The sequence below is a fragment of the Watersipora subatra genome, chromosome 3, assembly GCF_963576615.1.
Source record: "Watersipora subatra chromosome 3, tzWatSuba1.1, whole genome shotgun sequence".
NCBI lineage: Eukaryota > Metazoa > Bryozoa > Gymnolaemata > Cheilostomatida > Watersiporidae > Watersipora > Watersipora subatra.
The window spans coordinates 60,095,630-60,239,808 of record NC_088710.1 but is presented as its reverse complement, the minus strand read 5'-3'; the positions used below and the strand labels follow the sequence as shown (position 1 = coordinate 60,239,808).

At 36.1% G+C, this 144,179-nt stretch overlaps 2 protein-coding genes across 2 annotated transcripts; both read right to left on the bottom strand.

The window, feature by feature from the left end:
• Positions 1-39,714: 39,714 nt before the first annotated feature.
• Positions 39,715-40,143, bottom strand: LOC137390814 (uncharacterized). Its single transcript, XM_068077130.1, has one exon. The coding sequence runs from the start codon at positions 40,141-40,143 to the stop codon at positions 39,715-39,717; it is 429 nt and encodes a 142-aa protein (XP_067933231.1).
• Positions 40,144-70,745: 30,602 nt separating this feature from the next.
• LOC137390813 (protein mono-ADP-ribosyltransferase PARP14-like) lies at positions 70,746-123,013 on the bottom strand. Its single transcript, XM_068077129.1, has 15 exons — positions 122,611-123,013; positions 120,307-120,407; positions 119,662-119,883; positions 118,452-118,673; positions 118,186-118,324; positions 116,777-116,950; positions 112,184-112,258; positions 111,914-112,093; positions 108,824-109,045; positions 94,149-94,408; positions 81,870-82,121; positions 81,463-81,613; positions 81,182-81,321; positions 78,946-79,129; positions 70,746-71,029 (listed from the first exon to the last, which is right to left on the bottom strand). Exons 1-15 carry the CDS (start codon positions 123,011-123,013, stop codon positions 70,746-70,748), a joined length of 3,009 nt encoding a protein of 1,002 aa, XP_067933230.1.
• Between the last annotated feature and the right edge of the window lie 21,166 nt (positions 123,014-144,179).

Genomic DNA, 144,179 nt, shown 5'->3' with positions numbered 1-144,179 from the left:
ACGACTTATATATAGATGGAAATAAAAGCGTAGGTCTTAAAATACCTAAATACACCACTGATACGTAGGATTAAAATTAGCAAGCAACACGATTTAAAGCCTCAACAAAGCAGAAGTTTAAAAGTTAAGTCTTAAAATTGCTTAAAAGGAATTTGCCAGCATGTCTACATGTTGAAACTAGTTCGCAGCGTTTGTTTAAGGTAGCAATGTTAGGATTGTATATAATATAAAATTTCTCATACAGACATAGGTTGCATCTGCCTGTGGTCTTGTTGTATGATGTAGCTCTTTTGACTATGCTCCACTTGATGTTATATTCTATGCCTTGGTCTTTTAAGGTCCATATGTGCTTACTGAGCTCGGTGCTTGATCTTTTCTCTACATTTCTAAAGGTTGTCATATGATTGTAATAGCGTTGTTTGAATGTGGTGTCAGTCAATCCTATGTAATGTTCGTCCGCAGATTGATCATTGGTGGTGACTGTCGCCTTATATATAATCGACTTGCTCAGGCACTTTCCTTGTAGTGGGCAGCCATTCTTATGTCGGCAGTTGCATTCTCTTGGTTCTGTAGTTATAGGGGTCTCATTGTGATGCTGCAGCAATCTGGTATTATGAGCGCTAATGATACTGCTCACATTGTTCATACAGCTGTAGCTTAATTTCACAAAGTTTCTATTGAAGATCTTACTAAGAGCGTGTGATTTAGGGAACTCTGTGTCCAGGATATTAAAGAAAATCTTACCGATGTTATTAGCTACATTTTTGCTGAATGGCGGGTTGTACCATAGTATCGGTCTTCGTCTGGTATTCTTGTCTCTGTTTTGCGCATTGTTTGTCGGGGCAGGCTGAAACACAAGCTTGTGTTTGTGTTCGCTTAGATTGAGTGCCTGCTGGTATATGTCAGTTTCGGTGGTAAATGTGGAGTTGTCTGATGACAGGCTGCTCAGTCTCCTATTTATACCTAGTGGTATATTGTTAATTACTCCAAGTGGATGATTGGACTTGGCGTGTACATACTGTGGATGTGTATTTGGCTTGTGGTAAATTCTGTGTATACCGGTCGTCAGGTTTAGGTTTACATCTAAGAAGTTGGCCACCTTTTTGTTCGCCGATACAGTTATGCGTAGTCCGTTCTTGTGGAAGATAGAGCAGAGTTTTTTCTTGATTTTCTCAGCTTCTCTTGGGGTCTTGTTGGTTATTCCTAGGCCGTCATCTCGATATAAACCGAAAGTGTTGCCTATCTCATCTTGGATCTGCTTGAGTATATAGGCTCCAACCAGCTCACAGCATTCCGCCCCATCATAGCTTCCCATAGTAATGTCAAATAACTCATTGCAGGTTTTCTTTTGCCATGGTGTATTTTGGCTGAACAGCAATGACTTTTTGGCGTGCATAATAGTGTTTATCTCATCTTCTGATATTTGCGTAACGGAGGATGCAAAATTGAGTGCGTCATTCATCAGTTGTTGTGTGATTGAAGGATAAAATTCAACCACGTATTAGTAATAAAGTTGTTTTAAACTTAACTTTAACTTTCATTTTTACCCAATTTTACATCGCTCTATTTTAATATTGAGCACTTTCATGCAAGAGACTGTTCATACTGCATCTACTGTATATATATATATAGATATATATATATATATATATATATATATATATATATATATATATATATATATATATATATACTAGCTACACCACCCGGCGTTGCCCATGTAATAACAGAGTCTTTGGACAGAAAATTAATTTGTATTTAACATATAACAACATTTGCCATTATAACTTTCAAAGTACATATCATGAGAGAAGTGTGTTGTGTAGTTGAAATAAATTGAGAGAGAAATAAAAACAACTGTAAAGGTTGTAAACTTTGTCAAACAACTGTACCTTTCAAGCTAGTAGCCTGGCATATTGCCAACGGAAAACTCCACTAAGCTAGTTACCTAATACAGTCATACTTCGACTTATGAGCTTAATGCGTTTCGAGACTGAGCTCGTATGTCAATTTACTCGCATGTTGGTGCAATTTATTTATATATAGAACAATTAAATATATATTAATTGGTTTCTATACTCTAAAAAATGCAAATAAAACACTCAAAACAAGATATTGTAACAGAAAGAACATGTTGGTTATTGTCCTAACTTACTACATGCTTTCAAAAAGCAACAAATAAAAACAATGCAAGGAAATGTGATTAATTAAAATGTAAAATTAAATACATACAGTAGCAGCTAACGCTAGCATTTGCCAGGGAGGGAGATATAAGTGTTATTCTTCATTACAACAGTTGAATTTGATAAATTTGGATTTTATCAAAGTCTTAAAAAAAAAACTTAAAAGCAAACCTAAAAGCAAACTTTCAATTTTCGTAATTAAAATTTCTTCGGCGTTCATAGTTTGAAGTTTCTCGCTGGTTAGCTATTTTTTCCTTTGTTTCGCTTTCACGACCAGCCAGCCGTTTTAAGATAAACCTATCTAAGGACGTTTGCCTTTGTCACCCTTTCAATGTGTTGCGGTTAGGACGAACACTAGTGTCGTCATACAGGGTTAATGCACGACCACTAGCCAACTTGTCCGAAAGTCTATTTTTATAGATAGCACCGGCCTTTTCACATAGGCCTTTTCGCCTTTTAACCGCCGGCCTTTTCGCCTTTATTGAAACATCGTTTCAGCTACGCTTTCACCGGCCACTTGTTTATCTTTTATCCAATGCCTGAATCCAATGCCTATCTCCATCAGCGGTCGTGAAGATCGCTGCGTCGTTTAGAAACTATGGTTAGTCCTTTTGCAAACTGAATGCCTTAAATATAACCCTTCGGTTTGATAATTGTAGATGTATTTCTGTCATATTACTGAGCTATCTCAATCACGCATACACATTTCGCATATTTTACAATAATTTTCCGTTCAATATCAATTGTTATCGTTTGCTTTTTCTTTCCATTATCTTTCATTTTACTGGCAAACTTTCGGTCTACGCACCGTACTTTTAATTCACATAATTCTGCACTGAAAATTGCGCACAGAAAACACGGTACAAAAGTATAATCTGAGTAGTTGAAAAATACAGAGTGATGCTGTTCTTATAAAACACCTCCGGCATACTTTGCAACTGACTCACGTGCTCGTATCTCAAACATTGCTCGTATGTTAGTGCTAAAACTTGCTTAAAAGCCAGCTCGTATCTCAAGTTTCTCGTACGTTGGAGCACTCGTAAGTTGAAGTATTACTGTAAGGTTAGGCTTCTAATGACGGTAAGCCATGACTTTGAATCTCTATTGTTGTCCAGCTCAGCTGTTCTAGTAATAGCTATAGCTGGATTTCCAACAGACAGACTTTGAAAAATATATATATTGAAATCTACTATATAAACAGCAATCGTTGTCTGTGTGATTGATTGTGTGATTGATTGTCCGCCTTATAGAGTACCATACTTTTCCGACTATTAGCCGCTACTAGGTATCTAGGGCGCGTTAACGGGATTCTCCGGTTAGTACTGTGGTGGATTTGCCACCACGTAAATAACGTTCTTTTTATAGGGAGTTGTGTCCTATTTTATTTTTATCTTTTTCCGAGTAGCTACGCCCTCGTGGGCTGGCCTTATGTTCCACTAATTTGCATATCTTATAGTATATAAAGGAATGCATCAGCCTTATTATTTCGTTCTGAAATACATGTTGTTCCATGAACCATCTCTCTCTTCAGTTTTTCTGATAAGGAGAATTACTTGATTTATCGCAAGTATCTCGGCATTTTGCCTCTAAGCGCTGCTCGGTATATCAGGACAAGTCGACCTGTCGACCTCTACTGGCTGTCGACCCTGTCGACCTTGCTGTAGACTGTCGACCTGTCGACCAGGGGTCGACCCCTGTCTAGAGACGAGCAATTGCGTTGCCTATAGCGTAAGACGTCTCGTACGCCGCTGTGTGTTGGTGACGCAATCTAACGTAAGGTTGCCCAAGTTGGTGACTTGTTACCTGTAGCATAAGACATTCCATATGCCGCTGCGTGTTGGTAACTCGGCCCAACGCAGTGCTACCCGAGGTTAGTGATTTGTTGTAGTGTAAGACATTTTGTACGCCGCTACGTGTTAGTGGCTCAATCCAACACACTGGTGGCAGCAGTGGGATAAGACTGCTGTAAAAAGGACTTCTAAGACGACCTTTGTAACCATGCCAAGCAGCCGACGGACTGCTACCAGACATCTGGCTGAGGCAGAGCTACAACAGGTCAACCAAATTGGTCAGATGACAGAGGCTATTACCAGAGCCTTACAAATACCTAGGAGGGAGGCTAGCTTCAAGCCACCAAAATTCGATGGGAGTGAAGACGTGAAACTATTCATCTCCCAGTTCGAAGAGGTTGCAGAAGCTAATGAGTGGAATGAGAAGGCCACTCTCCTCCACCTGCGTGAAACATTGAAAGAGGGGGCCAGAGGTTGCAGTCGAGGAGATTCACCCGCCTCCATCTTCTCGGCCTTATGCACAAAGTATGGACTCTCCCCGAGAGAGGCCAAGAGTAGGCTCCACCTAAAGAGGGAGCCAAAGACTAGCCTCCAAGAGCACGCAACGGAGATGGAGTGTCTAGTGAAGATAGCATACGCTGACCTTCCGGACTCCTACCAAGCTAACATAGCCATGGGTGCGTTTTCCCTGACTCTAGAAAACACGTACCTCCAACGCCACCTTTTGGCAGTAAGAGCCCAGAGCTTAGAGGAAGCAGTGCAGGCAGGAAATGAGTTCCTGCAAATTCAGCCCACTCTTCCTAGGCCTGGTGCTCGACCCCTAGTAATGACAGTAGAGAATGAGGAGACTACCCCTGCTACAGTCGCCCCCATCCACTCGGATCATCCATCAGCCACCTTGAATGACGTCCTACTGGCCATAAAAGGGCTAACAGATAGACTAAAAGAAGGAAACCGATTGGGGCGGCGAGGAGCGGAGCGAAAGGAACCTAACTGTTGGGGCTGAGGCCCGACAGGGCACGTACAACGCCGGTGCCCTCAAGCTATCCAAAGACAACCACCTCAAGCCACGAGGTCGGGAAACGGTTCCCATCCACAGCAGTAAGGGGAAGTGCTGACTGTGAATCTACTATACCAATGCAAGACCAGTGGCGACAGCCACGACGGACTAGGCGACACAGGCTTCCCCCCCCCTGGTCACCACCGGTCCCCTTGCATAACCAGTATCAGCCCTTACCTGAGTGTGCAGGTCTCCCACCCTCAGAAACCAACGAAGAAACATACGTCTGGCCAAAGCCGTCTCGGCCTTCCAAAAAGGCCCCCAGAGAATGAGCGAAGCCGGACAAACTCATGGAGATGAATTGTGGAAGCTACATAATAGCAGCTATTTCTTGCCAGGTCGCATCGGAGGGCAGCCCGTCTAGTTTCTCGTGGACACCGGATGCACGTCTAATCTGTTGGGACGGCATGTTTTTGAGCGCTTACCCAAGGATGTCAAGAGCCGATTAGAGGTTCGAGAAGACTATGGGCGGATAGCAGATGGTACACAGCTGCAATTTCACGAACTCATCACTCTCCCAGTCGGAGTCAGGAGTGTCCAAGTCACTGTATCTCTAGTGGTGTGTGCCCTGAAACAGGATGCCATCCTGAGCATGCCATTCTTGGTCGACCACCACTGTGAGATGAATTTTCAGCAACTCACGTTGGTGTTAAATGGGCAGAAATCGACTTGCACTGACAGAGAGGGTCGACCCCTGACAAGTGGAGTTCAGATAATGCGAGCCACAACGCTTCCTCCTCAAGCCGAGGTCCTAGTTGCTGGGCGTCTCACATCCTCATCCTATCAGCCAGTAGGGCTGATCGAAGGAGTAAGAAGCAGTTATATGGTGGCCGCCAGCTTACATCAACCCGGTAAAAAGGGAAGAGTGGCCATCCGCTGTATGAATCCTACCGACCATCCAGTCAGCGTGACGGCAGGGACGATTGTGGGACAATACACTGGAGTAGGGCCGAACGAACTAGGGGTTCCCTGGACAGCAAAGGAAGATGTCGAGACTCCTAAGGAACATCCCCTTTCACCTTCAAGCGTGCCCTCCCACTTGCAGGACTTGCTCCAACAAGCGGCGCCGCATTGCTCGTCCCCTACCGAGCACAGAAGGATGGAAGACCTTTTGGTTCGTTATGCGGATGTGTTCAGCTAAGGAAGCAAAGACGTGGGGCGTACCACCCCAGTACAACATGAAATCCCCCTTCTCCCAGAGGCCCTGCCCATCCATCAACCCCCATATCGAGTAGGACATGAGAAAGAAGCCGAAATCGAGCAACAAGTTTCGGCTTTTGAGAAACAAGGCATGATTGAGCCCGCTCACGGGGCCTGGAGCTCTCCGGTGGTCTTGGTGAGGAAGAAGGACGGGGCGTGGCGACTATGTGTGGACTATAGAAAGCTCAATAGTGTCACTCGCCAGGATGCCTACCCCCTTCCCCGGATCGACGAGAGTTTAGATGCCTTGTCCGGCAGCAAGTTTTTCAGTACCCTGGATATGATGAGCGGGTATTGGCAGGTACCTCTCTCTGCTGAGGCCCAGGAACGGTCAGCATTTACCACACGCAGTGGATTATGGAGATGGAAGGTGCTCCCCTTTGGGCTGACCTCCGCTCCGGCTACCTTCCAGCGGCTAATGAAACGCATCCTCCAAGGGCTACACTGGAAAACTTTGCTGCTATACTTAGACGACATCATCGTCATGTCGGCAGACTTCTCTAGTCATGTAGCTAGGCTGGCAGAGGTGTTGGAACGATTGAGGCAAGCAGGATTAAAATTGAAGCCCTCTAAATGCAGTCTGTTCCAGACCCAAGTCAAGTACCTGGGCCACATAGTCAGCGACACTGGAGTGGCTACCGACCCTGAGAAGATTCAGGCCATCAGTAAATGGGCAGCACCACAGGATGTGACTCAATTAAGATCGTACTTGGGTACCACTGGGTACTACCACCGATACGTACCTGACTACGCCTCGATCGCCAAACCTCTCACCCTGTTGATGAGCGAGGTGGTCCCCTGGAAGTGGGGAGAAGATGAACAAAAAGCTTTCCTTAAGCTCAAGTGGTCACTGACGCATGCTCCAGTGCTGGCATATCCTGATCCCTCTTTACCCTACGTACTCGATACTGATGCTAGTAACGTAGGGACCGGAGCTGTGTTATCCCAGGTCCAGCAAGGCAAGGAGCGACCTATAGCCTACTATAGCAAGACCCTCTCTCCCGCCGAACGCAACTACTGCATGACTAGAAGAGAGCTGCTGGCAGTCGTGCTAGCTGTCCGAAATTTCTGGCCATACCTATATGGCAGAGAGTTTACCATCCAGACAGATCATGCCTCCTTGGTTTGGCTGCACCGGAGAAAGGAACTCTCTTGCCAGGTGGCCCGGTGGCTGGAGAGCTTAGCCGAGCACAAGTATCAAATCATCCATCGAAAAGGCGTTAAGCACGGTAACTCAATGGGTTGAGTCGACAACAGTGCATCGACTGCCGGCAGTGTGCTGCCATTGAGAAGCGGGATCAGGGGCCAACTAGGTCACAAGTGTGTGACTCTCTAGTACCCCCATTGACTAATTGGGAAACTAATGTACCAGTGGACCAAGTTCCAGTACAGCCACCAAGAGGTACAGGAAGACCCAGTCCTAGCGCCCACCAGTTGGACGAAGACGATTGGCCTCGACTACCCAGCAGCAGACATACATCAGGGCCCAGCCTCTCGACTCCCACACCAGCCAGCCTAGTACGGCTGCCATGCGGTGCGGGGTCACCCAGAGTGTTGGACAACCCCTTCAGAAAGTCTCAAGACCCTTGGTTATGGGCCATCAAGGTGGCAGGTGAGCCAGGACTCGTTGTAGAGACTGACCAAGTTACAGTACGATCAGACTCTAGGGCCACGAGTTTAGATTTCTCACCGCCAGATGCCCCAAAGGTCCCAGAATTGTTGACAGTAGTACAAACCTCACTAAATGAAGTACGAGCATTGCAACAGAGACCCGCTACCGACCTAGAGATAATTTACCAGGCCGTCAGGAACCGGAAAAGAGTCGAAGAAGCAGTATTGCAAGTAGGCAGCTGCGAAATGCAGCGGTTGGCCCAGATGTTCTATCAGCTCCAGATTGACGAATCAGGTGTATCGACCCTTCATCTCATTCAGAATGGGCGAGAAAGGGTGGTGGTGGTGTGCCCCCAGACTCTGCGACAGGAGATCTTGTGGAAGGCCCACGACCAAACTCACTGCGGTGTGGAAAGGACCCTGAAACGCGTCCAGTTGGATTGGTTCTGGCCGGGCATGACTGGAGATATCAGGAGGGCAGTTCTCTCCTGTGAAGTTTGCCAGCGGGCTAAGACGGGAATGGCCCGGACCTCCGGAAATCGACAACGGTTGTACGCTGGGAGGCCATGGCAACGTCTAGCAGTAGGTTTAGTGGTACCCCTAACTCAGACACCTCGAGGAAATAGCTGGGTGTTGGTACTCACTGACCATTTCACTCGGTGGTCAGATGCCTTAGCTATCCCTGACGCTACAGCTTCAACGGTGGCCCAAGTCTTAGATGAAAGGGTATTCAGTTACTTCGGTCTGCCCGAAATTATCCACACCGACCAGGGGAGCCAATTTGAGTCCTCTTTGCTTCAAGAGACATGTGACTTGTGGGGAGTCGATAAATCTAGGACCACTCCGTACCACCCCGAAGGAAATGGTGTGGTTGAAAGAAACAACCGAGTATCGGGTGACTCCCTACGAGCACTTTTACTGGGCAGAGGGCAAGAGGACTGGGATCAACTATTGCCACAGATCATGCGAACGCTGCGAGAGCTAATGCACTCCGCCACTAAGGAAACACCCAATTATTTGATGTTGGGTCGAGAGCTTTGTCTTCCTGACCAATTGCTGCATGGAAATAGGTTGGAGTCATTTACTAGCACACACGAGTATGTCCAGACTGTTCACGACCGGTTGATACAAGCTCACACTCTCCTCCAAGATAGAAGGAAATTGTATCAATCGTTGTGAAGGAGCCCTCGCTGTTCAATGAGGGTGACCTCTTATGGTTGCTAAGCAAGCGGAGAAGAAAAGGCGAAAATCCGAAATTAGCGGCCAAGTATGTGGGGCCCTATCGTGTACTAAGGAGTCACAAAAATCATACGTACAAAGTTGAAAGATATAGACAGCGATCCACTTAGGCCGAAGGAAGATTGAGGCTCTGTCGCCCTAGCTTTGTGCAACAAGGTCGAGCCCCAACTGAGGTAGAACCTGCCAGACGTCCCAACATGAGAGGTTAGCCCTGGAAACGAGTATCACAGAAAGACAGTAATCCAGATGCTGTTCTTTCCGAATCACTTCTGCCTAGTCGATTAATAGATTTACCAATACCGCAATCGCCAGGAAGATTGGAACCACCTCGGCTCCACAACGAAGATTTTTTGGTATTTCCGAGTGAACACAACTCTGACTCGAGGGCTGGCCTCGACACTGGCTGCGAATTTGGCGACCGAAGAAACAAAAGCTACGGGGAATGAAGGAGTCCAGGCTAGTACCACTGGGACCGGAAATACCAGGAGGCCTCAGCGAATCAGGAAAGTCCCTGCCTATCTCGAAGATTTTACTGCTGGAGGGATCCAATCAGGAGTCTCCTCCTTACGGCAAGGATATTGGGCCAATAAAATGCCGAGATGCCAAGCAGTAGTCTTTTTCTGTAGTTGCATCGCAACCTCGCCACATCACACAACTAATATGGAAGTCACGCAAGAAACTGTAAAGGAGTCGACCCTGCTCCCCCGCCGACGCACTTCGAGCAGAAACCTCCGGAGAGCCGTCCGTCGGTTAGAGGAGTTGGCCAACCACCTTTCACCCAAGACCCACAGACAATAAACATTACTGTATCTACTCACTTGTATTGGTTTATATACTCATATGCATATTCTTTATGTTCATTGTTATTATTATTTCATAGCCGAACCCGTCTATAGGGGCGGCGAGTGTGGTAGATTGGCCACCACGTAAATAACGTTCTTTTTATAGGGAGTTGTGCCCTATTTTATTTTTATCTTTTTCCGAGTAGCTACGCCCTCGTGGGCTGGCCTTATGTTCCACTAATTTGCATATCTTATAGTATATAAAGGAATGCATCAGCCTTATTATTTCGTTCTGAAATACATGTTGTTCCATGAACCATGTCTCTCTTCAGTTTTTCTGATAAGGAGAATTACTTGATTTATCGCAAGTATCTCGGCATTTTGCCTCTAAGCGCTGCTCGGTATATCAGGACAAGTCGACCTGTCGACCTCTACTGGCTGTCGACCTTGCTGTAGACTGTCGACCTGTCGACCAGGGGTCGACCCCTGTCTAGAGACGAGCAATTGCGTTGCCTATAGCGTAAGACGTCTCGTACGCCGCTGTGTGTTGGTGACGCATTCTAACGTAAGGTTGCCCGAGTTGGTGACTTGTTACCTGTAGCATAAGACATTCCATATGCCGCTGCGTGTTGGTAACTCGGCCCAACGCAGTGCTACCCGAGGTTAGTGATTTGTTGTAGTGTAAGACGTTTTGTACGCCGCTACGTGTTGGTGGCTCAATCCAACACAGTACACGCCTCTACTATACATAACCTACGGTATTCATAGTTTTACGCAGAGCACGCCATATCTGGTTAGCGCACCTCTTTACGGCGACCAACGACATTGGCGCGTTCGGACAGCTAAATTGCGGCCGTGTGAGAAAGCAGCGTTCTGAGTTCGGCAGCCTATACAGCTATACAAATGTACTAATCATTAAATAAAATAGATTAATGAATAGTAATTTACATGCGATTAATATTTACTGCCAACGTGTAATGAGATGATCACACGAATGTTGATTTCTTGCGGTCACGGGAAAACGCAGTTCTCACCTACTACATTTCTACATAAAAAGGTAGGCATTTCTTAATCAATGTTGTATTGTCTATGAATTGCCACACTTCCACTACATAAACCTTTCACTTGCATCCGTGTACAAATTCGCTATCGGCCTACTGCCAGCCATTTTGCCGATATTGCTTAATATGTATACGATACTTTTTTCAATTTCAAACTCCATCTATACTGTTTGTTTTGGTTATATATTTCATTTGCCAACATTTTAACAAGCACTGCTATACAAAAAATCGTTGTATCTATATTTTGTGCATTTTAATTATCTGTCATGTGTCATCAACATAAGTAGTTATTTGTTTTTTTAACTCGGACGCATTTAATGAACTCGCACAAAAAATCTTCGTTTTTAAGTTGGAAATTCTCGAACGAAGATTTAAAATTAGATTTTAGGCTAATTTTATAGAGAAATCTTTGGACAACACTGTCACTACTATAAAAGTCTTAAAGATCGTTGGTTATGTTATCAACGAATAATAAAATTTAGTTACTAGCAATTGCTGGTAAAATTGCAAAATGTGTCTACGGCGGTCGACCATAGAAAACGCATAAATGAGACTACTTCAGTGAAAGGGTTGGAAACGTTGGATTTGCCACTGTTTGTGATAGTAAACATGTTCACTTCATTCTGAGTTACTTTTATTCTTTTCCAGCTACGAGTACTACAGCTACTACAGAACTTGCAAGGGTACTGCTACTGCGTTTTACCTACTAAATTTCTACATCGAAAAGGTTAGTATTGTTGTATGTTATTGCTATTTACTATGTTATTGCTATTACTGCTATTGCTATTTTAATTATATGAGTAATCACTAAAATCTGAATCAGCTATGTCATCAACATAAGTAATTGTTTTCTAACTCGATGGCATTTTCAAAACTTACACAAAAATGGTTGTTTTAACCACTTCGGGTACAATTGCATAATCCAATTTCGCGTTCAGGTACAATTAAATCATGATGCTCTACAGATTATGACATGGGTCAACAAAAGTCATTTTAACCGTAGAAGCACTCACATTTTTACATAGAACACCTATACTCTTGGAAAGCAAAGAAAATTCTGTATCTGATCGTATTATCTTTATTTCAAAAATTAAAAATAATTAATATTGAAAGTAGCATGAAATAGCGGTTTTATTAAAATTCGTGTTCTACGAACATTTTCAACTAATAAGGGTAGCATGAAAATGTATAAAACTATACATAATAACAAACGATTAAAACATACTGTGTATACAATGCAATCTACAGTCTCGTCTATAGGTGTTAACTTATCTTCGTCACCACTCTACTGGAAGTCTGCCATTTCTATCGCTGAATTGAAGCCTATACGCATCAACTACTAACTACTACGGCATCAACTACTTAACTACAACGCGTTGTTACTAACTGATCGAGATGTTGAACTTCGAACCCAAATTACTCGAAATTCTTTCATTTGACCATAGCTGTTTGACCAGTCCGATGTCTGCAAACATGTCTGAAGGTCATGCTTAGCTTTGTAGATAGAGTGTACCTGTAAGCAGGCTCTAAATATAGTTGGATGAGTAATGCAACTACGCAAAGCCTAAAAACTGGCTAATGAACTTGAGAAGAATATACTCGAAGCCGCTATAGTGGTGCATGCACTCGAAAGGGTTAAGTTGGAAATTCTCAAACAAAGCTTTAAAATTAAATGTTAGGCTAATTTTATAGAGAAATCTTTGGACAACATTGTCACTTCATACAAGTTTTAAAAATCGTTGGTTATGTTATTAACGAATAATAAAATTCAGTTACTAGCAGTTGCTGGGAAAGTCGCAAAAATGTGTCTATGGCGGTCGACCATAGAAAACGCATAAGGGAGTCTACTTCAGTGTAAAGGTTGAAAACGTTGGATTTGCCACTGTTTGTGATAATAAACATGTTCATTTCCTTCCGCAGCTGAGTTACTTTTACTTTTTTTTTAGCTACGAGAACTACAGAAACTACAGAACTTGCACGGGCACTCCGAGCCTGGCGATAGGCAGCGGTGAGAAGAAAGCGAGCTGCGTATATTACAAAAAGCACACCATCTCATTCAATGTTAGAAATGCTTGAAACAGTACAATGCCTTCCAAAAAGCCTATTGCCCAAACGCAAAAACAGATTGATTCCCGTAGAGAGAGACCGAATTTGCGAAGCAGCAGCAGCTAGACGAGCAGAAACTGCAGAGCAAACACAGCTACGCCCACAACGAAACGGAACTGCTGCTGCAGCTGCTAGAAGAGCAGAGACTACTAGACCGACCCCAGCAGTAACTCAAACGGCTCAGAGCAGCCGCTACATCGGCCAGGCGTGCAGAAACCTCCGAGCGGATGCAGCGGCGACAAGAACATGATGCACTAGCTACAACAGCTGCTCGCCGAGCTGAATTTTCTGAATGGATGAAACGGCGACAACAGCGAGATGCACTAACTACAGCAGCTGCTACCAGGCGCCGTTTATGGACAGAAAACTTTGCGCTTGACTACAGTCATGCAACACAGTATAGGGTTGAATTTTTTTTATGGGACGAATGTCCAAAAATGCTCCAAATGTAACGCCTTACGTTGAAAAGGCGAGAGGCCATATATGTAGTTTATATAGTAGATTTTATTGATAATAAATTTTATCAACAACCGCATTACTTGTATATACCGCTGCACAGTTTGTATATACCATGTCAAAACACAGGCTATAGACGAAGAACTGGTGAGTCATGATTAGTGTTTCAAGCATGCAGAAGTCTCAATTCAATAAAAGCTGGCGATAGCTAAGCAGTGCAACAGCAAAATATTTTTTAGAATTTCTTAAAATATGTAAAACTTTTCCATACTGCCAGTTTGAACAGCGTCAGTTTGCCTAGCAATGTCAATTTCATTATCAGTTCTGTGTACAAAATTAGGACAATGCTGATTTGAGTAGTTCGAGACTGATGCATTGTAGACTAGCTGTAAAACACAGCATATCTCCAATGGGCTCTCTAACATTATTGACATGTACAACTGCATATGTGTATGCAGTCAGATCAGCACAAAAATTTCAGTAGATTGCATATTTGGAGTTGTTTTACAGTATGAAAGACAACTCTCAATAAAACTATTGCTTTACGTAAATCTGTTCCCGAACACGGGTAATGCAGCTAGTCTACTATATAAACGGCAATCGTTGTGTGTGTGATTGTCTGTCCGCCTTATAGAGTACCGTACTTTTTGGACTATTACGTGCTACTAGGTATCTAGGGCGCATTACTGGGAGTCTTCGGTTACTACACGCCTCTAGACATAACCTATTCATAGTTTTACACAAAACACGTCATATCTGGTTAGCGCGCCTCTTTACGGCGCCCAACGACATTGGTGCGTTCGGAACAGCAAAATTGCGGCCGTGTGAAAAAGCACCGTTCTGAGTTCAGCAGCCTATACAGCAGTACAAATGTACTAATCATTAAAATAAATTAATGAATAGTAATTTACATGCGATTAATATTTACTGCCAACGTGTACCGATTAGGTCACACGAGCGTTGATTTCTTGCAGTCCTGGGAAAACGCAGTTCTCACCTACTACATTTCTACATAAAAAAGTAGGTATTTCTTAATCAATGTTGTATTGACTATGAATTGCCAGACTTCCGCTACATAAACCTTTCACTTGCGTCTGTGTACAAATTTAGCTATCGGCCTACTGCCAGCCATTTTGCCGATATTGCCTAATATGTATACCACAGGTGTCCTTTAGCGGGGATATTGCCGAAGCCGAGACCGGGCCGTAGTCTACAGACACAAAAACACCAAAGGTCCACGTAGTTATGAGCAAAAACAAAAGTAACCACCCAAATATCTCACCAATCCGATGAGCAGCACACACAAAAACTAAACCAATCCACTGAGCCACACATGTCAAAATATTCTAAGTTTCAAGTCATGTCGTGCCTAATTCACCTTATGGTTTGTCAAAACTTGTCCCAAAATCCCTATTAATTTGAGACTGTCCAATATGTTTTAGAAATGGTCGCCGCTAGCCTAGCGTCCTGATTCAACACCTTAGTATCTATTGGGGCGTTGCTGAGTGCTCCCGATCTTTTTGAGTATTTCTTGCATGCAAGCAGCATGCATGCAAGTACTTGCATGCATACTTGCATGCAAGTAGCATGCAAGAACCAATCAAAATCGGGTTAACACTATTGTAAACAAAACTTAAGCAGAACTCAATAGGATCGGGAGCACTCAGCAACGCCCCGATAGTTACTAAGATGTTGAATCAGGACGTTAGGCTAGGCTCGCGGCGACCATTTCTAAAACAGATATTGGACAGTCTCAAATTAATAGGGACTTTGGGACAAGTTTTGACAAACCATAAGGTGAGTTGTGCAAGACATGACTTGAAACTTAGAATATTTTGACATGATGGGTGGCTCAGTCGATTGGTTTAGTTTTTGTGTGTGCTGCTCATCGGATTGGTGAGATATTTGGGTGGATACTTTTGTTTTTGCTCATAACTACGTGGACCTTTGTTGTTTTTTGTGTGCGTAGACTACGGCCCGGTCTCGGCTTGGGCAATATCCCCGCTAAAGGACACCTGTGATGTATACAATATTTTTTCAATTTCAAACTCCATCTATACTGTTTGTTTTGGTTATAAATTTCATTTTGCCAACATGTTAACAAGCACTGCTATACAAAAAATCGTTGTATCTATATTTTGTGCATTTTAATTATCTGTCATGTGTCATCAACATAAGTAGTTATTTGTTTTTTAACTTGGACGTATTTAATGAACTCGCACAAAAAATCTTCGTTTTTAAGTTAGAAATTCTCGAACGAAGATTTAAAATTAAATTTTAGGCTAATTCTATAGAGAAATATTTGGACAACACTGTCACTACTATAAAAGTCTTAAAGACCGTTGGTTATGTTATCAACGAATAATAAAATTCAGTTACTAGCAATTGCTGGGAAAGTCGCAAAAATGTGTACATGGCGGTCGACCATAGAAAACACATGAGGGAGTCTACTTCAGTGAAAGGGTAGAAAAGGTTGGTTTTGCCACTGTTTGTAATAATAAACATGTTCATTTCCTTCCACAGCTGAGTTACTTTTACTTTTTTTTCCAGCCACGCGAACTACAGAAACTACAGAACTTGCACGGCTCTCCGAGCCTGGCGATAGGCAGCGGTGAGAAGAAAGCGAGCAGCGTATATTACAAAAAGCACACCATCTCATTCAATGTTAGAAATGCTTGAAGCAGTACAATGCCTTCCAAAAAGCCTACTGCCCAAACGCAAAAACAGATTGATTCCCGTAGAGAGAGACCGAATTTGTGAAGCAGCAGCAAAACGAGCAGAAACTGCAGAGCAAACGCAGCTACGCCCACAACGAAACGTAACTGCTGCTGCAGCTGCTAGAAGAGCAGAAACCGCCGAACAAACACGGGTACATCGAGAGCAGGCCAAAATAGATGCTGCAGCCGCTAGAAGTGCAGAGACTACTAAACCGACCCCAGCAGTAACTCAAACGGCTCAGAGCAGCCGCTACATTGGCCAGACGTGCAGAAACCTCCGAGCGGATGCAGCGGCGACAAGAACATGATGCACTAGCTACAACAGCTGCTCACTGAGCTGAATTTTCGGAGCGGATGAAACGGCGACAACAGCGAGATGCACTAACTACAGCAGCTGCTACCAAGCGCCGTGTGTGGACAGAAAACTTTGCGCTTGACTACAGTCATGCAACAAAGTATAGGGTTGAATTTTCTTTACGGGACGAATGTCCAAAAATGCTCCAGATGTAACGCCTTACATTAAAAAGGCAAGAGGCCATATATGTAGTTTATATAGTAGATTTTATTGATAATCAATTTTATCAACAACCGCATTACTGCTGCACAGTTTGTATATACCATGTCAAAACACAGGCTATAGACGAAGAACTGGTGAGTCATGATTAGTGTTTCAAGCATGCAGAAGTCTCAATTCAATAAAAGCTGGCGATAGCTAATCAGTGCAACAGCAAAATATTTTTTAGAATTTCTTGAAATATGTAAAACTTTTCCATACTGCCAGTTTGAAGAGCATCAGTTTGCCTAGCAATGTCAATTTCATTATCAGTTCTGTGTACAAAATTAGGACAATGCCGATTTGAGTAGTTCGAGACTGATGCATTGTAGACTAGCTGTAAAACACATTGCATATTTCCAATGGGCTCTCCAACATTATTGACATGTACAACTGCATATGTGTATGCAGTCAAATCAGCACAAAAATTTCAGTAGATTGCGTATTTGGAGTTGTTTTACGGTATGAAAGACAACTCTCAATAAAACTAATGCTTTACGTAAATCTATTCCCGAACACGGGTAATGCAGCTAGTATATATATATATATCTTCTCCCAGGTTTCTGGTAGAAGACCCAAGTTAGAGCAGAAAGTACCACCCATGCGGGTTAACCGGGGTGAGGAAACAATTTATATATATAAATTATATATATAATATATATATATATACCTCACTGTTTGTCTTTTTGTTAAACCCTGTCTCCAGCCATAGCAATTAAAATCTAGTACTAGATTTTAATTGCTATAGCACTAATCCCCACAGCACTAAACTCAAGATCTAGAGGTAGCAAACTTTACCATTAAGCTACACAAAATACAATACGTCCATTAGGGAAAATAGTCATTAAATCGGTTAAAATACTCATGCTTGAAGCGCTTGCTTGATATTAATAACTAGTACTGTTAACCGTTATGTGTAATAATAATTATTATTATGCTGGTCTAAAATACGGGTATTGTTTTAGCAAAGGTTTCAGTGAAGATCTAGCTTTTCATGCAAGTTACTCGAATTCATTAGGTTATTATTCCACTACTCATGCGACACCAGGCATTGGGCTGTTATATAAATTTACATACATATAAAAATGTATATATCAAAAGTAACAAAGTTTAAATGTCATTTGATGTTAGTCTGGATGTGCTTCATTGATTTGTTGAGCACTTATTTTTTAATGAATAATGTAACTTTTCAATTAGATGTACTAACTTATCTGTCGAATATATATAAACCTCAGCGGTTGTTGGTCTGTTGTTCTGCCGACCGTATTTTGAGTTGAAGGAAATAAAATCTTGGAACGAAAAAATTAATTTTCACTGGATTTGAACTTGAAAACGCCAGTTTGGCAAACAGGCGTGCTAGCCACTTTGCCACGCAGTCTACTTGAAATGTTATGGAATAGCTGTGCACATGTTTATTGCAACTGCAAATCTTTAATGCCAATTTGTTACAACTAGCGGCATCGCAGTTCATCTAATATGTTTATTAGTACATTCATCGTCTGTTTATACATAAATATATATTGATTGATAGATATAAATATTATGTCTATATAATTTATATCTATCTACCTCAGATTTATATACAATGTATATATATATATTATATCTATATATATCTATAATATATTATAATATATCTATATACATCTATATTATATTATAATATACCTATATATATCTATATTATATTATAATATATCTACATATATCTACAATATATTAATATATATATATATATCTATATTATAATATATCTATACATATCTATATTATATTATATATATGTATATATCTATATTATATTATATATATATCTATATTATATTATAATGTATGTATATATGTATATCTATACTATATTATAATATCTGTATATGTATATCTATATTATATTATAATATCTATATTATGTTATAATATGTATATATATATATATATATATATATATATATATATATATATATTATGCTATAATATATCTATATATATATATATCTAAATTTTATTATAATCTATCTATATATATATATATATATATATATATATATATATATATATATATATATATATATATATATAAAGCTAATCGTCTGTCAACTGCATGTCTAATTATAGTAATAAAGTATCTTGGGTGAAAAATCTGCATTGCACTAGATTTGAATCCGTAATTGCCAGTTTTACAGACAGGCATGCAATTTACTTCGCTAAGCGACTACATGCAGTAGCTACACAATGGCATAACTGACACCATACATAATACACTCATCAATATTTATTGGCTTCAAGCGTTGGCGAGCACGCTTTACACTTAAACATAATCATTGCATGAGAGATGATGATGCAATCATTTTCGTAGCGTTGGCTCAAGTTATAACAACAGCCCTTATTTTAGTAAAGATCTAGATTAGCATAAATTAGTCAAATCTACTGGGTAAAGAACTTAGCTAATAGCAACTAAATTTAGCGACTAACTCTAAGTTTTCTGTACAAAAACTATTTTACGACCAGCTAGGCATTCAGCTCAAATAATTATAGTACATGGATGACTCACCAAGAATTTTTTTAGGTTTGAATGTAAATTTTTCTGCTTGCTTTTTCTTATCATGCTCATCAGTTGCCTCGTCTACGCTCAAACTCTTCTCCAACTTGACCTCAGATCTGTAAAGGCTCACATTCATTTCTGCGTTCAAGTACTTGATTACCTTCTGGTCTGCTATGTCTCGAGCAGCTAAAATAAACATATTAGAGCAAAAATCTTTACATCTATTTGACATAAATGACAGAAAACTGTGTGTGGCATATATTTGTAGTGTTATTTATAAGGACGATTTTATAAATGCAAACCTAAATTTGATGCACGTTAGCTTTAGCATAATTCGTAGCTGAAGTAAAAGATAAGTTGTAAACTATGTGTAATAAACTTCATTAGATAGACTCTACCCTACAAAAGCATAGCATCTTTCTAAACAATTACAGTTAGGACATTTATATTGCTAATTTCTTGCTTTAATTAAAACAATCAGAGCATTTATCTCTACTTGTGCGTACACTAGTCTACACCACTACTCCTCACATTAGTCTATACTACCATTACTCACACTAGTCTATACTACTACTAATCACACTAGTCTATACTACTACTACTCACACTAGTCTATACTACCACTACTCACACTAGTCTACACTACTACTACTCACACTAGTCTACACTACTACTAATCACACTAGTCTATACTACTACTACTACTCACACTAGTCTATACTACTACTACTTACACTAATCTTTACTACCACTACTCACACTAGTCTACACTACTACTACTCAAACTAGTCTATACTACTACTACTAACACTAGTATGTACTACTACTACTACTACTACTACTTACACTAGTCTATACTACTATTACTCACACTAGCATATACTACTCCTCACACTAGTCTACACTACTACTACTCACACTAGCCTATACTACTACTACTTACACTAGTTTATACTACTACTACTCACACTAGTCTATACTACTGCTACTCACACTAGTCTATACTACTACTACTCACACTAGTCTACACTACTACTACTCACACTAGTCTATACTACTACTACTCACACTAGTGTATACTACTTCTCACACTAGTCTATACTACTACTCACACTAGTCTATACTACTACTCACACTAGTCTATACTACCACTACTCACACTAGTCTATACTACTACTCACACTAGTCTATATTACTACTAATCACACTAGTGTATACTATTTCTCACACTAGTCTCTACTACTACTCACACTAGTCTATACTACTACTACTCACACTAGTCTATACTACTACTACTCACACTAGTCTACACTACTACTACTCACACTGGTCTATACTACTACTCACATTAGTCTATACTGTTGTAATGATATTAGTACAAGTGCGAGCTATCCTCTCATGTTTATGTTTTCATTAAGAGTAGACAACTCTTGCATTTAACGAGCACATTATATTCATGTCTGGGGATGACCATGCGTTTTCGGTTAAATACAAAATTAAAGAAAAACGATCTTATATCGCTCTCGTTATAATCCAAGCCATCCTCTCTATCTGTGTAATACAACATGGTGGCAGCGGTCTAAACTTGTTCCTGGGTGTCATGCAAGGTGTTTCGCCTCCACACGGCTTAGATCTGAGGGCTGATGATCTCTCTGGAGAGTGGAGAAAATGGTCCAGATCATTTGAAGATTATTTGCTGGCCATAGATTTGGTGGCAACAAGCAAGGCTGCAGAAAAAAGGAAGCTTGCCTTGTTCAGACATGTAGGAGGTGAGGATGTAAGGGAAGTATATTCACAGCTGGAATTTACAACTGACCCTGATGAAAATGGTCTGATTCATGAGATAGAAGAAGGAACAGAGGGGAGGAAGTTAAATGACGTGTTAAAGAAATTCCAAGATTATTGCAACCCAAGGTCCGGAACTATAGTGAATAGATTTCAATTCCACGGCTGCACTCAGTCAGGTGAGTCATGTGATGTATATCTTATGAGGCTGAAGAGGCTAGCTGAAGGGTGTCAGTTTGAAACACAGAGGGATTTACTCATTGGAGATAAACTACTCTTTGGAATGGATGATGTGAAGCTTCGTGATAAGCTAATGAGAGAGCCTGATGAGAAGCTCACTTTAGAGTACGTTGTCAAGGCAATTCGAGTGCAAGAAATGGCAGTCAAGTTCAAAAATGTGACTGCCACCCCACAGCAAGAAAAGCAGGAAATCAAAGATGAAGATATTGAGGTAGTAAGGAGTGAAAGGAAAAGCTGGAAAACCAAACCAGCAATAAAAACAGTTGGAGGCTTTTGTGGCAGATGTGGAAGGAATCATAGCAAGCAAGTAAGGTGCCCCGCTATGGGTCAAAAATGCAGAAACTGATAAATTTAACCACTTTGCCAGACAGTGCAGAGGAAGAGCAGAAATAAATGCTCTAAAAGAAGATGAAACTGAGGTTCAGGAGGAGGTTTATTTAGGGGAAATAAACCTAGTGGAATCCATCAACACAGGAGCATGGCATTCTACAGTCAAAGTAGACACAAGCTTGAAGAAGGGGCAAACAGCCAGCTTTAAATTGGACACTGGGGCTGCACTAAGTGTTTGTGGACCAAATCACTTCAAAGGGAGATTGGAGCCTTCAACTAAAAGATTATACGGGGCAGGTAAAGCACAGTTAAATTGCTTAGGGGTTATAAGATGCCGCATCCAAGCTGGTAAATTTGCCACAAAAGAAGATATATATGTAGTTGAGAATCAACAGACACCATTGCTGAACAGAAAAGCTTGTGAAACACTACAGTTAATATCAGTAGATGTTGACAGATGTGAAGTGAGTGATGTGAATGTGAACCAGCAGCTGTTCAAGGGTCTAGGAAAAGTGAAGAGTGAACATTCCATCACACTAAAGGAAGATGCCATACCTTTTGCCATACACATCCCTAGACCAATAGCATTCCCGCTAAAGAAACAAGCAGAGCAAGCATTAGATGAGATGGTGAAGGATGGAGTCATCACGCCAATTACTGAAGCAACACTCTGGGTTGCACCAATGGTCGTTGTACCAAAAAATGGCCAAGACAAAGTTAGAATTTGTACAGACTTCACCCAACTCAACAAATATGTGATGAGGGAAATTCATCCAATGGCCACTGTAGAGAGCAGTCTTGCTAGTCTGGGAAACGGTGTAAAGTTTTCAAAAATTGATGCTAACAGTGGATTTTTTCAGATACCACTCAGTCAAGAGTCAAAAAAGTTGACTACTTTTTTGACTCATAAGGGAAGATACATGTATGAAAGACTTCCCCAAGGCCTTTGTAGTGCCCCGGAAATATTTTCAGCAGAAATGAATAGAATGCTGAATGGGATTGAAGGAGTGATAGTTCATATGGACGATGTGTGTGTATTTGGAGAAACGGAAGAGAAACATGACAAAAGTTTGGAGCTGGTCCTGGCCGCAATCAAGACGGCGGGTATGACACTGAACAAGTCAAAATGTAAGTTTGGTCAAAAAAGTGTGGAGTTTCTTGGGTATATCATCTCCAAGGAGGGTATAAGCGCTGGACCGCGAATACAAGGAATACAAGACTTTCCCACACCCACTTCCGTGACAGCTGTAAAAAGTTTCCTTGGTCTTGCAAATCAATATGCACGCTTCTCAGAGAAGCTGGCTGAGAAGAGTGCCCCTCTGAGGGCTTTGCTGAAGACAGGTATTGAATGGCACTGGGGTTATGCGCAGGAGAGTGCATTTCAAGAAGTCAAAGAGCTGTTCAGCAAACCAAGCATCCTTGCTCCATACAGTACAGAAAAGCCCACATTTGTGACCACAGACGCCAGCAATCAAGGACTAGGAGCTACTCTGAGTCAACTTCAAGGTGACGGCACTCGTAAGCTAGTGGCGGCTGCTAGTAGATCCCTTAGTGAAACTGAGCAACGTTATGCAGCAATAGAAAAGGAGGCGCTAGGAGTGTGCTGGGCAATGGAGAAATTTTCTCATTATGTCTTAGGAATGAAAGATGTAACGATTGAAACAGATCACAAAGCCCTCATTCCCTTGTTCGGTAATCAGTTTCTAGATAAGTTGCCTCCCAGAATTCAAGGCTTTAAATTGCGACTACAGAGATTCTACTATGATATCAAATATGTGAGTGGAACTGACAACAAGGCAGCGGATGCACTATCACGATATAACACTAGGGAACCAGAACAGAGTGATATAGTACGAGTAGAAGTGATTGAGAGCTACGTACGAGAGAGTGTGCATTGGAATGGAAGCTGCGACAGATTGGAGAAATTCAAAATGGAACAAAGGGAAGATGAAACTTTGAGACAGGTTATTCATTATGTTGAACAGGGTTGGCCAGTTTACCTTTCATCCATGGACACAATCCTGAGGCCGTACTTTGAAAGGCGAGGACTACTTACTATGAACAAGGGACTGCTGATGCTAGGCATGAGATTGGTGGTTCCCCTATCCCAGAGAAGTCAGGTTCTTGAAGATATACACAAGGGACATTTAGGCATTACTAAATGCCAAGCAAGGGCTAGAAACAGTTTGTGGTGGCCGTCTATGGCAAAGGCAATAGAGGTACAGATAGCAAATTGTGAAGTGTGTAAGAGAAAATTGAATATAACATACGAACCCCTGAGACCTTCCGCTACCCCTGATCGCCCTTGGCAAATGTTAGGCACTGACTTGTTTCAACTAGAGAGAAACAACTACCTGATAGTGACAGATTATTATTCAAGATACCCTGAGATAGCTTTACTAGGTAGAGATACTACATCAAAGAACGTCATATCCCACATGAAAAGTATGTTTTCCCGGCACGGTATTCCAGATTGTTTAGTGTCTGACAACGGACCGCAGTATTCATCTGAGGACTTTCAGATATTTGCAAAAGCATACGGATTCACCCATGTCACAAGTAGCCCGAAGTATGCTCGCGGCAATGGTGCAGCTGAGAGAGCGGTTGCAACAGTAAAATCCTTGCTCAGCAAGGAGAAAGATCCATACATAGCTCTCCTTGCCTACAGAGCATCACCACAGTTAGGAGTATACTCTCCTGCTGAATTGCTTATGGGACGGATGCTGAAGACAACTTTGTCAGTACATCCTGATAGTCTAATGCCAAAGCTACCCGATCATGAGAAGTTTTAAGCCAAGAATGAGCTTTACAAAGAGAGAATGAAGATGAACCACGATATCAATCCTAAGGTAAAAGATCTTCCAGCAGTGTGTGGTGGAGATCGTGTTATGGTGAGAGATAGTAGCCAGGAGGGAACAGTACTCAGAGCTAACCAAGATGGCGATCGAAAGGTTATCATAGAAGGAGATAATGGTCAGCACTTGGTACGGAACAGGTCAGCAGTAATCTCAGTTAATGACTCTAATGTAAATGCGGAAAGACGCAGAGTTAATGTCAGATCAGCTATGACGGCAACCCCAAGGATGAGTAAGCGGCTCAGGCAACAGCCAGATAAATATGAGGCATAAGCTTAAGAGTATGGTAACTACCATACTGCGACATGCTGCTACATCATATCGCTGAGCAACAAACTATGAACTATGGTAACTACCATACTGCGACATGCTGCTACATCATATCGCTGAGCAACAAACTATGAACTCTAGACAATCACTATTGCATATTATTACGTACCTTATCTTGACAAATATTCTTGTTGTTTACTTGCGTTGCATTTACCCATACAAATTTACGATAGCTTATGTGGTTGTCACAGGTTTTATGTGCCGATTTATCTTAGCAGATCATTGTATAGATATGCCAGCTTTTGAGCTTGTGAAGGGATGTTGTAATGATATTAGTACAAGTGCGAGCTATCCTCTCATGTTTATGTTTTCATTAAGAGTAGACAACTCTTGCATTTAACGAGCACATTATATTCATGTCTGGGGATGACCATGCGTTTTCGGTTAAATACAAAATTAAAGAAAAACGATCTTATATCGCTCTCGTTATAATCCAAGCCATCCTCTCCATCTGTGTAATACAACATATACTACTACTACTCACGCTAGTCTATACTCCTACTACTTACACTAGTCTACACTACTACTACTCACACTAGTCTATACTACTACTAATCAAACTAGTCTACATCACTATTACTCACACTAGTCTACATCACTACTACTCAAACTAGTCTAAACTGCTACTATTCACACTAGTCAATACTACCACTAGTCACACTAGTCTGTACTACTACTCACACTAATCTACATCACTATTACTCACACTTGTCTACACCACTACTTCTCACACTAGTCTAAACTACTACTACTCACACTAGTCTCTACTACCACTACTCACACTAGTCAATACTACTACTACTCACTCTAGTCTATACTACTACTACTCACACTAGTCTACACTACTACTAAATACACTAGTCTATACTACTACTAATCAAACTAGTCTACATCACTATTACTCACACTTGTCTACACCACTACTACTCACACTAGTCTAAACCACTACTACTCACACTAGTCTATACTACCACTACTCACACTAGTTTATACTGATACTACTCACACTAGTCTATACTACTACTACTCACACTAGTCTACACTAATACTACTCACACTAGTCTACACTACTACTAATCACACTAGTCTATACTACTACTACTACTCACACTAGTCTATACTACTACTACTTACACTAATCTTTACTACCACTACTCACACTAGTCTACACTACTACTACTCAAACTAGTCTATACTACTACTACTACTAACACTAGTATGTACTACTACTACTACTACTACTACTTACACTAGTCTATACTACTATTACTCACACTAGCATATACTACTCCTCACACTAGTCTACACTACTACTACTCCCACTAGTCTACACTACTACTACTCACACTAGCCTATACTACTACTACTCACACTAGTCTACACTAATACTCACACTAGTCTATACTACTCACACTATTCTATACTACTACTACTCAGACTAGTCTATACTACTACTCACACCAATCTACACTACTACTCCTACTCACACCAATTTTTTCGGTAACATTTTGTAATGTTATTGAAAAACATTACAACTAAACTGTCTGAAAATCATTAGAAGTAAACTGTCTGAAAGCGAACTCTGCACATCTTTACTAATTTACAAAACTGAACAGCTTTAAAGAACTTTTAAGTCACCCATTCATATCATGATTCACTATAAACTTCAAGTCACCCATCCATATCATGATTCTCTGTAAACTTCAAGTCACCCATCCATATCATGATTCACTATAAACTTCAAGTCACCCATCCATATCATGATTCGCTATAAACTTCGAGTCAAGTTTTGTTCAAATGTAAAGCCAATTGTCAAAAGCATTTTGTGTGTTAAGTTGATGACTGATTGCACCTGTCCATGCTATTTGTTTTGTTTAGTTCAAACAGATTTTATGTATACAGTTTATATATTATTTTTATACATCTCTTTCGATATAAAATTATGTACATTTCAATTATTTTGAAAGGCAGTTTAGATTCAAAATATATATGTATTTGGAGTGTAACTAGAATTTCGAATAATATAATTTTGCTAACATTTAAAAAGGTTTACTGAGCTTGGGAAATATTTAATTATGCGAATTCTACCTTTACTGCTAGTGTACTCAACCAGGTACTCTCCTTCTGCCATCTGGTTCACAAGTATTCCTTTTGTTTTTGTTGTTATGAGCTTTCGAAGTATAGTCTTTGGTACAGTACTGGACACAAGTAAAACTAAAATATGGAAAGGTGTTGATGAGCCACAGTAAATCATATAAACTGGACAATATGATACTCAACAAGAGAAGTTTATACCAGCCTACCACTGTCAGTTATTTCTGAAGACGAGGAATCTATGCGTGGGACACTAGGAGGCAATTCTTCAATAGAGAATGAGGCCTCCAGTACTATCTTGTTGTCCAGAGTATGCTCTCCTATCTGTACCACTCGCGCAGCAACTGTTAAAGAGAAACATGATCGGTGATATAATAATTAAGTTATCTTTGACATGTTGAACTTCACTTCATGGCTTTCTACCAACTTTATCTCTAACAGTATTGCATGAGTTAACTGTCAATAGACAGTAAATCAGCACTGTGTAATAAGCGGCCTAAATTACACTTTATAGCTGCTTGTATTTGGCTCTGTAAAAACAGCTTACCATATATTTCTATGTTGTATTATAGGTCAGTTTAATTTACATGCAATCAAGCACTATTAAAAGCTATTCTCATCATAACATTAAACCATATTCTACCCTCACCTAGTTTGTAGATTAGAATATATGTAACCTTGGAAGGGATCTTCTCTGAAGCTTTAGCAATAAGGGAAAAACCTTAATATGTTCATTAACACAATAGGAAGCTTGATTAGATAGTACATGGGTATATGTTACTATATCAGTTTGTATAATACTTGCACAAACGGTAAATAGTGAGTTGGAAAAGCATATAAACCTTCTAAAGCAAAAAAGTAAATAAACACAAAACGGTTACCTGAGCAGGTGTCCAGAGTAATGTTAGCTCTGTTTCTATATGGACCATGAACTGTAAGCTGGGAGGAAAATGGACTGTCCAAACCAAAGCACTTGATCAAGCTTGTCCGACCAAGTCCAAAATTATCTGGGTTCTTCACCACTTTCAATTCTACTGTTTTGCCTGCAAGTTGATAACCAACTCTCTTCAAACAAGCAATAAGTAGTTAATGGGCAAGTTATGATAGTACATTATCCAGGCACAAGACAACCGCCTAATGTACAGGCATAACAACATGATTCCTATATAGTCAAAATAATACCTGTGGTTGCCATTGTCAAAGTCAGAGTTGAATTGTCATCACCTTCTACAAGGATCTGCTTATCACTCATCATTGTGACTATCTCTGAAAGAAAAAGAGTGATACAGCCAGTATTAATATATCTCAACCTGTCATAATTGAATGTTGTTGTGTTTCAATGCTTTCAAGCTTGGCAGTGTTTAAAAAAAAGTGTGATGAAAAAAAGGAATACAATTGAAAGGATATTAATAGTAATATTAAAATAAGTGCCATCTGGCCCTGAGTTTGGGCCAGATTAGTTCAGTGCTACGCAAAGAAGAACAAAGGCGTTGGGCTGGCACTTTGTAAACAACTCAGAGTGTAATTCTTTGAAGTACCTACATAAAAAGTGGTAACATGAAATAGAGACTAAAATCCTTTCAGCCTTTTCTATATGTGTGAATCAGCAAAAGTATATTGCGTGCAAGTCTTTATGTGTATATATATGATTCTCAAAGTGTTTCGTCATATATATGTCGGTTGTCCGGCTATAGATCTTAAAATCGTGCAATATAAGTCATTATATGAGAGCAAAACCTAACTGCTTTGCGTATGATGCGGGACATAGCATAACGTCACGGCAAGCTGTTCGCTCACATTATTAAACTGGCTAATAGCAAAAACTCTCACTACTTCTCAATTTTATAGGATAAAAAACTTTCTCATGATATGTAGTTTGAAAGTTAGAATGGCAAATGTTGTTATATGTTAAATACAAATCAATTTTCTGTCCAAGTACTCTTCTACTACACGGGCAACCCTGGGTGGCACAGCTAGTATATATATATACATGTATATATATATATTTATATATATTTATATATTTATATATATATATATTTATATATATATACTTATTGAAATGTATCATACCAAGAACTAAAATCAGAGTGCTCAACATAGGATGGAGCAGTATAAATTGGAAAATTAAATAGTTCACTTATTTTTCAGCTACTGTCAGTTTCCTGCTAGTGCATTCTTCAGGCTGTAGACTTCAACAAAAGGCTGTTGAACTCTACAGCCTGAAGAATGCACTAGCAGGAACCTGACAGTAGCTGAAGGATTAGTGAACCATTTAATTTTTTAATTTATTTATATACTTATATATACCTATATATGTATACTTGTATATATATCTATATACTTACATATACTTATATATATAAGTATAGTCAAATATACTGGATATTGGACAAAATAGCCTGACAAAATAGTTAAGACGCAGTGTGAGTGTGAAAAGTTTTCCTTGAGCTCAGTAGGCCGTGTTGAGCAAGCAACACTTCCCCAAAGTTTGCCAGACGATTTCCAAAAAAGAAGACTTTTTGGATTCAGATAGCCCATTTTGCGTGAGCTATGCCACTTCAAAAATTGGTGAGCTTTTTTCAGTAGAAAAGAGATTTCTCTGAGCTCAGTAAGTCGTGCTGCATGAGCAGCGCTACCTGGAGTGGTGAGTGTCTTTTTAGTGAAACGTAGATGGTCATATCTCAAAGAGTGTGGATCAAGAAATGGACTGGTTGGCCGAGGTTCCTGAACGAATAGTTATACCACCCCGAGCTCAGGCCCCGGTTCATTAGTTCAAGGCACATTGATACTCGGGATCAGGGAATGCAGAGTATTTTATCAACCTGTTCCAGGAGGTAGCTGGAGCTAATGTCTAAACAGAAGAAGCTGGCCTGATACAGTTCTAGGAGGCCCTGAAGACAAGGCCAAAAACTGCAGACAAGCTGACTGCATAAAAGCCATATTTGACACGCTCCAAACTTGTTTTGGCTTCTTGACTTGGCATGTGCGCAATAATTTGATCAACCTGAGACAAGCAACAGCAACCTCTCTTCAGGAGCACACCTGCCAGATAAAGAGACTGGTTTGGGCGGCCATGGAGACGTTCTTGGCATCTATAGGACAGACATGGTCAAAGTACTGTTATGCAGCTTGGTGAACTATGTGAACCTGTAAAAACACACCCAGGCTATGCTTGCAGCTACTCTAACAGAAGTCATCCATGCCGAGACAAAGTTGTTAGAGATTAAACCTGAGGACCGAAAGACTACCAATATTCAGGCTATGGTATAAGGCAGTATAGTCAATCAGCCGGCTAAGATCGTTCAGCTGCTGACAAAGTATGTAGGTACAGCAGCTGCAACAAAAAAGCAGTCAACCCCTAAAGGGAAAGGAGCCAAAGCCTCTAAAATGCTGGGGCTATGGAGCCCCACAAACATGCGCCAGCACTGTCTCAAGAAACCGGCGCACTGGCGAAATAGCATTGGGTCACAACAGTAGTGCAGACTACTGGTTGCACTAAGGCCCTTGACTGAATTTTCTGAGAAAGAGAATAAAAAAAAATCAAGGAAAAGAAAATCTGCCAGCACTGTGTCTAAGGAAGGAATAAAGATTATGGAAGTCTGGATAGGAAAAACTTTAGCTCCAAAGCCATGGAGCCATGGAGAAGGAGATTTACCCCTGACATGCAGGCAGTAGAAAAAACACAGCTTAGGCTTTCCTGGAGGGAGTAGAGCCCAAACACCCAATGACAGTCCATGCTCAAGCCGAACTGTACCAGGCGGCCAAGCCAGGAGAGAAAAGAGGGAGAAAGAGAGAAGAACTGTTTGTGTCTTGGAGCGAAGAAGAATGACGATGGGCCGCTCCGCCATAAGAAGCCTACCTTGAAAGCAGTATAGCCGACTAGCAATACACAGGCTGTACGAATCCTAACAGGCACCCCAGAAAATTGCCTCCACAGTCCCAGGAGTGCCTGAAGGAGATAGACCTACTGGGCTTAGTGGCAGTAGTAACGAGCGAACCCTGGCACAATCACTGAGCTGATTTCACTCTACTAGCTATCTTTTTCCAAAAGTTTGATGGGCGGCCCGTTCAGATTCTGCTAGAAACTGGGTGTACCACAAACCTGATGAGCAAGAATGTGTTTGACAAGCTACTCCAGGCCATAAGGACTTATTGGAGAAATGCGATAGCCATGGAATCATGACCGATGGGACCAGGCTATCCTTTACAGAGTCGTGTGACTATCTATACTGCTCTAAGATGCAAAGATTGAAGAGGTCTTTGTGGTGCGCCAGAGCAGTGAAAACACTATATTGCTAATGTCCTTTCTGGTGTTCCATCATAGGAACATGGAGTTTCAGCAGCCCGTGGTATCCGTGAACAGTTGTATGGTGACCTGTAAAGACAAATACAGCCAGTTGTTGCTCATTAAAGTCTAAGTGGTATGCAACCTGAGAGTGCCAGCCAGGACCAAAATGGCTGTTCTATGCTGAGTGTTAACCAATAATTACTGCTCATTGGGAGTGATTGAGACATGTTCAGATGGGTCGCACCAGTTATGAGCTTATTACAGCCTGGACCTATAAGAAGCGCCGCGGCACAGCCCCCAATCTTACGGATGTTCCCCTCCACCTTCAAGCCGGTAGTCCCATAGGCACTTACTCAAGAATAGAGGATCACTAGATGAATGATGAACCATTCCTCCAGCTGATCGAGAGCCGTGTCTTTGTGTGCAGATATGGAATGTAGGAAGGGACTCCAGACCACTGAGGAACCTCTATACAGTGGTCCAACATAATTGCACAAAGCCAGGACAGGCCGAGTGACTGGCATGGCTGCTGAGGCGCCAAAGAAACATTTAGCACCAGATTAGGGTTATTGGCCAGACTACCTTGGTGGAACATTTTACTATACTCAAGAAAGGAACAGGATCTATTCATCGGACACCGCATCAACTTGGGCAGAGAAAAAAGTGAAGTCCGAAAGCCAAGTCCAAAAGCTGTTGGACAAAGGACTCATCAACTTGTACTGGCCGGTTGTGCATAAAGCTTTTCGGCGGTACATATTTGAAAGAAAGATGGCAAGTGGTGTTTTGGCATCCATTACTGATGGCTAAACGACGTCACTAAGCAGGATGCCTATCCTTTTCTTTAGATCAATAGAGCCTCAAACTGTTGTGTGGCAGCAAGTACTTTAATACACTGATGTTGCTCATTGGCTGTTGGCAAGTACTCTTAGATAGCGATGCACGCAAAACTAAGCATTTGCTACCTGCTCCAGTCATTGGAAATAGAAAGTCTGCCCTTTTTTCTCCCCTCAACACTGGCCATGTTTTAGAAGATGTTGGAGTGAGTATTGCACAATTTCCATTGAAAGATGTTGCTGCTCTACCTATGTTACATCATAGTCCTTGCCCACCAATTTAGTATCTCAGTTTTAGTATCTTCAGTATCAGGTTTGGTATCCCAACTATGTGGTGAGTGCAGAAGGGGTTGCTACAGACTCAGAGAAAAATCATTCAGTCTGTCAATGGCCAACCTGCAAGGAATTTCAGAAGCTACAATACTTCTTGGTTATTAGGCCAGCGGGTTATTATAGACAAAAAATATGCAACTTTGTCACTATAGCCTGGCATCCTAACCGTCTTATCAGCAAGTGAAAAAAGTAAATGTAGGGCAAGGAAAATAAAGTGGCTCTCAACAAGCTGAAGGAGCACCTTTCCTCAGTCCCTGTGCTATGATACCAAAATCAGAGCCGATTGTATACTCTGGGTACTGATGCTAGTGGATGGGTGTGGAAGGGATATTTTTGCAAGTACAGGAAAGAGTTGAGGTAGCCTTTTTTAGCAAAACACTTAACCCTGTGAAGAGAAATTGCTATGTGACCTAAAGGGAGCTGCTTGTCGTGACAAAGGCGGTGAAACACTTTTGCTTATACGGCACACAGTGTCTTCTCTTCAGTTCCTTTTTCTCACAGACCATGTTTCTCTGCAGTAGCTGTGTTGACAAAAAAAACCTCCCACTAAGTAGCCAGGCGATTGAAAACCTTAACCCAGTTTCAATTCACACTGAAGCACATAGCCGGTCTTCATTACGGAAGTACCGATAGACCCAGTCAACAGACCTGTAAAGATTGCAGGCAATGCGAGTTTATCGAGCTAAGAGATCGGGCATCGACTTGCAGAGAACATGCTTTGTTAAGCCAGCGCCTCTTGGCAGAACTTGAAGAAAGCCCATTTACCATGTCATGGTTCGCCAAGTCCACACACAAAAGGGTCAATCAAATGGGCCAATTCACTACTTCACCGGTGGTAGTAGCCAGCTCAGGACTTACCGAGGCCACTCTAAAACTTTGCTTCACCCCACACGTAAAGACTCAGAACACTACCAAAAAGGAGCTAGCTACGATGCAAACCACTGGCCAGGGACGAGGCCACAATGTACCATCCTATTGAGTGGCTTGAGAAGCTGACTCTTGAGCAGTTCTAGCTCAAAAGCCAGAAACTCCACCAGCTGCATAAAATTCGTTCATTTTTCAGGCTACACAATAGTGAGGTATTACAGATCTGCACTTTCCCATACGGCCAACCAGGATGGTGTGCGGTATGCCCCCTATTCATCAAAGAGATGACCATTTGGCAGACTCATCTCTTGCTCACTCTGAGTGGGTAGAGCAATCGGCTGGCTGCGACTGGTCAAGTACTACCCAAAAATGACAGTCACAGTAAAAAGACTGATCACAAGATGCAAAGTCTGTCAGGCAGTAAAACAAGGTGGAACCAAAACAGTATGTATAGATTTTCTACTGGGCACCCTTGGCAGAACATGGCCGTAGACCTTGTGGGACTAATGCTGGAGACTCCGAAAAATAATAAGTGGATCCTGTTACTAGGAGATTAGTTTACCAAGTGATAGAATGCTGTAGTCTTTCTGGAGGTCATTGCTCTAGTGGTGGCAAGTGCATTTGACAAATAAATGATTTGCTATATGAAATTACAAGAGCAGAACGACTTCGACCAGGGTGCACTCTTTAAGAGTCAACTGATGGCCAAACTGTGTCCCTGCTGAAAAAGCCTCACATTACCCCCTATCTCTTCTCAGCCAACAGTGTGATCGAATGCAATGATTAACAACTGGGTCATTCCCTGCATATCGGGGCACACCAAACTCAACTACTGGGAACATGGCTAACGTGCTCATGCCCAGGCAAGAGTTTCAACTTCCTAACCACATAGAATTTAACACATTACTCCTTGCTAGCACTGATGCTGACCTGAGGTCAAGAGAAGTGGGACAGGTTGCTACTTCAGCTAATGCAAGCAAATTGTGGCACATCAAACTCAACCACTAGAGAAACGGCCAACATGCTAATGCTCAGGCGAGAGCTCTGAACACCTTAAGTTTAACCCACCACTTTCCAACCTCCAAAATGACTCTTTGTACTCATACTCTGACGACAAAAAACTGGCGGTGGCAGAGCCAGTAGAAAGATTAGCTGGTCCAGATAGAGGAAAAGCTTAAGAGGAAGGCCCCTTGATTATGGCACATCAGTTTAGCTTCAGAAACTAGTCAGCATCTAGAATACTGTACAAATTTGTGAGGTGCCAAACGGCGAGCCAGAATATGGAAGAGCAACAGAGGAGAAGAGCTCAGCAGCTTTGTCAGTTTGAGGATGCCTGGGTTGACGCGGCACAGGCTGTGCAAGACCCGCTGCAAATCCCATTAGTATCCTCATTGGTCCAGAATTGTTGATGCAAGAAGTTTGCCAGTCGGAACATGGAGTCTGACAGCACAAGGCCTTAGCTCAGCTTGCTCTTCTACCTAAGTTCTAATTGAAGGGCAGTATGCCCAATGGTGAGAGTGTGTGGTGGGAGCCAGCAAGCTTTCTGTTTGAACCAGCTCATGAACCAGGCAATGCCGAGCAATAAAAAACAAAAAGGCCAGCCAGACACTCCATGGAGGAAGGCGGAGCTTACTTTGTTAGAATACCTTAATAAGAAAACGTCCCAAGAGAGAAAGGAAGAAAAAGAGAGAGAGAGAGAGACAATGTATATTTGCGCCTCTATGTAGGTGTATTCTTGTATATATTTTATGTACAAATAAATTGCACCCTCCGGGTACCATCACTCTCTTATACGATTTTTCCCCTTAAACAGTGGAACATGATTTTTCGACCTCGCCATACAAATCTTATTTCACTAGTTGAATTCAACAAAACTTTTTGTTTGAGTTTCAATTTGGCATTTTGTGTGCTTATTAAACATATCAAAATACTAAATATGCCCATATTTTGTTTTTCAAGAATTTTCTCGAAGCGCCTGAAGGAGATAGGCGACCGATTTCTCTCAGTTCGATATTTCTTGTGTGAAACGTGTATATATATATATGAAACGTATATATATATATATATATATATATATATGTATATGTATATGTATATATATATATTTATATATATATTTATTCATTCATTATTTATTTATATATTTATTCATCCAACACATTATCAGTGGATGCAAGCAGCTAGCAGGGAACGCATACACTGTGCGACATAATCATGTTGCAGGTGTTGTGTATAGAAGTCTATGTGATGAGTATGGCCTTAATAAACTACTACACTGGTGGGAAGGTCCTGGTAAAGTCAATGAAAATGACCGCGCTAAGATCCTCTGGGACTTCTACATCCAAACTGACAAGCATGTCCTAGCAAACCAACCAGATATATTGGTGGAAGACAAGGAGAACAAGAGGGCTACTATAATAGATATAGCAGTACCCAATGACTACAATATAGTCAGTAAAGAAAAAGGAAAGGTAGAGAAATATCTCCCTCTTGGAGAAGAGATTAAAAAATGCTGGAATGTAAGAACAACTGTAATCCCAGTAGGCATTGGGGCACTGGGCGCAATAACAAGGGCGCATAAAATGTGGCTTGCCCAAATACCAACAACAATCAACTCAGGTGAGTTGCACAAAAGTGAGCTATTGGGAACAGCTAAGATCTTGAGGCGAGTGCTCAAACTCCCAGGTTTCTGGTAGGTCTCTGGTACCCCCCATACGGGGTATCCGGGGTGAGGAAACAATTATATAAATATATATATATATGTATATATATATATGTATATGAAAGAAGGGAATTGGGTGCAACACCCGAGGAGCCAAACATCAGTTACTGGTGGATCAGACGGTCTGTCAAGACAGCATGAGAAGGCATACCAATCTTGCCATGGCTTAAATTGACTACAAAAAGGCCTATGACTCAATTCCCCATAGTTGGATACTTGAGTGTCTCAGTATGTACAGTGTTCACCCTGTTCTTGTGGCATTCATCAAGATGTCAATGACCAAATGGAAGACAGAATTGGAGGCTAATGGCAAAAAGGCTGGCGAGTGTGAAAATTAAGCGAGGCATCTATCAAGGTGACTCCTTATCACCGCTGCTCTTCTGCATATGCCTAAACCCTCTAAGCAATATGCTGGAGAAGACCCACTATGGGTACCAGTTTCAGAATGGCACCAAGATAAGCCACCTTTTCTACATGAATGACATCAAGCTGCACGCTAACAAAGAAAGGGACATTGATTTGCTAATACACCTCACTCAAGTATACAGCAAGGACATCGGAATGACCTTCGGTATTGAGAAATGTGGAAGGCTAATTCTTAAGAAAAACCATTCTATGCTCAGATGGCCTAAGAATGCCAAACAGTACCATCAAAGGTATAGAAGAAGGGTACGAGTACTTTCGGGATTATGCAAAGCAACAACAACCACAAAGCCGAGGTACTTCACAAAGCCATTACTGAATACAAAAAACGCCTTCGGCAGATCTTACGGAGCCAGCTCAATGCCAGGAACCAAGTCAAGGCAATAAATACCTATGCACTGCCAGTAATAAGATATCCAGCAGGCATAATAAAATAGACTGAGAAAGCCATCAAGGAACCAGATATAGCAACTCGTAAACTGCTGACCATGCATGGAGCACTCCACCCAAAATCTGATACTGCTAGATTGTATATTGATAGGAAAGATGGCAGTAGGGAACTCAAAGGTGTACAGCAGAGAGTGAAGGAGGAAAAGCAAAGCATCAAAGCCTATGCAGCCTCTATGGCCACTTCAGATAATTTGCCAGCTGAATTTCAATCGGCCGCTCTTACAATGGATCTTTGCCCTGATGATGAGGAAATTGACTGGCACACGAAACCTCTTCATGGTGCTTACCACCAACAAGTATCTAAGGTTGGCGATCTTCACCAGACATATATGTGGCTGAACAAAGGAAACCTAACAGCCAATACAGAGTCGCTAATCATGGCAGCCCAGGAGCAAATTCTCCCAACAAGGCACCTCCAAACAAAAATCTATCACACTAGAGACGATCCTAGCTGCAGACTGTGCAAAGATGCACCTGAGACTATCCAACACGCCATCATTGGATGCAAGCAGCTAGCAGGAAACGCATCCACTGAGCGGCAAAATCGTGTCGCAGGTGTTGTGTATGGAAGTCTATGTGACGAGTATGGCCTTAATAAACCACAACACTGGTGGGAAACTCCTGTTAAGGTCAATGAAAATGATTGCGCTAAAACCCTCTGGGACTTCTACGTCCGGACTGACAAGCATGTCCTAGCAAACCAACCAGATATAGCGGTGGTGGACAAGGAGAACAAGAGAACTATTATAATAGATATAGCAGTACCCAATGACTACAATATAGACAGCAAAGAAAAAGAAAATGTAGAGAAACGTCTCTCTCTTGGAGAAGAGATTGAAAAATTCTGGGATGTAAGAACAACTGTAATCCCCGTAGTCATTGGTACACTGGGCGCAATAACACCGGCGCATAAAATGTGGCTTGCCCAAATACCAACAGCAATCAACTCAGGTGAGTTGCAAAAAAGTGTGATACTGGGAACAGCTAAGATCTTGAGGGAAGTGCTCAAACTCCAAGGTCTCTGGTAGGAGACCCAAGTTAGAGCCGAAACTACCACCCATATGAGTTGACCGGCGTGTGGCAACAATTTTTTATGACGTTTATTAAAAACTACAGGTTAAAATCATTACTACTATTAGTTTAAAGCAATCACGTTGCAATCTTTAGGTAGAATGACTAAAATGTATAATGTACAAGCTATAAAATTACTTCATAAAGCTGAGGGCTCAATACTATTGTCTGATATATATATTAACGTTAATATAAATGCTCTTATTTTAATATTGAGCGCTCTCTTCTAGTGAACTGCAACCTTCTTCTTCATCAGTATATATATATATATATATATATATATATATATATATATATATATATATATATATATATATATATATATATATATATATATATACATGTATTTATATATATATATACATGTATATATATATATATAAAATTGTTTCCTCACCCCGGATACCCCGTATGGGTGGTAAATTCTGCTCTAACTCGGGTCTCCTACCAGAGACCTGGGAGTTTGCGCACTTGCCTCTAGATCTTAGCTGTTCCCAATAGCGCACTCCTCTGCAACTCACCTGAGTTGAGAAAAGTGTGCTATTGTATATATACTTATATATATATATATATGTATATATATCTATATATATATATGTATATATATACATACTAGCTGCATTACCCATCAACGATAACAGATTCACGTACAGAAAGAGGTTTATTGAGAGTTGTCTTTCATACTGTAAAACAACTCCAAATATGCAGTCTACTGAAATTGTTAGGCTGATCAGACAGCATGCACATACCCAGTCATACATGTCAATCATTTTGGGGAGAACAATGGAAATTTGGAATGTGTTTTACAGCTAGTCTATCATGCATCAGTCTCAAACCACTAAAATGGAAGTTGTCATATTTTTGTACAGAGAACTTATAATGAAATTGACATTGCTAGGCAAACTGAAATTGTTCAAACTGGCAGTATTGAAAAATTGTGCATGTTTTAAGAAATTCTACAAAATATTTTGCTATTGCACTGCTGAGCTATCACTAGCATTTATTGAATGGAGACATCTACACGCACTATACATGACTTTTACAGTTCTACATCGAATGGAGACTTCTAACACTAATCAATGCGCACCAGTTCTTCGTCTATAGCCTGTGTTTTGACATGGTATTTACAAACAGTGCTGCAGTAATGTGGTTGTGTTAATAAAATTTATCAGTAAAATTTACATGCATAACAGGACAGACAGTACGATGTCAAGGCAGATACAGCATTAGAACCTTACAATAATAAAACATAACGCCAACATGATAGCCTTTTAATGGGACACAATAAGGAAAACAAATGCATGAAAATATATATATACTGAAAAATATGCTAGAAAATGCTGCATGTGGATAATAGGTAGGTATAGCAGTACATGAAGAACATAGCATGACACAACAATAACATAATGTTAATTTAATGCAAGCATGACATAAAAATAAGACAATGTTAATCAACGCAACACTTGTGGATAGACAACATTTTTTGTTTTTTCTGTTGGGTGTATGAACATACAGTTTTCGGCTTGTGCCTACTCTTGAGCAGGCAACATACAGCTGGCCATGGCTAAAGCATGGGGACAGTAAGTCGATACCAGCTACTTTGAGGGACTGACCTTGCGACTTGTTGATGGTCATAGCGAAGCAGACTATGATGGGAAACTGAATCCTTTTAAATTCAAATGGTAGATTGGATGGAATAATTGGGATTCTTGGAATAAAAACATATTCTCCTCTACCAGATGCTGAATTGATTTTGGTCTGAATTACGTGCGAAAACATTTGTGTAACAATTAGCCGAGTGCAAGTGCGAGGATTGAGGTTGCGAAGACCCGGGTTGGAAGTCTGGGCAGGTCCAGTGAATTTAAGAATTTTGCAAGATATTCTACAGCAGCGTCATCAGTCAACGACGTATCAACAGAAGTGAAGGTTTTTGAATTTCCAGGTAGCTGGGCTAAAAGCTGGTCATTTATGGCCGCAGCTGCATCATTCCGGGAGCAAAGAATAGCTCGCTCAGATAACCAATCAACATCTTGAAACCTCTGTCGCAGATTAGGGTAAATGTTCTCCTGAAGTTCCTCGGTTGAATCCATAAAAGTGTCGTAGCCATCAAGTGACACCAAACTATCCTCAGCAAAGACTGGCAAACGCCCTTCACCAATACGCAGCAGTCCAGCAGCAAAATGTGCACTTGTTTCGACGCCAAGAATAGCGGCACGCATGTTTCGTGTCAAATGCGGCTGCATAACAGACGGCCACAAAAATGATGATTTGATACATGCATTTATCTCATCAGCGGGTGTGCCTCTTTGTATGACAGGCAATGTTTGGTGGAAATCTTTAGAAAGTAAAAGAGTTACCCCACCGGAAAATCTATTCTTTTCACGCAAGTCCTTTAGTGTAAAGTTTAGAGCTTTAAATGCAAGCTTGTGCGACATTGTGCACTCATCCCACACAATAAGAACACATCGTTGCAGAAGTTGGCAGTTCCGCTGTTCTTTTTGATATTGTACGCAGGATTCTCAGTTCTGGCCAAATTAAGAGGCAGTTTCAGTGCTGAATGCGCAGTGCGGCTACCAGGGAGTAAGGTAGCTGCAATGCCAGATGAAGCTACAGCCAAAGCAATTTTTCCACTCTCTTACTTTGGCCGATATAAGATTAGTGACAAAGGTTTTGCCGGTCTCACCTGGTGCGTGAAGAAACACCATACCACCACTGCTTTGTTCAATTCTCTCCAAAACTGTGTTATATGCAGCTCTTTGCTCTTCCAGCAGCGGTTCATTGGTTTCAACATGACGATTGAGCTTTTCACAGTCATATGCTATTTCGCGTAATATTTCGCTGCAAACAACAGGTTGCTCTACTCTAACAGGCCTGGGAAGTCCATAAACTGAGAGGTTGTTGTTTGTGACCTTGAGCACTTGGTCCTCAATAAATATAAGAGCAATATTGAACATTCTATCTGTGAGCTGCAGTTATTGATCCTGAAGCAGTTGTCGCTCATGAAACAGGATGTCCTCAGCCAAATGCTCCTTAAACTCTTGCCACAGCTGAAAAGGGTTAGAAATCTGGAAGGTGCTCAACATAATAGCAAACAACTGGTGCAGTTGGGCAGGTGACTGTACAGTTGCAGATTCTTCCAAGGCATCCTCCACTGTGCATCATCTTTCAATAGCCCCAAACACCTGCAACATTTAACAGTTCTTAAATGCTGAAAGGACATTGGGCCAACCACGTGATGCAGCATGATTCGAAGAAAGAAACATTCACTATTGTTGGGGTGAACAGTGTATACCTGTGCTAAGGCATCAGTTTGATATATGTCAAGATGATCAGGCACAGCAGCTCCATGAACTTGTCTCTTTCAGCATTTTGTGGATGCGTCAAAGGTATAATAGGCTGGCAATTGGCAGTAGAAAAGCGTCCTGGCAAAATTATCAAGTGTACAAAGCTTGAAAAAGGCTGTAAGGGTGGTGTCATAAGGTTCTTGAAGTTGTTGCTGAAGATTTGCTTCAGTGAAATACACCCTCTGGCCATTCTCAAGATGGACACTCAGATGCTGGACAGTCGGGTGTCGTGCATGAATGGAGAGACTGAAAATGTGCCACATTGCTTCATTTGCACTGATGTACCTTCCACTCTCATAGCGAGCTACTTCATCAACCTGCGCTCCATCTCTTTCCAAGCCGAACACTGCTTGATCGCTACCCTTATTGACATATTTGCAAATGTATTTGATAGACTTCACTGAGTTGCAAAATTCGACATTGATGTGTGCATTGAGTACTTTGAACAGCAAAGGGCAGTAAGGCACTATCCATCTATTGTCCAAAGTGATGTCGTAGGCCGCTCCAACAGCTCGCAATGTGTGTTTTTTGGTGAAACCTTCATCATCAGCGGAATGATGACGATACAATGGATACCCATCTATGCCAGTAACTGTGTCTTTAATGAGAGCTTTAGGGTACTTCTTGGTACATGTGCCATCTTTCATGCAGGATGAACCGGGGTTTAGCTGGCCACATGGACCATGTACCATGTGCTTGGTGACAATTTCGAATAGCTCAGGGTCTTCCACTTGATTTGGTATTTCTGCAGAAATAACAAAATCAACCTGTTCTGGCCTGATGCGATCGCATAACCAAATTAGAATGTGTGCATGAGGGAGTCCATGTTTTTGCCATTCAATGGTGTACATATGGCATCGTACAGCGCCAAATATTGCACCGGTTGTGATGTAATCTATTAGTTGCTTTAGTCTTAGGTGAAACACTCTTGCAACCACATCATGTCTGTTATAGCTTTGCTTACCAGGCAGCAATTCATTGGAAATCTCATCCCATTTGCTGTTGCAGGTAAATGTGATGAAGAGGTCTGGTCTGCCGTAATGTCACACATATAAAATGGCATCCTGTGTACGCTCATGCATGTTGCGTGGGCCACCAGTAAAAGACGAAGGTAAAATCACCATGTTACCTAGTTGGTTTGCATTGCGATCATCAGCCACTGCATCACGCAGGTGGATGTAGTCATCAGCTCTTAGCCATGTCTGATGGTGGCGGATAAAGCTAAGTCTTTCAGTTTCAATTTTGGCGTACATATCAACTGCAAACTGCAAAAACAGCTTTCAGCACCTGTGAATGTTGTTGAAGCTACCATCACAAACCATCAGTCTGCTAGCATAAAAATCCATAGCAGAAACCTTCTGTGCGAGTGTCAGTCTGTCGCAGCTGAAAGTTGTAGCCATCGTCACCTCGCTAAAAAATGAGTGGATACTGCAGGGCGTCATATGCTCTGTGCGTCTCAGATATCTTCTGCAGTCCATTGCTACGTAACTGCAGAACAATATCCCGCCTGTCAAACTGCTGTCCAACTACTTGAATGGCAACTTTATTTATGACAGGAGCATTGAATCTCCTTTCATGCTCTCCAACAGCGTGTTTGGCAGCATGAATGACAACTCGCAAGTCATCCGTGTTTTCAGGCAGCCTCTTCCAAGCAGTTTTGAAATCACGCACATATTTATTTTGCTCATGTAGAACATCCTGCAGCTCATGGATTACGTTTAATTGCACTCTTTCAACAATACCACGCCGACGTTCTGCCTCTGCCTGCTGGTCACCCATGAAATAGATTTGCAGCAACTGTGGTTGCTCACCCGGTATTAGAAGCAAAGATCCAATCAAATGGTAGACTTGACCCTGAACCTTGAAATTTGGGTTAAATCCAGGCTCATCAATGGTTTTAGCTCCAAATGATGTCATTTGAAAACAGCTGTTATATTTTTGTATATTCCCCAAAAAAACGTTCAGAATCAGGATTTGTGCCTTGGAATAGGTGAGTCAATACAGGTGGAATATTTTCAGAGAGTGGTCGCAGGCGAACTTTCCTATTGTTGCAACAAATGCCTGGACTCTCGTCTTTCCAACATAAGGCATTACATCTGGAACATTTTTTAGACATTCGTCCCATGAAAAATTTCTGATGGGCCCTATACTGTGTTGCAGGAATGTAGTCAAGTGCGAAGTTTTCTGCCCATGCACGGCGCCTGATAGGTTGTGGCGGCCAAGCAACTGCTGTAATTAGTGTATCGTGCCATGGGAGTCGCTGCTGGGTCGGCTCAGCAGTCTCTGCACTTCTAGCAGCTGCAGCATCTATTCTTGCCTGCTCTCGATGTACATGTGTTTGTTCAGCGGTTTCTGCTCTTCTAGCAGCTGCTATTCGGTTTCGTTGTAGACGTAGCTGTGTCTGCTCTGCAGTTTCCGCACTTCTAGCAGATGCAGTAGCTATTCTGTCTCATTGTAAGTGTTGCTGTGTTTGCTCTGCAGTTTCTGCACTTCTAGCAGATGCAGTAGCTATTCTGTCTCGTTGTAGGCATAGCTGTGTTTGGTCTGCAGTTTCTGCACTACTAGCAGATGCAGTAGCTATTCTGTCTCGTTGTAGGCATAGCTTTGTTTGCTCTTCAGTTTCTGCTCGTCTAGCTGCTGCTTTGCAAATTCGGTCTCTTTCTCTACGAGAACCAATCTGTTCTTGCGTTTGGGCAGTAGGCTTTTTGAGAGGCATTGTACTGTTTCAAGCATTATTAAAAGTAATTAAGATAGTGTGTTTTTTTGTAATATACGCTGCTCGCTTTCTTCTCATCGTCACCTATCGCAACGCTCGGAGTGCCCATGCAAGTTCTGTAGTAACTGTAGTTCTGTAGTACTCGTAGCTAGAAAAAAAGTAAAAGTAAGTCAGCTGCGGAAGGTAATGAACATGTTTACTATCACGAACAGTGGCAAATCCAACGTTTTTAAGTAGTGGATGTGTGGCAATTCATAGACAATACAACATTGAATGAGAAGTGTTTACCCTTTTGAAGTAGAAATTTAGTAGGTAAAACACAGTACCCGTGCAAGTTCTGTAGTTCTGTGGTACTCGTAGCTGAAAAAAAAGTAATAGTAACTCAGCTGCGGAAGGAAATGAACATTTTTACTATCACGAACAGTGGCAAATCTAACATTTTAAGTAGTGGATGTGTGGCAATTCATAGACAATACAACATTAAATAAGATGTACTAACCTTTTCGCTGTAGAAATTTAGTAGGTAAAATGCAGTAGCAGTACCCGTACAAGTTCTGTAGTAGCTGTAGTTCTGTAGTACTCGTAGCTGGAAAATAAGTAAAAGTAACTCAGCTGCGGAAGGAAATGTACATGTTTACTATCACAAACAGTAGCAAATCCAACGTTTTTAAGCCTTTCACTGAAGTACCTATACTCATTTATGGGTTTTCTATGGTCCACTGCAGTAGACGCATATTTGCGACTTTCCCAGCAATTGCTAGCAACTGAATTTAACCAACGATCTTTAGGGTTTTTATAGTAGTGACAGTGTTGTCCGAAAATTTCTCTATAAAATTAGCCTAAAATTTAATTTTAATATTTTGGTTGAGAATTTCCAACTTAAAAACAAACAGTTTAATTGCAGTTTAAAACAAATAATTACTTATGTTGATGACATTATAGCCAATTCAGATTTTTTTGATTACGCAGAAATAGCAAATAGCAATAAAATAGCAATAGCAGCACTGACTCTGATGGTGGTGAAAGTATTGGTTTTGTAAGAATAAGGAACATTGTAGGGTTTCACTTCGTAGCCTCACATCGCTTTATCAATGCACAGAGTATATTTACAATGAATTCTTGTATCTACGATCTACGATGCAAAATCTACGATATGGTTCTAGCTCCTTTTACTGCTTTTATAACTAAGGCAATGCTATAACAACACTATATCACACCTAGCGTAGCTATCTCAATCAATCACATTACTGATAGATGCAATCAATGTAATAATTCAAAGTACCTTGAGTTCCAATTTTCTATAATTCAAATAGCTTTCATGAGTTGATCTCGATCCCAGTGCGTCTACCACGTTGAAAATTGGAACTCCACAAGAATACCTTTTTGTCCTTCGAATCTCCCACCTCAGTTTAGTTAGAGACACTCTGCCAGCGTGTAACAATCTTATTGGATTTTTCCTTAAACCTGAAAGTCCTAGCCTGAGACGCAAAGGTAGGAAAGATGTTGAGTTAGACTGATGATGTCGTTTGGTAGAATATCAAGATTCTAGACTACCTCCGCTTCTAAGTTTAGCTTAGTTCATGTTGGCGTGGTTGCAGCCCATAAATCAATGTTATTGACGTTTCCTCTTCCTATGAATGTTGTGAGTCTACCTCCACAACATTCTATTGTTCAGAATATATAGACTACGTCTTATGTTCAATTTCAGCTATCTACTATATAAAGAACAGTGTTTTTCCGGTGGTTGCAAGAAACAAATGTTCACATGACCTTCCCGGTACACGTTGGCAGTAAATACGGTATTAATTAGATGTAATTTACTACTCATTAATTTATTTAATGAGTAGTAATTCACTACTAATATTTACTACTAATTTAATTTTACTACTTACTCATATTAATTAAGTTTGCTTCGTATGACCGAATCGAAAAAGAAAAGACCGCTCTATAATCTATTTATACTACTCATACTCGGGAGTTATCGGTAACTCGATATATCGAGAAGACAACTTCAAAAGATACAGTATTATTAGCTTATCAGAATTTATCGTCCATCCCTACGATGAATAGTAGGTCATGTATAGAGGCGTGTACTAACCGGAGATTCCCGTTAATGCGCCCTAGCGGTGAAAGAAAGAACCACAGAATAGCCGCGCCCTTATATAAGCCGGATGGCTCACAAACCATCAGAAATATCAAGTTTAGAGAAATCTGATGCAACTTTCAGCACAAGATGAAAAGTGATAAAAGCAAGAAACTTAAAGATAAAACAAAAGCTACTGTGGCTGCAGACCAAACAAACAATTACTATCGCATGAATACTCAGACCTACCAAAGCCTCTTCACCAACAACACCACGAAGGACTACAAAAAATACCTACAGCTACAGTAGATTCCATCCATTTAGAAACAAAGGCTATAGCAGACAAACTTATTATCGCAGACCGCATATATAAAACTAGTGAGCAGGAATCATTTATCACTATTAAAGACCACAAGGCAAACTTCCCCAAAAAACCAACCTGCCGGCTCAATAATCCTAGCAAATCGGAGATAGGCATCAGCAAACAAATCACAGATCGTATCAACCGAGAAATACTCAACCAACTGGACTTAAATATGTGGAAAAACACAACATCGGTGCTAACATGGTTTAAAAACATTGCTAACAAATCCCAAAACTCTTTCATTGTATTTGATGTCGTTGAATTTTATCCCTCAATAACGGAAGATCTACTTAACAAAGCTTTAATGTTTGCGTCTAAATATTCAAATATATCTGACTTGGACAAGTGTATAATACACCACACAAAAAAGCTATACTCTACAGCAGTAATGAAAAATGGGGTAAGAGATCAACTGCAAACTTGTATGACATAACAATGGGCTCTTATGAAAGAGCAGAAAGCCGCAAACTTGTCGGAATCTTCACGCTACACCTTATCACTCAGAAGCTTGGGAAAAACTTTGGTTATATTGTGACGATGGCCTACGACTACTAAAGGATACTGCACAAAACATTGAGCGCACTAAAAAAGAACTATGTGAAATCTTCCGTAAACACAGCTTTTGTATCACCATTGAAGCAAATAAGAAAGTAGTAAACTTCTTAGACGTAACTTTGAACCTTAACAACAACAGCTTCAAACCGTATACTAAACTTAACAACACAACCACATATGTACACAAAGACTCAAATCATCCACCATCAATCATAAGAAACATACCAGTATCCATCAATAAAAGACTCACCAACATTTCGTCAAACAAGCAACTCTTCGAGGAAACAAAAGCTCCATTTCAAAATGCACTTTCTAACAGTAAATACAACTTTTCTTTAAAATACCAGAGCAACAACCCCAACAAAGAAACCAATCAGCTCAGAAACAGGAAACGCCAAACAATATGGTACAACCCCATACAACAAAGCTGTTACCACCAAGATCAGTGAACAATTTTTCAAGAACCTCCAGAGTGAATTTCCACCATGACACAAATAACACAAAGTCTTCAACAAAAACTCCGTAAAACTAATTTATAGCTGTACTTCAAACATCAACCACATAATTAACGGGGGCAATAAACAAGCACTATTGCAACCACCTAACATATACAGGAAATGCAACTGCAAAACTTGGGAAAAATGCCCTCTAAATGGAGAATGCCTTTCAAACTGCATAGTATATCAAGCAACTGTAGAGCCTGGAGAACACGATGCGCAAGAGACATGAACGTGTATAGGCCTCACCGTAACAAATTTTAAAACAAGATTAGCCAACCACAAAACATCTTTTAAATATCCTACCAAAAGGCTACAAACGGAATTGAGTAAATACATCTGGGACTTAAAAGAAAAGAACATTCACTATAATATAACCTGGAAGATCATCAAAAGAGCGCGGTCATACAACACATCAACAAAATCTTGCCTGTTATGTCTATGGGAAAAGTACTTCACAATATTCAAACCGAAATTAGCCAGCCTTAACACTAGAAGTGAGCTGATATCCACATGCCGGCATGCTAGAAAACACCTAATTAGCTCAAAAACATAATTTGACTACATCTTTGCTGTATACTGTATATATCAGACAATAGTATTGAGCCCTCAGCTTTATAAAGTAATTTTATAGCCTGTACTTTATACGTTTTAGTCCTTCTACCTAAAGATTGCAACGCAATTGCATGAAACTAATAGTAGTAATGATTTTAATCTGTAGTTTTTAATAAACTTCATATACAGCTCTAATTTTCTCAATTATTGAGCACTTTACTTTACAGTGTAAACCACATATACTATATATATATATATATATATATATATATATATATATATATATATATATATATATATATATATATATGGATTACATATATACATATGGATTTTCTTTTCTAAATAAAAGCGAACAAAAACCATACTTTTTTTTTCCTTATGAAACATTCTACATTGTGATATATATATATATATATATATATATATATATATATATATATATATATATATATATATATGTATCATAATGTAGAATGTTTCATAAGGAAAAAAAAAGTATGGTTTTTGTTCGCTTTTATTTAGAAAAGAAAATCCATTAGTTGAGGAGCTTACGACTACTGCTCTCTTATAAAGCGCGCTCCCTTTATATCCATTCATGTTACTCGTTCTGATAACAGAATCGAGTAAGAAAAACCGTATAACAATAAATATAAATGGAGTCGCCAATGTGTTGACATGACTATACAAATGGTGGCTCTCTATTTTTCAACCTTTTCTGGTAGTGGGGGTCAAATAGAGGTCTCATTCAAATAGCGATGGCGTTCAATTTCAGGTTTTACCACTGCTACCGTAAGATTACTCTGATATTAGTGCGGTACCATAAAAGCTTATTTCAGACTTCCTTCACAATATAAATTATGAAAGACTGCCTCTTTTACTCATGCTCAGCAGAGAAGGCTATAAAAAACTGTCTAATTTGATTCATAACTAAACTTAATTAAACCATTTACCTTCTGGATCAAAGTCGAACCGAAACACATTCTTTGTTACATCATAAGATTGTTTGAATGTAGTGAGTTGTTTATCTTCCCCATAAAGATCTTGGAAGTGAATACAAAGCAGCTGGTACATGTCCATTACCTCATAATCAGGAAGGAGGTCCACTTCAATGTGAGTAGCATCTGTGCAATAGAGCATAATGAGTGAAACAATTGACCGCACACATATGTATAGTAAGAGGGAAGTTAATATTGCAAATATCCTACAGCAGCGCATAAGGTTGTCCTCTGCCGGTAGTTTAAGTGCTCTAAACAACTTGATTCAACTTGCAATAAGAAGTAAACAAAATGGCAATATTTTGCGTGTTTTCTACAGGAAAAATGTAAACAAGAGCTAAATGAAGTGCTCTAAACAACCTGATCCTACTGGCAATAAGAAATACACAAAATAGAAATATTTGGTGCTTTCTTCATTTTTTCTACTAGGACCATGTAAATAAGAGCTGAGCAAAATTTAATTATGGCCACTCTTCTCTAGACATGGATACCAAAAAGTTTAGATTAAAGCCTGACTGCTACATAAGAATCTGTGGAGCGATCATCAAATGTCAAACAGGCTTTATTAAGTTTCAATAATCAATGCGTACTTGACATTTGATTATCAGTCAACAGTTACTTATGTTGCAGTCAGGCTTCAATATAAACTTTTTGGTATCCATAGCAACAAGATAAACAAAGAGAATCAGCATTTGCTGAAGTGACAATAAAGGTAGTCTAATACCCTGTTATATCTTCAGCCGTTACATGTTATTTAGAACCTGACAGCTTACAACTGAATGTAGAAATAGTCTGAATAATACTAAGACCCCTTGATGTAGATGGATGAGAAATGCTCATATTAAATGAAGCTGATAGTGTGCTCTCAAGCTTATCAGAAAAAGAAGAAAAACCATCTGTGACGGTGTCCCATTTAAGTGGGGGCTGTCTAGTCTGTTTCAAATTTTTCTGGAGTTCCAGAGTTAGTGAGGATTGGCATGACGCGCAAAAGAAAGTCAATGATTCAAGGGATGCAGCTACAACATTTCACTGCTTGTAGAGGTAGAGAACCATTTACATTTGTAAAGGTCTGCGTCAGCGGTTCCTAAACAACATTGAGACAAAACTGATGAATGATGAAAAAATAAATATGTTACATACCACAACATGACGCCTTATCAGGACTGTCTCTCCTTTCATACAGTTGAACTTGCACTTCATATTGTGATGTTAAGGTTTTCACCTGTTGCTTTGCCAAAGCTTCTGCAGCTGCAATAGATTGACAGCATGTCAGCCAAAAATATACAATATGTATATTCCCACAAGCTAAGACGACTCACAATGAAATTGGTACATAAAAAACGGGCAGACCAATAGCAAGCTACTAATATACTTCCTATATTACAGATAACAATTAACTAATATAATTCTTATATTACTTGCAACAAGTAACTAATATACTCCTTGTTTCACTAATAACAAGTAATTAGTATACTCCTTATATTACTAATACTAGAAATTCCACTGTCACACAGCCTACGACCAAAGTGATATTTGAAAAAAGAAAGAGTACTGATGGTTGAGAAATGCAATATTAGCAGTCAAATAGGATAACTGCAATGGTAGCTGCAGTGTACTGGGTGTGGGTGTTATTATATACAACAAATAGCAATAATGAAAGGAAAAGATTATATGTTTATATCTCTCTTCCTGCAAAAAGAGAAATACAATATCGGCCAATATTAGAAGTAAAATGCACTGATATTATTAGAATAACCAATATTATTAATATAGTAATAAGATAAAACCAATGCACAATATTGTTTACATTTCAAAACGTCATAGCTATCAATATCATGAAGTTGTGATATTTATATAGATTTTTGGAAAATCTGTACTATGTAGTCATTGTTCTGTAGTCATCCAAACTTATAATTAATTATTGTAATAATCTCGTTAGAACCGTTAGAAAAAATATCATCGTCATTCCCTTTACTTATACTGCATTAGATTTTTAGAAAATCTGTGCTACGTAGTCATTGTTCTGTAGTCATCTAAACTTGTAATTAATTATTGTAAGGATCTCATAAGAAAATGAGAAAAGTGAAATCGGCAAAAATGAAACAATTTCTGTACTCCTATGTTAATTGCCGAAACCTTCGGCAATTCGACAATGCTATAGACTGGTGAAAAGTGCACGTTATTTCTCGCGAAATGCGCACGACTTGATCGTTCTATTATCTGTCAACCGCCGTTTCAATTTTCGGTCTTAACTTTTATTAAACCAAGCTTTTCAAGCGTTTTGTGACAATTTTCGTCCTAATAAATCTGTCTATTTGTGTATAATCCGATCAGATGGGTAAGTTTAAAGATAATACCGATAATTTACAAAGACTTGGTAACATATTTAAATAGGCCTATATGTGTTTTGTATTGTTATTATACTTTAACTAATCTACAAAATGATGGTTAAATTTGTTGATGAAATTTTTAAACAAGGGTTCGTCTCATTGTTGATGAATAATTTTCGTAAATTGTGTGCACATGCATTTATCATAAAAACTCCCTAACTTCGCATCCGCTCGTTTGGTCGTGGGACAAGTAACTAGTATACTTCTTACAGTGCTAATAACAAGTAAGTAGCATACTCCTATATTACTAATAACAAATAACTAATATACTCATTATATTACTAATAACAAGTAACTAGTATACTCCTTATATTACTAATAACAAATAAATAATATACTCCTTATATTACTAATGACAAGTAACTAATATACTCCTTATATTACTAACAACAAGTAACTAATATACTCATTATATTACTAATAACAAGTAACTAATATACTTCTTATAATACTAATAACAAGTAACTAGTATACTCCTTATATTACTAATAACAAGTAACTAATATACTCTTCACTGTTTTGCTGCTTACCTTCCGCACTTCTAAATGTGACTATAAATTGCAGTCTATCTGGGGTGAGTGTTTCGATCTTCTCAACTTCATCAAAATTCTTAAACACCTTCTTGAACATTCTTTTAGTCATGGGCTTCTCTCCCATCACAAGGACATCTTTGATCGTATTAGACAGTTGCTCTATTTTAATTCTGCTTGATGAGTCTTCATCATCCAGAAACTGTGTTGGATTTTTTAGGATTCGTTCAGCATCTGATAGAATATCACACATCATATATGCATAGAAATATAGATGTTTTCAGCAGCTAACAAGATAATACACACCATAGGTTAAAGGTCAAATAATTCAGCTTGCACAGTAGACTAGTCAGTCACATATCTGTCATATACACAGTGCTATTGAACTCTGTATAGTTCTGATAATCATTGAGTTTACTAACCACTCTGAGAGAACTCTAACACAAAATATTCCTTTTCATCATCATAGTGTGATGTCTTGACACATGCATGGCATGTTTCCTGGAAGTGCAGAACCAGCTCAGAAATTTCAACATCATCTGGGAACTTGGTGATAACAATCGCTGCAAACAAAATGTTGCAAAATTATTTAGATTGCAACAATGAGCGCGTATAACAATGCTTTTGTAATTATCAGGTCACTATCCATGTCAATTTTTTTATAAGTAAAATTATTTCACATAAATAAATGTGGTTAACATAAAATTGCCTAGATTAGTTTAGATGCAAAATTTTGTATCATGTTTTCATAGTTGCTCATCGGGACACATCCAAATCATCTGGAAAACATATACATAGACGCCTTTATTAAATTAAAGTTTTATGCAATGGCTCCATAACACAAAACGATCACTTTGGTTTTGATGTTTAAAACTGCAAACTTTCCTACTAGGGACTAATCTTCAAATACGATTATCCTTTCAGGAAAAAACTATTCTCACAATTTCAGAAATTGGTTATTTTTTGTTAATATAAACTCAGTGCTAACGCTCACATAACAAAGTCATACAAGTTCCCTTTTAATGAATTACCACAAAAGTATGTTAAAACCATAGTATAGTTTTGAATGCTAAAACAATTAGATTTACCTTCTGAATACTTTATCTTAGACACCATGGCTGTTATGTAGTTTACATTATAAGGATTAAGGACATGACCAATACAAACAGGTAGTGATACTGCATAGCATTGTGACCAGGGTCGTAGCGATCGGCATCCTGGTCACAACGGTCGAAGGGCTGAATCTACACGACACCAGGAAGGCCTAGCAACCGTAAGGACACTCAGGTTACTAAGGAAAAACCAAAAAGAACAAGGAAAAACTGAGAAGACAGTGAAAGAGAAACCAAGTATAGACTAGAGAAAAAGGAGCAAAGCCAAAAACGATATTAAAAATATAAAATGAAGAAAGTTTGATTGTTTTGGCAGAGCGGTATTTGCACTCTCTCTGCATGCCTTGAATGTGGTTTATTACCTGCATTTAAGTATACATGCTAGCAAGTATACACGTAGCCAAAATAAATATGCATGACTCATACATGTATATGTATGTATTCATTTATTAAATATATATTTCATTGGGGTTTAACACATGGTGTTGTTGCTTGACAACTTTATAAGAGTAAAGAGAATCGGCAGTTTTTTTACATTATTAAGGACAATGACCTAACTATCTATACTACCTAACGATCACCTTTTAGGACTTGCTAAAGTACTAAAACTTCTTTTTTATTTGCTAGTGTATACAGTGTTTCACACTTACAGACAGTCTGCATATCATCACTAGTTATAGAAGGTGCCTGACTATCACATCCAGCTGTAGTAGAGTCTGCATAGTCTGGATGAGTAGACTGCAGATTATCACCGTCAGAATTCAACTTCTTCAACTCATCTTACAAAAGTAATATGAACCATGGAACCGAAATGAGATGGCTAATTGAAAATTGATATTATTCATTACAAAACACGTTCCTTTTTCTCTAATATTAATTATAATAAAATTTTCATAAGTGATACTGAAACACGCAGTTGAATAAACAGCAAAACTACATGTACTCTGTTTTAGTAAAGTTTTTTCAGACATACGAGACAGGAAATATACATGTACTCACTGGCCATGCATACCCTCTCTATAGCGGTCAACTTGTAGGGACAACAAGATACTGAGTAAGAAGTATACTAACCTGATGTATTATAAGGCTTGACCACCAACTGGACGTCTAAAGAGGTGTCATAACCAAAAACATCTTTTAGATAATGTGATCGAGCACACACCCTCTCTGAACCTGTAACCGGTATTTATATATTGAACTTAAACTTATCTCTTTATCTCCCTGACAGCATCATAAATTACGTACAACAATTAGGCTGTGTAAAGGTGGAACAGTTATATGCATTATGTGAGAGAGATAAGTGGATAGATGTAGCAAAGGAAATATATATAGAGAGAATCAGTTGAAGGAGGCTCTCAGTTGGAATACTAAAGATTTCTGTTGGTAACAGAAATAAAATGATTTAAATTATGCTTAGCGTTGATATGATGAATTGTGATCTAGCCTTGCAGACTTGAGTGGGTCACAGTTTAGAATACTGATTACTTCAAGGGCTCAGAAAGGTCACATGATCTTCTAAACAAAGTAAACTAGTAATATAGCTCCATCAACTGTGAATGTTTGCTGATCAGTTACAGAGTAATATATGCATCAGGTGTACTTACACTGGATATCAGCAAACTTGATCAGGATTTTGTTGATGCCATTATTATCATCCTTTACATACTTAATATCTGTGATCTCTCCTCCGCCACTGCTTCGCCTTGATTCAAAATAGTGTTGCAGCTGTTCGTCATCTTCGCTGTCTATTTCAATGTCGTTAAGGTAAGGGTGTGAAACAGTGATTACACCTGAACCAGGGTCCATAGGCTACAAAATTATAAACAAGTGCCCTTACTCATTGCATTAAAATACATCACCTGTATTATCGTTGGTTCATCCAGGTCGTACAGAGACTACAGACTGGATACACTTTAACAAAACCATGAGAAGTTTGACTAATAATTACAGCAGAAGGGTCAGTACTCCAAAAGCCCAAGGTCACATAATTCTAGCAAAAAATCAATGGAAGAAACACATGTATGTAGGAACCACCCATCATCAAGTGATTATAATGAGATAAAGTCAAAATGTGTAAACAAAAGAGTAAATTATTTGTTTTCCATAGTAGAAGTTTGCTACTTTGTCTCACCTTCTGCAGAGTTTTCAGAAATTTAATTTATTTTGCTCTTAGTACACTACTCCTCTCTACTCTGTACTATTCCTCTCTACTCTGTGCTATTCCTTTTTACCCTGTACTATTCTTCTCTACTCTGCACTATTACTCTCTACTTCATACTATTCCTCTCTACTCCATACTATTCCTTTCTACTCCATACTTTTCCTTTCTACTAAATGAAAGTTTTGAATACTAAAGCAATTAAATCTACCTTCTGAATATTCTTTCTTAGACACCATGACTGTTATGTATTTTACATTACAGGTATTAAAGACAATGACCAATATAAACAAGTATTGTTATGGCAGAGCATTGTGACCAGGGCTGTAGCGACGGGCCTCCTGGTCACCACGATTGTTGGGCTGAGACTTCAAGACACCAGAAAGGCTCAGCAACCGTTAGAACACTCAGGCTACCAAAAAGAAACCAAAAACAAACCAAGAAAATCAAGAAAGAGCAACTGAGCGTAAAAGAAAAAAGGGCGAAGCCTAAAACGAAATTAAAAGTATAAAAGGAAGAAGATTCGATCAATTTGGCAGAGCAGTATGCGCACCCTCTCTGCATGCTTTGAATGTGGTTTATTGCCTGTCATGCCAGTATACTTATATATTTAGCTATTAAATATACTTTCCATTGGCATTCAGCACTCAATGTTGTTGTTTGACTGCTTTGTGTAGAGTAAAAGAAACAGGCAGTTTTCTTTACAGTGTTAAGGACAATGATCAATACAAACCACTTAATGATCGCTTTATAGGACTGGCTAAACTACTGAAATACCAAAATTTATTCCTTTTTATTTGCTTGTGTATATACTGTTTCAAACTTACAGACAGTTTTCATATCATAACCAGCTATAGAAGGTACCTGACTATCATATTCAGCTTTACTAGAGTCTGCACAGTCTGACTGAGTAGACTGCAGATGATCACTGTCAGAATTCGACTTCTCCGACTCATCTTACAAAAGTAGTATGAACCATGGGACCAGACTGAGATGATTATTTGAAAAATTAATATTATTCATTGCAATCCACGTTCCTTTTTTCCTAACACAAATTACAATAAAATTTTCAAGAGTAATACTGAAACACGCAATTGAAAGAACAGCAAAACCTTATGTACTCTGTTTTAGGAAAGCTTCTTTCAGACATGTGAGACAGGAAATGTCATACATGTACTCACTGACCATGTATACCCTCTCTATGGTGATCGACTTATAGAGACCTAAAGATACTGAGTAAGAAGTATACTAACCTGATGTATTATGAGGCTTGACTACCAACAAGCTGTCTGGAAAGGATCCATCAGGAAATATGTCTCTTAGATAATGTGATCGAGCGCACACCCTTTCTGAACCTGTAACCAGTAGCCTAATTACATATTTAACTTGAACTCTTCTCTTTATCCGCTTGACTGCATCCTAAGTCAGGTTCAACAATTAGGCTGTGTACAGGTGGAACATATATCCGCATCATATGAGATAAATAAGTGGATAGATGCAGCAAGGGAAATATTTATAGAGAGAAGGTGAAGGCAAGGCTCTCAATAGCAACACTAAAGATTTCTGTTGGTAACAGATAAAAGCACATCAAAAATTTGACTTGAAAGTTTAAATGATTCTTATTTTTGCTATGATGAATTGTGATGTAGCCATGCAGACTTAAGTAGGTCACAGTTTAGTATACTGTTTACTTTATGTGCTCAGAAATGTCACACGATATTCTAAACAAAGTGAACTAGTAATATAGCTCCATCAACTGTGAATGTTCCCTGATCAGTTACAGAGTAATATATACATCAGGTGTACTTACAAGATTATAAACACACACCTTTACTCATTGCAATAAAATACATCACCTGTAGTAGCATCGGTTAAACCAGATCATTTAGAGACTACAGACCGGATAAACTTTAACGAAACCATGAACGGTTCGACAAATCATTACAGCACAAGGGTCAGTATTCCAAAAGGCCAATATCACTTTACCCAAGCAAGAAAATTAATGGTTGCCATAAACTACCTTTATGCCTAACAACTTTAGATTTTAATAACCACATTAATGTACATAGTAACCACCCATCGCCAAGTGATTATAATGAGATGAAATCAAAATGTGCTAACAAAACAGCAAATTTCTGGTTTCCACAATAAAAGTTTGCAAGTTTGTCTTGGAATGTTCCTATTCCTCTGTACTATGCACTATTCCTCTCTACTCTGCACTATTCTTCTCTACTCTGTACTATTCCTCTCTACTCTGTACTATTCCTCTCTACTCCATACTATTCCTCTCTACTCTGTACTATTCCTCTCTACTCTGTACTATTATTCTCTACTCTGTACTATTCCTCTCTATTCTGTACTATTCCTCTCTACTCCGTACTATTCCTCTCTACTCCACACTATTCCTCTCTACTCCACACTATTCCTCTCTACTCCACACTATTCCTCTCTACTCTGTACTATTCCTCTCTACTCTGTACTATTCCTCTCTACTCTGCACTATTTCTCTCTACTCCATACTATTCCTCTCTACTCTGTACTATTCCTCTCTACTCTGCACTATTACTCTCTACTCCGTACTATTCCTCTCTACTATGCACTACTCCTCTCTACTCCGCACTTCTCCTCTTTACTCGACGTTACTCCTCTCTACTCTGTACTATTCCTCTCTATTCTGCACTATTCCTCTCTACTCTGTACTATTCCTCTTTACTTCATACTATTCCTCTCTACTCTGTACTATTCCTCTCTACTCTGTACTATTCCTCTCTACTCTGTACTATTCCTCTCTACTCTGTACTATTCTTCTCTATTCTGCACTATTCCTCTCTACTCTGTACTATTCCTCTCTACTCTGTACTACTCCTCTCTACTCTGTACTATTCCTCTCTACTCTGTACTATTCCTCTCTACTCTGTACTATTCCTCTCTACTCTGTACTATTCCTCTCTACTCTGTACTATTCCTCTCTACTCTGTACTATTCCTCTCTACTCTGCACTATTACTCTCTACTCCGTACTATTCCTCTCTACTATGCACTACTCCTCTCTACTCCGCACTTCTCCTCTTTACTCGACGTTACTCCTCTCTACTCTGTACTATTCCTCTCTATTCTGCACTATTCCTCTCTACTCTGTACTATTCCTCTTTACTTCATACTATTCCTCTCTACTCTGTACTATTCCTCTCTACTCTGTACTATTCCTCTCTACTCTGTACTATTCCTCTCTACTCTGTACTATTCTTCTCTATTCTGCACTATTCCTCTCTACTCTGTACTATTCCTCTCTACTCTGTACTATTCCTCTCTTCTCTGTACTATTCCTCTCTACTCTGTACTATTCCTCTCTACTCTGTACTATTCCTCTCTACTCCGTACTATTCCTCTCTACTCTGTACTATTCCTCTCTACTCTGTACTATTCCTCTCTACTCTGTACTATTCCTCTCTACTCCACACTGTTCTTGTCCACTATGCTCTTTTTTCAGCCGCCGCTTAACCTCGAATCATTCAAAAATTTGATTTGGACAGATAGCCATCAATGAGAGTTTTAAGCTATATTTCATAAACAAAGATTAGGTTCACTGCATTTGTTTACTTTTACTTAAGACTGTCTAATCTCAAAAGTCAGAAGAATCACTTGCAGGCAGCTTTTATAATACATGAGCTGTAACATACGTAACAAGCTGCACTGCCTACATTATATTATTAAATGACTGGCTTTTAGTTTGAGGCTCTAAAATAGTAAGAGGGATGTATGTCAGATGGCTTGAATTTCTTCCGCTAGTTGATCATCGTAACGAAAACTTATTGAGCATATATGAATATGCAGAAGCAGAAATATATTATATTCAGTTTAACAGAACTCAGAACTAAATGACATCCACAAATAAAGCTGAATGGTTCAAAAATAGCTTTCTCCTCTTTCTGTTTGAAATTCAGTACAAATGATCCCTTTTTAAGAAGAGTTAATAAAGAGTTCTGTTATTCATTTTATATACGTGTATATATTTCTCAAAATTTGTTTGTCTGTATATCTGTGTATCTCCAGCTATAGCTATTAAAATCTCGCAATTAAAATTTCGTATTCTGATGGATTTGAACTGACAAAGATTGCAGCTGCAAGATTAAATTCCACGCGCTCTACCACTTAGCTATACAAAGCAAATATCACAGACAATATAATATACCTTGAATTCTATTAACTCCATGAAACACAATGCTTTTTTTAACTTCTAGTTTTGATTTTTCATAAGGTTCAAATGCTATATCGCAATCAAGATCAACTCTTTTTTCGTGGACAATTTTACTATCTCTGTAGAAAGATCTTCTATATTCTCTCTCCGTTTGGTGAGACAAAAACAGTAGGATATCTCATTTTTACATTTGTATCAGTATTGAGATGTACCAGTACCATCGCATTCAAAGTTTTGATGGATAGCCTCTGAAGGAACAGTAACCTTTTTTATGCACACACTTGGATGCAAAAACTGTTATTAATTCAACATATTCAGGGTTTTGATTTTGTTTTCTCAGTTCATATTAATTGTATCTTTACCAAATCACCTTTTATTGTAATCGTAGCAAAACAAACTTACTTTAGCTATTATTTCCTAATTCCTTCACATTTACATTTAAATCCTTTTATAGTTGCAAAAAACTGCAAAAAACATTTTATGCCAGATAGGAGGCTTGAAAGTTACAGTTGTTTGACAAAGTTTGAAAAACTTTACGGTTGTTTCTATCTTTTCTTTTAATTTATTTTAGCTATACAAGACACTTTTCTCATGAAAATTAGAACGGCAAATATTGTTGTATGTGAAATAAAAATATACTTTCTGTCCAACGGCCATTTTATTATCCAGGCAATTTCAGGCATTCATCTAGTCTAATACTAATTGTGGTTAATAAATGATGGGTGCTTAGATCTGTTACTACAGTAGCATTTCATTGGTCAATTGCTGTGAAGGTGCTGAATGACTCATTATTGCATATTGGGGTAGAAGCTGGCCAAACACTGTCCATCTCATTGTCAATATACGATTCACTAGATAAAACCTCAGTAACATTTCTACAGACAGTGACAGCAGTAGCCATTCTTATGTTGAACTTCCTGAATGCTTGTCATTCACAGGACGGCGTGATGAGCTATTGTTATGGCTAAGCACTGTGATCAGGGCAGTAGAAATTGACCTCGTGGTCACCACGGTCACATGGCCGACCTTTCCTGTTACTGAAGAGGGCTCGGTCACTGTTGAGGACACTCAGATGACCAAGTAACTCGTGTGGAAAACCAAGCGTAAACTTGGTCCCAGCTCCGGTAGCCAGCTTAAATCACCTCAGTACTCTGGTTCTGGGAACGTCAAGTACTTTATTAGCTGGTTTTAAGAAGTTGCAGAGGCAAATGGCTGGACCGAGGGTCCAAGTTTACTCCACATCTAAAAGAGGCTCAGCAAAAAAGGCAGAAAAGTGTATTTTGGAAATCTGGGTCTAGATGGCTTTTCCAGAACACAAAATCTTTGATCTTACACCTGCCTCTTAAGTTCTTTTAGCCAGGCCTTGAGTTCTTGGCTAAACTTCAGGCTTTTGGTGGCTTCAGCCCTGTGTCCTGCCAACTCCAACTTGGTGTGAGCTTTCTGCCATTTTACCTCAGCCTCATTCATATCAAAGCCTGTGCAATATTCAATGGTAACTGGTGCGCGTCCTCCTCCAGACAGAAGTTAAAGGGTTTCAGACGGCTCTCCATCTGCATAGACGATTGTTCCTGGCACTCTATCAAGGAAGAGGGGTTGGGTGGGCTTAATACAACTACTGCCTGCAATTCCAACAAAACAGCTGCAGCCCCAATCTATCTTTAATAAAGGGTCTTCCAACAATTTGTTCTTTTCTCTAATGAAACTTAGCTAATTCTAACTCCTCAATACACTCCTCTACCACCCAACTCCTCAATACACTCCTCAAACACCTAACTACTCAATACACTCCTCTAACACCCAACTACTCAATACACTCCTCTAATACCTAACTACTCAATACATTCCTCTAACACCTAACTGCTCAATACACTCCTCTAACACCTAACTACTCAATACACTCCTCTAACACCTAACTACTCAATACACTCTTCTAACACCCAACTACTCAATACACTCCTCTAATACCTAACTACTCAATACACTCCTCTAACACCCAACTACTCAATACACTCCTGGAATACCTAACTACTCAATACACTCCTCTAACATGTAACTACTCAATACACTCTTCTAACACCTAACTACTCAATACACTCCTCTAATACCTAACTACTCAATACACTCCTCTAACACCTAACTACTCAATACAATCCTCTAACACCTAACTACTCAATACACTCCTCTAACACCTAACTACTCAATACACTCTTCTAACACCTAACTACTCAATACACTCCTCTAATACCTAACTACTCAATACACTCCTCTAACACCTAACTACTCAATACACTCCTCTAACACCTAACTACTCAATACACTCCTCTAACACCTAACTACTCAATACACTCTTCTAACACCCAACTACTCAATACACTCCTCTAATACCTAACTACTCAATACACTCCTCTAACACCCAACTACTCAATACACTCCTGGAATACCTAACTACTCAATACACTCCTCTAACACCTAACTACTCAATACACTCTTCTAACACCCAACTACTCAATACACTCCTCTAACACCTAACTACTCAATACACTCCTCTAACACCTAACTACTCAATACACTCTTCTAACACCCAACTACTCAATACACTCCTCTAATACCTAACTACTCAATACACTCCTCTAACACCTAACTACTCAATACACTCCTCTAACACCTAACTACTCAATACACTCTTCTAACACCCAACTACTCAATACACTCCTCTAATACCTAACTACTCAATACACTCCTCTAACACCTAACTACTCAATACACTCCTCTAACACCTAACTACTCAATACACTCTTCTAACACCCAACTACTCAATACACTCCTCTAATACCTAACTACTCAATACACTCATCTAAAACCTAACTCCTCAATACACTCCTCTAAAACCCAACTACTCAATACACTCCTCTAATACCTAACTTCTCAATACACTCCTCTAACACCTAACTACTCAATACACTCTTCTAACACCCAACTACTCAATACACTCCTCTAATACCTAACTACTCAATACACTCCTCTAACACCCAACTACTCAATACACTCCTGGAATACCTAACTACTCAATACACTCCTCTAACACCTAACTACTCAATACACTCCTCTAACACCTAACTACTCAATACACTCCTCTAACACCTAACTACTCAATACACTCCTCTAACACCTAACTACTCAATACACTCTTCTAACACCTAACTACTCAATACACTCCTCTAATACCTAACTACTCAATACACTCCTCTAACACCTAACTACTCAATACACTCCTCTAACACCTAACTACTCAATACACTCATCTCACACCTAACTACTCAATACACACCTCTAATACCCAACTACTCAATACACTCCTCTAATACCTAACTACTCAATACACTCCTCTAACACCCAACTACTCAATACACTCCTCTAACACCCAACTACTCAATACACTCCTCTAACACCTAACTACTCAATACACTCTTGTAACACCCAACTACTCAATACACTCCTCTAATACCTAACTACTCAATACACTCCTCTAACACCTAACTACTCAATACACTCCTCTAACACCTAACTACTCAATACACTCTTCTAACACCCAACTACTCAATACACTCCTCTAATACCTAACTACTCAATACACTCCTCTAACACCCAACTACTCAATACACTCCTCTAACACCTAACTCCTAAATACACTCCTCTAACACCTAACTCCTCAATACACTCCTCTAATACCTAACTACTCAATACACTCCTCTAACACCTAACTACTCAATACACTCCTCTAACACCTAACTACTCAATACACTCCTCTAACACCTAACTACTCAATACACTCATCTAAAACCTAACTCCTCAATACACTCCTCTAACACCCAACTACTCAATACACTCCTCTAATACCTAACTTCTCAATACACTCCTCTAACACCTAACTACTCAATACACTCTTCTAACACCTAACTACTCAATACACTCCTCTAACACCTAACTACTCAATACACTCCTCTAACACCCAACTACTCAATACACTCCTCTAACACCTAACTACTCAATACACTCCTCTAACACCTAACTACTCAATACACTCTTCTAACACCTAACTACTCAATACACTCCTCTAACACCTAACTACTCAATACACTCCTCTAACACCTAACTACTCAATACACTCCTCTAACACCTAACTACTCAATATACTCCTCTAATACCTAACTACTTATTACTAACTACTTAACTAACTATTATAATTATATTGAGTTATATTACTACTATTATGTTACAAGGTACTAGTGTTATTATATTGAGAGTTATTATTGTTATTATATTGAGAAGTATTACTGTTATTATATTGAGAGGTATTACTGCAACTATATTGAGAGTTATTGCTGTTATTATATTGAAAAGTGTTACTGTTACTACATTGAGAGATATTACTCATATTATATTGAAAGGTATTACTGTTATTATACTGAGAGGTATTGATGTTATTATATTGAGATATATTACTGTTATTATATTGAAACATACTACTGTTATTATATTGAGAGATATTACTGTTATTATATTGAGAGGTATTACTGTTATTATATTGAGAGGTATTACTGTTGTTATATTGATATATATTACTGTTATTATAGGGAGAGATGTTACTGTTATTATATTGAGAGATATTACTGTTATTATATTGGGAGGTATTACTGTTATTATATTGAGAGGGGTTACTGTTATTATATTGAGAGGTATTGCTGTTATTATATTGATATATATTACTGTTATTATACGGAGAGATGTTACTGTTATTATATTGAGAGATATTACTGTTATTATATTAAGAGGTATTACTGTTCTTATATTGAGAGATATTACTGTTATTATATTGACAGATATTACTGTTATTATATTGATATATATTACTGTTATTATACGGAAAGATGTTACTGTTATTATATTGAGAGGTACTACTGTTATTGTATTGATATATATTACTGTTATTATATTGAGAGGTATCACTGTTATTATATTCACATACATTACTGTTATTACAGGTATACTGAGACATATTACTGTTATTATATAGAGATATATTCCTGTTATTATGTTGTAAAGCCCTTACATACAAGGCACCAAAGAGTAGATAACTGAAAGCTCCAAGCAAGGTTTGTTGAGCACTACCAGATTATTTAAGAGCTTGCTATATCCTTGGTAAACATACTGGAGTCTCAAGCAAACAGAGTATCAAGAATTGCTTCAAGATGGTTAGCCATGGAAATACCGTCAAAAGGTTGAACCTACATGTATGATTTATGCTTCTGTTGATAAAACAAGAGCTATGACAGTTTATTGCATTTTCACCACATGTGTAGTCATAGCATAGATTAGTCGAATATCAAGCCGACCTTTCGAGAATACTGGATCTGTTCACAACGCTACAGTATTGCAATATCTTTAAGTTGACTTTTCATAAAACCTTTGTAGATTTTATCAGAAAGTGTTGGTATTTTTTACCATTTGCTGTTGTTTTCGATCTTTAAGGTGCTACGATTGCCAGGATGTTTCCAGATTAAAATCAATGAAGCTTGTACATGTACGTGAATACATGTAACATTACATCGCAAGTTGTTATCGTTGTGTCAGCTGATGTCGGCTATTGAGATCTAGTCGAAACGTAAGGCATCTTTATTCTGTCAGTCTCGTTGCAACTATAGACATCATAATTGCATGTTCACTTTTGTGCAAGTTCAGCTTTATAGGAACGGAATATTTGACTTGTAGGTTAGAGCTCATTGACAACAGCTGGCGGTTTATGTTGATTTCAAATAAAGCAGTTAAACAACTACACGAAGATTGACTGGTTTACACTTCCAAACATGGCGAATATCCATAACCAACTGGCAGTGAACCATCTTGAGTTGACAAATATATGATACATAGTTAAGCTACTGGGGAGACGCCAGTCTAAAAGCCTTCACTAAGACTTTCACCCTGAAACAAGGCAATATCAACACAATATTCACCAACAACTTGGGAGGTATCACCCTCACTCTTGTTGGTAACAGAGAAGCAGGCACATCAACAACTGCTTCTGCTCAGACTTAAGTCAGACTACTAGAGGGCTCCATTAGATGAGTAAAATAAAGAATTCCATCTATGCTACTCTTTACAGACTATTTTGAGTCAATTATTCCATTTCACTCTATCTGCTTCCTGTCTAATCCTGTGTTTGAGGAAATTATTAAATGATAATCCGGTGAACAACAACCGGATTGTCAACAATATATGAGATAAAATGCAGTATTAGTGTTATGCTCTCCCAGAACTAACTTATCAAAAAGTTACAATGAATAAGTGTGGTTTTTGTACTTTTTTACATTTTTACATTGAGTTCGCTGAAGAACTTGCCTGTCACAACTGACACCTGTTCAGCTGGACCTTCTTTCACAACTCTGACTTGTAAGTGATAACTTTTACCAGTTTTTATATAGTTTTTCCAATAGTTAATGGTATCACGCACCACATCAGCCGACGTGGGTATGGACACTTCTGGTAGGTGTTATTACAGGCAGGAGTTGGTCAGCGCTCTGCAGAACATTTTTTGGCCATGTTGGTAATGTGTTCTTCCGGCATGATACACCACTACAATCAACTGACCTATTTTTACGGTATGCTTTTGGAGGGTAGGCTGGGGACTCTTTCACAGGATATTCAGTTTGACTTGAGCTTGTCTGGAGAGAGACTGAACCAAGAAAAAATCACGTTGAAGGCGACTTCAATCAACTTGCCATAACTACAGTTTTCGGTCTCCTCCTTCAATGCCTTCCTTAGGGGCAGCAGTAGAGACAGCAGCCTCTGTCACCCGGTTGGCTCGAGCTACCACCTACGAGCGACTTATAAAATATTTCATGACCCTCGCGCCTGTATATTGAGATGCTTTAAACTAACAAGCGGAATCTGGGTCTTCAGTGCTAACATCAGTCATTTCAATACGCTAACCTTTCTTTCTATGAGCACACCTGATAGTAATGCCGGTGGTTTCTTGGTTTGCGAGCAAGCAAGAGTTTTAAAAAACTGGCGATCACTTGGAAAGCCGCTTAATTTGACTGGTTTGCAGAGCGTCTTGCTACAACACTACTTACTCCTTGTAAGTTTCTTCTCTGACGCAGCTTTGAAGGGAGTGTTGAGAAGTTGATACAAAGGTTTGCTGAAGCATACTTGTATACTTGTCTCTTTAAATACGTAAGAGAACAATGAAAACTGAACAAAAAAGCATGACTAGGGTAGGAATCGAAGAGAAAAAATGGAATAAATAAATAATTAAATAATGGAAAGTGCTTATTGGCGATTCTTTAGAAACAAAGGAGGAAGAGTGGTAAACTTCTATTCAATAGCTAAAAAAGAGTCTTGAGCTGTACTGGCAAAAATGGAATTTGTAACACTTGCATCAACCAGCTTGTTGGGGGAGAATCAATAAACTGTATGCTCCTACTCAAGCCTGAGTGATGATACTGATAGTGTATCGCTAGATGCATTCGAATGAAGCCACCACTGGTGGAGAAAAGGCCCTGGAGCCACATAGTGACAGTAAAATGGATTGTACTCTTTACTGTATGCTTATTCTTTAGTTAATTCACTTCAAAAACGACTGAAACCTTTAAAAAATAGGTTACCATTATTAAAACCAACTTTTAAAGTAAGTTATCATTATTAAATGAAAATGTAGAAACTTGAACGGTTAGTTGAAGCCATAAAATAACAGCGATTAATGTACACCATAGATATATAAACCCAGATTGGCCAATAGGGAAAAAGCCTGTCAGACCTAAATAGCATGACGTAACGTCATTGTATTGTATACCTAATGCTTGACTGCACTGTTGTTAACAGTGGAGCTAATGAGAAGGTGACAAAATCACATTTATTTTCACATAAAAACCTTCTTGTATACATAATCCATTAAACTAAAGCAATTATGTGATAATATCTGATAACCACCATAGATTAAAAGTATAAAAGCTATGAAATGTTTCACACAAATCATGAGTCATCTAGGCTTTATTTGCCACCCTCTCCTATCCCTTCTCTCTTTTCCCCTTCTCCAAAAAAGAAGTGAGAAGGGAAAAAGAGAGAAGGGGGAAAAGGAGAGGGGTCAAATAGGCCTACCACCCGAAGAGCCAGACCCTGGCTAGGTAAAAGACTAATATCATGTTGAACTAAACATGACTAAATATGATGAGCCTGTGAAATTTTGATCTGATCAGGGAAGTGGAATCAGTGGCTGTCTTAGCTAGAGCTGGAACGAGACCAAGGAATGCAGGGTCGGACCAGACTCAGGGTCAGCAATGAGGGCCAAGATCGGGTCGGACCGGGTCAGCACGCGGGATTTTTTATTCATTTAAGGTTAAGAGATAGTTCTATTGCAGCCTAATGTTGTGGCATCAATAAACTAAGATAAAAGAAACCATTATCACACCAATCATTATATTTTGTGGCTTGATTTATAGATGCAATCTAATATTTATGGCTAGACATTGGTGGATCAATGCTATTCAATGGGTAATAGATTAATGGCATGATTTGACTAGTGTTTTTATTACAGATTTTATTTTCAACTGCTATTATAATCAACAAGAGATTAGTTAAGAAATACTTTACAAATATAGAAATAGATAACCCAGCATAGTGGAAAGCAAAAATCCATCACTTTCCTAAAACTTCTGGTATTAATGAGAGAAACTAAAAATAAAATAAATTGGCTGGATTGAAGGTTCTTAGACGCGCTTTTAAGTTTCTCAGGATGCCCTTGTTATAAATGCCTCCATAGTATTGAGGTGGACCCTTCTTTGTAGCTTAAAGGTTGACTTGCAACAAAATTCACATTACAGTTATTTGGTATCAAAAAATTCCCCATGTCTTACTCTGTTGTGTTGTAGGTACCAAATACGTGGAAATGTGATTACAAGCTCTTAAAAGCTCAAAAACGAAAAGCCGCCGTAGATTGGAATCTGTATATTTCTCTGACGCAGTCATTACAGTTTGGTTGTCGTCTTGTCACGTGATGTTCTCACGTGAATTGAAAGGCCAATAAAAAGCTCAATATAAAACTTATCATAGCGCTAGTTTATGACAAACACTTCGGGTTTTACCGAATACCCTGTATCAAATATAGATGCTCGCTACTTTACAGTTTTGTTTCGGCATTATTCAATCATCAAGTCGTAATCTGATCACGTGACCCAATACTTCGAAAATAATTTTCGCAGCACTTTTTGATTATCACAGGTGGTCAACAGGCTCGTCATGATTATTAGACAATGATATGTACTCCTTCGAGCTAAGGTTAAAAAGTTTAACGATTTTTTACGGCAAGTTATAAGATATCAGTGCTAAAAGTGACAGCAAAACAAAGACGATAAAACAGATGCGTAAGAACAATAGACATGGTTTTATTGAATGCGTGAAGTATATTTGTGAAAATATTTCGACGAATGAGGTTGCATTAAAGTGTAAACAGAAACCATCTACCACAACTACGTCACATTTGAGCCGTTTTGGAAAGCGAATCCAAACTAGGGCGGTCTCGTGTGGCTGGGATAAACTGTTCGTTTTTGAGCTTTTAAGAGCTTGTAATCACATTCCCATTTATTTCACACCTACAACACAACAGAGTAAGACATGATGAATCTTATGATACCAAATAGCTGTAATGTGAATTTTGTTACAAGTCAACCTTTAACTTGCTTTTGCATATTGTACAAATAACGTGGTATTTTCCTTTCATGACTGGCTTCTTCATGAACTCCCAGACCACCGACAAGTTGATTATTTCTTGCCGAAAAATGTTGTGAAACCTATAGTCCAAAGACTATTGTCGCAGACGAAAAAATATAGTCTTGACTCACCTTGTTTTATTTCGCCTGGTCCTTCCGCGCTAGGACTATATGCGACTCCATTTCAATCGGACTTAAAAAGCGATATACAACCACTGTTGTTTAGCCATAAACCTACCCGTGTCTTTGTATAGGAAGACCCGAGGGTCGGGTGGCCCGACCCGGGCACCTCTGACCTGGTAGGTCAAGACCAGACGAGCTACCCATGCCAGCACTATTCTTAGCTTCATAATGCGCCCTAATCAAAATATTCTTGCTATCTCACGAGCTAGGCTACTAGCTTGATGATCACACTTAAACAATAGCATAATGTTGAACCTCAGCAACTTCTCCACGGTGGCAAACAGTGCTAGCCTGGGAAAGTTTTTCACCAATCCAGCACTACTAAGCAACACTCTCGTCCTTTCTCACTGTGGTTGCAAACCTCAATCACCACAGGCGAAGACAAAGTCAATCCACTACGATTCTTAACTGTGATTAGGGAATTCGTTGCTTGGTTTACATCATAGTTGGTAACATCCACAATGCTAGTGATACAATCATTACACTTCAGCTTTGGTGACCTAGCCAGCTACATAGCTAGCTGTAAAATAATCGTTTTGTCTCATTTTTGACTTAAGACATACTTGCATAGTCATCATATTTAGTCATGTTTAGTTCAGCATGATATTAGTCTATTTACCTAGCCAGGGTCTGGCTCTTTGAGTGGGTGGGCTATTTGCCCCTCTCTCCTTTCCCCCTTCTCTCTTTTCCCCTTCTCACTTCTTCTTTGGAGAAGGGGAAAAGAGATAATGGAGATAGGAGAGGGTGGCAAATAAAGCCCTGATGACTCATTACTTGTGTGCAACAATTCATAGCTTTTATAGTTTTAATCTAAGCTAATCAGATATTATCACAGAATTGCTTTAGTTTACTGGATTATGTATCCAAGAAGGTTTTTATGTGAAAATAAATGTGATTTGTCACCTCCTCATTAGCTTCATTGTTAACAATAGTGCAGTCAAGCGTGAGGTACAATACAATGACGTTATGTCATGCTATTTAAGTCTGGCAAGGCAACCGATGGGAATAGCTATTATTGGCCAATCTAGGTTTATATATCTATGATGTACACTATATTAGTTATAACATTTAGGTAGACAATAATCGATGTATGGAATATCTTCAGTTTCCTTGAAGATTTAGACAATCCTTGGAAGTCTCTTATATACTAAACTATGCATGTATATTAACACTAAAGATTGTACAGCTGGTAGAAAATTTGAAGCAAAACAAAGTTTAGCAGAAAGCAATTTAGTAAAAAGAACAAATGATTATAAAATAGAAAGCAACTACACTGTGATGTGTATACAGGACAGCACAAGTAACGGGTTGATACAAGTTCCTGCTGACAGAGTCTTGCCATGTGTACAAGTAGCAGGTATAAATACAAGTATTACAGTTACTGGAATTTGATGATGTAGTCTGGATAAGCAGAGGCATCATGAAACACGACAAATATAAATGGATTGTTAGGGTTGTCCACAACTGAATCATACTGCTCAGTTGGTTTGTTTGGTTTGTATGGAGCTGCCCTCATCCTCTTACTGCCCTTACAATACTCTCCAGTGATGACTCTGGTCTGAATGATGTATTTGTGACCTTGAGCGTTTGGCCTTGAGTAGGTGTTCTGAGCAGAGTAAGATGTATTCTTTGCAAAGTAGCTGCCACACCCCAAAACAGTTGCTACAAAGACAGCAAATTCCAGAGCAATAATGCAGCTTTTAACCTGCTTGACTGTTTTAAATAGGGCCGATAAATCGCAAGGTTAAATATGTATACTTTTGATTAATACTATACGACTCATGAAATTCGGATTACACACTGATAGTACCATACATCAGTGTTACACAGTGATAACATCATATCATTAGTATTACAAAGTAATAATATCATATCATTGGTATAACACAATGATAATGGTGTTGTGGAATGTGATCCACTGAGAGCTGAGCCTAGAGCTGAACTAAGCAGAGTTGGGCTGTGCTGTCATGCGGAATAACGGGGTGAGAATTAAGCCAGTCAGAGCCAAGCGAAACCGAGCATACAGGCCAAGCCCAGTCCAATCCAATAGAACCAGAGGTGGGCTACCCGCTATATAAACTTGAACATTTGTCATAGAAAAGCAGAGCTGTTCTGCGCCTGTTCATTACGTGTTGCATGTCTTCTATTGTAACACTTAATGAACGAAACAGAACAATATATGCATAAACTCTTGCACTGAGTATTGTACTGGTGGAGCAGTAAAAGGAGCGCACTAAACCTTTACCGTATCATAACATTAATATTACACAGTGATAGTATCATATCAATAGTATTACACAGTGAAAGCATCATAACATTAGTAATACACAGTGACAGTATCATAACATTAATATTACACAGTGATAGTATCATATCATTAGTATTACACGGTGATAGTATCATAACATTAGTATTACACAGTGATAGTACCATAACATTAGTATTACACAGTGATAGTATCATAACATTAATATTACACAGTGATAGTATCATAACATTGGTATTACACAGTGATAGTACCATAACATTAGTATTACACAGTGATAGTATCATAACATTGGTATTACACAGTGATAGTATCATAACATTAATATTACACAGTGATAGTACCATACATTAGTATTACACAGTGATAGTATGATAACATTAGTATTACACAGTGATAGTATCATAACATTAGTATTACACAGTGATAATATCATAACATTAGTATTACACAGTGATAGTATCATAACATTAGTATTACACAGTGATAGTATCATATCACCAGTATTACACAGTGTTAGTACCATAACATTAGTATTACACAGTGATAGTATCATAACATTAGTATTACACAGTGATAGTATCATAACATTAATATTACACAGTGATAGTATCATAACATTAGTATTACACAGTGATAGTATCATAACATTGGTATTACACAGTGATAGTATCATAACATTGGTATTACACAGTGATAGTATCATAACATTGGTATTACACAGTGATAGTATCATATTATTAGTATTACACAGTGATAGTATCATAACATTGGTATTACACAGTGATAGTATCATAACATTAATATTACACAGTGATAGTCTCATAACATTGGTATTACACAGTGATAGTACCATAACATTAGTATTACACAGTGATAGTATCATATCACCAGTATTACACAGTGATAGTATCATAACATTGGTATTACACAGTGATAGTACCATAACATTAGTATTACACAGTGATAGTATCATAACATTGGTATTACACAGTGATAGTATCATAACATTAGTATTACACAGTGATAGTATCATAACATTGGTATTACACAGTGATAGTATCATAACATTGGTATTACACAGTGATAGTATCATATCATTAGTATTACACGGTGATAGTATCATAACATTAGTATTACACAGTGATAGTATCAAATCATTAGTATTACACAGCGATAGTATCATAACATTGGTATTACACAGTGATAGTATCATAACATTAGTATTACACAGTGATAGTATCATAACATTGGTATTACACAGTGATAGTATCATAACATTAGTATTACACAGTGATAGTATCATAACATTGGTATTACACAGTGATAGTATCAAATCATTAGTATTACGCAGTGATAGTATCATAACATTAGTATTACACAGTGATAGTATCATAACATTAGTATTACACAGTGATAGTATCATAACATTGGTATTACACAGTGATAGTATCATAACATTAGTATTACACAGTGATAGTATCATAACATTGGTATTACACAGTGATAGTCTCATAACATTAGTATTACACAGTGATAGTACCATACATTAATATTACACAGTGATAGCATCATAACATTGGTATTACACAGTGATAGTACCATAACATTAGTATTACACAGTGATAGTATCATAACATTAATATTACACAGTGATAGTCTCATAACATTAATATTACACAGTGATAGTATCATAACATTAATATTACACAGTGATAGTAGCATAACATTAGTATTACACAGTGATAGTATCATAACAATGGTATTACACAGTGATAGTACCATAACATTAGTATTACACAGTGATAGTATCATATCACCAGTATTACACAGTGATAGTACCATAACATTAGTATTACACAGTGATAGTATCATAACATTAGTATTACACAGTGATAGTATCATAACATTAGTATTACACAGTGATAGTATCATAACATTAATATTACACAGTGATAGTATCATAACATTAGTATTACACAGTGATAATATCATATCACTAGTATTACACAGTGATAGTATCATAACATTGGTATTACACAGTGATAGTACCATAACATTAGTATTACACAGTGATAGTATCATATCACCAGTATTACACAGTGATAGTACCATAACATTAGTATTACACAGTGATAGTATCATAACATTGGTATTACACAGTGATAGTATCATAACATTGGTATTACACAGTGATAGTATCATAACATTAGTATTACACAGTGATAGTATCATAACATTGGTATTACACAGTGATAGTATCATAACATTGGTATTACACAGTGATAGTATCATATCATTAGTATTACACAGTGATAGTATCATAACATTGGTATTACACAGTGATAGTATCAAATCATTAGTATTACACAGTGATAGTATCATAACATTGGTATTACACAGTGATAGTATCATAACATTAGTATTACACAGTGATAGTATCATAACATTGGTATTACACAGTGATAGTATCATAACATTAGTATTACACAGTGATAGTATCATAACATTGGTATTACACAGTGATAGTATCAAATCATTAGTATTACGCAGTGATAGTATCATAACATTAGTATTACACAGTGATAGTATCATAACATTAGTATTACACAGTGATAGTATCATAACATTGGTATTACACAGTGATAGTATCATAACATTAGTATTACACAGTGATAGTATCATAACATTGGTATTACACAGTGATAGTCTCATAACATTAGTATTACACAGTGATAGTACCATACATTAATATTACACAGTGATAGCATCATAACATTGGTATTACACAGTGATAGTACCATAACATTAGTATTACACAGTGATAGTATCATAACATTAATATTACACAGTGATAGTCTCATAACATTAATATTACACAGTGATAGTATCATAACATTAATATTACACAGTGATAGTAGCATAACATTAGTATTACACAGTGATAGTATCATAACATTGGTATTACACAGTGATAATATCATAACATTGGTATTACACAGTGATAGTATCATAACATTGGTATTACACAGTGATAGTACCATAACATTAGTATTACACAGTGATAGTATCATATCACCAGTATTACACAGTGATAGTACCATAACATTAGTATTACACAGTGATAGTATCATAACATTGGTATTACACAGTGATAGTATCATAACATTAGTATTACACAGTGATAGTATCATAACATTAATATTACACAGTGATAGTATCATAACATTAGTATTACACAGTGATAGTATCATAACATTAGTATTACACAGTGATAGTATCATAACATTAATATTACACAGTGATAGTATCATAACATTAGTATTACACAGTGATAATATCATATCACTAGTATTACACAGTGATAGTATCATATCACCAGTATTACACAGTGATAGTACCATAACATTAGTATTACACAGTGATAGTATCATAACATTGGTATTACACAGTGATAGTATCATAACATTAATATTACACAGTGATAGTCTCATAACATTGGTATTACACAGTGATAGTATCATAACATTGGTATTACACAGTGATAGTACCATAACATTAGTATTACACAGTGATAGTATCATAACATTAATATTACACAGTGATAGTATCATAACATTAGTATTACACAGTGATAGTATCATAACATTGGTATTACACAGTGATAGTATCATAACATTGGTATTACACAGTGATAGTATCATAACATTGGTATTACACAGTGATAGTACCATAACATTAGTATTACACAGTGATAGTATCATAACATTAATATTACACAGTGATAGTCTCATAACATTAGTATTACACAGTGATAGTATCATAACATTGGTATTACACAGTGATAGTATCATAACATTAATATTACACAGTGATAGTCTCATAACATTAGTATTACACAGTGATAGTATCATAACATTGGTATTACACAGTGATAGTATCATAACATTAGTATTACACAGTGATAGTATCATATAATTAGTATTACACAGTGATAGTATCATAACATTAGTATTACACAGTGATAGTATCATATCATTGGTATTACACAGTGATAGTATCATAACATTGGTATTACACAGTGATAGTATCATATCACTAGTATTACACAGTGATAGTCTCATAACATTGGTATTACACAGTGATAATATCATATCACTAGTATTACACAGTGATAGTATCATAACATTAGTATTACACAGTGATAGTATCATAACATTAATATTACACAGTGATAGTATCATAACATTAGTATTACACAGTGATAATATCATATCACTAGTATTACACAGTGATAGTCTCATAACATTGGTATTACACAGTGATAATATCATATCACTAGTATTACACAGTGATAGTACCATAACATTAGTATTACACAGTGATAGTATTATAACATTAATATTACACAGTGATAGTATCATAACATTAGTATTACACAGTGATAGTATCATAACATTGGTATTACACAGTGATAGTATCATAACATTAGTATTACACAGTGATAGTATCATAACATTGGTATTACACAGTGATAGTATCATAACATTAGTATTACACAGTGATAGTATCATAACATTGGTATTACACAGTGATAGTATCATAACATTGGTATTACACAGTGATAGTATCATAACATTGGTATTACACAGTGATAGTACCATAACATTAGTATTACACAGTGATAGTATCATAACATTAATATTACACAGTGATAGTATCATAACATTAGTATTACACAGTGATAGTATCATAACATTGGTATTACACAGTGATAGTATCATAACATTGGTATTACACAGTGATAGTATCATAACATTGGTATTACACAGTGATAGTACCATAACATTAGTATTACACAGTGATAGTATCATAACATTAATATTACACAGTGATAGTCTCATAACATTAGTATTACACAGTGATAGTATCATAACATTGGTATTACACAGTGATAGTATCATAACATTGGTATTACACAGTGATAGTATCATAACATTAGTATTACACAGTGATAGTATCATAACATTGGTATTACACAGTGATAGTATCATAACATTGGTATTACACAGTGATAGTATCATATCATTAGTATTACACAGTGATAGTATCATAACATTGGTATTACACAGTGATAGTATCAAATCATTAGTATTACACAGTGATAGTATCATAACATTGGTATTACACAGTGATAGTATCATAACATTAGTATTACACAGTGATAGTATCATAACATTGGTATTACACAGTGATAGTATCATAACATTAGTATTACACAGTGATAGTATCATAACATTGGTATTACACAGTGATAGTATCAAATCATTAGTATTACGCAGTGATAGTATCATAACATTAGTATTACACAGTGATAGTATCATAACATTAGTATTACACAGTGATAGTATCATAACATTGGTATTACACAGTGATAGTATCATAACATTAGTATTACACAGTGATAGTATCATAACATTGGTATTACACAGTGATAGTATCATAACATTAGTATTACACAGTGATAGTAGCATAACATTGGTATTACACAGTGATAGTATCATAACATTAGTATTACACAGTGATAGTATCATAACATTAGTATTACACAGTGATAGTATCATATCACCAGTATTACACAGTGATAGTACCATAACATTAGTATTACACAGTGATAGTATCATAACATTGGTATTACACAGTGATAGTATCATAACATTAGTATTACACAGTGATAGTATCATAACATTAATATTACACAGTGATAGTATCATAACATTAGTATTACACAGTGATAGTATCATAACATTAGTATTACACAGTGATAGTATCATAACATTAATATTACACAGTGATAGTATCATAACATTAGTATTACACAGTGATAGTATCATAACATTGGTATTACACAGTGATAGTATCAAATCATTAGTATTACACAGTGATAGTATCATAACATTAGTATTACACAGTGATAGTATCATAACATTAGTATTACACAGTGATAGTATCATAACATTGGTATTACACAGTGATAGTGTCATAACATTAGTATTACACAGTGATAGTATCATAACATTAGTATTGCACAGTGATAGTATCATAACATTGGTATTACACAGTGATAGTATCATAACATTAATATTACACAGTGATAGTATCATAACATTAGTATTACACAGTGATAGTATCATAACATTGGTATTACACAGTGATAGTATCATATTATTAGTATTACACAGTGATAGTATCATAACATTGGTATTACACAGTGATAGTATCATAACATTAGTATTACATAGTGATAGTATCATAACATTAGTATTACACAGTGATAGTATCATAACATTAGTATTACACAGTGATAGTATCATAACATTAGTATTACACAGTGATAGTATCATAACATTAGTATTACACAGTGATAGTATCATAACATTGGTATTACACAGTGATAGTATCATATTATTAGTATTACACAGTGATAGTATCATAACATTGGTATTACACAGTGATAGTATCATAACATTGGTATTACACAGTGATAGTATCATAACATTAGTATTACACAGTGATAGTATCATAACATTGGTATTACTCAGTGATAGTATCATAACATTAGTATTGCACAGGGATAATACCATATCATTGGTATTACAGAGTGATAGTATCATATTAAAAGATCAACATAAACATAACTAACTGAATGCCCAGCGTTTTACAAAGAATAAAAAAAGATTTGCACACACAAAATTAATGTTTTAAAAGTAAAATAGTAAAAAAATTAACTTATAATATTAAAAATGAACAATATTAAAACAATTTTTTTAATATAATTCACTATTCCAAATTTTATATAAAGTGTTTGTTTATTTCTGTGTAAGCCCAGCCAATGCATAATTCAAGTATTTGAAAGCTTGAGGCATAGCTAAAACAGATTGTTGAATAATAATTCTCTCTTCTTATGCCACATATTCCTTCGAGACTTGAAAACAGCTAATAAACAGTGGCAGGTACCTGGTTGCCATTGGCTGAGTTTCTTTACCCGATGAATTTGTGTAACTTAAGCTAGTCAAAATATATATGTATACTGTTTTTTATCTGTAGTTTTTTATTTATATATTTCATTTATTTGCAATACATGTAACAGTGTGGCCAACTCATTCATTTCTTATCATTATTGACTGTGTTGATTACACATATCACAACCTATTCTACCCGAACAAAACTCGCAAATCATGTACATACAAAAATGGCACAAAGAGTTGCTTTCTTTCTCAAAATGATGCATCATTCTACTAGCCTTGCTTACCGTTTCTGCCTGACAAGCCACGATCAAACTTGCCAGTAGTAATAAAAGAAACTGTATCTTCAGCTGTGCCATGCCATAGAGGGCTGTGTTCTACTTGGCGTTCCGTTTTACCTAGTCGCTTAGCCACATCCTTCCGCAATATTATGTAGTGCTGGTAGAGTGTTGGATTTTGAACACGTTTTATCTGGGAGAATATATCAAGTTAGCAAAAGCACATACACTAGTATTAGTGGATTTGTACAAACAATCGAACCAGCTGTGAAAAGCATAGAGGTGAACAAAACTTCCGGTCTAACTTCACCTCTCTGAGTTATGAAGCAAAATGTTGTTTTAAAATTGCAGAAGTTAGCGAGAGATGGAAAACCCAGTTTTGGAGGCTTAAAAAGCACAAGAAGTCACCACATCAGAATTGTTGAGAAAATGAGTTGGTCCCGAGAATGAATGGGTTTTGCTACATGGTAAATAAACGCAGAAGAGAATAGCTTTTAATATAAAATAAAATTGTGTAACCATTGTAGACTGAGGAGTCGTCTGCAAATCAGAAAGGCGCCACTAAAAAACCTGATCTTTACTTGCAAAAGTGAGGGATCTTAAACACCAATAAAGTAAAAATAATACCTCTCAATATAATAACAGTAATACCTCTCAATATAATAACAGTAGTACCTCTCAATATAATAACAGTAATACCTCTCAATATAACAACAGTAATACTTCTCAATATAATAACAGTAATACTTCTCAATATAATAGCAGTAATACCTCTCAATATAATAACGGTAATACTTCTCAATATAATAACAGTAATATCTCTCAATATAATAACAATAATACCTCTCAATATAATAACAGTAATATCTCTCAATAAAATAACAGTAATATAACTCAATATAATAACAGTAATATATCTCGATATAATAGCAGTAATATCTCTCAATATAATAAGAGTAATACCTCTCAATATAATAACAGTAATACCTCTCAATATAACAACAGTAATACTTCTCAATATAATAACAGTAATACTTCTCAATATAATAACAGTAATACCTCTCAATATAATAACGGTAATACTTCTCAATATAATAACAGTAATATCTCTCAATATAATAACAATAATACCTCTCAATATAATAACAGTAATATCTCTCAATAAAATAACAGTAATATAACTCAATATAATAACAGTAATATATCTCGATATAATAGCAGTAATATCTCTCAATATAATAAGAGTAATACCACTCAATATAATAACAGTAATACCTCTCAATATAATAGCAGTAATACCTCTCAATGTAACAACAGTAATACCTCTCAATATAATAAGAGTAATATCTCTCAATATAATAACAGTATTATATCTCAATATAATAACAGTAATATATCTCAATATAATAGCAGTAATATCTCTCAATATAATAACAATAATACCTCTCAATATAATAAGAGAAATATCTCTCGATATAATAGCAGTAATACCTCTCAATATAACAACAGTAATACCTCTCAATATAATAAGAGTAATATCTCTCAATATAATAACAGTATTATATCTCAATATAATAACAGTAATATATCTCAATATAATAGCAGTAATACCTCTCAATATAACAACAATAATATCTCTCAATATAATAACAGTAATACCTCTCAATATAATAAGAGTAATATCTCTCAATATAATAACAGTAATATATCTCAATATAATAACAGTAATACCTCCCAATATAATAACAGTAGTACCTCTCAATATAATAAGAGTAATATCTCTCAATATAATAACAGTAATATATCTCAATATAACAACAGTAATATATCTCAATATAACAACAGTAATACATCTCAATATTATAACAGTAATACCTCTCAATATAATAGCAGTAATACCTCTCAATGTAACAACAGTAATACCTCTCAATATAATAACAGTAATACCTCTCAATATAATAAGAGTAATATCTCCCAATATAATAACAGTAATACCTCTCAATATAACAACATTAATACTTCTCAATATAATAAGAGTAATATCTCTCAATATAATAGCAGTATTATATCTCAATATAATAACAGTAATATATCTCAATATAATAACAGTAATATATCTCAATATAATAACAGTAATACCACTCAATATAATAACAGTAATACCTTTCAAGATACTAACAGTAATACCTCTCAATATAATAACAGCTGTATTTCTCAACAAAACAAAAGTATTAGAGAAACAAACCTCTAACACTGCATTGCCGCCGGCTCCAAGAGTAGCCATGAAGTTTTTTTCTACTTCCTGGTATTCAGGAGTGCCAGGAACCAGATTTTCCTCGCTGTAGGTATCCAAGGGAGTTGCCCAGTGTGATGGCATTTCCAAACCTGCAAGTAGTAACTACATTATATATGCAGCCCTTTTACAAAAAATAACAAGGAAACATGTTTTAACAAGGAAAAGTAGACATGATGATGGTCAAATGTTTTTTTATGGTCAGAAGTTCACAAACTCGCAGTCTAATATACCTTGTGGCTTGCTGAGGTCTTTTCTAGCGATCTTAAACTTTTCAAAGTGAAGAATGCCTTCCATTTTACTGAGGTCCAATGTCGCTTCTCCAATGTTTGTTTGATATTTGAAGACAGCCTGAGGGTTCTTGATATACGTCTCTTCTAATGCCTGCATTGTTAAATAATATTACTGATCTTGTGAAACTCTGTATTCCTGTGGGACTGCATTAAAATATGGCAAACAACTACATGAACTCCATTATGCAGCTGATCTCTACCCACAAAGTATGAGAACAGATGCAACAGACGCCAAAGTGCCTCTAAAGGTTGAAGAGCAAATAAAAGCTGGCTATTACCTATAGTTTCAATCAAAGCATGTGTTTGATGTATCGTAAACTGTGCTTGTGAGCAAGACATTCACTCACCTTGTTTGTAACATTATCAAAATTGACCCACTCTGCGGATGAATCTTCATACTTCCATTGGATAGCACGTGCTATCAAGACTTCGTCCTTCTTGTCGTGTATCTTCTTCTCAATCCACTTCAACTCTCTAACTATGAAATCACTCATCATAATGAGTTGTCTGTTGAGACCCACCATCTTTATGTTGCACAGGCGTTTGTCAACTACAAGCTTCACATTCAACTTCCTCGCTTCTGTCTGTAATCTTTCCAGCTGAAAGAACAGTTTAACTATTATAAATACAATTCTATTTGCCTTCTAGCACCCAGCGACCACTTCTTTACTCTTCTTCTGTTCGTCAAGCACTGTTAACCAAAACATCAAAAAGCATAAAAATATAGATACACAAATACACTTACACACGCACATATGTACATACATATATATAGATACACATATATATGCCATATACATACTAAAGGCATATATACTATAAGGCATATATATATATATATATATATATACATTATATATACAGTATATATACATATTTGGGCGTGTTCATAAATAATAATTTGACATTTAGAGTTATTTGATGCCAACTACCCATGCACATTTACTCCCATTATAAAATTCTTTGAATTAATTGATGCAGTACTTTCTTGGCTTTTAGATAATATACAATTTACTGCTTTCAAAATAGTAGTTCTGGAGCTATGATGTGCAACATGCGTAAATGATAGGACATCACAAAATGTCCCATCATTTACGCATGTTGTATACAATTTTTTTTTCGGTACACTTATTAAGTATGTCAAAATAACAAAGGCACCGAAACGCTGATTGCCGAAAATACTTTCACAACACCTAAAAGTGACATGATGACAGATTTCTCTCAGTTCAGCAATTCTCATGTGTAAAACGGTAATATTCTTCCTTAAAACTAGTAGCAAAGTTGAAGTTGCGATCCTTTAATACAAAAGGTCCAGTGGTCCGACCACCTCTCTTACGCTGCTAACAAAAATTCCCTTCACAACGAAAAAAGCATTGTTTGGGTTTTCTTGCCGACTTAAGTTGAAAAAGTTTTAAACAGGTCCGCTAAAAGTAATAGGGAAAGCAAAGACAGAAAGTGATAAGTGATAAAACTTAAGCAATAAAAAATTAAAATTCAGTAAAATAGTTAAAAATATATACTAAAACTTAGCATTAAGTGTGTCTGTTTAGTAAGCTGAACTTATTTGAAGTGAATTCAAAGTTTTTGTTATACGTACGTCTGTCTTAATGGTAAGAACTTTTTACGGTACGTAGTACTGCTCATAGCGCATTGTAATGCTACATTTTACAGATCATAGCCAATAAATTCACTAAATATAATAAAGTTAGTGTAGGTAACTATAGTTACTAAAGTTAACATACTGTTTGGTTACTAATTTTTAATATGTACAGCATTTCAATAAAATTTTGACGACTTTTACCAGGGTATGTTTGTATTATTATATAATTACTATGGTTTCTGTATCCCTTCATACGATTTTTTCACATTACCATGCCAACCCTGGAACAGATCAAAATCGTATCTTGAGGGTGCGTTGTACATACTAAGACACAATATATATCTACTATATAAATGGCAATCGTTGTCTGTGTATCTGTGTATGTGTCCGCCTTATAAAGTGCCGTACCTTTTGGACTATTAGCCGCTACTAGGTATCTAGGGCGCATTAACGGGAGTCTACGATTAGTACACGCCTCTATTCATCGTTTTTACACAAAAATCACGCCATCTCTGGTTAGCGCGCCTCTTTACGGTGCCCAACGACACTGGTGCGTTTGAAACAGCAAAGTTGCTGCCGTGTTAAAAAGCACCGTCCTGAGTTCTGCGGCCTATACAAAGGTGCCTATACAGCTAAACAATTGTAGTAATCATTTAAAAAAATAAATTAATGATTAGTTATTTACATGTGATTACTATTTACTGCTAACGTCTACCGAGAAGGTCACGCAAACGTTGGTTTTATGCGGTCACTGGAAAAAACGCAGTTCTCACCTACTAAATTTCTACATAAAAAAGGTAAGTACTTCTTTTTCAATGTTGTATTGTCTATGAATTGCCACACTTCCACTACATAACCCTTTCACTTGCGTCCATGTACAAATTTAGCTATCGGCCTACTGCCAGCCTTTTGCCAATATTGCTTAATATGTATACAATATTTTTTCAATTTCAAACTCCATCTAGAACGTTTGTTTTGGTTATATATTTCATTTTCCCAACATTTTAACAAGCACTGCTATACAAGAAATTTGTTGTATCTATACTTTGTGCATTGATAAAGCGGTGTGAAGCTACAAGCAAAACAATCCTCTACAATGTTCCTTATTCTTACAAAATCATTACTTTCATCGCCATCAGAGTCAGTGCTGCTATCGCTATTTTAATTATTTGTGTAATCACAAAAATCTGAATCGGCTATAATTTCATCAACATAAGTAGTTATTTGTTTTCTAATTCGGACACCTTTGATGAACTTACACAAAAATGTTCGTTTTTAAGTTGGAAATCCCCAAACAAAGATTAAAATATTAAACTTTATATAATTTTATAGAGAAATCTTAAGACAACACTGTCACTACCATAGAAGTCCTAAAGATCGTTGGCTATGCTATCAACGAATAATAAAATTTAGTTACTAGCCATTGCTGGGAAAGTCGCAAAAATGTGTCAACGGCAGTCTACCATAGAAAACGCATAAATGATTCTACTTTGGTGAAAGGGTTGCAAACGTTGGATTTGCCACTGTTTGTGATAGTAAACATGTTCATTTCCTTCTGAGTTACTTTTGCCTTTTTTCCAGGTACGAGTACTACAGAACTACAGCTACTACAGAACTTGCATGGGCACTGCTACTGCATTTTACCTACTAAATTTCTACATCGAAAAGGTTAGTACGTTTTATTCAATGTTGTATCGCCTATGAATTGCCACACCTCAACTACTTAATAACGTTGGATTTGCCACTGTGATAGTTAGACAAGCTCATTTCCTTCAGCAGCTGAGTTACTAATTTTTTTTCCAGCTACGAGTAGGCCTACTGTAACTTACTACTACAGAACTTGCACGAGTACTCCGAGGCTGCGATAGGCGATGGGGAAAAGAAAGAGAGCAGCCGGTATCGACTTACTGTCACCCTGCTTTAGCCATGACCAGCTGTACGTCGCCTGCTAAAAAGTAGGCACAAGCCGAAAACTGTTTGTTCATACACCCAACAGAAAAACAAAAAATGTTGTCTATCCGCAAGTGATGCGTTGAACAAACATTGTGTTATTGTTATGTCATGCTATGTTCTTCATGTTCTGCTATACCCCATGCAGCATTTTCTAACATATTTTTCAGTATATATATATATTTTCATGCATTCATTATCCTTATTGTATCTCATAAAAAGGCTATCATGTTGGCGTTATGTTTTGTAATTGTAAGGTGCTAATGCTGTATCTGCCTTGACATTATACTGTCTGTGCTGAAATACATATAAATTTTATCGATACAACCTCATTACTGTTTGTATATACCATGCCTAAACACAGGCTAAAGATGAAAAACTGGTGAGCTATGATTAGTGTTTTAATCATGTAGTCTCTATTCAATAAATGCTGGCGATAGCAAAAATATTTTGTATAACTTTTTAGAAGATGCAAAACTTCTCAATACTGACAGTTTGAAGAACTTCAGTTTACCTAGCAATGTCAATTTCCTTATCAGTTTTCTGTACACAAATAGGGCAATGCCATTTTGAGTGGTTGGAGACTGATGCATTTTAGACTAGCTGTAAAACGTATTGCAGATTTCCATTGTTCTCCCAACATTATTGACATATACATGTATGACTGCATATGTGTATGCATAGTGTGATCGAGGCAAAAAATTTCAGTACACTGCATATTTGGAGTTGTTTTACAGTATGAAAAACAACTCTCAATAAACCTCTTGCTGTACATGAATCTGTTCCCGTGGACGGGTAATGCAGCTAATGGTTTGGGGCCATGGCGTCACTCAGGGATGCGCGGGAGACCTTTTTCGCCCCAAGTGCAGCAAAAGTATCCAGGTGCGGCTTTCCGGATGAATGTGTTTGCGAGTGTGAGGCGATTGATTGCGAAGCGATTGAGTGCTAGGCGATTGATTGCGAGTGCGAGGCGATTGGTTGCGAGTGCGAGGTGATTGGTTGTGAGTGTGAGGAGATTGGTTGCGAGTGCGAGGTGATCGATTGCAAGGTGAGTTCGAGGCAATTGATTGCGAGGCGATCGATTGCGAGGCGGGCCGATTGATTGTGAGTGCGAAGCGATCGATTGCGAGGCCAGTGCAAGAGCGCAATTGTCAACTGCTCGGCGGGTAAAAAGTGGTCAGCCAAGGCGGGGCTTGGCGGTAGAAGTACGTGATCTTCAACAGCAAATATAGACGGGTATGGACGAACGCATGAATCTAGACACATGAATCTAGAATATTTACTAGATTTTACACGCATCTATCTGTAAAACACATTGCAGATTTCAATTATTCTCCCCAACATTATTGACATGTAATATGTGTATGCATATTCAGGGCAACAATTTCAGTAGACAATTTACATAATAATACATCAAGGCAACAGTTTCAGTAGACTGCATATTTGGAGTTGTTATACAGTATGAAAGACAACTCTCAATAAACCTTATGCTGTGGGTGAATCTGCTCCTGTAGGTGGGTAATGCAGCTAGTATATATATAATAGAAATCCCCCTGTCATACAGCCCACGACCAAACTAATAATGAAAAAAAGAAAAAGTACTGTTAGTTGTTGAAAAAGTAGTTACAAAAGGTCAGAATTCTAAAAATTATATATACAGTCAAACATGGATAACTCGAACTTCAAGGGACCGAGCAAAAGTGTTCGAATTATCAGAGCATTCAAGTTATCAGAGCACTGTCACAAGTCCATATATTTACTTATTTATTAGTAGATACATGTACATATACAAACTATAATATAAATCAAAAGCACAAATGGCTTGTTTCAAATTAAATGCTGCTAATGTAAAGTTTAAAACGTTTTCATGAAAAAGTATAGAGATTTTTCTATCACTTGAGATTGGTTTGTTGTTTGAGGTGATGTTATTGCCAGGACGTTTTTCAGATTGACATTGGCAAAACTTGATCGTTGTTGAAATGCTCAAAAGAAAAGACATTTTTTTCTTTTGGGGTTTTACCCACGATCAATTTTGCCGTTTTTTCTTGAAGTTTATGCAGATTACCTTACTTTACCTGGGATTCGTTAAGAGCAACACTCCGAGGCAGTTCAATTAGAAGTTTTACGAGGTTTTATGGTACATTCTATATCACTCACGCTTTTTTAATAGATACTTATTGAATGTACACACGTATTCTGTGTTTAGGTCAAACGATGAATAGTTTTTTGTAGCTCAGACAACGTATACGTTTAATTACAACATTTTTAAGACGTTTTAAACATTCAACATTCCGACGTTGATTCAACACGGAATCAACGTCGGAAAACTATTCATCACGGGCTAGCCGAGTCACGCACTCAAGGATTTTCGCCACGCACATACAAAACAACACGCGATTTTTGTTTTGTATGTGCGTGGCGAAAATTCTTGCGCGCGTGACCCGGCTAGCCCGTGCTATTCATCGTATCGCAGTATAAATCAAATTTCACCAAACTTTTAGAAAAGTCGTTGACAAAAATATTTTGCCGATGGTGGTAATAACGACGCTTATGAATTACGAAAAGATTAAGTTTACCTCTATGGCTTTGAATAAAGTGATTTTCTAAAGAGAAAACAACTGTTTCGGTAGCTGTTGGGCAAAAAAACAGTTCGAATTAACAGTGTTGAGTTCGAGTTATCTATAGCAATTTATCATTACGTGGGAACGGACCAAAGGAAATGTTCGAATTAACCATGTGTTCGAGCTATCCGTGGACGAGTTATCCATGTTTGACTGTATATATATACATGTATATGTATATATATACATGTATATGTATATATATATATATACATGTATATATATATATATATATATATATATATATATATATATATATATATATATATATATATATATATATATATATATATATATATATATATATGTATATTAGGTATAAAATTTATTCATGTAAAATCTTTGATACAAAACAACTTCATTACTATTAGTTTCATGTCTGTTACGCAGACAATCATCAGATAAAATTGTTTTGGTCCGACTGAGTTATATGAGAGGTGTAATTACTATAACGACTGATAGCTATGTAATTGCATTTCGTAGTGTGTATTTAGCAGAATGTCGGCATGTGGAAGCTAGCTCGTTATCATCGGCCACATATCATCTTTCAGGCACCAGGACAAGCAATCTGCCACAGAGCTTAGTAACTACATCTGGCAGCTAAAAGGCCTGAACACACCGTATACAATTAAATGGAAAATCGTTCAACACGCAAGGCCATACGACTCAGCCACCAAGCGTTGTAACCTGTGCATATTAGAAAAGTACATCATCCTCACAAAACCAGAAATGAGCTCACTCAACAAGCGTAACGAGCTAGCTTCCACATGCCGACATTCTGCTAAATACACACTACGAAATGCAATTACATAGCTATCAGTCGTTATAGTAATTACACCTCTCATATAACTCAGTCGGACCAAAACAATTTTATCTGATGATTGTCTGCGTAACAGACATGAAACTAATAGTAATGAAGTTGTTTTGTATCTAAGGTTTTACATGAATAAATTTTATATTTAAGCTCTGATCACTCATTGAGCACTATTTGGCAGCTTTAACACACTACATTGGAATGTATATTAGGTATATAAAAATTCTGATTTTGAGAAATATATATATCAAGATATATATCTCTCAACGTTGTATATGTCCAGCTATAGTTATTAAATCTTGGACTTACGAATCTGTAAAGCAGAAGATTTGATCTCGGACCATCCCTTTCACCAGTTCAACGCCTTACCAATTCAGCCACACGAGCTTGATAGATTTGCTAGGTGATATATGTCGCCATATGGGAGCAAATACGCCACCTCTTTCGGTCACGACGCAAAGTGATGACATAACGCCAAAAAGAGTTGTTGCTCATATTAGTAAGCTTACTAAAATTATCCATTGGAAATGTACCAGGCTAATAGCAAGTGGCAAGCAACTATCATTACCTCTCATTGTTTATAAGCTGATTTTTAATACCCGGGCAATGCCAGGTAACACAACTAGTATATATACATGTATATATATAACTAGTATGAACACACTAGTTATATATAGCTAGTATATATATACTAGTTATATATACTATATATATGCTATATATACTATATATATACATATATACTAGTTATATATATACTAGTATATACATACTAGTTATATATAACTATACTAGTTATATATATAGATTATATAGATATTATATATGTAACTATATATATATATCTATATATAGATATATATATATATGTATATACATATATGTGTATATAAACTATATTAGGAACTGAAAACTTTTAAAACATTTTACGACTTATAATTTAATGGTTGTTACCATTCATCAGGTAAAATTAAAATGAACTGAAGCTCATATGACTGTATGTAAAAACACATCGAGTAGCTTAACGATAAAGGCCAGCTACATATAATACAACAATTTAATTGGTTCATGTCACAGCATTGCAAATCAAGTGCTTATTTGAATGTCTGCACTTTGACACAAGCTCGTTTCTTGAGTTTAAGCTTGCAAGCTCAAGTTTGTATAGAATGAAGTACTTCTCCCAAATACACAAATTACAGCGTTTACTGGCCTTATTGTAACTACTCGCTTGTTTTCGATACTCTCCACTTGATGTCGTACTGGATGGATCGATCTTTAAGCTGCCATATATAATTACTTAGTTTTGTTGAAGTTCATTTTGATGGATTGTTGAAGCTGCTACGATGGTTGTAATATCTTTTATTGAATGAGCCCTCTGTCAGGCCAACATACATGTATGTCTGTTTGGTAGCATTAGGTTTGTTGGTCATAACTGTAGCCTGATAGATGACAGAACTGGACGAACATGCATTTGGCAGTGGACATGTACTTTTATCTCGACAGTTGCATGTTGCTGTTGGCTTTTCGTTTGATAGCTGCGCTTTGTTGTTATTTGTAATAATCTGTATAATATTCTTCATGCAGCTATAGCTAGGTTTTAAATTGTTTCTATTAAATATCGAATAAAGTTTGTGATCTTTAGGAAATTCTTCACTCAGAGCTCTGGAGAAAAGCTTTCCTATATTGGTGGCAACATTTTTAGAGAAAGGGGGTTATACCAAAGTATATTTCTCCTGCGTTTGTTTCTGGTTTTATGCGATGTTGTATTCTCACTAAATGTCAGTTTATGATGGTATCCACTTCTATTAAGGGCTTCTTGATGTTCTTTCGTATTTTGTCTAAATATATCTTGATTTGATGATATTGCGGAGAGGCACAGGTTGACTGATGCTGGAATGTTTTTGATGATGGAGGGTGGATGGTTAGATCTTGTGTGCACGTATCTAGGCATATTATTGGGTCTTGCTGAAGGGTCTATATAATTCAATCTGTAGATCTAACAATATATCCAAAAAGTCAATGGTGCTTTTATTTGCATCTACAGATATTTTTAGCCCATATCGATGGAATAATGTGCACAGATTTTTCTTGAGCTTCTCAGTTTGTTTAGGAGTTGCTCTCACTACGCCAAGTCTATCATCTCGGTATAATCCAAAAGTCACTTTTGTGATTTGGTTTATCTGATGTAACATAAAGCAGCCAACCAGTTTGCATATTCTGCTCCATCATAGGGACCCATAGCCACATCGAAGCAGTCTGCATGTCCTGATTTCCCCCATGCTTCATGATCACTATATAGCAGGGTCTTTTTGGTGTGCAATATTATTCTGCGCTCATCAGATGTTATAGTCTCGTAGTTGGTAGCAAAGTCTAAAGCTAGAGATAGAAGGTCAATAGATATAGAGGGGTAGAACTCAACAACATCAAAAGATGGAAATCTACACTCTTTCTTATTAGGAATAGCATTGAACCATGTGATTACGTCATGCGTGTTCCTCCATTAATTTATGCTGATGGCGATATATATTTTAAAGTTTATGCGTTCGACTATGTTCTTACTTACGATGCCAAGTTCGTTCTTATTAGGGTTGATTAGGCGGCAAGATGGTTTAGATGCAAGGCTCGCCTTGTGGTCTTTTAAAGTGATAAAGGCATCGTTGGTCGCCAATGAGTCTATCCTGTCACTGATGTTAAGCGAATTAGCTATTTCTATTGATTCTCTCGTGATAGAGGATATAGTGGTGTTATCGACCTTGCTATAAGACTTGGTGATACTGTTTTTGAGAAGATCGTTGTAAGTTTTGGTATCCAGCTTGTAGTAGTTAGTTGTTTTGTCTGCAGGTACTAGGATGGTATTGACATTCTTTGCATATTGTTTAATGTCAGACTGCATCTTCCTTAAAAAATTACACTTTAATTACTTGAACTTGATGTGTTTGATTATGTTGAGTAGACGAGTCTCAAACTTGCTGGTTTCTGGAATCACTGGTGGCGTCTTTCTGGACTTAGAGCCGTAGGTTTCCTTATCTTCTGATGCTATGTTCGGGTTTAAATAGAAGAAGGCTTCCCATCTCATACGTCTACAAAACTGCTCAGTTTTCTCAATGAGTTTCCTGATATACTCGTCCTCTGATGGTATCGGAATGTTCTTATCTGAGTAGTCAAAGTTTACTTGTTCCATTGCTAGTGACCGCTAAAAGTGCTCAACTAAAAAGGAGCGTGTATACTGATGAAGAAGAAGGTTGCAGTTCACTAGAAGAGAGTGCTCAATATTAAAACTATATCAGGAAAGTGTATCAGGAAACTATTGTTGAAACTATATCAGGAAACTATATATTAAAAGTATATCAGGAAACTCATTGAGAAAAATGAGCAGTTTTGTAGACGTATGAGATGGAAAGCCTTAGGAGAGTTTAGGAGAGCAGAGTAGTCGCAGTTCTGCAACTAATGGAAACTCCTTCGAAATAAATTGAATGAAAACCATGTTTGTACCTTCAAAAAACTGTTCAAGTTAATGATGTTAACTACGAATTATCTAAAGCAATTTATCATTGCGTGGGAAAGAACCAAACAAATCCGTTCGAGTTAGCCATGTGTTCGAGCTATCCGAGGGCGAGTTATCCGAGTTTTACTGTATATATATATATATATAACTAGTATATATATACTAGTTTTAACCCTTTAGAACCCAACCATAAAACAAATGATAGGAAAAATACCTCCAACAGTTTCCTGTGCAAGGAGAACAACTAGAAATTCCATTGGATCTTTTTAAAAAATATGATTTTTAGGGTAGTTTCAACATGTTGCACATACGCAACATTGGACGGCAGATGAAATCAGACATGTAAAACTGCACACGAAACAATTTTTTCCAACAGAGATTCACAACAATTTTAAAGATAACTTATTATTTATACTATGAGACTTACACCACTATCACACCCAAAAATTAGTAAGTAGTATCCAAGACCAGCATTGGAAGATATGAGCTATATTTTGCATGCAAAATCTCGATAAAGTCATCGCTATATGTGATACTCTGTGAAACAGTTACGGCCCTCCGTGAAGCAAAGCCAAACATCACATTTCACACAAATTGTTGTTGTGAAAACTGACAAATGTCTTCGCCTTTGGTTGCCTCGACTACTACTACTAGCCATAGTTGTTCTGTATAACATGAATAAAAAACTGAGTGCAACAGTAGGCTCTACAATCATTGTATCAGCTCAAGCTACAAGTATCATGAGTAGCCTATGAGAAATACTATGATAAACCGCACCCCCACAGATACAGTAGTAAAAAATGATAGGTATATTGTTATAATTATAGTATCTGGTTGATTGGTAGGCCTGGTATAGTTGGTTGAGCTGTAGTAAGGTAGGCCTACATTGTAGTTTGTAAATAGCAATAAGGCCACCGGTATTACTGCTGAAGATCATAATTAGCCAGCAATTTATATTAGGCCAATTAGTAATGACAATAACTAACAATTACATGACCAAACTAATTATTCAAAAAAACACAATAACCAATGAAAAGTATCAACAGTGCCCACTGTAGCATATATGCTACACACCTCAATTGATACCTAAAAAGTTACCATGTTTGGATATTACCCACTTCCCAACACATCAAAATGAATCTGAAATATATTCTTTTCATAAAATAGTAAATGTATAAGCAAACTTACTTTCTTTTATGTAGAAATAAGAACAGAGAAATAACCAAGATACTAGTTGAACATTTTTAGGGCAGCCATTACAGGAAATGGAACTCACATGACCAAACTAGTCACATGATAGCGAATCTGCCATTTCATGTAGCTTATATGCAACATTGGGTATTGGTGATGACTTTAAAATTTATGATTTTTTTCTAAATTATAGGAACTATGACCAGTCAATGTACATGTAGCATATCCGCTAAGAGGGGTTATACAGGGAAATACTCGAAGTCAGTCTCGAGAGCAGACATTGTAACCATAAAACAAGCTTCAAAAACAGCAGCAAAAACACAACTGAGCTTGGTAAGCCCCTTTGGAACTTGAAAAATAACAGCATAAACTTCAAAAAGAATTGGAACATCCTAAAGCATGCATGTTCTTACAACAACAGATTTAAAAAATGCAACCTTCGCTTAGCAGAAATTTTCCCTATTATTGGCAGGCCAAAAGCATCTACACTCAATAAACATCAGAAATTACATCAACCTGTCCATACCCCAAAAATTACCTTCTCTCTTCTTTTAGAGCTAACCCCTCGGCAAGAGGCAGTACCATTAGCCAACCAAGCGGAACACCAGCCAATCAAAAAAAAGAGAGAGAACACCAGCCACCATGTTGAATTTTAGTAGCGGCCTGATGATTGACAAGAGAGGTGATGAAACTGACAGTAGCTGCAGAGATGAAATTATTTTCTATAACTAGTACTGTTTGTTCCAATTTCTTGTAGAACTCTTTTATTTTACTATTACTTTACTGTATTAACTTATTGTTTATAAAATACTGGAAACCTAGTTGCAATAATATATACATGTACATACAGTCTATATATAATTACATGTATGTTAAAGTGCATCGAAGCACATGCATGCCCCTTTTTTATGTTAATGCCAATTAACGGTATACAGAAAACCTCACCTGAGGTTCAGAAAGTTTGCTAATATTATCACGGTCCTCCATATATGTGGGCTTATCACGCCACATGATGGTAGAAAGGGCATTCCTTAGCTTTAGGTTGATATCCTCCTTGCATGACTCTATATCAGCATTGGTGTTACCATAGATCTCTAACTTTAGCTCACTTTTCAGGCTTGACTGAGCATCCATATGATGCGATACCCTCCGACCTTTAGGCTGCTGATATGGGTCTTGTTGTGCTGGGTAGTCACTGCTGGAGACTGTAGAAGACAATGAGGATAAGATAAGGATATAACATATAATGGAGCTGTATCTATAAACTAGTGATATGGAGGAGGTATCAGAGTATTAAAAAATATATAATGGAGTGATGCGGACCGTATCTTATGATATAGAGATTGCAACGTAATGATACAGTGTTATAATAGTGCTACAAATTATATAAAGGAGTAATACAGAGATTACAGTATAATGATAGTGTTAAAATAGTGCTATAAATGTTATAAAGGAGTGATACAGAGATTATAATATGATGATACAGTGTTATAATAGTGCTACAAATGTTATAAAGGAGTGAAACAGAGATTATAATATAATGATACAGTGTTATAATAGTGCTACAAATATTATAAAGGAGTGATACAGAGATTATAATATAAGGATAGAGTGTTATAATAGTGCTACAAATGATATACAGGAGTAATGCAGATATTATAATATAATGATCCAGTATTATGATAGTGCTACAAATGATATAAAGGAGAGATACAGAGATTATAATATAAGAATAGAGTGTTATAATAGTGCAACAAATGTTATAAAAGAGTAATGCAGAAATTATAATATAATGATACAGTGTTATAATAGTGTTACAAATGATATAAAGGAGTAATACAGAGATTATAGTAAAATGATCCAGTGTGATGATAGTGCTACAAATGTTATAAAGGAGTGATACAGAGATTATAATATAATGATACAGTGTTATAATAGTGCTACAAATGATATAAAGGAGTGATACAGAGATTAAAATATAATGATACAGTGTTATAATAGTGCTACAAATGATATAAAGGAGTAATACTGATATTATAATATAAGGATAGAGTGTTATAATAGTGCTACAATTGACATAAAGGAGTAATACAGATATTATAACATAAGGATAGAGTGTTATAATAATGCTACAAATGATACAAAAGAGTAATGCAGATATTATAATATAATGATCCAGTATTATGATAGTGCTACAAATGATATAAAGGAGTGATAGAGAGATTATAATATAAGGATAGAGTGTTATAATAGTGCTACAAATGATATAAAGGTGTAATGCAGATATTATAATATAATGATCCAGTATTATGATAGTGCTACAAATGATATAAAGGAGTGATACACAGATTATAATATTAGAATAGAGTGTTATGATAGTGCTACAAACGTTATAAAGGAGTAATGCAAATATTATAATATAATGTTACAGTGTTATAATAGTGCTACAAATTATATAAAGGAGTAATACAGAGATTACAGTATAATGATAGTGTTATGATAGTGCTATAAATGTTATAAAGGAGTGATACAGAGATTATAATATGATGATACAGTGTTATAATAGTGCTACAAATATTATAAAGGAGTGATACAGAGATTATAATATAAGGATAGAGTATTATAATAGTGCTACAAATGATATAAAGGAGTAATGCAGATATTATAATATAATGATCCAGTATTATGATAGTGCTACAAATGATATAAATGAGGGATACAGAGATTATAATATAAGAATAGAGTGTTATAATAGTGCTACAAACGTTATAAAGGAGTAATGCAGATATTATAATATAATGATACAGTGTTATAATAGTGTTACAAATGATATAAAGAAGTAATACAGAGATTATAGTAAAATGATCCAGTGTTATGACAGTGCTATAAATGTTATAAATGAGTGATACAGAGATTATAATATAATGATACAGTGTTATAATAGTGCTACAAATTATATAAAGGAGTGATACAGAGATTATAATATAATGATACAGTGTTATGATAGTGCTACAAATGATATAAAGGAGTAATACAGATATTATAATATAAGGATAGAGTGTTATAATAATGCTACAAATGATATAAAGGAGTAATGCAGATACTATAATATAATGATCCAGTATTATGATAGTGCTACAAATGATATAAGGGAGGGATACAGAGATTATAATATAAGAATAGAGTGTTATAATAGTGCTACAAATGTTATAAAGGAGTAATGCAGATAATATAATATAATGATACAGTGTTATAATAGTGCTACAAACGTTATAAAGGAGTAATGCAGATAATATAATATAATGATACAGTGTTATAATAGTGCTACAAATGATATAAAGGAGTGATACAGAGATTATAATATAATGATACAGTGTTATAATTGTGATACAAATGATATAAAGGAGTGACACAGAGATTATAATATAATGATACAATGTTATAATAGTGATACAAATGTTATAAAGGAGGAATACAGAGATTATAATATAATGACACAGTGTTATAATAGTGCTCTAAATGTTATAAAGGAGTAATACAGATATTATAATATAAGGATAGAGTGTTATAATAGTGCTACAAATGATATAAAGGAGTAATACAGATATTATAATATAAGGATAGAGTGTTATAATAGTGCTACAAATGATATAAAGGAGTAATGCAGATATTATAATATAATGATCCAGTATTATGATAGTGCTACAAATGATATAAAGGAGTCATACAGAGATTACAGTATAATGATACAGTGTTGTAATAGTGCTACAAATGATACAAATGAGTAATACAGAGATTATAGTATAATGATACAGTGTTATAATAGTGCTATAAATGTTATAAAGGAGTAATGCAGATATTATAATATAATGATACAGTGTTATAATAGTGCTACAAATGTTATAAAGGAGTGATACAGAGATTATAATATAATGATACAGTGTTATAATAGTGCTAAAAATGATATAAAGGAGTAATACAGAAATTATAGTATAATGGTACAGTGTTATGATAGTGCTATAAATGTTATAAAGGAGTGATACAGAGATTATAATACAATGATACAGTGTTATAATAGTGCTACAAATGATATAAGGGAGTGATACAGAGATTATAATATAATGATACAGTGTTATAATAGTGATACAAATGATATAAAGGAGTGACACAGAGATTATAATATAATGATACAGTGTTATAATAGTGATACAAATGTTATAAAGGAGTAATACAGAGATTATAATATAATGATACAGTGTTATAATGGTGCTCTAAATGTTATAAAGGAGTAATACAGAGATTATAATGTAATGATACAGTGTTAGAATAGTGCTATAAATGTTATAAAGGAGTAATGCAGATATTATAATATAATGATACAGTGTTATAATAGTGCTGCAAATGTTATAAAGGAGTGATACAGAGATTATAATATAATGATACAGTGTTATAATAGTGATACAAATGATATAAAGGAGTAATGCAGATAATATAATATAATGATACAGTGTTATAATAGTGATACAAATGTTATAAAGGAGTAATGCAGATATTATAATGTAATGATACAGTGTTATAGTAGTGCTATAAATGTTATAAAGGAGTAATGCAGATATTATAATATAATGATCCAGTATTATGATAGTGCTACAAATGATATAAGGGAGGGGTACAGAGATTATAATATAAGAATAGAGTGTTATCATAGCGCTACAAATGTTATAAAGGAGTAATGCAGATAATATAATATAATGATACAGTGTTATAATAGTGCTACAAATGATATAAAGGAGTGATACAGAGATTATAATATAATGATACAGTGTTATAATAGTGATACAAATGATATAAAGGAGTGACACAGAGATTATAATATAATGATACAATGTTATAATAGTGATACAAATGTTATAAAGGAGTAATACAGAGATTATAATATAATGATACAGTGTTATAATAGTGCTCTAAATGTTATAAAGGAGTAATACGGATATTATAATATAAGGATAGAGTGTTATAATAGTGCTACAAATGATATAAAGGAGTAATACAGATATTATAATATAAGGATAGAGTGTTATAATAGTGCTACAAATGATATAAAGGAGTAATGCAGATATTATAATATAATGATCCAGTATTATGATAGTGCTACAAATGATATAAGGGAGGGGTACAGAGATTATAATATAAGAATAGAGTGTTATAATAGTGCTACAAATGTTATAAAGGAGTAATGCAGATAATATAATATAATGATACAGTGTTATAATAGTGCTACAAACGTTATAAAGGAGTAATGCAGATAATATAATATAATGATACAGTGTTATAATAGCGCTACAAATGATATAAAGGAGTGATACAGAGATTATAATGTAATGATACAGTGTTATAATAGTGATACAAATGATATAAAGGAGTGACACAGAGATTATAATATAATGATACAATGTTATAATAGTGATACAAATGTTATAAAGGAGTAATACAGAGATTATAATATAATGATACAGTGTTATAATAGTGCTCTAAATGTTATAAAGGAGTAATACAGATATTATAATATAAGGATAGAGTGTTATAATAGTGCTACAAATGATATAAAGGAGTAATACAGATATTATAATATAAGGATAGAGTGTTATAATAGTGCTACAAATGATATAAAGGAGTAATGCAGATATTATAATATAATGATCCAGTATTATGATAGTGCTACAAATGATATAAAGGAGTAATACAGAGATTACAGTATAATGATACAGTGTTGTAATAGTGCTACAAATGATACAAATGAGTAATACAGAGATTATAGTATAATGATACAGTGTTATAATAGTGCTATAAATGTTATAAAGGAGTGATACAGAGATTATAATATAATGATACAGTGTTATAACAGTGCTACAAATGATATAAAGGAGTGATGCAGAGATTATATTATAATGATACAGTGTTATAATAGTGCTACAAATGATATAAAGGAGTGACACAGAGATTATAATGTAATGATACAGTGTTATAATAGTGCTACAAATGATATAAAGGAGTGATACAGAGATTATAATATAATGATACAGTGTTATAATAGTGATACAAATGATATAAAGGAGTGACACAGAGATTATAATATAATGATACAGTGTTATAATAGTGATACAAATGTTATAAAGGAGTAATACAGAGATTATAATATAATGATACAGTGTTATAATAGTGCTCTAAATGTTATAAAGGAGTGATACAGAGATTATAATGTGATGATGCAGTGTTATAATAGTGCTATAAATGTTATAAAGGAGTAATGCAGATATTATAATATAATGATACAGTGTTATAATAGTGCTACAAATGTTATAAAGGAGTGATACAGAGATTATAATATAATGATACGGTGTTATAATAGTGTTAAAAATGATATAAAGGAGTAATACAGAAATTATAGTATAATGGTACAGTGTTATGATAGTGCTATAAATGTTATAAAGGAGTGATACAGAGATTATAATATAGTGATACAGTGTTATAATAGTGCTACAAATGATATAAGGGAGTGATACAGAGATTATAATATAATGATACAGTGTTATAATAGTGATACAAATGATATAAAGGAGTGACACAGAGATTATAATATAATGATACAGTGTTATAATAGTGATACAAATGTTATAAAGGAGTAATACAGAGATTATAATATAATGATACAGTGTTATAATGGTGCTCTAAATGTTATAAAGGAGTAATACAGAGATTATAATGTAATGATACATTGTTAGAATAGTGCTATAAATGTTATAAAGGAGTAATGCAGATATTATAATATAATGATACAGTGTTATAATAGTGCTGCAAATGTTATAAAGGAGTGATACAGAGATTATAATATAATGATACAGTGTTATAATAGTGATACAAATGATATAAAGGAGTAATGCAGATAATATAATATAATGATACAGTGTTATAATAGTGATACAAATGTTATAAAGGAGTAATGCAGATATTATAATGTAATGATACAGTGTTATAGTAGTGCTATAAATGTTATAAAGGAGTAATGCAGATATTATAATATAATGATCCAGTATTATGATAGTGCTACAAATGATATAAGGGAGGGGTACAGAGATTATAATATAAGAATAGAGTGTTATCATAGCGCTACAAATGTTATAAAGGACTAATGCAGATAATATAATATAATGATACAGTGTTATAATACTGCTACAAATGATATAAAGGAGTGATACAGAGATTATAATATAATGATACAGTGTTATAATAGTGATACAAATGATATAAAGGAGTAATACAGATATTATAATGTAAGGATAGAGTGTTATAATAGTGCTACAAATGATATAAAGGAGTAATGCAGATATTATAATATAAGGATCCAGTATTATGATAGTGCTACAAATGATATAAGGGAGGGGTACAGAGATTATAATATAAGAATAGAGTGTTATAATAGTGCTACAAATGATATAAAGGAGTAATGCAGATAATATAATATAATGATACAGTGTTATAATAGTGCTACAAACGTTATAAAGGAGTAATGCAGATATTATAATATAATGATCCAGTATTATGATAGTGCTACAAATGATATAAGGGAGGGGTACAGAGATTATAATATAAGAATAGAGTGTTATAATAGTGCTACAAATGATATAAAGGAGTAATGCAGATAATATAATATAATGATACAGTGTTATAATAGTGCTACAAACGTTATAAAGGAGTAATGCAGATAATATAATATAATGATACATTGTTATAATAGTGCTACAAATGATATAAAGGAGTGATACAGAGATTATAATATAATGATACAGTGTTATAATAGTGATACAAATGATATAAAGGAGTGACACAGAGATTATAATATAATGATACAATGTTATAATAGTGATACAAATGTTATAAAGGAGTAATACAGAGATTATAATATAATGATACAGTGTTATAATAGTGCTCTAAATGTTATAAAGGAGTAATACAGATATTATAATATAAGGATAGAGTGTTATAATAGTGCTACAAATGATATAAAGGAGTAATACAGATATTATAATATAAGGATAGAGTGTTATAATAGTGCTACAAATGATATAAAGGAGTAATACAGAGATTACAGTATAATGATACAGTGTTGTAATAGTGCTACAAATGATACAAATGAGTAATACAGAGATTATAGTATAATGATACAGTGTTATAATAGTGCTATAAATGTTATAAAGGAGTGACACAGAGATTATAATGTAATGATACAGTGTTATAATAGTGCTACAAATGATATAACGGAGTGATACAGAGATTATAATATAATGATACAGTGTTATAATAGTGATACAAATGATATAAAGGAGTGACACAGAGATTATAATATAATAATAGAGTGTTATAATAGTGATACAAATGTTATAAAGGAGTAATACAGAGGTTATAATATAATGATACAGTGTTATAATAGTGCTCTAAATGTTATAAAGGAGTGATACAGAGATTATAATGTGATGATGCAGTGTTATAATAGTGCTATAAATGTTATAAAGGAGTAATGCAGATATTATAATATAATGATACAGTGTTATAATAGTGCTACAAATGATATAAAGTAGTAATGCAGATATTATAATATAATGATCCAGTATTATGATAGTGCTACAAATGATATAAGGGAGGGGTACAGAGATTATAATATAAGAATAGAGAGTTATAATAGTGCTACAAATGTTATAAAGGAGTAATGCAGATAATATAATATAATGATACAGTGTTATAATAGTGCTACAAACGTTATAAAGGAGTAATGCAGATAATATAATATAATGATACAGTGTTATAATAGTGCTACAAATGATATAAAGGAGTGATACAGAGATTATAGTATAATGATACAGTGTTATAATAGTGATACAAATGATATAAAGGAGTGACACAGAGATTATAATATAATGATACAATGTTATAATAGTGATACAAATGTTATAAAGGAGTAATACAGAGGTTATAATATAATGATACAGTGTTATAATAGTGCTCTAAATGTTATAAAGGAGTGATACAGAGATTATAATGTGATGATGCAGTGTTATAATAGTGCTATAAATGTTATAAAGGAGTAATGCAGATATTATAATATAATGATACAGTGTTATAATAGTGCTACAAATGATATAAAGTAGTAATGCAGATATTATAATATAATGATCCAGTATTATGATAGTGCTACAAATGATATAAGGGAGGGGTACAGAGATTATAATATAAGAATAGAGTGTTATAATAGTGCTACAAATGTTATAAAGGAGTAATGCAGATAATATAATATAATGATACAGTGTTATAATAGTGCTACAAACGTTATAAAGGAGTAATGCAGATAATATAATATAATGATACAGTGTTATAATAGTGCTACAAATGATATAAAGGAGTGATACAGAGATTATAGTATAATGATACAGTGTTATAATAGTGATACAAATGATATAAAGGAGTGACACAGAGATTATAATATAATGATACAATGTTATAATAGTGATACAAATGTTATAAAGGAGTAATACAGAGATTATAATATAATGATACAGTGTTATAATAGTGCTCTAAATGTTATAAAGGAGTAATACAGATATTATAATATAAGGATAGAGTGTTATAATAGTGCTACAAATGATATAAAGGAGTAATACAGATATTATAATATAAGGATAGAGTGTTATAATAGTGCTACAAATGATATAAAGGAGTAATGCAGATATTATAATATAATGATCCAGTATTATGATAGTGCTACAAATGATATAAAGGAGTAATACAGAGATTACAGTATAATGATACAGTGTTGTAATAGTGCTACAAATGATACAAATGAGTAATACAGAGATTATAGTATAATGATACAGTGTTATAATAGTGCTATAAATGTTATAAAGGAGTGATACAGAGATTATAATATAATGATACAGTGTTATAACAGTGCTACAAATGATATAAAGGAGTGATGCAGAGATTATATTATAATGATACAGTGTTATAATAGTGCTACAAATGATATAAAGGAGTGACACAGAGATTATAATGTAATGATACAGTGTTATAATAGTGCTACAAATGATATAAAGGAGTGATACAGAGATTATAATATAATGATACAGTGTTATAATAGTGATACAAATGATATAAAGGAGTGACACAGAGATTATAATATAATGATACAGTGTTATAATAGTGATACAAATGTTATAAAGGAGTAATACAGAGATTATAATATAATGATACAGTGTTATAATAGTGCTCTAAATGTTATAAAGGAGTGATACAGAGATTATAATGTGATGATGCAGTGTTATAATAGTGCTATAAATGTTATAAAGGAGTAATGCAGATATTATAATATAATGATACAGTGTTATAATAGTGCTACAAATGATATAAAGTAGTAATGCAGATATTATAATATAATGATCCAGTATTATGATAGTGCTACAAATGATATAAGGGAGGGGTACAGAGATTATAATATAAGAATAGAGTGTTATAATAGTGCTACAAATGTTATAAAGGAGTAATGCAGATAATATAATATAATGATACAGTGTTATAATAGTGCTACAAACGTTATAAAGGAGTAATGCAGATAATATAATATAATGATACAGTGTTATAATAGTGCTACAAATGATATAAAGGAGTGATACAGAGATTATAGTATAATGATACAGTGTTATAATAGTGATACAAATGATATAAAGGAGTGACACAGAGATTATAATATAATGATACAATGTTATAATAGTGATACAAATGTTATAAAGGAGTAATACAGAGATTATAATATAATGATACAGTGTTATAATAGTGCTATAAATGTTATAAAGGAGTAATGCAAATATTATAATATAATGATACAGTGTTATAATAGTGTTACAAATGATATAAAAGAGTGATACAGAGACTATAATATAATGATCCAGTGTTATAATAGTGCTACAAATGTTACAAAGGAGTGATACAGAGAATATAGTATAATGATACAGTGTATAATGGTGCTACAAATGTTACAAAGGAGTGATACAGAGATTATAATGCAATGATACAGTGTTATAATAGTGCTACAAATGATATAAAGGAGTGATACAGAGATTATAATATAATGATACAGTGTTATAATAGTGCTACAAATGATACAAAGGAGTGATACAGAGATTATAATATAATGATACAGTGTTATAATAGTGCTACAAATGTTATAAAGGAGTGATACAGAGATTATAATATAATGATACAGTGTTATAATAGTGCTACAAATGATACAAAGGAGTGATACAGAGATTATAATATAATGATACAGTGTTATAATAGTGCTACAAATGTTATAAAGGAGTGATACAGAGATTATAATATAATGATACAGTGTTATAATAGTGCTACAAATGATATAAAGGAGTGATACAGAGATTAAAATATAATGATACAGTGTTATGATAGTGCTACATATGTTACAAAGGAGTGATACAGAGAATATAGTATAATGATACAGTGTATAATGGTGCTACAAATGATATAAAGGAGTGATACAGAGATTATAATATAATGATACAGTGTTATAATAGTGCTACAAATGATACAAAGGAGTGATACAGAGATTATAATATAATGATACAGTGTTATAATAGTGCTACAAATGTTATAAAGGAGTGATACAGAGATTATAATATAATGATACAGTGTTATAATAGTGCTACAAATGATACAAAGGAGTGATACAGAGATTATAATATAATGATACAGTGTTATAATAGTGCTACAAATGTTATAAAGGAGTGATACAGAGATTATAATATAATGATACAGTGTTATAATAGTGCTACAAATGATATAAAGGAGTGATACAGAGATTAAAATATAATGATACAGTGTTATGATAGTGCTACATATGTTACAAAGGAGTGATACAGAGAATATAGTATAATGATACAGTGTATAATGGTGCTACAAATGATATAAAGGAGTGATACAGAGATTATAATATAATGATCCAGCATTATGATAGTGCTACAAATGATATAAAGGAGTAATACAGAGATTACAGTATAATGATACAGTGTTATAATAGTGCTACAAATAATACAAATGAGTAATACAGAGATTATAGTATAATGATACAGTGTTATAATAGTGCTACAAATGATATAAAGGAGTTATACAGAGATTACAGTATAATGATACAGTGTTATAATAGTGCTACAAATGATATAAAGGAGTGATACAGAGATTATAATATAATGATCCAGCATTATGATAGTGCTACAAATGATATAAAGGAGTAATACAGAGATTACAGTATAATGATACAGTGTTATAATAGTGCTACAAATAATACAAATGAGTAATACAGAGATTATAGTATAATGATACAGTGTTATAATAGTGCTACAAATGATATAAAGGAGTTATACAGAGATTACAGTATAATGATACAGTGTTATAATAGTGCTACAAATAATACAAATGAGTAATACAGAGATTATAGTATAATGATACAGTGTTATAATAGTGATACAAATGTTATAAAGGAGTAATACAGAGATTATAATATAATGATACAGTGTTATAATAGTGCTATAAATGTTATAAAGGAGTAATGCAAATATTATAATATAATGATACAGTGTTATAATAGTGTTACAAATGATATAAAAGAGTGATACAGAGACTATAATATAATGATCCAGTGTTATAATAGTGCTACAAATGTTACAAAGGAGTGATACAGAGAATATAGTATAATGATACAGTGTATAATGGTGCTACAAATGTTACAAAGGAGTGATACAGAGATTATAATGCAATGATACAGTGTTATAATAGTGCTATAAATGTTATAAAGGAGTAATGCAAATATTATAATATAATGATACAGTGTTATAATAGTGTTACAAATGATATAAAGGAGTGATACAGAGACTATAATATAATGATCCAGTGTTATAATAGTGCTACAAATGTTACAAAGGAGTGATACAGAGAATATAGTATAATGATACAGTGTTATAATAGTGCTACAAATGATATAAAGGAGTGATACAGAGATTATAATATAATGATACAGTGTTATAATAGTGCTACAAATGATACAAAGGAGTGATACAGAGATTATAATATAATGATACAGTGTTATAATAGTGCTACAAATGTTATAAAGGAGTGATACAGAGATTATAATATAATGATACAGTGTTATAATAGTGCTACAAATGATACAAAGGAGTGATACAGAGATTATAATATAATGATACAGTGTTATAATAGTGCTACAAATGTTATAAAGGAGTGATACAGAGATTATAATATAATGATACAGTGTTATAATAGTGCTACAAATGATATAAAGGAGTGATACAGAGATTAAAATATAATGATACAGTGTTATGATAGTGCTACATATGTTACAAAGGAGTGATACAGAGAATATAGTATAATGATACAGTGTATAATGGTGCTACAAATGTTATAAAGGAGTAATACAGAGATTATAATATACTGATACAGTGTTACAATAGTGCTACAAATGTTACAAACGAGTGATACAGAGATTATAATATAATGATACAGTGTTATAATAGTGCTACAAATGATATAAAGGAGTGATACAGTGCTTATAATATAATGAGACAGCGTTATAATAGTACTACAGATTATATAACGGTGTTTGTTTGTTTTTTTATTTTCATTTATAATATAACCACAAAAAATAACATGAAGAGTGTTTCTAACAGTTTAAAAAGACAAGAGAAATAGAAAAAAAATGTCACTCCAGGGAAGGTGATGATGAGGTCCCTGTGCGCAATAGCAAGGCTAATCAAGGAGCGGAACCTGAAAGTAGAGTCAGCAGAAGTATGTCTAGTTGGTTTAGTCGTCTGGTTGTCTGAGGTAGCGCTTCAGTTCATTTTTGAAAGAGTTAGCATTTACAATTTTACGCAGCGTAACCGGTAGTAGATTCCATAGCAATGACTCCTGATAATCCAAACAACATTGACCAGCTTTTGATTTAAACAATGTTACTTTTAGGTTTATGTGTGTTTGACGAGTAGTTATATGTGTTATCGTCCTGTTATTGTTTGTTTCGCAAAGTGTGTTGTGTGCTTTTGTCAGTACTTTGTATTTGTATAACTTTTTAATAGTTAAAATTCTATTTAGGTTGAATAGCGGATTAGCTGAAAATTCATAAGCTTTCTTGTTAATTATTCTGAGTAAACGGTTTTGAAAAACTTTAACTTTGTTTAAGTAGCAGTCTGGAGCATTTCCCCATGCCTCATCACAATACGAGAGTTTGGATTTGATGAAGGAATAGCACAGAATTAGCAAAACATCCTTAGAGAGGTACTGAGACAATCGAAAAAACAACCCAGCCTAAGGTCTAAAGTCTTTTAACAGTTTGGATATATGATTGCTCCAATTCAGCTGAGGGTCAATAAGTACTCCCAAAAATTTTATATTGTCAGATTTATTTATTGCATGACCATTAATTAGTAGGGATTGTTCATTAAAGTGGTACGAGTTCTGTGGGTTTTTTAACAAAATGTAGCAAGTTTTGTTAAAATTAATTGTTAGTTTATTTTGGTTGCACCCACTCTGAAGGATTTTTAAGTCTTCATTTATCGAATGCGTTTGCTTGTGAAGGTCTTTGGATTAAAAAAAAAGATTAGTATCATCTGCATACAATATTGGTGAAAGTACTTTGGAGTGATGCAGAGATTGTAATATAATGATACAGTGTTATAATAGTGCTACAAATGTTACAAAGGAGTGACACAGAGATTATAATATAATGATACAGTGTTATAATAGTGCTACAAATGATATAAAGGAGTGATACAGAGATTATAATATAATGATACAGTGTTATAATAGTGCTACAAATGATACAAAGGAGTGATACAGAGATTATAATATAATGATACAGTGTTATAATAGTGCTACAAATGTTATAAAGGAGTGATACAGAGAGTATGATGTAATGATACAGTGTTATAATAATGCTACAAATGTTATAAAGGAGTAATACAGAGATTATAATATAATGATACAGTGTTATAATAGTGCTACAAATGTTCTGAATGAATTATAAAGAGACTGAGATGTAGATGCATAATCTGACTACACATTAAAAAGCGTGATTAATAGTTTTATAGTTCAATAATTGTGGCAAAACCTGCAACAAGAAATAAAGGTTTCAAAGACTGCAATACAGAGGCTGTAGCTGGACTTTAGCAAGAAGGGCCAGTATACACAACATTTATGTTAGCCTCCAACTTGTATCAGGTGACTACTGTTGAAAAACCTTATTTCAATGTGCTAACAAATGGCATCTGTTACAAATATGCTTATACTTAACTGAGATAGAAATCTTCATGCAGTAAGAATTTGAGAGAGTAAAGTGGGAATATAACAGACTCGTGATGAGGACATCACAGAGTGGTACAGGGAATACATAGAGTAACAGCCAGCTGATTGTACAGCAAAGGAAACTCTAGTAATTGCACTGTGACACAGAAGAATAATATTATATGTTATGAGTTATGAATGGTACTGACCCCCTTGAAACCAGTCAGAAACTGTGACAACCAAACGAGTCCACCACGATTCCCGTTTTTCAATGCACTTTTTCATTGAGCTAACAAAGCTGTCCACCATCTCAGATTGATATATGACGACATCTATTCGTTGTAATAAACTATGTGGATTATCAGACAGGTACTTGAGAATAGCTTGCATTATCACCTTGGCCATTTCTTTTGGATTCGCTTCCATAGCACCTGCAAACATATACACAATACATAAAAGAGGGAGAAGACATGCAATCGATATTTGAACTAGAAGTACAGAAAATAACAACAGTGTTTTGAGTGTCTGCTACAAGTGCACCATCTTATCTAGTGAATGCAAATGTAAAAAAAACATGAATATATTTAATAAAGGTAACCAGTTAGTGCGCCTGATGGAAGTGAATGAGAACAGGTGTGTGATCTTCAGATTAATCAAACAATAATTCAAATATGACAAATATCATCACTAATATAATGTGTGTCTGCTAACAATGATTGACTAATGTAATATACCGCAAACATCAGTTCAGACACTGTAATAGTAAGTACTCTATTGATATACTCAGAACAGACACTGTACTAGTAAGTACTATATTGATGTATTCAGTACAGACACTGTACTAGTAAGTACTCTATTGATATACTCAGTACAGACACTGTACTAGTAAGTACTCTATTGATGTAATCAGTTCAGACATTGTACTTATAAATACTCTATTGATTTATTCAGTTCAGACACTGTATTAGTAAATACTCTATTGATGTATTCAGTTCAGACACAGTACTTACAAATACTCAATAGATGTATTCAGTACAGACACTGTACTATTAAATACTCTATTGATGTAATCAGTTCAGACAATGTACTTATAAAATCTTTATTGATGTATTCAGTTCAGACACTGTACTTATAAATACTCAATTGATGTAATCAGTTCAGACACTGTACTAGTAAATACTCTATTGATGTATTCAGTTCAGACACTGTACTAGTAAATACTCTATTGATGTATTCAGTTCAGACACTGTACTTATAAATACTCTATTGATGTAATCAGTTCAGACACTGTACTTATAAATACTCTATTGATGTAATCAGTTCAGACACTGTACTAGTAAATACTCTATTGATGTATTCAGTTCAGACACTGTACTAGTAAATACAGTAATACTTCAACTTATGAGTGCTCCAACATACGAGAAACTTGAGATACGAGCCAGCTTTTAAACAAGTTTCAGCACTAACATACGAGCCATGTTTGAGATACGAGCACGTGAGTCAGTTGCCAAGTATGTCGGAGGCGTTCTATGATAACAGCATCAATTTGTATTTTTCAACTGCTCAGGTTATATTTTTGTACCGTGTCTTTGTGCGCGCTTTTCAGTGCAGAATTATGTGCATTAAAAGTACTGCGAGTACTGTGTACACCGAAAGTTTGCCAGTAAAATAAAAAATAATGCAAAGAAAAAGCAAATGGTAACAATTGATATTAAACGGAAAATTATTGAAAAATATGCGAAATGCATATGCGTGATTGAGATAGCTCAGCAATATGACAGAAATACATCCACAATTATCAAACAGAAGGATTATATTCAGGGCATTTAGCTCGGAAAAGGACTAACCATAGTTTCTAAATGCCGCAGCGATCTTCACGACCGCTGATGGAGAGACCGCTCAGGCACTGGCTAAAAGTTTGGCCGGTGACAGAGTAACTGAAACAACGCTATTTGTAAAGGCCGGTGCTATCTATCAAAACTATAAAAATATACATTCGGACAAGTTGGCTAGTGGTCATGCATTAAACTTTTGTGACGACACCTGTGTTCGTCCTAATCGCGACACGTTGAGAGGGCGACAAAGGCAAACGTCCTTAGATAGGTTTCTCTTAGAACGGCCAGCTGGTCGTGAGAGCGAAACAAAGGAAAAATTAGCTAATCAGCGAGAAACTTGTAACTATGAACGCCGAAGAAGTTTTAATTAAAATTAAAAATGAAAGTTGGCCAAAGTTTGCTTTTAGATTTGCTTCTAATTTTGTTTTTTAAGACTGATAAAATCCAAATTTATCAAAGTCAACTGTTGTAATGAAGGCTAACTTATATCTCCCTCTCTGGCAAATGCTAGTGTTAGCTGCTATTGTATGTATTTAATTTTACATTTTATTTTATCACATTTCCTTGCATCATTTTTTATTTGCTGCTTTTTGAAAACATGTGGTGTGTTAGGACACTAACCAACATGTTCTTTCTGTTACAATATCTTGTTTTGAGTGTTTTATTTGCATTTTTTAGAGTATGGAAACCAGTCAATATATATTTAATTGATCTATATATAAATCAATTGCACCAACATGCGAGTAAATTGACATACGAGCTCAGTCTCGGAACGCATTAAGCTCGTAAGTCGAAGTATGACTGTACTCTATTGATGTATTCAGTTCAGACACTGTACTTATAAATACTCTATTGATGTATTCAGTTCAGACACTGTACTTATAAATACTCTATTGATGTAATCAGTTCAGACACTGTACTTATAAATACTCTATTGATGTATTCAGTTCAGACACTGTACTTATAAATACTCTATTGATGTAATCAGTTCAGACACTGTACTTATAAATACTCTATTAATGTAATCAGTTCAGACACTGTACTTATAAATACTCTATTGATTTAATCAGTTCAGACACTGTACTTATAAATACTCTATTGATGTAATCAGTTTAGACACGGTGCTTATAAATACTCTATTGATGTAATCAGTTCAGACACTGCACTTATAAATACTCTATTATAGTGTAATCAGCTCAGACACTGTACTTATAAATACTCTATTGATGTAATCAGTTCAGACACTGTACTTATAAAGACTCTATTGATGTAATCAGTTTAGACAATGTACTTATAAATACTTTATTGATGTATTCAGCTCAGACATTGTACTTATAAATACTCTATTGATGTAATCAGTTCAGACACTGAATTTTAAATACTTTATTGCTCTAGAACTCCCAGTTTCAAGAGCAGGTATTGCTATGCAGGTTATTCCTACATAGCAGCAAATACACATATTACCAGTTCCATGTGCAGGGAATGCAATGGACGTCAATCCATTTCCATCACATTTTTCTAGGCAGCTGGACAAAAGCTTTTTCCATTCATCATTGAAGCCGCTAAAGGACTGCGCATTAACATGAAAAATATATTGCGCTGAGAGGTTTCCACCGCTGCTAACCCAGATCCCATCTTGTACAGCTGCAAAATATGAAAAAAGAATATTTTCCGACCCTCTAGTGACTGTCAAACTATACTGAAAGCACTATTACAGAGGTGTACTTAACTTACATTGAGACCTTAGTTGTTGAATCTCCTGTCGAGCTGCTGGTCCAGCTTTAGCCCATAACGCCTGAGTAACTCGCCCTACAAATTGAATTTACTTTACAATTATTATCAGTAATAGGTACAACTTTCAGAAGTTGGTGAAATGCCAAAAACCAGATCCACTGATATATCACTCGACTAGCATGCTTGGCAGTCCCGTGCACCGTGAGAGATCGTAATGAGTAATCAGCATGTGCATAATTAATTCAAGCAGAGGCAAGGCAGTCGAGTGGTGTGGTGGTTAGCGCGCTGGCCTGTAAGTCAGAGTATTTGAGTTAAACTTCCATGTGAGGCACCTTTTTCCGAACACACTTAGCGTGGCATCACATAAAGGGATAGACACTGGTCTTATTGTATTAAAGACTAGATGAATACCTGGCATTGGGTAATAAAATAATTACCCAATGACATTGAGTAACCCAGTCTAGTAAAGCTAGAAACTTACTATAATAAGAAGCCAGCTTGCTACTTGTAATGATCTATAATGCAATCATGAACTTGGAGCATACTAATATTTTTGCAATTGATGCATAAGTTTGTGCCTTATTATTCCACAGTATGGCAAAGGACAGGTAGTGTATTGGGTTAGCTATCCAGTCTGCAGACCTGAAAGTGGACTTGGCGATGAATAGGCTAGTTTATATACAAACACTGAGATTTATATATAAACTAGCTAAATGCCCGGAGTTGCACGGGTAATAAAAAACCAACTTATAAAAAAAGTAGCAGGTAATGTCATTGCCATTGTGCAAGTTTTACCATATCTTCTCAAATTGGATAATTTAGGTAACTTACTATAATAAGAGCCGTGAAGCCAACTATAGTGGCGTTACACAGCACACAACGCCGTTATGCATTTTAAACAATGTAACCACTATAAGCACGATTAATCTATTGTATTGCAAGTAACCTGTGTGGCTTATTAGATTAGCTCACTGCCTCCAGAACTGGAGGCCGACTTCGAATCCAGTGCAAAGTGTATTTTTAATTGCTGAAATTTCATCGCTACTACTTGACGCACAACAGACAAACACCAATATTTATATATAGATTACCTATTGATTGATGACAAGACTATCAATCAAATAGAACTATTACAATTGCACTGAGCATTAAAAATAAAACTTAGCTAAGCAACAACTACTTCAATTGTGTCATGATATGTGCAGTGAACCCCTGCCATACGACATTAATGCATTCCAGCGTTGGCATCGTTAAGTAAAAATGTTGTATAGATGAGTATAGCAACACATAGTAATTATCTAATGCAATCACCCCCTGGTAAAAACATCAAAATTTTATATATTCCTACGTACTGTACATATTGAAAAATAGTAAAAAATTAGTATTTTAACCTTAGTAACTATAGTTACCTACAGTAACTTTGGTGCTTTTAGTGGTAATGATCCACTTATGATTCTCACTTCTTCCTTTAACATCGTTATTAATCTTTGGGTCTATGGCTAACAAATTAAAGTTACCGTGAAACCTCTAATTGAACACCACCTCTATTTGATCGCCACCTCCAATTGACCGCCACCCTGAGAGAATGGTTGAAAAATAGACCGCCACTCTCCAATTGAACGCCACCTCCATTTGACCACCATTTGGACATTATTTGATCTTTTCGAGCCCCCACTATCAACTGATCAGTAGAAAAGTGTCCACAAAATCGTATTAATAATGAATCGTTTATATCAATATCAGTTAATTCTTTTGTTGTCCAATTCCAAAGCTTTTCGTTTGTTTTTTTCGTTAAACCTTTGAAAGCAACGCCGTAGCAATAATCAATAATGGTTTCAAGCTAGTAGTAGCTCTTCGTTTAACGCGGTCTTTCTAATTCGAAGTAGCCTACATATATAAAAAGCGGCTTAAATTTACAATGGTGGATGAAATTTCAAAGCAGCGCTATAGAAATAATTACTGTCTCAGGCTAATAGTGGTTCCTTGTTTAACACGGTCCTGATGCTTCGATGTATATGTACATATATAAAAAACAGTTTAAATTTACGATGGTGGATAGAGAACTTGGAAAGCAATGCCATAGAAATAACTACTAACTATATCAAGCTAATAGTAGTTCCTTGTTTAATGCGGTCCTAATACTTCGAAGAACATGAATATAAAAATCGGTTTGCAGGACCAAAGGTAATAGTTTAGCGAGCAAACCTTTAGCACTGCATCAGTGCTAAATGCAGCCCGTGAAAGTTTTGCACTGCCGAAAAATTGTTTAGACAGTAAAATCGCCTGGTTCAGCAGTGCAGAAGAAGAATTGAAGCCATAAGATATTGTGGAAGGCGTTGGACAACTAAAAGATGTTCGTTCCATCGAAAGCAACAATCAGAACCCAACTATCCGAGCAAACGATGCAAATATTTTTTTGTTTTAAAAACGTTAATTCTTGTTTCTGCATGTAATAAAAGTATGGTTCGTTTATGTCACATGTTCATGATTATGTATATTTGTATCATTTGATAGATTATTGTTGTATAACTTATAAATATGAAGATTTATAGCATGTTCTTTAATAGCATTTTGTGGCTATCTTAATACAGCTTACAATGGATCGATGCTCATAACTCCACTTTTATTGCACATATGAAGCTAGTTTTGGCTGCAAACTGTAGCAAACATATTAGTGAGTGCAATGAGTTTCTATTCAACAATGTTAAACATAGATATAAAATAAAATAAGTCTTCAAATTTAGAATGAAATGAAAATTGAAATTACCAACTAATTGCAAAGAAGGACACAGGATATAATATCATCGGAGGTCAATTGCAAGCAATGGATATTTATTAAGAGATATTTGACAAGTTAGAGGTAAGTTAGCATATTTATTGCATTCAAAATGTATAATATCGGTCCACCGGCAAAAGTGTGCAAAATATAGGCGACATTCGCTTCGTTCGCAATAGGGCTGAATTTATCTTCCAAAGATTCTGACGAGCCATTTGAAAAATAGACCGTCAGCCTCTATTTGAACGCCGCCTCCAATTGACCGCCACCATAGAAAAGAGGTTAAAAAATAAAGCGTCATGGTGCTCAATTAGAGGTTTTACAGTATATATGTAATTATATAGCTACATGTATATATGTATAAGGAAGTAAAGTTTATAGTAAACAAATATACATACATGTATATAAATCTCAGTAATTGTCCATCTGTCCAGTATTAGCAATAAAGTTGTTGTGAAGAAAAAGCTGCTTTACAGAAGATTCAATCATGGAACTTCGGGTTCAAGAGGCGTCTAGCTTTGGGATTAGACTACGACGTTTCACAGAGCATAGCAATCAATATTGGGGAAGATATTTATTACATTGGTTAAAATATGCATAATAATGCTGCATCACACATAACGAAAAAGGCGTAGAATACGGATGTCGTAACCCTGGGGTGCACTGCATAGAACAAGGACGAACAAATAGTATCAGCATATACCATAAACAACTGCCAATCAACAATCTTGTAAAACACGAAAACTCAAGTCATCTGTGTATTTTATATGTTGCCTAAATTATTTGTCCAATAAATATTTTGGAAGGGGCTACATGTATGTCTAGAACACATTAATCATTCAGTTTATAAACTAATACAACAAACTTTATTGGGATCTCAAAGATGATTTTAAAAGCTTTCCAAAAGATGCTTAAATGATGGTTGTGCCAACAGCCAGAGAAACGTGTCACTGTAAGACTGCAACGAATTAGGTAAAGCTTGCATGGAGCAGACGAAAATCATTAGTTAAGCTTTTTCCTTCATGAAGCAGTTTCCCACAGTAGTGCTCGAGGAAATATAACAAAAACCAAAAAAACTTTGTAGGTTCCTGATAGCAAGTTTGACACATATTTTTATCGTGTTCTACGTATTTAGCAAAACGTGTTTAAGCCAAAATTACAGGCTATTTGATTACTTGACAGTTTAAAACTTGGCATCATACCTCCAGCTTGTGAGTTTGTTTATGATTCAATAGTTTTAGTTGGTAGCTTCAATAAATCAAGATTTTATTAAAATATGTTTATAATGTTTTCTTCTAATTTCTCAATTCGGTCTTTGCAAAACAACAAAACTTGTTTATAGAATGTTTTGGTGCACTAAAGTCTGAGCGGTGCATCAACTTCCCTACTTCACTGTAAAGCTACCAATTGATAGGTAGATCTCATAGCCAATTACTTAAGATAAGACTATTACATTATTATTGTTGAACTGCTTTAGCAGTTCAACAATACTACATGTACATTTACTATATCAAGGAAGCCAGAAAGACTCTCGGGAGATCAAATTGGAGAACTGATATCTCTAGGTTTTTCACTGTCTGCTATTAAATTCTATACTGACTGTATTTTTAAAAAAACATTTTCTGCCGTATCTACAACATTAGCCGTTAACACTCCAAAAATACATTTGGTTACATTTCCAGTTGCTTTTGCTTTGATATAGTCAGTCGACTTTGTGAGAAAATGTTTGGTTTACGGCGCATGAAAAGGTCAAACTATGGGCACCATAAAATAGCACCAGAACATTCACTCATAACAAAAGACATTTCAGTACCAACCTTGAATATTGAGATTGCTGTCAGTACTGTTAACTAGTACATCAGCCGAGTGCGCAGTGATGTCACCTTCTATAACGTTAACCGTTACATCATTTACCTTGACAGAGCCCTTGATAGTTCCTCTGCCATCACCGACACTTTTGTGTGAACCTCGTTTCTGCCAGGGCAGCTTGTCTGGAAAAATATTTCATAATGTAAAAAGCAAATATCTTTGCAACAAGCAAGAAATGAGCTATCAAAGATTGAGTAAACCATACAAGTTAATAAGACAGTGTTAAAGATTTCTCAGCCAGTTGATTGTAAGTACAAAATGTAATTTACTTTCAATTAATTGGCTTATCAGCAGCGGTAAAAGATCTTTCTGAGATGTGTGCTGCAGTCACTAGTTCTGCGTATCAACATGTGTTAAACAATGAAGCTTTTGACAATAGCTAATTGTCATATAATGAAATGTCAAAATCAAAAAGACACACTACTTTTTCAAAGATGCACAAGTTCTTCTACCCTCTGGTAAATGAAAGGAAAATATTCTGGTTGAGCAAACTATGAGGATGTGATACTATGAGAGTTTCCCAATAATGGCTACAAACATTGCGGTAGTGATATTGCACCTTGACCAACCAGTGTGAGAAAATGATCAAATGATACATGATTGTCGATACAGCCTAACCTCTCCTTACAATTGCTTTAACTTAAGAATTTGAGGTTTCAACAAAAAACTCGATGTCCACTTTGACTCGAGATTTGAACGAATTTTTGACATACGGCATTCCAAATCTTTTCAAAGATTAGTTTTCCAAATGTAAATTGAACAAGCAGAAGATGAAAATTAAAACAATATAAACAATATTCAAGACAATAAAAGTAAAAAAGGTAAATTATTGCAAGCTATACTTAGTCTTAGAGTCAGTTATACCTCGTATCATTCTCACTCTACCTATCAACCTACATATTGTCAAACCTGCCCTTTTATTGGTAAATCTCTAAGATGAGGTAGCAATAAAAAAGACTTTTCATTAATTTATCCTATTAAATTTTTCTACATATCTCTTCATAGTGCTTCTTATTATTTATATGTATAGCTTATCATCCTTACTTATTAAGTAGTTGTCAAAGGTTTCTTGACTGTGGAACGACTTGCATGAATCACAGTAAATTCTTACGGGATTACTTGAGCCAACGTATGATGGTTTATCAGACAAAGTAAAACCATGAATGAGTGAAATTTCTACATGAAAATTTGACAGTATTACCCTCCTAATGAAAATGAGTTTATTATTGAAAACAAGCAATAAACAAGTGTGTCAACAAAAAATTAATTTTTGTTGTAATGAGGGTAAAACAAATGTGAGTTACAGGGTGCTAATGATATATGAGAGTGCATTCATGCTAAGGTTGTTGATAATTACCTAGAGTGTCAAAACCACCTAATAGGATTGAATCTTGTTCGACCGGTCTGAGGTCTCTCTTTACATTGGTGCTATGTTGAGCTCCTGTAGCACTGGCAGCACCTGCACCACTCAGTCGCTCAAGCTCCCCATCAAAAGCCTGCAAAAAAGTCTATTGTACAATCTAAAGTGTTCATAAACTCACACTGATCAAGAGGAAATATTATTGACAAAAGAGACAGCGGTTATGAATGAAAATAAGCCAAAGTGGTATGATAAAAATGCACCCTCTGGGTCTTGTGGTCAAGGTAGTAGATGACAATCTTGACATCCTTCAGCGAACTGTTAGGATTTCCATCTGCGTATTCCAAGACCGCTTCTATCATTGTCTTGGCTACCTCCGCTTCAGGGTACCTCAGGTTACCAGTACCAAGAGCAGGGAATGCTATTGATTGGTGGTTGTGTGAAGACGCCATTGTGAGACACTTACCCACAATCCTTATCAAGTTCTAAATCAGTAACAAGACACTGAAACACATAATTGATACTTACAGATACAACAATAGAAAACAAAAGTTATGAAAAATATATAGCTACAACACTTGAAAAGTGAGAAAGTCGGTTTTATTAGATATAAAGCTGAACAGCATCAAGAAAGAACAGCTCCTTAACCATTGTTAGCTGTTACTGCATATTGAAAGATTATACAGGTAGTGGTAGAATTAAACTATCTATGGCTTGAGTATTGTTTAACTAGTGTGAAAGTGAGGACTACTACCAGCAATGACTAAAATACTTAAAGAGTTGTTTCATCATGCATACATGGGCCAAATTATTGCTATTATAACAGAGTAACATCAGTATACATACAAATAGCGGTTTGTAGTCTGAATGCAAAGGTGAAGGAGGCAATCATAAACATAAATAGAGACTCTATTCTAAAAATAATTCCAGTTTGACAATCAAACCAATTAGCAAACATCAGATGATGAAACGAGAAAACATGATGTTTGGGATATCTAGCAAGAAATGCCCGTGTCTACCTTTGTGTCTGGTTCTTTGTTGGTTTTTTTTATCATCGACTGTATCTGTATTGCAAATAAAACAATTAACCATGAGAATCAACTCATAGCTGACATTTATGGTAAATGATAGATAAAACCTTGTTCCTGCTTGCTCAACATTTACCAACCTCGGCAATAACAATTATTCTTATAGTGCTCAGCATGTAGCTGACTCAACTAGTGTGTGCTGTCAATATTAAGCATACCAAACTGTTTTATGAGCCTCTCTCAATTTTGTTTTCAAGAACACAATTCCAAAATTACTTATATAACTAGTAACCAACACATGTATATGCTGCACCACATCTGCGGTTTAATGTAACTTGCTCTGAGATTATAAAGCTTAGTCGATTCACGAGCAAATCATGAATGTTCTCGCAGTGTAGCTTGTCTAGAGTGCCTTACCACAGCTTCACTAACAAACAAACTTCACCTGGAGCGCAAAAGTTCCTTGGTAAGATGGACAGTTACAGTGGAAGACCTTTTGACAGGACAATTGAAAACCATCAGTTTCCGCCACATCACCAGATCGCAATGGACCATGAGCTGAACAAGCGGCTTGCAGCTGAGGCCCTGCCATAGCGGATATCGCCTTTGAGACTTTACCAGCAGATAGGTTAAAGTCGTTTCCAACAGAATTCACTAGTGCTTCCTCCTAAAAACGAAGTGTTTACAATTGAAACTAGCGATGATATCATATTGAAAATAACACGCATTGTGAAAAGTGCAAATCGTAAACAACTCATCACTGACTTCATCTCAGCCCCTGCATGTTCAGCTTTTTCTGTTGCCTATTGATAAACTTTACTAATATAAAATTCTCCTGATATCGGATTCAAAATTCTATGCTCATGTTTATAAAGTAAAGAAAGATTTTCACTATAATAGTAGATTTTTCACTGCCAATCTACCATTACCAATATTTTATATTGCTTCTGGTGAAAAACACGATTGAATAGAGAGTTCCATCACAATGGAACAGTCTTCTAATAGACTTACACAAAATTTCAGCATCTAATAACTTCCATCAAATCAAAATTAGTTATTGAATGCTAAATAATTCTTATGATAAGATTACCTGGCTATTAGACATGTCTCCCTTCCTTATTTCCACATTGATCCGATTCAAAATGTTGATGTTGCTACCAGTAACAGTGAACTTGTTCGATTTGGTTGCGACTAACAACAATAAAACAACAGCTTTAAACCTTGTGAGTGGGATCTTTTAGTAACAAATAAATGTCTACCCTTGTAAACCTCAAGTAGAAGGAGAGTTAATAGTCAAGCTATTGGGTAGCGATTATTCCTGTAGATGAATGGTCCTTATGCAATTAAACATATAGTCAGTATACCAGTTAACAGAGAGTCAGTATACCAGCTAACAAAGAGTCATTATACCAATGAACAGAGAGTCATTATACCAATGAACAGAGAGCCATTACACCAGCTAACAGAGAATCATTATACCAGCTAACAGAGAGTCATTATACCAGCTAACAGAGAGTCATTATACTGGCTAACAAAGAGTAATTATACCAATAAACAGAGTTTCATTATACCAACGAACAAAGAGTCATTATACCAACGAGCGGAGAATCATTGTACCAGTGAACAGAAAGTCATTATACCAACGAACAGAGTGTCATTACACCAGCTAACAGAGAGTCACTATACTAGCTAACAAAGAGTCATTATACCAGCTAAAAACGATTCATTATACCAACGAACAGAGTGTCATTACACCAGCTAACAGAGAGTCACTATACTAGCTAACAAAGAGTCATTATACCAGCTAAAAACGATTCATTATACCAACGAACAGAGTGTCATTACACCAGCTAACAGAGAGTCACTATACTAGCTAACAAAGAATCATTATACCAGCTAACAAAGAGTCATTATTCCAATGAACAAAAATTCATTACACCAGCTATCAGAGAGTCATTATACTAACGAACAGAGTCATTACACTAGCTAACAGAGAGTCATTATACCCGCTAACAGAGAGTCATTATACCAACGAACAGAGAGTCATTACACCAGCTAACAGAGAGTCACTATACCAGCTAACAAGGAGTCATCCTACCAACTTATAGAGAGTCATTTTATTAATTGAGAGACAACCACTTGGCCAACTAATAGAGACTAATCAATTAACAATATGCTAACATGTACATACACAATATTAACAATATGCTAACATGTACATACACATTCCTAACCGTATGCTAACATGTACATACACAATATTAAAAATATGCTAACATGTACATACACAATTTTAACAATATGCTAACATGTACATACACAATATTAACAATATGCTAACATGTACATACACAATATTAACAATTTGCTAACATGTACATACACAATATTAACAATATGCTAACATGTACATACACAATATTAACAATATGCTAACATATACATACACAATATTAACTAAAGCTACTAAATAACAGCATGGTTGCAACAATCTATATAAATGTGAGTGTCTGTTGTTTGTTCAATTAGAGCGATTAAATTCTAGCTACAAAAGATCTGATTGTACAGGATTTGAACATGGAATCTCCTGTAATGCAAACAGGTGCAGCAAGCATTACGGTACAAGTTAAACTGGCTATAGTATGGTATGACTTTTCCTAAGTATAATGTGCGCTTAACTTCACATCCGTGCATACGAATGTACAAATTCAACTCTTTTTGGGTGAAATCTTTTTCGCCAACACCCTTAGCTTCGGACAGCCTTCGTGTCACAATCATTGATTGTGTGCCACAAACAAAACTGCCTTTTTTCCTTATTTGAAGTTTATCCATTATTTCTTTATTTTGAATGATAATAATTTTTTTCATAATTAAGTACTACCTAAACGTTTGTTTTTCTTTTGAAAGTTTCAATTTACACGCTTTCAATTTCTAGAAAGACTGCGTTCGATTTTCAAATACAGCAAATCATATGGTCAATCACTAACAACTAATAGCTTTTCACACGAACAGTTGCATGTTGCGTTATTTCAAGTAGGAATGGCATCTACACTCTCTCTTTCTCTCTCTCTCTCTTTCTCTCTCTCTCCCTCTCCCTCTCCCTCTCCCTCTCCCTCTCCCTCTCCCTCTCCCTTTCCCTCTCCCTCTCCCTCTCCCTCTCTCTCTCTCTCTCTCTCTCTCTCTTTGCTTGGCTAGAAAGAGATCGATGGTAAATGTTGCATATGTTGAATGAAAATGAATTTTTGATGCCAAAACATTTTCATTGCCAAACAAATGTCTGGTGTCGTTGCCATCATACACCTTTAAATGCATTATCTTATCAAAGTTTCTATTTTATTAAAACAAATAATTTAAGTCTTACTATGATAACTAACAAGCAAATTAAAGAATTTACCTTTTTTAACATTTAGTCCGGATCTGGGAAGAGGGCTCTTTGCTTGACGAGCTTGAAAACGTGAACTGAGCTCTCTTTCAAACAAATCCAAACTGTTGTCTTTATTATCTACAAACACTATGCGACACGGAAGGTATTCCCCTTGTTTAACTCTCGTTTCTACCACATCGATGATGTTCTTCACAGCCTTATTCAAAGGGAAACCAAAGATCCCTGTACTGACAGGAGGAATGGCAATAGACTGTAATCGGTGCTTTTCTGCCTCATCCATACAACTGTCAATGCATTGAAACAGTAAGAATTCTTCTTGGCTGTAACCATTCCTCCACCTCGGCCCAACAGCATGAATGACCTTTTTGCACTTGAGACTTCCAGCCGATGATGTAAACGCTTGACCTTCCATCAAAGAGCCATTCCTGAGAATAAATTCTCGACACTCTTCTTGTATACTTGATCCACCTAAAGCCCAAAAGTATTAAGGCTAACTATTGCTGCAGTCTTATGATTGCCCAGCATTAACATGTGTGCGCAGTAAAAGTAAACAAGTAAAAGCAACAGATCACTCACAACAGTGTTTTGGCAAAGCTTGTTATCATAAGTAGTGAACAGAAAGCTCTCCATCAATCCTGATCTATCTGTTTGAGAATGTTTGACTATACATATTTGATGAGCTGATGAGTTTACAACAGCACTACACAAATTGGTTACATCAGGAAATGGCTGTTTGCACCAGTAGCCCTTGGCAACCCCAATCTTACCTTTTTTAACAACAGCTAGAGCGAGTCCACCAACATGGGCAAGGTTTCCATTAGCAGCATTTACAATTGCATCGCAATGCATTGAAGGCAAATCATCCTTGCAGACTTCGCAGACTGTTCCATCAGGTAAGGTTACAGAATATCTACACTCAGCACTGTCACTTTTCTTGGTGACACGAGGGGTAATTTTAGGGCGCACAACGGCATCTTCTTTATGGTCCACCACTAAGCAATTATGCTTGAAGCCAAGAGTATCGAGAAAATCTCTCTCTTCTCGAATATATTGCATCAATGATGGGTCATTGATTGTATGGACATATCGGCAGATAGAGTCATGTCGTTTTTTCAAAGACCGTTGACAGTTAGCTATGTTGTCCTTGGTGCCACATATTTTAACAATACCCACTTCTGGAGCAAAAGAGATTGTAACGCTGTGTTCCTGTTCCAGTTCTTTAAAAACACCAAATTTGAACTTCTTGAGGAAAACAATTCTATCAGGAATTCCATCAAAGGAAAGAGAGCGTATAACATTCAAATCAAAAAACAGCGGTATTTCCTCTAGAACAATGTTCTTGCTGTCCAAAATTCCAACTATGGTGAGTCCAGGTCGGTCACCTAGTTCAACTACCTGCAAGGGCTTGTGCAGGTCCATCATTTCTTTCTTTTTTCGCTGCCACACAGCAGAGGCCAACATCTTTTTTTCCAGCTCATCTAAATCTCTGTCAGTGGGATACTGCGCCTCCCAAACAATGTCCATCATCCAATCCAAAACTGCTTTGGAAAGGTGGCTATTGTCAGAGTAGATTGAGATATTTCTTTTTTCTACTACCCATACAGCTAACAGCTTCCTTTTGTCAAGCGTGTCTTCTATGGCCTCCTGAGCAGAATCTGTGTTGAACACTCGCAAAAAGAGTGGTGTTTTTACAACAGAGACTTTAGAATCAGCTACCTTGGGTAAAAGGTCGAACATTTCTTTTTGTGCGGAGTCAATGCTGGTGGGGCGACCTTTCATAGTCACATTTTGTCTGTTTGCATCTCCCAAAAATGAATTGAGTTTGTGCTTTTGAAGCATCTGATTGAAGTAGTTGATTCGTTCAAGGTACTTTATCTGATAGGACAAGATGTTGGGCACAGTGACCTGCTGAACAGACTTTTCCTCTTTTATCTCCAGCTCGAATCGATCAATCATTTGGAGCACCTGACTTTCCACCTGGTTAATCAATTGAACTTCTCCGACAATAGTGATGTGGTACCCAGCCATACTTGTCAGTAAACTCGAATCGTCAATGTTAGAATAAACCGGCTGCCTTGCGAGAAGTTTGGGAAGTTCCCGTGAAAGTCTTTCAAACATTTGCAGTGTGAGTTGGTTTGTCTTGAAGATCAGAAAGGTTTTCGTGATGAATTGATCAATCATTGACTTTAGTGATCTCCATTGTTTCAACACAACTCTATAAAACAACACAAGAACATCAAAGAGAGAAGCGTGTGACTATAAGAAGATAGAATTTTATACTAGGGTTATATGCTGCTGTAATACGAGTTATATGTTATAATAATAATGCTATAGTAATACCCATAAACTGCCCTCATAATAGAAGATTAGAACCAGTTGCAATTATGCTTACTTTTATACCATCCTTAACCATCTACAAACTGTATACCGTACATGATGAAAATATTTGTTGGTTATAAAAATTCGCGATTTCGCGAGCAGACAACTTCGCAAATTGTAAAATTCCGTGAATAATTAGTTCTATTATTAATTAAAAGGGAAAATAACTACTGCATCAAATTAAAAACTAGCCGCTAGGTTGGTTTTAATATAAATACTAAACGTAGTTGAGTTCCAAAACATTTTTAAAATCATTGCCTGGGCTTTGAGCTAACACCATTGCCAATGCATCACAATTCTTTACAAAATTATTCAAGGTTGTCACAAGATATGCAGAATGGCGTCATCGCAAAAATAGCCACTAGGCAAAAGTACTAAACGTAGCCGAGTTCCAAAACTTCTTTAAAATCATCGCTGGGTTTCGAGTTTTATTGCCATTGCTTCAAACTTTACAAAATTATTCAAGGTTTTCACAAGTTATTCGGCATGGCTTCGTCATCGCAAAAAATCTCTCCTAGACTTTTTACATTGAAATCAACTCCATCAATCTCTAATACCGAAGTTGACGATTATGATTCTGATCTGGACATTATAGTATGTATTTGTTTTGCATTGCAGATACGTTTTTTCTATAATTAACTGCATGAGTTAATTCGTTTGTTTAAAAACCGATCGCTTTCATTAAATACTTCAGCTATTGTTTTTGTACTTTCTTAACACTTATTAATATTTTTTCTTTTTTGTGTTTACTGCAGATTGAGAATGAAACAACCTACTCCGATTACGAAAACTAGAGACAAGTAGTGATATTCACCATGGCAGAAATATTGGCAGAGAAGCAACTAGTCAACCTAGTAGCAAAGCAACCAGGCAGAGAAGCAACCAGTCAACCCCTTCATCGACAACAACTCATTGATACCGCTGCAGCAAACATGATTAAATTATATATTTTATTTCATGTATAGATATATTATAATTTATTACAAACTTGAGTGTACAAATAAAATGTTTCAAAAACAAATACAATTTTACAAACGATGAATGGAGTAAATACAAACAGTTTAGTCTATATGGCAGTTGTCTAGAGCAATAAAATTAAACCGATACACTTGATAAGTGAATACTAGCGTGTAATGGTGCTATCTGATTACTTATTTTGGTAATAGCAGCTCTATATCGCTGTCACTGTCTTGGGTAGATATTAAAGGCGATTCTCTCGCTACTACATAGCTGGTAAGGAAGTTATCATCAGAACTCTCCTCGTGGCTTATCATTGCAAAGTTCTGCCGGTTGGCCAACGATTTGTGCTCGTAAAGGCGTTTTGGTTCCTTTTTTTAAAACAGATATATTCTCTTCGTAAGTAGCTGCGGTCACCTCTACCTCAATTTCCAGACCTCCCTGAATAATTGGTGATCTTTTAAAAATGACATATCACCCTTGCAGTCATTGTGCTTGCGTGTATGATGAAAAATCTCTCTCTCTCACTAAAACAAATAATGAAGCGATAAGGATGGAAAAAATAAATATTGCGTTATACCGAAGAACCAAAGTAAAATTCAACTAATTTAGTAAATGGTTTTGAAAAAACTCATTACTTACCACAAATTGTTGGTTCATCAAAGGCCTCCAAATCTATGAATATTCGTGAAAACCTCTGAACGCAACAAAGAATTTATAGCTTAGCACAATCCACCCGTAGTTGTAAGCTAAATAGAAAACAAAACGCGCAATGCGCGTAGCCGCGTATGCGTAAGGTTAACTCTATTGCTAGACGTAATAGAGTTAACTTTTCCTAGAGAGTGGCATTTTTCAGCCGCGAATAAATTCATCCGCGAATATGCATGAAAAGACAATTTTCGCGAAATATAACTCCGCGAATAAATTCATCCTGTACGGTACATAGCTTACAAACTACCATAACTTAAAACTATTGAATAACCCATCAAAATGAACCAGATCGCGTCAGAACAGAGATGTAGGAACATCACCTGTCATTTTTCTTGTTGGAGAAGGAGCTGAGACTGATGACTCCATCTTTTGACAGAGTCATACCAATGCTTGAAAGGTAATCAGATAATCTTTGCCAAGCTGAAGGTACACGCTTAATGAACTGAAACATCAACTCATCAGGAAGAAGGCTGGAAAGATCCTCAGTTTTTTTCTGTCTGCCACTTGTCACATGAAGGCCAAGGAATTCAGAGAATGGAGCCAGATTTTCACAATGTAGCAAACGCTTGCTTTCTTTCAATATGTATTCCAATGCTATAAGCAGTACACCGGTTGGAAAATAAAAATGAAATTGGTTATCAAGCATGGCGAGTTCAAAGGCTTCTTGTGAAAACTGTACAAATGTAATAAAGCTATGTTAGAGTAATTTTATCAAGAAATACTTGGTTTGCCCAGTATGTTGGCATATCATGCACTTCATAAGTAAGAGAACATCTGCTAAAAAGAAACCTTGTTTGACGGTCTTAATTCTTTCTGGTTCAGTATTGGAATTGTAGCTCATATCGATATCTGACACAAATTTTATAATAGTAAAAGCAATAGCATTCTCTCTTTAATTACCCCTATATAACAAAAGGCACTTTAGGTGACGAGGAATTATACTTTCTTCAGTGACATTGTCAAGCGGTGATACTAGATAAAAACTAGAAATAAGCTGAAAGTTTTTGTTTGGGTAGAAATAATTAACAATTGTTAGGCCTCAGCTTACAATCTGCAGAACACTGAGATTTATGACATCAGTGATTTTCATTAAACAGCAGATATAAAAATCAGATATACATTATCGCGAGGGCTTTAAAATAGAAATTTCCAGACCCCTGGAAAATATCCAAAAACAGAGATTTTCGAAAATTTTTAAAAAATATTATTCAATGGGTAGCGAACTGCTAATGTTAGCTTCTGACGAATATTAAGATTTTACAAAGCTCCATATGCATCACATATGTAGATTTGTAGCTACAACTATAGTTTAATTTCTAGATAAGTCTAGTTTTAGATTCATCAGTTCAAATTTGATCACACTGGATTGCTTTTGTGAGTTGTCTTTCAAAGACAACAAATTAAAATAGTATATTATACTCAATGTTGTTATGCTGTATTTAATTGTCATTGACGGTTATATCTAAATTCGCACGAATACCTTTTGACGTCACGCATTTTGTGACTATTATAAAATGGCTGTCCCTCTCAGATATGCTTACACTCTGAACAAAGAGCTGTAATAAAAATTTTGTCAAGTGAAGGTGTCTAATCAAGAGAGATTTACAGAATACGGTTCCATATGGTAAGAGATTTTTTAATTAAAACCGTGTCTTTAAATGGACTAACAGTTTCAAAGAAGACTATAGAATATGTCATGATTGGCAGACCCAAGGTCAGGAAGACCCAAAGAGCAATCTACACCAGACAAGAGGGAAAATCTGAATAACTTGTTAAGGCAATTGACAGTCAAAAAATCTAGAAAATTGATGAACAATGGAGCATCTCCATTAGAACAATACATTCGAATCGACACGACAATCTTGGATACTCAAAAGTGAGCTGTAGGTGGATTCCAAAAATTATCAGTGGTGAAAGCAAGGCTAAGTATTTTAAAATGTCCGAAGACTGGAAAAATTTTAAAATAACAAAAGAGAAAGAATGCAATCCCATGGGCTAATTCTCAGCCAAGACCACACAAGGCTTCACACTGAAGTCATATAGTAGAGAGACCATCAACTATCTGGCTAGGAACCCAGTCCCTTCGGAGTACAAGCTCTTGATAGGTTGTACTTTGAAGGGGTCTACAACTTCAAGAGGTTGTAGAGCTTTGTATCCCATATAAGAGACCCTTGACTGAAAACAAAAATCTGAAAGCTTCTACGGTGAGAAAACACAAAAAATAGTTCATCAATGGAAGATTTACGATAAGAGATTGCAACTTGAGTAATAATAAAACTATCTGCATTTATCAAATGGCTCTCGTATACAATGATTCCATCTCTTCTAGAGATGAAACGTCCATGATGTTACTCCAAGTTTTTTCAAAGACATGGAGTAATAATTTATTGGTTAAAGTTGCTACAAACTGTTAGCCACATAAACATTTGAAGCAAATCTACATACATATATCTATATACACTATATATACATATACATACATATATACATATATATATATACATATATATATATACATATATATATACACACACATATATACACACACATATATACATACATATATATACACATATATATATATACATATACACACATATATATACATATATATATATAAATATATATATATATGTATATATATATATATATATGTACAGTGTATATATATGTGTGTATATGTATATATATGTGTGTATATATATGTATGTATATATGTGTGTATATATATATATATATGTATGTATATATGTATATATATATATATATGTATATATATGTATATATGTATGTATATGTACATATATAGTGTACATGTATATAGATATATGTATATAGATTTGCTTCAAAATTTATATATATAAATATATATATATATATATATATCCAAGCCAATCTTGCCATGGCTTGGATTGACTACAGAAAGGCCTATGACTCAATTCCCCATAGTTGGATACTTGAGTGCCTCAGTATGTACAATGTTCACCCTGCTCTTGTGGCATTCATCAAGATGTCAATGACCAGATGGAAGACGGAACTGGAGGCTAATGGAAAAAAGCTGGCGAGTGTACAAATTAAGCGAGGCATCTATCAAGGTGACTCCTTATCACCGCTGCTCTTCTGCATATGCCTAAACCCTCTAAGCAATATGCTGGAGGAGACTCAATATGGGTACCAGTTTAAGAGTGGCACCAAGATAAACCACCTCTTCTACATGGATGACATCAAGCTGTACGCTAACAAAGAAAGGGACATTGATTCGCTAATACACCTCACTCAGGTATACAGCAAGGACATCGGAATGACCTTCGGTATTGAGAAATGTGGAAGGCTAATTCTTAAGAAAGGCCATTCTATGCTCACAGATGGCCTAAGAATGCCAAATGGTACCATCAAAGATATAGAAGAAGGGTACAAGTACTTGGGGATTATGCAAAGCAACATCAACCACGAAGCCGAGGTACGTCACAAAGCCATTACCGAATACAAGAAACGCCTTCGGCAGGTCTTACGGAGCCAGCTCAATGCCAAGAACCAAATCATGGCAATAAATACCTATGCACTGCCAGTAATAAGATATCCAGCAGGCATAATAAAGTGGACTGAGGAAGCCATCAAAGAAACAGATATAGCAACTCGTAAACTGCTGACCATGCATGGAGCACTCCACCCAAAATCTGATACTATTAGATTGTATCTTGATAGGAAAGATGGCGGTAGGGGACTCAAAAGTGTACAGCAGACAGTGAAAGAGGAGGAGCAAAGCATCAAAGCATATGCAGCCTCCATGGCCATCTCAGATAATTTGCTAGCTGAATTTCAATCGGCTGCTCTCACAACGGACCTACGCCCTGATGATGAGGAAATTGACTGGCATACGAAACCTCTTCATGGTGCTTACCACCAACAAATATCTAAGGTTGGCGATCTTCACCAGACATATATGTGGCTGAACAAAGGAAACCTAACGGCCAATACAGAGTCGCTAATCATGGCAGCCCAGGAGCAAGTGCTCCCAACAAGGCAACTCCAAACGAAAATCTATCACACTAAAGACGATCCTAGATGCAGACTGTGCAAAGATGCACCTGAGACCATCCAACACATCATCAGTGGATGCAGACAGGTAGCAGGGAACGCATACACTGAGCGGCATAATCATGTCGCAGGTATTGTGTATAGAAGTCTATGTGATGAGTATGGCCTTAATAAACCACAACACTGGTGGGAAGCTCCTGGTAAGGTCAATGAAAATGACCGCGCTAAGATCCTCTGGGACTTCTACATCCAAACTGACAAACATGTCCTAGCAAACCAACCAGATATAGTGGTGGTAGACAAGGAGAACAAGAGGGCTACTATAATAGATATAGCAGTACCCAATGACTACAATATAGCCAGCAAAGAAAAAGAAAAGGTAGAAAAATATCTCCCTCTTGGAGAAGAAATTGAAAAATGCTGGAATGTAAGAACAACCGTAATCCCAGTAGTCATTGGGGCACTGGGCGCAATAACACCGGCGCATAAAATGTGGCTTGCCCAAATACCAACAACAATCAACTCAGGTGAGTTGCAGAAAAGTGCGCTATTGGGAACAGCTAAGATCTTGAGACGAGTGCTCAAACTCCCAGGTCTCTGGTAGGAGACCCGAGTTAGAGCAGAATTTACCACCCATACGGGGTATCCGGGGTGAGGAAACAATTTTTTTTTATATATATATATATATACATATATATGTATGTATGTATATATATGTGTGTATATGTATATATATGTTGTATATGTATGTATATATATGCTCCCTTACTTCGGTTTGGTTGAGCGCTCTGTGAGAGGTGTGGCACTATTAGCCTTTGTGCAAAGCTCATCACTTTTGTGATTTTAGCACTCTGGTGCCAGCACATTGACTTTCTTAAAGTCTGCGAGGCAACTTAGTTGTTTCGTGGCAAGAAGTCAACTCTCATGGGTAATGGGATTTGTGTCCCTTGCCTAAGCTCTGAGCTGCACTGATGAGGCTTCAATAGCCGAAACAGTACTGTCTGTAGCATAAGTATATATATATATATATATATATATATATATATATATATATATATATATATATATATATATATATATATATATATATATATATATATATATATATATATATATATATATATATATATAAATATATAAATATATATATATATATACATAATACAAATATATATATGATATATATATATATAAATATATAAATATATATATATATATACATAATACAAATATATATATGATATATATATATTTTATATATATATAAAATAGATAATAAAAGAGCAGTGTAAAATTTGATAAAAACTGTATAACTTAGAGTTTCATGCTAAAAAGATGTTAAAATATTTAGCACTCATCAGACACTAATAGTAATTAGTGTATTGTGGATCTTATAAAGGAATACAGTACAATCAAATAAAAGCTAAAAGATTAAAACATTAAAACTTTAGGATAAATCTATTTAATGTTTTAATCTTTTAGCTTTTATTTGATTGTACTGTATTCCTTTATAAGATCCGCAAGACACAAATTACCATTAGTGTCTGATGAGTGCTAAATATTTTAACCTCTTTTTAGCATGAAACTCTAAGTTATACAGTTTTTATCAAACTTTACACTGCTCTTTTATTATCTATTTTATAGATCAGCTCAGGAATCTTCGAGCACTTTTATGGACAACAGGATACAATTCAGATTGTATGTATATACATAGTGTATATATACATTTGTATGTATATATATACACATATATACATTTGTATGTGTATATATATATATGTATATATATGTATATATATATATGTGTATGTGTATATGTATATGAGCTGGACACACAAAAACACGCTTTTCTATCCCCATACATATTACTAGACTCATTATTAGACTCATCCTTATTAATAGATTGTTAGAACTCCAACTGTCATGGTGCAGTGTCACGGGGTCAAGTTTGATATAGTAATGCCAACAAAAGCATTTACAGACAGCAACAAGAAGCAACAAGAACTACATATGTTAGAAGAATGAACACATTCTTGCATGGCTGAGACATGGGAGGAAATGAAAAGCAGAGTCTGACGTTTTCTGTACGATTGTTAGATTTCAAAACCACGGCAAAAGAGAAACAATGATAAATGTACAATTTTTCAGAAATTCCTCCACTACCACTACATTAAGATTAACATATACAACTAGCCCTTGATGTGGTGTGAATATGACAGGGGCTCTCATCAACTCTACCATAGTAAAATATGACATTGAATGCCTTTCCCTCATAAAACTTCAAGGCAAGCTTTCATTTTAGGCAAAGCAGGATTATTGAAGTAACTCGGAAAGCAATAAAATAAAAAGGATGAAAATGAGACCTTGAGGCTTGGTAGTAATCCTCCATAAGTCAGTCGCGCCGGGCAACTCCTCTGCCCTGACCTCAACATCGTTGTTAAATTTGGCACGGAGGATACTCTCAAGCAGAAGTTCTAGATAATCCTTTGTCAGCTTGCTGCCTTTAGCGATTAGGTCTTTGGTCTTGTAGTCCTGCTGCACTCGCAGCTGAGGGCAGTCTTTGAGTGATACAACAGCTATTTGGTCCAGTATTCTCCCGTAGTCTAGAATATATACTGAGGCTTAAAATAATGTTTGACACTCACGAGTGTGAATTTTATTCGGAGGGTTCGGGCGCAGAATAAGGTTAGTAATTAGTGAGTTAGCTGTAGTTGTTGTTGTAGCATACCTATGACATTTTGGAAGGTTGCAACAGCTTTTGTTTGAAGCTGGTCAAAGAACAATCGGATAACAACGTTGTCAGAAACAGCTGAGAGGTAAAACTTTATTTTCTCTGGATCCACACCATTCCCAAGTCCCAATAGTCTCAGCTTGTGATCATCATGAAGTTCAGTCAGCCATGGAACGTCAAGCTCTAGCTCAAGGTCCATGTTGTTGAATGTGAGGCCCCGATTAGAATATAAATCGAAGACTCTTTCAGCAGCTATAATTTAAATCAAGAATAAGACACGAACTGTTACTACTAACAATACTACTGATGTTACTATCTGTTCCATTCTCGAACTGCTATTACTAACAATACTACTGATGTTACTATCTGCTACCACTCCTGAACTGTTATTACTAACAATACTACTGATGTTACTATCTGTTCCACTCTCGAACTGCTATTACTAACATTACTCCTGATATTACAACTGTATATCCCACATATAAGTTGATTCTAGGACGCAAAAGAAAGTTACCCAGCTACGGGGTTCAGCTTATACCCAATTGTAACACTGATTGAAAGCAAAGAAAATGACATTATGCTAACTGATGCCTAGAAGGATGAATTTCAAGGACTTTGAGACATTTCTTACAGTTATTAATAAAAGTAAAACAACGATAATGGTTACCACTATCATTAACTTTTGCACTACCAAATAAAGTTTTTTACTGAATTACAATAAAACCTGTATTTAAACATTACTTTTATTTTAATGCTGCCTCTGTTTGAGCGCCACTATGGAAGAAGGGTCGAAAAATATAGCGCCACCCTTTAATTGAACGGCACTTCTATATGAACGCCACTTCTATTTGACCGCAACTTTTTGACATTCTTAATCTTTACCAACTCATAATAGCAAGTGATCAGTAGAAAAGCGTCCACACAAATGTGCTAATAATGACTCGATTACATCAATAACGATTTTCGTTCAAAGTTTCTGCTTGTATTAAAGTTCGTTTTCCAAATCCAAGTCTTTTCAAGGTTTCTTATGTTAAAACTTTAATTGCAACACCATGGAAATCATTAGAGAATGTATCAAGCTAATAGTAGTTCCTTGTTTCATACGGTCATAATACTTCTATGTCTGTAAAAAAGGTTTCTGCTTTTACGATGAAATCTGTGCTACTACATATTTTGAGGCTAACATTTTTAGGCTATTTTGATTACACACGGTTTTTCTTTATTTGCACTGCAAGTGAGGTCAGAAGACACTGTGGAAGGTATTGAACAGCCAGAGGAAAATGAATTGGTTCCAAATAAAAACAACATTCAAAACACACAATTTTTTTTTGAAAATATTAATACCTGTTTTAAAATGTTAATTGTTGTTTCTGCATGTATTATAATTAATTCTTATGTCACTTATTCTTGAATACACAGTATATTTGTAGCATTTAATAGATTGTTATTATTATAAAATTTATAAATTTGCCAAAATACAACATATATTATTTGATAGCATGATTGCGGTAATCTGAAATCACCTTACAATGGATCGATGCTCGTAGCTCCTGTTCTATTGCTCATGAAAAGCCAGTTTTGGCTGCACACTGTAGCAAACATATCAATGAGTGCAATGAGCTTTTATGCAACCTTGTTAATATAGTTATGAAATAAAAATATGCCTTCGAATTTAAAATGAAACAATAAAGCTTGAAAGCTCCAACAAATTGCAACAATGGCTAAAATATCATTGTAGGTTGATTGCAACAATAGATATCAACTGGTAGAGGATTGTATCAGCTTCCTAGTGCATATTTATTTCAAGATCTACGACATGTTCGGTAAGCATATAATTTCTTTGAATCCAAAAAGGTTAATGTCGCAAAGTATAGGCGATATTTGAATTGCTCCTCAAGGGGTTGAATTTGTCTTCTCAACTTCTGACCAGGTGTTTTAATAATACAACGCCACCTGTTATATCAACATCACCTGTAAAAAACGTCACTCTAAGAAAAGGATTGGAAAATAGAGCGCCATGGCGTTCAAATAAAGGTTTTTTGGTAAATATTCAGCAAAACCAAATATTTGATACTGGCACATATAAGTTGCCATAACATTTAACCAAATTAATTAGCATAAAATTTTGCATCATCTGATGCCATAAAAGACCACGAATGTGTTGCAAAATGAATTCGAACACTTTTTGTCTTCTTTGACAATTTGAGCATGTTCCAAGTGCATGTCATACGAGTTACCATTATAACTATAGCTTCAGCACCTACGGTATTACTATTACTGTCAAAAATAAATACTCTCTCACTACTACTACTGATCAACTTACTAACAACAACATCTATTCTTTTTTACAATATTATTATAATCATATTATAGATATGATGAACACGCCTGATAGGACTAGCACTAGTGACTATGCTACCGTATGCTTCTTCAGACAGCAGTGCCCGCAGTGGTACGTAGTTTATTATTTATTTAGGTAATTATTGTGCTATATTAAATACGAGATGACTGAAGGAGTCTAAATGTAGCAAATGAATGAGAGATAGAATTCTCTTTAAGTATTATTGTTCTATTCTAAGCTTTTCATTTTTGGTGTATCTCAACCTATCTCTAACTATTTATTATCTAAATGGCTGATTGTTGTCTTTATTTTCTATTTATTTGTTATTCACAACAATCATTTGTCATTTGGCAATAGCTAGTAGTGGTTAATAAATAAACAACAATTATTATAATATAATGTTAAAATTTTTTGTTACAAACAAATAATGGAATAAATTGATATATAAATAATTTATATATATGTATAAAAATAATATATACCATACTTTTCGAACTATTAGCTGCTACTTTTTTCTGATGTTTTGAGCCATGCGGCTTATAAAAGGGTGCGGCTATGCTGTGTTTTTTTCTTTCACCGCTAGGGCGCATTAATTGGAATCTCCAGTTAGCGCGCCTCTAGCCGTAAAAGAAAAACGAAACAATGCCTAACGGTACTGTTCCGTTAGGCACTGGGTTAAAAAGCGTCGGTTAATACGGGACAGTGCCCCACGGCACTGTTCCATTTTAACTAGCAAAGTTGCTGCGGTGTTAAAAAGCACCGCCCTGAGTTCTACGGCCTATACAAAAGGTGCGGCCTATGTATTGTTTTATTATCTTCTTTTTTAAATAAAGCAGATGCGTCTTATATAGGGGTGCGGTTAATAGTCCGTAAAGTACGGTATATCTGTATAAATATGTATGTATAGATACATTCAACTTAGTTCATATTGGCACTCTTTTTGACGGTGGGTACATCAGCTGATGGACATGGTGGTGTATAATAATAATGCCAGTTCTAACGTGGCAGTGTATGCATTGGCAATTATTTGACACACTATTTCAATTACTGTGTGTAGTTTACCTACGATGCTTTCAATTTTCTTTTACTCACTAATAGTTTACACCTAATTGCTTTCACTAACTTGTATTTGCTTTTAGAACTCAAGAATTGGGTGCCATGTTCTGCTCAACTAGTGGAGCCAGGAGCACAGAGTAAGCCTCGTCAACAAATTGAAGAAGGGAGCCATTGCTCCTTCAGTGTGTGATACTGGCTTAGTGGGCTTGGCTTTGACTGCTACACATCAAGTTAATTTCACCTGTATTATTTTATTTTGGTTGTTTGTATATGTCAGCTGAACGAAAATAACTGTTTTAGCAGTTGCTGCTTTTGTTGCCGTAACTGTAAGCTATGCATGAAGTAACTAAGCAAATCTAGTAGCTAGTTTCTACAAAGGAAAAATATCATGCTCTGGTGTTGTTCAATACGCATTGTGGACAAGCTGTAGAAAGCAATTTGACTGTTATCAGTGAAAACCTCTGCACAGGTCCATGTATAGAGTGTAGGAGAAAACTGAAGAGACAGACGCCCCATTTGGCTGAAATTAAGGAGAATCAATGCACTCTGCTTGCAACCAGTGCCCCGGTGAAGCGCATACTCAGTCATGAGGTTTCATCATGTGCCCCCATAGATCGAGGATGACCCCAGCAATTTGTAACTGTAAACACCAAGGGCATTGAGAAACTGTTCAATGATATATGATAAAATCAAACTGCAATAATCAATGTTTATGTTATTTCTAAGCTATCCAGAGCAAGGTTGAGCTGTCTAGCTAGTGGACAGATGGCAAATTGATGAGAATTAATTTGTTTAAAGAACTGAACTGAATCATTGGAAGTTAGGATAGCTAAAGAATTGAGAATTGAATCGTAGTGTTTTGCTTATTGAATTGAAATGAATTGATTCTTACCTGATCTACGATGCAAAAGAACTTGGATTTGAATTGCTAATTTTTTGATGAGGATTGGATTGAATCGAGTAATTTTATAAACCTTACAAATACTTCTGGTACCTACTACTGCTGCCAACTGCTGCTGCTAATATTGATATTACTATAACCTTAATCCGTTATTAGTATTGCTAAATAACAACATTTGTTGTAATTTTTACAATGTGTCATCATTGCAGCTTATATAGATATCTTATTTTTTTTATTTAAGTAGAAAATACACTCACTTCCTGGTTCTGTGTAGACAATCTGCACTGATGAATATCCTGAAGTGCCATCACTTTTTGGTCGCCAGCTGGAAATATCCCCTCCATTGGTTCTCTTCCGGTTGCTCATGTACAACATCAATGTTTCAAAATCCACCCGTTGTTCATCGATATTATTGATATGAATCACAGCAGATCGGGAAGATGCAAGCCCTAAATCGAGATAAAAAACTTGTTTAAATTATTTGTATTACACTGTTAAACTGCATTCGGTGAAAAACATGTTATCACCACAGCACAAAGCCAACAAGATATTGCAGCATGATGATGTAAAGGGACAGTTACATTTTAAAGTAGATATTTTATAGGTAAAGTTTGTCAGAGAAATTGTTTGCTTCCAAGAATTGCACGTTAGTGTATCATCCGCTGGTTCAAAACAAACACAAAATAAATGGCGAGGCAGACAAATAGAGGAAATATGATGATTGATGTAGCTAGTAAAGTTGCACTTCAGCCTCTATCAATAGCCTTTCACTGAATGGAGTCTTTAACTATTCCTGAAAAACTTTGAGGCAAATTCTTGTGAAACTGAGTAATTTCAGGACATTTTGATAGAACTTTTGAGTGTGTTAACTTGGGCTCTTAGGGTTTGTGACTTAATCAGCTCTGAGAGAAAAGATACTGCCAATCAGCACTAACAATGACAATTTAGGACTGCGATGTCAACAGTCGTCAATTTACCAATCACCACTAACAATGACAATTTAGGACTGCGATGTCAACAGTCGTCAATTTACCAATCAGCACTAACAATGACAATTTAGGACTGCGATGTCAACAGTCGTCAATTTACCAATCAGCACTAACAATGACATTTTAGGACTGCGATGTCAACAGTCATCAATTTACCAATCAGCAATAACAATGACAATTTAGGACTGCGATGTCAACAGTCATCAATTTACCAATCAGCAATAACGATGACAATTTAGGACTGCGATGTCAACAGTCGTCAATTTACCAATCAGCACTAACAATGACAATTTAGGACTGCGATGTCAACAGTCATCAATTTACCAATAAGCACTAACAATGACAATTTAGGACTGCGATGTCAACAGCCGTCAATTTACCAATCAGCACTAACAATGACAATTTAGGACTGCGAAGTCAACAGTCGTCAATTTACCAATCAGCACTAATAATGACAATTTAGGACTGCGATGTCAACAGTCATCAATTTACCAATCAGCACTAACAATGACAATTTAGGACTGCGATGTCAACAGTCGTCAATTTACCAATCAGCACTAACAATGACAATTTAGGACTGCGATGTCAACAGTCGTCAATTTACCAATCACCACTAACAATGACAATTTAGGACTGCGATGTCAACAGCCATTAATTTACCAATAAGCACTAACAATGACAATTTAGGACTGCGATGTCAACAGTCGTCAATTTACCAATCACCACTAACAATGACAATTTAGGACTGCGATGTCAACAGTCGTCAATTTACCAATCAGCACTAACAATGACAATTTAGGACTGCGATGTCAACAGTCGTCAATTTACCAATCAAATGACTACATATACAAGTATGTATATGAGATCAATAAACTAGATGGGCACTAATCCTACAAACCTTTAACTGCCTGCTGCTTGTTACTGACATCCCCTGGCTACCTCTTAGCTATTGTTCTCTAGTAATTTAAATTTATTAACTCCGGATCAGGTATCTCTAGAGACGTTCCGATTGGCTAAAGACTGCTAGTTTTGTATCTATTTATCTTCTATCTATATATATACATTTCTCAAAGTTGGTGGTCTGTGTATTTGTCCAGCTATAGCTTGAAATCTTGAAATAATGAATCCATAGCACAGAAGATTTGATCTCAGACCCTCCCGTTCGCCAGCCCGACGCCTTACTAAGCCACAGAGCTTGATTGATTAGCGAGGAGATATATGTCAGTATATGGAAGCACATTGACTAGCGCTTTCGGTCATGACGTAAGGTCATGGCATAGCTCTTATTAGTGAGTTTACTCAAATTTTCCATTGGTAATATACCAGGCTAATAGCAAGTCGCAGGCAACTCTCATTACCTCTCATTGTTTATAAGCTGATTTTTAATACCGGGCAACGCCGGGTAGCACAGCTAGTTAACTCTTGTCGTATTTTTAATAGTTTTTGCTTTCAATATTATTTTTATACATATAAAGATCCATACATAGTTTTCTTGCATCTCAATGAATCAGTCATAATAAGAAAACAAAAAGTATTACAATCAAAATAATGCCTATTTAGCTTTCATGCTTGATTGCTTCAGCATCTCTAAAGTGTCTTCTGTACTGTCAGTGTTTTTTTTTCAATTTCATAGCATGCTATCATGCATAAATATTAGTTTTTATTATTATTATGCCTTTATTAGTTTTCATCATGAACTTAAAGCAATGCCTCTTGACCTTTTTGATTTTATTTTCCCTTTTCTACTATCAAAATTCAAAATAGCCTCCTTGCTAATTTGACATAAAGAAAATTTTATTCAATGATCAATCAGACTAGTTGATGATGCTTATAGTTGTGTTAATGTGATGCTGTAATATAATAATATAGGTTTTGTCTATTAGTAATTAAATAGAATGCAAGACAATATTGCAAGTAGTACAAAGACAAACTTATACTATTTCTATATCTTGTTGCACTCAGTTCATGAATTAATGATTCCTTAGTGGGACTATTGCTAGTGTTTCTATGTATCTGATAGAGCGTATCTCAAATATGTTCTACATCCAGATTACTCTGAGCTTTTGTCTTTATGATGGCCATAGCTAAAAATTCTGCTCCAAAGATATTGAAGAGAGTTGTACAAGGATGCGTAGTGCTTGGTAGCAAGTCTTTGGATAAATGTTGCTAGCCAAAGTCGAGAACTTTCCAAGCAATTTTCTAACTTTGCTTTTCATAATAGAACCATTATGAAGTTCTAAAAATTCCTCTTGCATTTTCTCACTAACTTCCTCGACCCAGCGTTTGAATGAATTTCTGGTTTTCAGAGTCATTTTCCTCACTTGATTTTGAAAAGTACTTGTTCAGCTCAACGCTCAATACAATACATCCAATTGTTCTGTGATAATCTCAGTCAATTTGGAAATTTTTCATGGCGTTGCAGCTCATACAAAATGTAGAGAATACATAAAAAATTTTCCTAATATGATTGTGCCATAACTGTAGTTTACATTTGAAAATACAAAACTCGTTTCAGACAAAATCAAATTGCACACCATTTAATATTATCTGCAACTGTTAACTTATTCTTATCATCGCCTTGTAGTCTTCAATTCAGCACACTGAAATAGGTAAAAATATTTACTAATTGGGCCAAATTGACGGCAATTTTATTCTGTGCTTATATACTTCAAAACCTGCACTCAAGTATCTTGGAAGGTACGGTACTCTTTTTTGCTTTTTCAAAGCCCAAAAATCTTAGTTCCTAACTCAAAAATCCTTTTTGGTATGTTGCTGTTGAGAGCCATCTAACTTCTGTATGATATAGCACATAGAAGTGTGACGCATCAAGCTCGTTATGCAGCTTGTTCAAGAGCCATGTATCCAATGCTGGTCTTTCTATGTAGTTAAAAATCTGAATAGCAGTAGAAAAAATATTAACAGAGAAAAAGTTCTAGCAGCAAAGGTTTCTTGATGAATGTAGCAGTATATTCCTTCTACTACCAGTTTTTCCTTTTGTCAATTGAACAAACCCGGACCAAACACCTAGCCTAGTGGGAGATCTGTCTGCGCAGACCTACAAGCTTTTTCCCAATTGATTTTCTCCTTTTCAAATAAATCTGGAACTAACTGCTTAATATCTGCTGCTATTGCTGCTCGTTTTGGCAAATAAATACATTTTCGTTCGCGTCGTTGATGATATAACGAGGGCCATTCGTTGATGAGAGAACGAGCAAACACCAGTCGTTGATGATATAACGAGCAAACACAAGTCATTGATGATATAACGAGCAAACACTAGTCGTTGATGATATAACGAGCAAACACCAGTCGTTGATGATATAACGAGCAAACACCAGTCGTTGATGATATAACGAGCAAACACAAGTCGTTGATGATATAATGAGCACCAGTCGTTGATGATATAACGAGCGAACACCAGTCGTTGATGAGAGAATGAGCAAACACCAGTCGTTGATGAAATAACGAGCACTAGTCGTTGATAATATAATGAGCAAACACCAGTCGTTGATGAGAGAACGAGCAAACACCAGTCGTTGATGATATAATGAGCAAACACAAGTCGTTGATGATACAACGAGCAAACACCAGTCGATGATATAACGAGCAAACACCAGTCATTGATGATATAACGAGCACCAGTCATTGATGATATAACGAACAAACACAAGTCGTTGATGATATAACGAGCAATCACCAGTCATTGATGATATAACGAGGAAACACCAGTCGTTGATGATATAATGAGCAAACACCAGTCGATGATGATATAACGAGCACCAGTCATTGATGATATAACGAGCAAACACAAGTCATTGATGACATAACGAGCAAACACCAGTCGATGATGATATAACGAGCACCAGTCATTGATGATATAACGAGGAAACACCAGTCGTTGATGATATAACGAGCAAACACCAGTCATTGATGATATAACAAGCACCAGTCATTGATGATATAACGAGGAAACACCAGTCATTGATGATATAACGAGCAAACACCAGTCGTTGATGATATAACGAGCAAACTCCAGTCGTTGATGATATAACGAGCAAACACAAGTCGTTGATGATACAATGAGCAAACACCAGTCGATGATATAACGAGCAAACACCAGTCATTGATGATATAACGAGCACCAGTCATTGATGATATAACGAACAAACACAAGTCGTTGATGATATAACGAGCAATCACCAGTCATTGATGATATAACGAGGAAACACCAGTCATTGATGATATAATGAGCAAACACCAGTCGATGATGATATAACGAGCACCAGTCATTGATGATATAACGAGCAAACACAAGTCATTGATGAGAGAACGAGCAAACACCAGTCATTGATGATATAACGAGCAAACACAAGTCATTGATGAGAGAACGAGCAAACACCAGTCATTGATGATATAACGAGCAAACACAAGTCGTTGATGATACAACGAGCAAACACCAGTCGATGATATAACGAGCAAACACCAGTCATTGATGATATAATGAGCACCAGTCGTTGATGATATAACGAGCGAACACCAGTCGTTGATGAGAGAATGAGCAAACACCAGTCGTTGATGAAATAACGAGCACTAGTCGTTGATAATATAACGAGCAAACACCAGTCGTTGATGAGAGAACGAGCAAACACCAGTCGTTGATGATATAACGAGCAAACACAAGTCGTTGATGATACAACGAGCAAACACCAGTCGATGATATAACGAGCAAACACCAGTCATTGATGATATAACGAGCACCAGTCATTGATGATATAATGAGGAAACACCAGTAGTTGATGATATAACGAGCACCAGTCATTGATGATATAACAAGCACCAGTCGTTGATGATATAACGAGGAAACACCAGTCATTGATGATATAACAAGCACCAGTCGTTGATGATATAACGAGCAAACTCTAGTTGTTGATGATATAACGAGCAAACACCAGTCGTTGATGATATAACGATCACCAGTCGTTGATGATATAACGAGCAAACACAAGTCGTTGATGATATAACGAGCACCAGTCATTGATGATATAACGAGCACCAGTCATTGATGATATAACGAGGAAACACCAGTCGTTGATGATATAACGGGCAAACACCAGTCGTTGATGATATAACGAGCAAACTCCAGTCGTTGATGATATAACAAGCAACCAGTAACTGAGAAAGATTTGCAACAGTAGAACCATCCGAATGGAGTACAAGCATAGAATAATCCTTCCTCTTTTTGCTCAACTGAAAATGTTTGTCAAATGAGTGATCAGGCAATTTTGATCTCACAGCGCTTTGAAAAGAGCCATGTTGGATAGCTTTTGAGTACAAACTCGGCATATTCTACCATGGGAAGTATGAGAGTCTCAGCCATTGTGAGTGGCTTTATTTGGTTTTGCGCTATGCAACAGCAAATACAGGCTCCAATGCAGTCTGTGTATGCTAATATATAGCGCTAGTATTGGTCCACCT

What these genes read in the sequence shown, in the direction of transcription:
- LOC137390813 (XM_068077129.1), bottom strand. Translation starts at nt 123,013, where the DNA reads ATGGAAGGTCAAGCGTTTACATCATCGGCTGGAAGTCTCAAGTGCAAA. An exon ending in TCAACAACTAAGGTCTCAAT is followed by an intron (nt 112,094 to 112,183) that starts GTAAGTTAAGTA and finishes CATATTTTGCAG; the next exon opens with CTGTACAAGATGGGATCTGG. An exon ending in ATTCCCTGCACATGGAACTG is followed by an intron (nt 109,046 to 111,913) that starts GTAATATGTGTA and finishes ATATGTTTGCAG; the next exon opens with GTGCTATGGAAGCGAATCCA.
- LOC137390814 (XM_068077130.1), bottom strand. Translation starts at nt 40,143, where the DNA reads ATGCGTGCCGCTATTCTTGGCGTCGAAACAAGTGCACATTTTGCTGCT.